The sequence below is a fragment of the Muntiacus reevesi genome, chromosome X, assembly GCF_963930625.1.
Source record: "Muntiacus reevesi chromosome X, mMunRee1.1, whole genome shotgun sequence".
Classification (NCBI taxonomy): Eukaryota; Metazoa; Chordata; class Mammalia; order Artiodactyla; family Cervidae; genus Muntiacus; species Muntiacus reevesi.
This window is the reverse complement of record NC_089271.1, coordinates 71,908,130-72,052,308: the sequence shown is the minus strand read 5'-3', so window position 1 is coordinate 72,052,308 and position 144,179 is coordinate 71,908,130. Positions and strand designations below refer to the sequence as shown.

The window sequence follows — 144,179 nt, the reverse complement described above, 5'->3', positions numbered from 1 at the left end:
CTCTGACAAAGGACACAAGAATACACAATGTTCACAATGTTGGAAAGACAGTCAGTTCAACAACTAGTGCTGGGAAACCTGGATAGCTACAATAAAAAAAAAAAAATAGCTCATTCTTCAACACCATACACTAAAATAAGCTCAAAATGGATTAAAGGTCAACATGTGAGACCAGACACTATAAAACCCCTAGAGGAAAGCATAGGCAGTATACCCTGACACAAATCACAGCAATATCTTTTTCAATCTGTTACACACAATAATGGAAATAAAAACAAAAGTAAATAAATGGAACCTAATTAAACAAAAGCTTCTGCACAGCAATGGAAACATTAAACAAAATGAAAATCAACCCACAAATTGGGAGAAAATATTTGCAAATGACGTGACCAACAAGGGATTAGTCTCAAAAATTTACAAACAGCACACGAGGCTTAACATCATCCAACAAACATCCCAATCAAAAAATGGCCAGAAGAAACTTCTCCAAAGAAAACACACAAATATCCAAAAGGCACATGAAAAGATTCTCAACATTGCCAAATATTAGACAAATGCAAATCAAGATTACAAGGAGGTATCACCTCACACCACTCAACATGGCTATTATCAAAAATCCACAAACAATAAATGGTGGAGAGGGTGTGGAGAGAAGGGAACCCTCCTATACTGTTGTTGGGAAATCGAATTAGTACAACCACTATGGAGAACAGTATAAAGGTTCTTTTAGAAACTTAACATAGAGCTATTATATGACCCTGTAATCCCACTGCTGGGCATATATCTGGAGGAAGCATGATCTGAAAGGATACATGTACCATCAGTGTTCAGTGTAACATTGTATACAATAGCCAAGCCATACAAGCATTCTAAATGTCCATCAACAGAATAATGGATAAAGAATATGTGGTACACACATATATATATAATGGAATATTATTTAGCTATAAAAATGGAATAATGCAATTTGCATCAACATAGATGGACCTAGAGATTGTCATGCTAGATGAAGTCAGACAGTGAAAGAGAAATATCATATGATATCCTTTATAAGCATAATCTAAAAAGGAGTGATACAAATAAACTTATTCACAAAACAAAAACAGACTCATAGACTTAGAGAATGAACTAATGGTTGCCAGGGGGAAAGAATTAGGGGAGAGATAGTTAGGTAATTTGGGATCAACGTGTGTGCACTGCCATATTTAAAATGGATAACTAATAAGGTCCTACTGTACAACAGAGAGAACTCTGCTCAATGTTATTTGTCAGCCTAGATGGGAAGGAAGTTTTGGGGGGAGAATGAATACATGTATATGTATGGCTGAGACCCTTTACTGTTCACCTGAAACTATCACATTTTCAATTGGCTATATAAAAATATAGCTCCAATATATATAAATATAACTCCAATATAAAATAAAAGTTTTCTTTCTTTCTTTTTTTTTAAAGAAAAACTTAGGAATACCACTAAAGAAAATCATCAAAACCACAAAGGAAGAAACAACAGAGAAGTAATACAAAAATAATCAAGAAACAAATAATAAAATGGAAATATGTACATATTTGTCAATAATTATTCTAAATTTCAATGGAATAAGTGCTTTCATCTAAAGATAAAGGACGGTTGATTGAATTAAAGAACAAGATCCTTCAATATTCTGCCTATAAGAGGCTCATTTTAGGGATAAATACAAACACTGACAAAGTGAGAAGATGAAAAAAGATACTTCACACAAATGGAAATGACAAGAAAGTGGGGTAACTATACTCATTTCAGAAAAAAATAGGAGCTTTTCAAGATGACAGGGGAATAAGACATGGAGATCAACTTTACTCCCACAAAGACAAAAAAATTTATCTGCAAGTGGAACAACTCCTACAGAACACTTTCTGAAAGCTGGCAGAAGCCTCCAGACTTCCAAAAAGGCAAGAATAAGGTAGGAAAAAAGATAAAGATAAAAAAAAAAAAGATAAAAGTTTTCAGGACAGAGACCTGCACTCCAGGGAGGGAGTCATGAAGGAGGAAAATTTTCCACACACTCAGAAAACCCCCTCACAGGTGAAGTCAGGAAGGAATTTTGTAAACTCAGAGGGGAATGAAACAGCAGGTGCTTGGAAGCCAAAATGGGGGATCATTGCTGAAAAGCAATTCCCAGCCAATAAGTGGCTTACATGCCTGTGCCTGGAGCATAGAGTTGGGGCAGGGTGCTAAGGCTCAGGCCCTGGGGTCAAACCCCAGAGACAGGAACAGGCTTGGCTGCTGTGAAGATACTTTGAGGGGGCTAGTACAAGAAAGCTGAGGGAGTCCATGGAAAAGCCTGGCCCCACCAGAAAGCCAAAAGATTGTTGCTGTGGGAATGTTCTAATTCTCAAAGAACAAATGACCCCACCTCCACAGATACCTTAGGTGGAGGAGATGGCTGCAGTCTTCAGTTTCAGAAGTAGAAAAGCCAGTACGAGTGCCAGAGGTGGAAGACAGGAGGCCACTATGGCCTCTTTCCCAGGTGTCACACCTGCTACCAAGCTGTGAGCGGACACGGGTCGCTACCCACATCTTCCTGGAAGCCTGAGCAGCTTGGTTCTACCAAGAGACCCACAACCCAGGGTCAACAACCCTGGAAATGTGGGTGACCTGTCTCAGACTGTGGCAAGCTCCCACAGGTCTCAGCTGGTCACAGTGGGCACTCTCTACACACCCCAACTGTGTGTGTCATACTCCTCTCTCTCTCTAGCCCAACTGAGCAAGCCAGCCCTAATAAGCTGCTACTTTCATCCCCTGGTGTCTGGGTGGAGAACAGACCCTGGAGAGTGCCCTATAAGCAGAGGTGGACACAAAACCAAAGCAGAACACTAGGGGCTGTGTGAGTATAGGAAAGGGAAAATCACACTCCTGCAGACACAGACGCAGTGGATTAAATCCCCACAATTATCCTGAGACTGTGGATTTTGGTAGCAAGTACAAGCTGGAGTAAGGCAAGATATGAGTTTGAGTTGACTGCAAACTGACCACAGTAAGTCTAGAGACCATCCTAGAAATATTGGAGGACTTTATGAATAGGTAGATGAACTGGAACACACTGTGTAGACAGGAAAACAGAGAAGTCACAAGTACATTCTTCTTACTACCACTCTATAGTTTTTCCCATTTATTTTTCATATTGTTATAATGCTCATTATTCCTTTAATTTTTTGTGTGTTACCTATTGTTTTCCATTTCTTAAAACCTCTTATTTTAAAATAAATCCATTGTATTGTCCCCTATCTTTATAGTGCTGTTTAAATGTATTGCATTTTTTTCTTTTTTTTTTTTTAATTTTATATTTCTGCTACTCTGGTTTTCAGTATTCATTTTCACTTAGGGATTTCATTGTTGGATTGATCTCTTCTGTTCTGACTCCTTGGCTTGATCTCTTCTGTTTTGACTCCTGTTTTTATCCTTTTCCCCCTTTTTTTCTCTTCCTTTTGTAAGTATGCAAGTCTCTACAGGTGTTTTTGGCTGTGGAATGCTATTTCACCATTACTCTTGGGGTTTTGTCTTCCATTCTGTGAGGCCTGTAAAGTTTTGGTGTTACAGCTAGTAAGGGTCAGGCCTGAACTCCCAAGATGGAAGACCCAAGTATAGGACTTTGGACCACCAGAGAACTCCTGACCCCATGAAAAATTAATCAGTGAGAGCCCTCCCAAAGGCCTCCATTTCAACACTAAGAACAAGCCCCACCAAAAGGCCAGCAAGTTTCAGTACCAGATGCCTCACACCAAAGCTTCAGCAAAGTAAGAAAACAAAATTGGCCATTAGAAGAAAGGCTGCTCAAAGTCATACCAATTCCAAAGACAACACAAAATACAATACTGGACATGGCATAGCCCTTCAAAAAGACAAGATCCAGTTTTATCTATAAGAACGTAGGCACAAGTCTCCCAAACCAAGAAACCTTCATAAGGCACTTGTCCAACCCCAACTATGGGAGTTAGACTCCACAATTAAGAGGAACTATGATTTTCAAGTGTGCAGAAAGGAGATCCTAAATATAGTGAATTTTTTAAAAAGTGAAAAGACAAAGAAATATGCAGAAGATGAAGGAACGTGGTAAAACCCCAAAAGGTCAAACAAATGAAGAGGAAATAAGCAGTCCACCTGAAGGGAAAAAAAAGTCTGAGTAGTGATAGCAACGATGATCCAGAATCTTGAAAATAAACTAGAGGCACAGATAAATAGACTGGAGGCATGGATTGAGAAGATACAAGAAATGTTTTACAATGACCTAGAAGAATTAAAGAACAGAAAATCAGCATGAATAACACGATAACCGAGATTAAAAATACATGAGAAGAAACCAATAGCAAAACAATGAGGTAGAAAAATAGATAAGTTAGCTGGAACATAGAATGGTGGAAATAACTGAAGCATAACAGCATAAAGAAAAACAGAATAAAAAGAAATGAGGACAGTCTCACAGGCCTCTGGGAAAAACATTAAAGGCACCATTATTTGAATTATGGGGTACCAGAAGAAGAAGCCAAAAGAAAGGTTATTAGAAGATATTTGAGATTATTAAAAACTGAAAATTTCCCTAACATGGGAAAGGAAATAGCCACTCAAGCCCAGGAAGCCCAGAGAGTCCCATACAGAATAAACCAAGAGAGAAATAAACCAAGGAGAAATAACCAAGACACATATTAATCAACTGAACAAAAATTAAACACAAAGCACAAATATTAAAAGCAGCAAGAAAATTAACAAATAACATAAAAGGGGATCCCCATGAGGTAATAGCTGATTTCTTAACAGAAACTCTGCAAGCCAAAAGGGATTGGCAGGATAAACTCAAAGTAATAAAAGGAAGCAAAAAAAAAAAAAAAAACAACTACAACCAAGATTATTGTATCCAGCAAGGATTTCATTCAGATTTGATGGAAATATCAAAAGCTCTGCAGACAAGAAAAAGCTAACAGAATACATCACCATCAAACCAGCTTTACAACAAATGCTAAAGGAACTTATCTAGATGGGAAGCATAAGAAAATGAAAAGGCCTATATGAACAAACCCAAAACAATAAAGTAAATGGTAGTAGGATCAAAGATCTCAAGAATTACTTTATGTGTAAATGGACTAAATGCTTCCACCAAAAGACACAGATTGGCTGAATGGATACATAAATATAAGAACCCTACATGTGCTGTCTATAAAAGACCCACCTCAGACTTAGGGACACATACAGACTGAAAGTGAGGGGCTAGAAAGAGATATTCCATGCAAATATAAATCAATAGAAGAGGGAGTAGCAATACTCATATCAGATAACATAGACTTTAAAATAACAACCATTACAAGAGTAGTGGCTCAGCTGGTAAAGAATCTGCCTCCAATGAGGGAGACCTGGGTTTGATCCCTGGGTTAGGAAGATGCCCTGGAGAAGGGAAAGGCTACCCATTCCAGTATTATGGCCTGGAGATTTCCATGGACTGTATAGTCCATGGAGTCGCAAAGAATCGGACACGACTGAGAAACTTTCACTTCACTTCACTTCACAAAAGATAGGGTTTTACAGGTGGCTCAGTCGGTAAAGAATTCAATAGCATGAAGGAGACAGGAGATGCAGGTTTGATCTCTAGGTTGGAATGGTTCCTTGGAGGAGGGCATGGCAACCCTCTACAGTATTCTTGCCTGGAGAATCCCATGGAAAGAGGAGCCTGGCAGGTTACAGGTCATACAGTTGCAGTTGGACATAACTGAAGCAACTGAGAACACATTGCACATATGCACAAGAGATAAGGAAGCATGCAGCATAATGAACAAGGGATCAATCCCACATATGCACAAGAGATAAGGAAGCATGCAGCATAATGAACAAGGGATCAATCCAATAAGAAGATATAACAATTATAAGTGCATTCAACATAGGAGAACCTCAATACATATGACAAATGCTAACAACCATTAAAGGGGAAATCAACAGTAACACAATAATAGGGGGGGCTTTAATGCCTTACCTACACCAATGGACAGATCATTCAGACAGAAAATTAAGGAAACACAATCTTTAAATGATACATTGGATCAGTTGGAGCTAAATGATATCTATAAGGCATTTCATTCAAAAACAGTAGATTTCACTTTTTTCTCTTGTGTCGCAAATCAAACCTTGGTAAATTAAAACAAAAATTGAAACATTTCAAGCGTGTTTTCTGACCACAGTACTATAAGATTAGATATCAACTACAAGAAAAGAAAAACTAAAATAACACAAACACATGAATGCTAAACAATATGCTTCTGAGTAACCAAAAGGTCACTGAAGATATCAGAAGAGGAATTTAGAAAAATACCTTGAAGCAAATGGCAATGGAAACAGGACAATTCAAAACCCGTGGAATGCAGTAAAAGCAGTGCTGAGAAGGAAGTTTACAGCAATACCACCCTATTTCAAGAAATAAGAGAACCATCAAACAACCTAAATTTGTATGTAAAACAACTAGAAAAAGAACAAAAGAAAAAATAAACTTTAATCAAAGGCTATAACTAAAGATAAAAAAATGGCATTATAAAATAATAAAGGGAAGGGATCAGGGCAAGAAGAGGATATTATACTCACTAAACATATATACCTGATACCAAACAACTAAATATACAAAGCATGTACTAAGAGACATAAATGGAAAATAAGGAACAATAAAATAATAGTAGAGGACTTTTAATACCCTGCTTACACCGTGGGAAAATATTGTAGACAGAAAATAAATATGGCAATAATGATCTTAAATGACACAGTAGATATCTATAGGATATTCAACTCCAAAACAGCAGAAATTACTTCTATTTTGAAGTGTACATGGAATGTTCTCCAGGATAGATCACTCACTTGGCCACAAAATAAGTTTGAACAAATAAAAGACAATAGAAATTATTTCCAGCAGTTTTGAACTACAACGGTATAAAACAAGAAATCAACTACAGAAAGAAAAGTAGAAAAGGAAAAAAAAGTGTGGATACTAAAAAGAATATGTTACTAAAAAACCAATAGTTTGAAGAAGAAATCAAAGCAGAAATCAGAAAATATCTCAAGACAAATGATAATGGAAGCATAACCCTTCAAAATCTATGGATTGCAGCAAAAGCAGTTTTAAGAGAGAAGTTTATAGCTAGTCTTCCTCAAAAAACAACAAATATCTCAAATGAACAACCTAACCTACAGCATTAAAAAAAATAAAATAAAATAAGAAGAAATAATGCCCAAATTCAACAGAAGAAAGAAAGCAATAAAGATGAGAGAGGAAATAAATAAAATAGAGAGCAAAAGATCATAGAAAGGAGGGCAAGGAAACTGAGAGCTACATTTTCAAAAAATCTATATAAATGAAATATTGTATGTCTTTAGGCTGGCTCACCAAGAAGAAAAGAGAGGAGATCAAAATAAACAAAATAAATGATACAACATTAGCAAAAGGAATGATAAATATCACATGATAATCTCAATATGTTCAGAAAAAACTTTTGACGAAATTCAACATTCATTCGTGATTAAAAAAAAAAAAAACTCTTCAAAGCGGGTATAGAAGAATATATCTCAACATACTAAAAGCCGTGTATGACAAGCCCACACCCAGTATCATACTCAAACATGAAAAGATGACTTTTCTTTAAATTCAGGAACAAGGCAAGATGCTCATTCTGGACACTTCTATAATACAGAATTGTGCCATTCTGACCACAGCAATCAGCCAAGAAAAAATAGTAAAAGGCATTAAAAATTGAAAGGGAAGAGGTAAAACTGTTACTATTTGCAGGTGACTTGCTGCTTTATGTAGAAAACCATAAAGTCAGATTACCTGGAATTCCTAGTCCTTTTGAGGATCTCCAGGCTGGGTAACTGAATCTGGGGCTCACAACCTTCGCAACATTGGGAGAACTTTGTAATTATTGTCCTCCAGTTTGTGGGTTGCCCACTAGGTATGTATGTGGAATTTGATTTTATCATAATTGTGCCTCTACTACCATCTCATTGTGACTACTCCTATGTCATCAGGTATAGGGCATCTTTTCTTAGTGGGTTCCATCATCCTTCCATCAACGATTGTCCCTTTCTGTTTTTTTTCTTTGTGTGTGTGTGTGTGTGTATGTGTATATCATAGGTTTTTGATTAGTGGTTACCATGCGGTCGAAATATGTTGACTCATAATTGCATGTACTTGTTTTAAACTTGTAATCGTTCAAATTCAAACACATTATTTTTTGGTTTATTAAGTTCTATAGTTGGAGAGTAATTGCTTTACAATGTGTTGGCTTCTGCTATAAAAGAAAGTGAGTCAGCCATAATTATATATATGTCCTCCCTCTTGAGTCCCTCCCTCCCCCCTCCCATTCCACCTCTCTAGCTCATCACAGCAATAGACTGGGCTCCCTGTGTTATATAGCATCTTTCCACTAGCTACCTATTTTATATGTGATAGTGTATATATATCAATGTCACTTTCTCAATTCATCCTACCCTCTCCTTTCTTCACTGTGTCCACAAGTCTGTTCTGATATCTGTGTCTCCATTCCTTCCTTACAAATATGCTCATCAGTACCACTTTTTGTGAGTGTTAATACACATTTGTTTTATCTTTCTAACTGACTTCACTATGTATAACAGGCTCTACGTTCATCCACCTCACTACAACTGATTCAAATTTGTTTTTTTTTTTTATGGTTGAGCAATATTCTGTTTATGTATGTAACACATCTTCTTTATCTACTTATCTGTTGATGGTCATCTAGTTTGTGTCTATGTTCTGGCAATTGTAAATAGTTCTGCAGTGAACATTGGGTATATGTGTCTTTTTGAATCATGGCTTTATCAGGGTATATGCTCAGTAGTGGGATTGCTGTGTCATATGTTAATTTTATTCTTAGTTTTTTAAAGGAATCTCCATACTGTCATTCATAGTGGCTGTATCAGTTTACATTCCCACCAACAGTGAAGGAGAATTCCCTCATTTTCTCCAAAACCTCTCTAGCATTTCTTCTTTGTAGATTTTTTGATGATGGACCTTCTGATTAGTATGAGGTGATAACTCATTGTACTTTTGATTTTCATTTATTTAATAATGAGCAATTTTGAGCATCTTTTCATGTGTTTATTGACCATCTGTATGTCTTTGGAGAAATATCTTTTTAGGTCTTCTGCCCCCCCCCCCTTTTTTTATTAGATTGGTTGTTTTTCTGATGTTGAACTGAATGAGTTGCTTATATATTTTGGACATTAATTCTTTGTCAGTTGATTCATTTGCAATTATTTTCTACCATTCTGAGGGTTATCTTTTCATCTTCTTTATGATTTCCTTTGCTGTACAAAAGTTTTTAAGTTTAATTAGATCTCATTTGTTTATTTTTGCTATTTTTCCATTACTCTAGGAGGCAGGTTAAAGATCTTGCTGTGATTTATATCAGAGTCTACAACCTATGCTTTCTCCTAAGAGCTTTATAATTTCGGACCTTACATCTAAGTCTTTAATTCATTTTGTGTTTATCTTTGTTTACGGTGTTAGGGACTATTTTAATTTCATTCTTTTATACAGAGCTGTCCCGTTTTCCCAACGTAACTTATCGAAGGGCTATCTTTTCTCCATTGTATATTCATGAGTCCTTTGTCAAAGGTAACATGTCAATAGATGTGTGGGTTTATCTCTGGAGTTTGTATCTTGTTCAATTGGTCTATATTTCTATTATTGTGCCATTACCATACTGTCTTGATGACTACAGCTTTGTAGTATAGTCTTAAGTCAGGAAGGTTGATTCCTCCAACTCCATTCTTCTTTCTCAAGATTGCTATTTGGGGCTTTGTGTCTCCATAAAAATTGCAAAATTTTTTGTTCTGGTTTTTTTGAAAATACCATTGGTTATTTGATGGAGATTGCACTGGGTCTGTAGATTGCTTTGAATAGTATAGTCATTTTCACAATATTGATTCTTCCATTCAAGAACATGGTGTATCTCTTCATCTATTTGTGTCATCTTTGATTTCTTTCATCAGTGTCTTCTAGTTTTATGCATACAGGTCTTTTGTCTCTTTGGGTAGGTTTATTCCTAGGCATCATACTCTTTATTGTGATGATAAATGGGATTATTGCCTTAATTTCTTTTTCTGATTTTTCATTGTTAGTGTATAGGCATGCAAGAGATTTATGTGTATTAATTTTGTATTTGTGATTTTACTAAATTCACTGATTAGCTCTAATAATTTTCTGATAATATTTTTAGGATTTTCTATATATATTATCATGTCATCTGCAAACAGTGAGAGTTTTACTTCTTCTTCTTTTAAATACGGATTACTTTTATTTCTTTTCCTTCTCTGACTGCCGTGGCTAGGGCTTCCAGAACTATATTGAATAATAGTGGTGACAGTGAGCACCTTGTCTTGTTCCTAATTTTAGAGGAAATGCTTTCAATTTTTCACCATTACAAGTAATGTTTGCTGTGAATTTGTTGTACCTTTACTATAGAAGGTAGACTCCTTCTATGCTGATTTTCTGAGAGTTTTTATTGCGTGTGGCTGTTGAATTGTGTTGAAAAATTAGTTAATATGATGTATCACATTGATTGATTTTCATATATGAAATAATTTTTACATCCCTGGAATAAACCCCACTTGATCATGGTGTTTGATCCTTTTAATGTGTTGTTGATTCTGTTTGCTAGATTTTGTGGAGAATTTTTATATCTATGTTCATAAGTGATGTTGGCTTGTAATTTCCTTTTTTGTGATATCTTTGTCTGGTTTTGGTATCAGGGTGATGGTGACCTCATAGAAAGAGTTTAGGAGTTTTCCTCCACTTAAATTTTTTTGGAAGAGTTTAAGCAGGATAGGTGTTAACTCTTCTCTAAATGTTTGGTAGAATTTGCCTGTGAAGCAATCTGTTGGAAGACTTTTTATCACAGTTTTGTTTTCAGTACTTGTGGTTAGTCTGTTTATATTTTCTATTTCTTCCTGGTTGAATCTTGGAGGTTTGTACCTTTCTGAGAATTTGTCCATTTCTTCCAGGCTGTCCATTTTATTGGCATATAGTTGCTAACGGTAGCCTTTCATGACAAATACATTCTAAAGGATCTATATATTTTACTCCCTTGCTTCATATTTTTTCTTCTTGATGTCTTATTTTACATCATCATTTTCATCCCTTAATAGTTCATTGAGTTGTAGTTGCTTTTACAATTTATTTGTATTTTAATCTATATATTGGCTAGTTTAGGTGCTTTTCATTTTTTACTGTATTTTTCTTTCCTAGTGGGATTTCCCCTTTCCTATGAATTCTTAATTCTTTTCATTTAGAGAGACTCTTCAACATTTCTTTAAGAATAGGTTTAGTATTGATTAATTATTTTAATCCTTGATTGTCTGGGAAGTTTTTTATCTCTTTTTCTATTTTTCTTTTTAGAACTTTATTTATTTATCTATTTTTGGCTGTGCTAGGTCTTCATTGCTGCTCTGGCTTTCTCTACTTGTAGAGAGCAGGGCCTATTCTCCAATTGCAGTTCCTGGGCTTCTCATTGGAGTGGCTTCTCCTGTTGTGGAACATGGGCTCCAGGGTGTGAGGACTTCAGTATTTGAGACTCCACAGCACAGGCCCAATAGTTGTGACACATGGGCTTAGTTGCTCCGAGGAAAGTGGGATCTTCCCCAATCAGAGATTGAACCTATGTCTCCTGCATTGGCAGGCAGATTCTTTACCACTGAGTCACCAAGGGAGTCCTCTTTTTCTATTCTAAATTATAATCTTTCTGGGTAGAACATCCTAGGTTGCAGGTTTTTCCTTCCAACACTTTGAATATATTAAATATCATGCCACTCCCTCTGGTCTGCAAAGTTTCTGCTCAAAAATTAGCTGATAGCTTTATGGGATTCCCTTGTAACTGACTGTTTTTCTCTTGCTTCTTTTAGAATTATCTTTTTTGTCTTTGTCATTTTAATTTTGACATATCTTGGAATGGGATTCTTTGGCTTCATCTTATTTGGGAATTTTTGTGCTTCCTGTACCTAAATATCTGTTCCTTTCTTCAGATTTGGGAAGATTTCAGCCATATTACTCCAAATAAGTTTTTGACACCCCTCTCTCTCTCTTTTACTTCTGGTACCCCTATACTGTGAATATTAAAGTACTTAATGTTATATCAGAAGTCTTTTTGATTGCTTCCATTTTTAAAAAATTAATTTTTCTTTCTGCTTCTCTGAGTGTGTAATTTCCATTATTCTATCTTTCAGATTACTTTTGAATTTTTCTGCATCTCTTTATCTAGTATTCATTCATTCTAGGGTAATTTTTATATCAGGTATTGAATTATTTATTTTTGATTGGGCATTTTTTAGTTTTTAGTTCCTTGTTTAAATATTCAGTGTTGGATCAATTCTTTTTCCTAATTGATTTAACAATTTTATTATCAATATTTTGAATATTCTATCTGGTAAATTCTTTATTTTGGTTTCATTATTTATTTTTCAGTGTTTTATCTTGCTTTCAATTTAGAGTAGTTCCTCTGTCTTTTCATTTTGCTTAATTTCTCTTTTTCTGTGAATTTAGGTCAAATGGTTACATATTGTATTCTTTAAGTCTGTTTTTATGTTGGAGTGCCTCAAAAATTTTATACCATTTAAAGCTGTTCCTCTTCTATAGCATAATGAACAGGGAAAGTAAAACATTGAGATCAGTTGATATCTTTCTTTCTATATCTTTGTCTATCTAGGTGAAGCAGAAACAGGAGGAAATGACCAGAATTTTATATACTTACAAAATAAAGTATGTATTAGTAGACATTTCTGTCAGTTTGAAGGTACTTCAAGAAATGAGGATGAGGATTTCAACCCTTAAGGCTCTACCAACTCAGATATTCAATGACCGAGTATATTGTGGAGTAAGAATAAATGTCCTTGTTTGTTTTATTTTGACTTCATATTTTAAGGTCATTTACATGAGGAAATAAAATATTCATGAGGTAAGAAGTGAAGGTATATCCATTTTTGGAATGACTTAATTATGTCCCTGGAGATAAGGAAACCTGTATTTTATTATGAAAACATCATAAAAGGAAATTTTGTCATGCAGCATGTTTTGGGATACTTCTCTGGTATTTTTCATCATACACTACAGTATGAAATGACTGATCCTCTGAGCATTTTTTTTTTCTCTAACTTAGCTGGCAGCAGTTTGTAAAGGCCCAGGTAAGATAATTAGCAAACTTACCTAGATATTTGAGTTTAACAACTTCATAATGGAAATTATCAGTATTGATATAATAAATTATTTTTTTTTTTAGGATTTTGAAATGTTTCACAAGGCAAAGGAGAGCAAAGCAATTCTGAAATTTCTGAAGATAGAATGAATGGTCAGCAATAACACAAAATATATTTAGCAAGGTGGATCTACATATACTCCCATATACATCAGTTGCTTTTAATTGTAATAGAATTAAGCTTTCATTAAAGTTAATCACTACCTAGACTAAGTTGTAATCACTAACATATGGGACTTTTTATTTCCATTATGCATTTAAATCTCTTTATTACACTGTAAACATTTTATTAATACAGAACTGTATAAAAATAAGAATATTATTTAATATCACCAGACTTTTCTTTTAAATCATTAGTAGCTGTCAATTCAAAGTCATGAAATAGATTTTTAGGGCAATTTTTAATTTACTTTTAGTAAACATTTCTCAATACATTTAACAAAGGCCTACATACTATACTGGGGCTGTTCAAGAGAATAAAAGTAAAAAAGATCACTGGGCTCCATTCCAAATCCTCCCAGATGAAAATAGGGAGGAAATAAGAATTTGTATTGTTAACAAACCCCCCAGGTGACTTTTTTTTTTTTTTTTTTTGTATACTAAACTCTGGTAACCAATACCAAAGAATAACAAAAATGCTAGGTCATCCCTCACCTCTGCTATAAAATGGAAGTCTTCCTCAAAATCTGTTTCTCCTCCTGTGGTTTCTATCTTGTTGAATGGCACCTCCCTTCACTCAAACCCTAACTCTAAATCCTGAGAGTCACCGTTAATATCACCCACTCCCTCACTTCTGTATGCAATCAATTACCAAACTCTAGATGTGCTAGTCTTAATATCTAAGCTACTCCTCCAGCTCTCCAGCTATTGCCCTTGTTCCTGTCCTCATCATTCTTGCAAATATTTTAACTGCTTGCTTCCAGTTTTACTATTCTAGATATCTTTTTTTTTTTTTTTTACAATATTGTAGTGGTTTTTGCCATACATTGACATGAATCAGCCATGGATTTACATGAGTTCCCCATCCCGATCCCCCCTCCCAGTTTTACTATTCTAATATCTGCCCTTTGCATTGCTGCTAAGTCAAGACTTTTCAACCTTGACTGAATCTTGGAATCATCTGAGTAATTTTAAAAACTGGATACCATTTTTAATGATTTTAATATGCACCTCGAGTTGTGAACAATAGAATTAGATCTTTCAAAACATAAGTTTAATCAAGCATATGTAGCTGCAGCAAAATGTCTCTCACAGTGTGGTATAAGAAAACTACGGTCCTCAGAATCATCTGCATAACTTATTAAATATGTGGATTCCTGGACCTTTCCCTAGACCTGTAAAACTGAGCAAAGATATTTGAATTTCACATGAGCAGCTTCAGATTATGTACTAATTTTTGAGAAGTGTTTATCTATAGGTTAAAATCTAAACCCCATATTTATTCTGTGAAGTAAACTTCTGTAGATCATTCTTTTCACACTTTTCAGTTACATCCAACTATCTTCCCCATTAACCCTCCTTACCTATTTGTAGTTTCCTAGATGTATCAGTTTATCAGGCATTATCTTGCCTTTTTTTTTACACACTTGCAAGCACATATTGTCTCACCATCTGCTTGACAAATAATTACTGAAATTTTAAGGAAAATTCCTCTAAAAGCCTTTTGTGACCTCTTTCATCCTAACAGAATGAAACACCATTTTTCCTTAAACTTACCTGGTACCTAATACCTATTTTCATCACAGCACTAGTAACAGTTTAGAATTATTGTCTCCTTTGAAAATCAAAATTGTAAGTACTTCTTCAGTGTTCACTATGTTCCAGACACCATTCTACAGTGCTGTATATGAGTTTACCTATATACAGTGTTTACAACCCTGTGAGATAGGTGCTATAATCATACTTATTTTATGAATAAGGAAAATGAATTGCCAAGTAGAAATTTTCAAAAAGCTACAGAGTTAATAAGTGATAAATCTAGATTTTTGACCCATTACATAGGTGAGGTAAAAGGCCCTGTTTTAATGGAGAAGAAAAGGATCTAAAAGGAGAGAAAACAGCAAAGTGAGTCTGTGGTGTGTGTCCCTATAAAAGAAGTCTCACATATTGGCCCTCCTTATGGTCAAAATGCCCAGAGAGATGGGAAATAGAGTCCTTAAAAATACCACCTAGCTTTAGGGGATCCAGAAAACAGAAAAGAGTGGTACCTCTTGTTTCTAAAGTCAAGCCAGAGCCTCTCATTGCATCACAACTGAGAAGTTGAAATTCTTAAGCAAGGGTCTAGGATAATGGGGCTGAGGGCAGCCTGATAAAGCCTTAATCCTCCATTACAGTGAGTGAAATAACATCCCAAACTTTCCCATGCCTCTTATGGGAATAAACAAAGACCAACCAAGTGAAAACAATTAAGGCTTATTTAATCAAATTTTGCTATAATAAGTAGTCACCATCACTTACATTTTTCAAAACCTCAAAGGCAGACAAAGGAGTAGGAAATCTTGATAATGGAAAAAATGAAGGCTTCACATATGCCCTGATTGGAAACTATTGGCAAGGGGAAGCTGAAAGCAGACTAACTAGAAGCAGGGCATATTAGGTTTAATCTGTTAGGGAAGCATATTTTGTTTCTGTCACTTAGTCCTAATTTGTAAGCAGAACCAAAAATTAGGGAAGCTGGCAGTTGTTGATCGTGTTCTGGCTGTTTTGAACTTATTGCTACAGGAGGTTGTTTGGTTTCCTGCACAGTTTACTGCAAAGGTTGTGGTTTGGCTTCCTGAGTTAGCTGTTCCAGGTTATTAGTTTGAGTTCTGTTTTCATATAAGAACTGGCCTTTGTCTATTTGTATATTCAGTTTCACATTCCACTCTAAGAGAGGATCAAAGGTGGTTGAGGGTTAGCCAGAAGATTATAGAAACCTTCAAGTTCATGAAATGGATGATGCGAGACTTTTATGAACCTGGTGATCAGAGAATAGAGAGAGATAGATATATCATCGACAATTTAAAATCAGTTTTTCCTTTAAAACAGGGAAAATGCCTATCATATGCAAACATTTTGCCCCCTTTAACCCCTTATTCCCCCATCTTTCAGGCAGAGAATAAGAAAACTCAGGAGGATTGACATCCAGCATAATAACATTAAGTTGAGCTGCCCAAAGGACTATTAATCTGGGGAGTATAAAAAGTTTACTGACTTTGCAGATACAACACCCTGACAGTCATCCACTGAGAAGGCATTTTTCTCATCTCCCCTTCAAAATTCCCTGTAATGGATTGAATGGTAGCCTCTGAAAAGATATGTATGCATTCTAATCCTTAGAATTTATTAATACTAGCTTATTTGGAAAAGGGGTCTTTGCAAATGTAGGAATCTTAAAATGAGGAAATCGCCCTGAATTATCCATTTGGGTCCGAAATGTAATGACAATAATCCTTATTAGAGTGATATTATAGAAAGAAGAGAAGGCACCATGACCTCTGAGATAGAGACTGGAGTAATATGACCTCTTGCCAAAGAATGTCTGGAAACAATTGAAGCTGAACAGGCAAATAATGGTTTCTCCCCAAGAGACTCCAGAGGGAATGCAGACCTACTAACATGTTTGTTTTAAACTTTTGACCTCAGGGTTGTGAGAACTTAAACATCTGTTATTTTAAGCCACTCACTTTGTGGTAATTTGTTATGGAAGTCAAAGGAAACTCATATTATGCCCCGTATGCAATTTCCCAAAATTAAGACAAAAGAGAATAAAAACTTCTATGGACATGAGTAAAGTCAAAAGAGGAAGAGGTTTCCCATTATACCATTAGAGGATGAACACAGGGATGCCCCTAAATTCACAGTATAAATGAGAAAGCTAGTAGAATAAAGCAAGAGTCACTCCCAAGTCACAAATAACTTTTGCAAATTCTGCAATGCTGATAGTTTGAAAAGGCACGTGGCCACACAGTGAAATTAACATAGTCGTATGATACCAGCATTTCTGAAAAATGAAATAAAACACAAGAAAATGCTATAGTATATGGCATATATTTTTTAAAAGTTTTAAACTCAGAACTCACTCAGGATAGAAGAGCAGTGAGCACTGCTTCAAAACTTTGCAAGGTGAATTAACCAACAGTCACCTGGGGCAAAAATTATAATTAAGACATTGCCTAAAGCTTGGGAGGAATACCTGAAGAATGAGTTTCTTTGGGGAATTAGGGCATTCAAACATACCCATGTATACTAGTGTATTTAGAAAGTCAAACAATGTCAAGGACAAACATGAAAAATTATACTGTTCAGTGCTCGCTTCGGCAGAACATATACTAAAATTGGAACGATACAGAGAAGATTAGCATGGCCCCTGCACAAGGATGACACACAAATTCGTGAAGCGTTCCATGTTTAAAAAAAAGAAAAAAGAAAAAGAAAAATTATACTGTTCAGTGATTGGAAGAATTAATATTGTTAAAATGATCATACTTACTAAAGGCAATCTACAGATTCAATGCAATCCCTATCAAAATATGACAGGCAACTTTCACAGAACTAGAACAAAAAAATTCTAAAATATCTATGGAAATGAAAAGGCCCCAAAGAGCTGAAACAATTTTGAGAAAGAGAAACAGAGCTGGAGGAATCACACTCTCTGACTTCAGACTAAAAATACAAAGCTTTAGTAATCATAACATTATGGTACTGGTACAAAAACAGACACATGGATCAACAGAACAGACAGCCCAAAATAAGCCCATACACTTATAGTCAATTAATCTACAACAAAGGAAGCAAATTATACAATGAAGAAAAGACAGACTCTTCAATAAGGGGTATTGTGAAAACTGGACAGCTACATGTAAAAGAATGAAATTAGAACATTTCTCATACTATATGCAAAAATAAACTCAAATGCATTAAAGACATAAACATTATATCAGAAACCATAAAACTCCTAGAAGAAAACATATACAGAACACTCTTTTTCATAAAACATAGTAATTTTTTTGGATCTATCTATCTAAAGCTAAAGAAATGAAACCAGAAATAAACAAAGGGGACTCAATTAAACTTAAAATCTTTTGCCCAGCAAAGGAAGTCATTGATAAAATGAAAAGAAAATTTACTGAATAGGAGAAAATATTTATTAATGATATGACCAATAATGGATTAATGTCCAAAATATATAAACAGTTCATACAAGTCAACTTAAAAAAATAACAATAACAAACAACTCAATCAAAAACCAGGCAGAAGATCTAAATAGACATTTTCAAAAGAAGCCATACAGATGGACAACAAGCACATGAAAAGAGGCTCAACATCGTGAATTATAAGAGAAATGGAAGTAAAACCAAAATGAGATACTATCTCACACTGTCAGACTGGCTGTCACCAAAAAGACCACAAAATTTTTAGTGAGGATGTGGGGACAGGGAACTCTCACACACTGTTAATTTTTAACTGGTGCTGCTGCTATGGAAAATAGCATGGAGCTTCCTACAAAAACTAAAAAGGGAACTAACGTATGACCCTTTGACTGTGTAGATCACGATGAACTACACCTTACCTGTCTCCTGTGAAACCTATATAAGGATCAATAAACAACAGTTAGAATTGGACATGGAAAAACAGTGATTCAAAATTGGGAAAAAGTACAAGGCTGTATATTGTCACCCTGCTTATTTAACTTATAAGTAGTGTGTGTGTGTGCTCGGTCACTCAGTCATGTCCTACTTTTTGCAACTCCCTGGATTGTAGCCCACCAGGCTCCTCTCTCCATGGAATTTTCCAGTTAAAAATACTAGAGTGGACCCAGAGGGATCGGGTAGAGAGGGAGGTGGGAGGGGGAATCGGGATGGGGAATACATGTAAATCCATGGCTGACTCATATCAATGTATGACAAAAACCACTACAATACTGTAAAGTAATTAGCCTCCAACTAATAAAAATAAATGGAAAAAAAAAAAAAAAAGAATACTAGAGTGGGCTGCCATTGTCTACTACAAGGAATCTTTCCGACCCAGGGATTGTATCCATGTCTCTTGCATCTCCTGCATTGGCAGCTAGTTTCTTTACCACTGTGCCACCTAGGGAAGCCCTATATGCAGAATACATCGTGCAAAATGCTGGGCTGGATGAATCACAAGCTGGAATCAAAATTGCCGAAGAAATACCAACAACCTCAGATATACAGATGATACCACTCTAATGGCAGAAAGTGAAGAGGAACTAAAGAGCCTCTTGATGAGGGTGAAAGTGGAGACTGAACAGGTTGACTTGAAACTCCACAATAAAAATTAAGATTATGGCATCTGGTCCCATCACTTCATGGCAAACGGAAGAGGAAAAAGTGTAAGCAGGGACAGATTTTATTTTCTTGGACTCCAAAATCACTGAGGATGGTGACTCCAGCCATGCAATTAAAAGACACTTGCTCTTTGGAAGGAAAGCTATTACAAACCTAGACAGTATATTGAAAAGCAGAGACATCACTTTGCCAACAAACGTCCATATAGTCAAAGCTATATTTTTTCCAGTATTCATGTATGGATGTGAGAGCTGAACCACAAAGAAGTCTGAGTGCTGGAGAACTGACACTTTCAAATCATGGTGCAAGAGAAGACTCTTAAGAGTCCCTTGGGCTGCATTGAGTTCAAATCAGTCAATCCTAAATCAAATCAGTCCTGAATATTCATTTGAAGGACTATTTGCTGAAGCTGAAGCCTCAATACATTGGTTACCTGATGTGAAGAGCCAACTCATCGGAAAAGACCCTGATGCTGGGAAAGATTGAAGGCAAAAGGAGAAGGGGGTAGCAGAGGATGAGATGGTTAGATAGCATCATGGACTCAATGGACATAAATTCTGGGAAACTCCAGGAGATAGGTGAAGAGTCAAAATGACTTAGCGACTGAACACATGACACAGCAATTTCACTTCTGAGTATACAACCAAAAGAAAAAAAAAACATAAAAAACAAAACAAAACTCACCCATTCAAAAAGATACATGCACTCCAATGTTCACAGCAGCATTATTTATGATTGCCGAGATAGGGAAGCAAGTTGTGTCCATCAACATAGAAATATGTGTGTGTGTGTGTATGTGTGTGTCTGTATATATGTATATGTATATGTGTATATGTGTGTGTGTGTGTGTGTGTGTGTGTGTGTGTGTATATATATATATATACAACTATTACTCAGTCACAGACTTTCTCCGTAGCTCAGCTAGTAAAGAATCCACCTGCAATGCAGGAATGCAGGAGACCCCAGTTCGATTCTAGGGTCAAGATTCCTGGGTTGGGAAGGTGCACTGGAGAAGGGATAGTCTACCCACTCCAGTGTTCTTGGGCTTCCCTGGTGGTTCAGATGATAAAGGATCCTCATGCAATGTGGTAGACTTGGGTTCGATCCCTGGGTTGGGAATATCCCATGGAGAAGGGAAAGGTTTCCCACTCCAGTATTCTGGCCTGGAGAATTCCAAGGACTGTATAGTCCATGGGGTTGCAAAGTGTTGGACACGGCTGAGCAACTTTCACTTTCACTTTTCATTACCCAGCCATAAAAAGAATGGCATTTTTCCTTTTGCAACAAACACCATGGGTGGATTTAGAGCACATTATGCTAAATGAAATGTCAGACAAAGAAAGACAGATACTGTATGACATCACTTAAATATGGAGTATCACAAAAACAAAGCAAACCAATGAATATAACAAAACAGAAACAGACTTATGGATAGAGAACAAATTAGTGATTACCAGTGGGGATAGGTAAAATGAGAGGGTAATTTTTGGAGTAGGGGATTAAAAGGTACAGACTGTTATGTATAAAATAAAGTACAAAGATAAATTGTATAATGAGAAATATAACCAATATTTCATAATACCTATAAATGCAGTATAACCTTTAAAATTATGAATCACTATATTCTACACCTGTAGCTTATACAGTTTTTGTTCATTGACTATATCTCAATTAAAAAAAAATAAAAGAAGCCAGGAAATTGTAAAAATAAAAACACCTTTGCCAGATAAACAAATGCTGAGGGCATTTGTTACCACTAGACCAAGTAGAGCTACCACACAAGAAATGTTAAAGAAGTGCATTTAAGATAAAATGAAAGGACACTAAACAATAATTCAAAAACATAAAAAGATGCATAGAATTAAAGAATTGGTAACTACACAAGTAAATATAAATGCCAGTTTTAATTTTGTTTGTAACTCTTTTTATAATTCCTATATGAATGAAAAGATAATGCATAAAAATAATAAAACTGCATTATTGGTTACATAATGTATAAAAATGGATTTGAGATAAAAACAAAAGTTTTTGGAAAAATATGTATAAGTAAAATTTTTATATATTGTTTTAGACAAGGTTGTATCAATTATAAATACAACATTATAAATTTATAATATTAATTGCAATTTCTATGATAACCACAAAGAAAATATCTTTTAAATATACACAAAGAGAAATAAGAAGGGAGTCAAAACTCCCTACAATAAGCTACAGAAAAAGAAAAAAAAAAAACTAAATACAAATGATGGCAGTAATGGGAGAGATGAAGGACAGAAATGGTACGTCATATCAAAACAAATACCAAATAACGCTCCTACTTATTAGTAATTGCCTCAAATGTAACTTCAACTAAAAGGCATATTTTGAAAGATGGATTTAATAACATGGTCTAGCTATATGTTGTCTATAAAAAACTCACTTTAGATCCCAAAACACAAGCAGATTAAAACTGAAAAGACGGAGGGGGAGGTCCTAAGACGGTCGAGGAATAGGATGGGGAGACCACTTTCTCCCCCACAAATTCATTGAAAGAACATTTGAACGCTGAGCAAATTCCACAAAGCGACTTCTGAATGCTGGCAGAGGACATCAGGCACCCAGAAAGGCAGCCCATTGTCTTTGAAAGCAGGTAGGACAAAATATATAAGATAAAAAGAAAGACAAATGAGATAGGGGTGGGGATCCGTCCAGGGAATGGGGTCTTAAAAGAGGAGAAGTTTCCAAACACCAGGAAACACTCTCACCGGTGGGTTTGTGGGGAGTTTTGGAATCTCAGAGGGCAACATAACCAGAAGGAATAATAAATAAATAAATAAATAAATAAAACAAACACAGATTACATGCCTAACGGCAACTGCTAGCTCTCGCATCTCCCACCAGTAACCGGGGGCGAACAGGGAGGTGCAGGCTGCATTGCTTAGGGCAAGGACAAGGCCTGAATGCCCTGAGGACAATCAGAGGGAACTAATGTGAGATAGCAACCCAAACTGTGGGATAGCCAAAGAGAAAGAGAGTGAGCGTGAGAGAGAGAGAGAGAGAGAGAGAGAGAAATAAGAAAGAGAGAGAGAGAGAACTATTCTGTAAAAAGCCCTAAACTAAGGCATTGCCAGACACACTCACAGAACAAAGAAGTGAGTGAATACCAGAGGAGAGCTAGCCAGCTGTGGACCGGCCCATCCCCTGCCAGAGACAGGGAGGCAGACGGGGGGCAACCAGAGCTGGAAAGGGACAATCTTGGCCCCAGAGAGGCATCCTATGTCAAACTGTAAGCAGACTCCCAGTCGCTAGCCAAGACTTCTTGGGATTCTGGACGGTTGACATCCACTGGGAGGGTCACAGATAGAGATCAGCTCCCCCGAAGAGACACAAGGCACAGCTGAGATGGGCACGCCTGCTGCCACCCAGGAAACTGAGCCACTGGGACCACGGAGGTGATAAGATGCATTCCCAACCTGGGGAGACTGCGCTCACCAAGCACCTTGTCGCCTGAGGTGCTCGGACCTGGAAAGGGCACAAAACTCAAGCCCAACAGAGTCTGCACCTTTGTGGAGTACCCAAGAACCTGAACCTGAGCAGCTTAGACCTAGGAAGTGCATGCAACACAGGGCCCGCCTCAGACAGTTCCCCGGCAGAGCAACCTAGATCCTGAGAAGTGTAGACTGACACACTGCAAGCACTCCCCACACACTCCAGTGATATATGTTTGCAGTGTTCCTCCCTACCCACAGCATGACTGAACAAGTGAGCCTAAATAAATGACTGCCTTCGCCCACATGTGTCAGGGGGGAAATTAGACACTGAAGAACCAGCTAACAGAAGAAGCTAAAATTAAAAAAAAGTGAACCTCTTTAGAAGTGACAGGAGCAACAGATTAAAACCCCGTAGCTAACACCGACTATATTGGAAGGGGCATGTGTATCTTGAGAATTATAGGCAGGATCAAAAACTATCTGAAATTGAACTGACCCCACACTGCCCACAACAGCTCCAGAGAAATTCCTCAGTTCAGTTCAATTCAGTCGCTCAGTCGTGTCCGACTTTTTGCGACCCCAGGAATCACAGCACGCCAGGTCTCCCTGTCCATCACAAACTGGGAGTCAACTCATACTCATGCCCATCGAGTTGGTGATGCCATCCAACCATCTCATCCTCTGTAATCCCCTTCTCCTCCTGCCCTCAATCTTTCCCAGCATCAGGGTCTTTTCAAATGAGTCAGCTCTTCACATCAGGTGACCAAATTGTTGGAGTTTCAGCCTTAACATTAGTCCTACCAATGAACACCCAGGACTGATCTCCTTTAGGATGAACTGGTTGGATCTCCTTGCAGTCCAAGGGACTCTCAAGAGTCTTCTCCAACACCACAGGTCAAAACCATCAATTCTTCAGTGCTCAGTTTTCTTCATAGTCCAACTCTCACACCCATACACGACTACTGGAGAAATCATAGCCTTGACTAGTCGGACCTTTGTAGGCAAAGTAATGTCTCTGCTTTTTAATATGCTGTCTAGTTTGGTCTTAACTTTCCTTCCAAGGAGTACGCATCTTTTAATTTCATGGCTGCAATCACCATCTGCAGTGATTTTGGAGCCCCCAAAATAAAGTCTCCCACTATTTCCCTGTCTATTTGTCATGAAGTGATGGGACCAGATGCCATGATCTTAATTTTCTGAATGTTGAGTTTTAAGCCAACTTTTTCACTCTCCTCTTTCATGTTCATCAAGAAGTTCTTCAGTTCTTCCTCACTTTCTTCCATAAGGGTGGTATCATCTGCATATCTGAGGTTATTGATATTTCCCTCTGTCAATCTTGATTCCAGCTTGTGCTTCTTCCAGTTCAGCGTTTTTCATGATGTACTCTGCATATAAGTTAAATAAGCAGGGTGACAATATACAGCCTTGATGTACTCCTTTTCCTATTTGGAGCCAGTCTGTTTTTCCATGTCCAGTTCTAACTGTTGCTTCCTGACCTGCATACAGGTTTCTCAAGAGGCAAGTCAGGTGGTCTGGTATGCCCATCTCTTTCAGAATTTTCCACAGTTTATTGTTATCCACACAGTCAAGCATAGTCAATAAAGCAGAAATAGATGCTTTTCTGGAACTCTTGCTTTTTTGATGATCCAGTGGATGTTGGCAATTTGATCTCTGGTTCCTCTGCCTTTTCTAAAACCAGCTTGAACATCTGGAAGTTCATGGTTCATGTATTGTTGAAACTTGGCTTGGAGAAGTTTGAGCATTACTTTACTAGCATGTGAGATGAGTGCAATTGTGTGGTAGTTTGAGCAATCTTTTGCATTGTCTTTCTTTGGGATTGGAATGAAAAGTGATCTTTTACAGTCCTGTGGCCACTGCTGAGTTTTCCAAGTTTGCTGACATACTGAGTGCAGCACTTTCACAGCATCATCTTTTCGGATTTGAAATAGCTCAACTGGAATTCCATTACATCCACTAGCTTTGTTTGTAGTGATGTTTCCTAAGGCCCACTTGATTTCACACTCCAGGATGTCTGGCTCTATGTGAATGATCACAGCATCATAATTAACTGGGCTGTGAAGATCTTTTTTGTACAGTTCTTCTGTGTATTCTTGCCACCTCTTCTTAATATCTTCTGCTTCTGTCAGGTCCACACCATTTCTGTCCTTTACTGAGCCCATCTTTGCATGAAATATTCCCTTGGTATCTCTAATTTTCTTGAAGAGATCTCTATCCTTTCCCATTCTATTGTTTTCCTCTATTTCTTTGCATTGATCGTTGAGAAAGACTTTCTTATCTCTCCTTGCTATTCTTAATTCAGATGACTATTTACTACTGTGCGTGAGCATCCCTTAGAAGAAATGGAATAGTCCTCATAGTCAATAAAAGAGTCTGAAATGCAGTATTTAAGTGCAATCTCAAAAACAAAATATTCTCAGTTCATTTTGAAGGCAAAACATTCCACATGACAATAATCCAAGACTATGTCCCAACCACTAATGCTGAAGAAGTTGAAGTTGATTAGTTCTGTGAAGATCTACAAGATATTCTAGAATTAACACACACACACACACGCACACAAACCCAATGATGTCCTTTTTATCATAGGGATTGGAATGCAAAAGTAGGAAGTCAAGAGATATCTGGAGAAATAAGTAAGTTTAGCCTTGGAGTACAAAATGAGGCAAGGCAAAGGCTAAGAACTATGCCAAGAGAACACATTGGTTATAGGAAACACCATCATCCAACAACACAAGATATGGCTCTATACATGGACATTGTCAGATGGTCAATAGCGAAATCAGATTGATTATATTCTTTGCAGTCAAAGATGAAGAAGCTCTATAGAGTTGGCAAAAACAAGACCTGGAACTGACTGTGGTTCAGATTATGAGCTCCTTATTGCAAAATTCTAACAAACTGAATAAAGTAGGGGAAAACCACTAGGCCATTCAGGTATGAAACAAATCAAATCCCTTGTGATTATACAGTGGAGGTGACAAATAGATTCAAGGGATTAGATCTGGTAGGCACAGTGTCTGAGGAACTATGGACAACATTGTACAGGGGGCAGTGACCAAAATCAGCATGGCCTTGAAGGCACTTCCTAATATTCAGAATTTCACTTGCTTTTTTTATATCTATAGGACATATAGTACTCAGCTGAAAAAAAGAAAGATTTCAACTTGTGAAGACTCAATTCAACATTTTACTTTACATATACATATATGTTAATTTTAAGGTATAGTCTAGTAGATATAAACATCTCAAAACTGTCATCTATTTTTAAAGAATATCTGTTTTTGACAGTATTGATTATTTGAAACTAAAGGAAAAGCAAAAATGCCCACAAGATACTGCAAGTATCATCATCTGCATTTAATAAAGCTCAGGAGAAAATATTGATGAAAAAATGTTTTAGCATTTTCCAGAATTTATTACAAAATACTCTGTTTACTCTAGAGCTCTCCATAGCATATTTTTGTACACAAAATAATGCTTTGTTTGACTCCAGTGTATACTGCAAAATTCAGAATCCCAAATAAGAAATTTAGAAAGTTTATTCAAAGTGTTTTCTTTCTGCTATTTTCTCTTTTCTCCTTTCCCACTACCTAAAAACTGTATTACCCATCTAAAATTACTATTACACTATTTAGAAACTATATGAACACAAAAATTATGTTTTTGAAAGTACTGAGTTTATTTTAAAACATTGCAGCAAGTTTGAATTTCAGTAAACAAAGCCATGTCTTCATTATATGTTGATTTTGGCAAAGAGCACAGACTTGCATACATCAAATGATATGATAAAGTAATTTAAAGTAAATTGTGTTTGCTTTCAGTAATGTGGAACCAAAGTACAATAGTAGTGTGGAACTAAAGTACAATATACATGTCTTCTGGCTGATGTAGGCCATGTCTCTTGTCTTCTAAGAAGTTTTCAAAATTAATATTTAAAAAATTGATCCTTTTGTCTGATACTTATGGTATTCACGGGAATAGAGGCAGAGAAAAGATTTTCTCTGCTTAGATTAATGCACTCATACAATAAGCTGAAACAAAAATGTCAGATACATCAGAGATAGTGGCATTCTTGATCATAAGTTGTTTTAAAAGGGGAAACTTATTTCCAATCTATTTTAAACGTTAATTAAAAGTCTGAGTTCTTTGTAAAAGGATGCCATTTTAAACTTATTTGCCATCCCATTTCCATAACATACATATACATATTTCTCCAGGGCAAGCAGCTTAGCAACATGATTGCATAAAAGGTGTTTAGTTAAGCAAGAAATTTTCAACTGAATACATCATTTTTTTGTGGGAGGTCATCTGTTCTGGTCACTGAAATATGCAATGAAAGGCTACATTTAGAAGCCTAGAAGACCTGTGATTCAGTACATATAATTATTTTTTAAATTTTTAACTACAAAGGAATGGGAATGTTATAAATACCACAGGAAATTACAATGTATGACATATCATAAACATTATCTGCACCTACTTTTTAGTCACAGTAATTCACACTAAAAAGGTACAGACTTTTGCTCACTAAAATTAATGAGGCAATTTGGGAACAAGAGACAAATTCTCACTCACCTTTTAAAATTACTCAATGTAGAGATACAGATATAATTAAACTGCAGTAATAATACCAAAAAAGGGAACAGGTGCTTGCTTTTTAAAATCACTGAAGTACATAAAATGCCTTAGCAGACAATAGTATTCCATGGCACTTACTTAAAATTTTATGTTCATTTCTTATATTCCTCATCACAATGCTAACATTTTAATTATGAATTCATTTTGACAGTTTGCATGTGAAAGTACCAACTAATCTAGTATTTCAACATTAAGCCTATTTCTTTTGAAGCCATGATAATTTTTTGATTTTATAAAAAGCAATGGAGACTCCTTTTTCAGGATGCTTAAGGCAGAATATTTAAGATTCATGCTTGCTGCTTTGCCTGAGCTTCTGCTTCCTGAAATGAAAAAAAAAAAAAAAGAAGAACAGATTGAAATATCATAAAATATACATACATGTGTATTTTGAGTAAACTATATTATCTCAAATTACTAAGAATATTCAAAATCAGAAAAATAACCCCCAGAAAAAGATGGTTTAAAAATTCTTAATAAAAAACTATAATATAGAAACTTCTGTCTAGAAATAGATGTAATAGAGAACTGTCTACAATTCCATAAAAGCGAGTGATTTACACTTGTGTCAATTATAGTTGACATTTTATTTAAAAGTAGCTAATTTACTTTTTGAGTGATTTTTCACAAAAATTGAGTGTTCAAAAACATTATCATCTACAGTTTCCAGTCTGCTGAGTTTTGTTTAATTAAGGTTAGAAAATTAACACTTAGAAAATGTGTTATTTGCTAAAATGCTGTTTTAAAATTTCTTAGCAGTTCCTGTGAACAGTGAGTACTTCTACCATAGGAATTCTGACCTATAGGTGTGCTCTGGCACTTAAGATAGTGGTCAACACAGAATACAATTCAAGGAAAAATATATGGAAATAAAGATGGGTGGCATGAGTGAATTTGGTGAAAGAAACTTCAGATTTGAGTTATAGAAATCATATATACTAGAAAATCAGCACCTAAACACCTCTCTTGACAATATCAAGAGGAGTGAAAGCAACTGAATATTCCAAAATAGGCCTCTGATGCTAACACCGAAAGAAAGAAAAAGTAAAAGGTACTACATTTTTACCTCCCCCCCCCAAAAAAAAGAAGCAAAACTGATAGAAGGAAACCAGAAGACAGTGTAATTCATTCTTAATACATCCTTAACAAAACAGATATAATACACTATTGACTCACCTTCCAAAACCCTTAGTAAAAAAAAAAAAAAAAATATATATATATATATATATACACACACACATATCTACATACATACATACATATATATAGTCCCTAAGCTCTTTTGAAATTTCGAAAGTAGTGTTTGACTGTCAAAATGAGTCTGTCTTAGACCCACGGTATGTATTTTATTTCATTTTATTGAAGAAGATTCTAAATATTTCCTCACACAGCACAATGAATTTTATACCAAAACCCTTCAATGGCCTAGCATATATAGATGGGGAAGCAGTGGTATAAAAATGTGAATATGTGACTAATGTAATGGCCTTCTTCTTACGAGCACCTAATACCTGAGTAACTAGTATTTTGGAGACAGCCTAGTTCCCTAAAGTCACACTTATCAATCTTTACTGATCTGTCACAAACTATGTAGCTTTCAGTTATCCTTTTTAATGGAATAAATTACTAGCACAAAAATCCAAAACAAAAGGCAATTAAAAATTCTTTGCAATCTGTCTTTAAGAACATATACTATTTAATATACTACATTTAAATATACTATACTTATATTTACTCATAAGTATATTATATATACTTAAATATATGTAGTATATTATATATACTTAAATATATACCTGTAAGTATAGTATATTAAATATATTATACTTATATTTAAATATAAAATATACTATATATTTAAATTATTTACTTTTAAAAATATATTTTACTCATGCAATATGTAAATTGTGCTAAAAGCTTTATTATTATCTAAAAGCAAGTGGCTAGTATTTATAGAATCACTAGTTATTTAATCAACCAGAGAGCTTTAGAAATAGGAATATGATGTGTTCTTTACCTCTACTCCCACTATAAACATCATTCTATAAATGCAGTGGTTTTGAGTCATATAATCCTGGGTTCAAATTCCATATCAGCTACTGAATTATTATGTAGTCTTGGTCAAATTACTTAAATTATCTGAGTATCAGTTTCCTCCTCTGTAAAATGGCATTGAGGATACCTATCTCTTCAGGGTGGAATAAAGATAAAATGAGATAAATGTGAAATGTGTAGCTCAGTGCTTGGTTCATTGCAGGTACTCGTATTTTTTTCCTACCTTTCTTCTTTCCACTTTATGGATTAAGTGGAAAGTAACTAAGACCAACACCACAACTAAATGTTGTTAACATACAGTTTCCCTTGGAGATGTAGCGAAATGGAATGGATTTAGTAGAAATGGGAATGTTTCAAATCCTACAGTAGAAGCAGATTTTCATGGCCTTTCCCTAGAGCCAGGTGGTTCAAAGTCAATGAGAATACTTCTTTAACCAGCGTGCTTTGTTTCTTCAACGTGTTAGTGAACATGGCTTTTCCACATCACTGGATTTTTATATTTTAGTAAAAATATATCAATTATTTTATTCCATATCAAAACTATCAACTCTACTGAAATGTAAGAAATGCTAATGTTGAAATTATTTTTTGTATTAATAAAACAGTAAATAGCAAAAAAGTAAATAGTAAATTATCTTTATATACTATGTTTAAATGCATCCAATATTGAAAAGAATAAAAAAGTATTTTATTAAATAGGATTCCTTGCTTTATGGAACTATTTGCTATTGGGTACTTTTAAATCACAAGTTTTCCAGTGCACTGGCTTTCAATAATTTTTAAATGTAAAGAGAATGTATTTTAATTATTTGGAAAATAAAGAGAAAAATAGGATATTATTAGTTATGATTCTAGTCTCTTTTGCCCTATAAATAGATTTTAAATGTAATTAGAATGTTTATTATGCAATAAAACCAATTCTATAGGTCATTATAATGTATCTTTTCACAAACTACCATTTTTTAATGAGAACATGAGTTCATTAAGTGGATAAACCATTTTTGTTGATCCTATTTTTAGACATTTAACTTGTTTACAAATTTCTTAAGATATAAATAACATTTTTATTTTTTTATTCATAAAGCCTTTTCCGTGTATAAAATTATTTCAATAGGCTTTAATATCCAGTAAAATTACTGGATGAAGAATTGTAAACTTTTTTTAGGTCCCTAATATATATTTGCCATTTTGGTTTTCAAACAGTAATACCAATTTATACCATCATCAGTAATATATGAGAGAATATGTTTCAATGCACCCTTCTCAACATTGAGCATTATCACTGTTTTATATTTGTTAACTTCACAGATGAATACTGTATCTACTTTTATCACGTTTTTTTATTATGACTGCATTTTTCCAATGCAGGTTACTTAGCTGTAGCTCTTTATTTTGTATACTTTCTTTTCAGCCAGTTCTTTCTGGAAGACTTACTGTCTTGTTAAATTAAAGGGGGAAACTCTTCTGATATAAAATTTATCACTTTTAATCTTGAGAAAAACCTATTAAATACTAGCATTCAAAATCTTCCTATTACCAATCTACCCTCAACTCCACCTTCAATTCTGGATGTCTTTTTGTTATCCCAATCTATCAGCTCCCTATGGTTCAATCTTTGATAATATCTGCTGTTCATCTACTCTATTCCTACTTCTAGGGTTAAACAAGGATGAAAAAAACACTATAAATAAGTTGACCAGCTTCATAATGGGCTCATCAACTCTAACTTCAAATGGGCCTTTCATCTTGCTAAGCCATCATTCCATCCATGATCTTAGCCTATTCTTTGGCTTATTATTATTATTTTCAGCAAGTGAATACTTTCAATTCTCATTGAATTTCCCATCCTTCCTAGCAGATGATTTTTGTTCCTACCTCATACTAATATAAAGATAAAAAAACATTTTCAAATATGAACTTTCCTAAACTCCCATGCACATTAAAATTTCTATTTTCATCTTTCTCCCCTCATTCTTTCCAGTCTCAAAAGAAAACTGCATACCCTTTCCTTTCCAAGGCTAACCCCTCCCTTGGATTACTCACTTTTCTGTTTCCCCCATGACTTTTGTTTTATTTCCCAATCACCCATGTTAGAAGCCTTAGAGATTGCTTCAATCTTTTCCAATTCTTTTCATACACAAGAATCTAGTAAACTGCCAAATTCTATCACAAGTGATTTTTCTGTGCCTCTTAAATCCATCTTTTCCTTTCTATAGCCTCTGTCTCACTTTAGGTCATCTCTTCTGGACTTTTAAGGTACCCTCTAATGGGTCAGCCCAATTCTAATATTTCATTTATTCAATGTTTCACAATCCACAGATAAATCTGCTAAATTTATTTTCTTAACACAAAGATCAAATCATATCTTAAAATACAGATATAATCACCTCATTGCCTTCCCTCATTCCACACCACAGCTTTTACATGCCTAGAAGATGAAGTTGAAAGTATATCATTCATGTACACATACATTCAGAGCACAGCATTCATAATCGGGCCCCAACCTACCTAGCCAATCTCACTTCCTAATGCATCTTATTTTATTTAATATGTCCTATTCTAGGTTCATTCTACACTGCACTACTGCTTCCCAGATATACCATCAGGTGTAGCTATATCCAAACGCAGTGGTTCCTGCTGCAACCTCTGTGAAAGACGCTTAGTGTTATTTCAGTATTTTGGAATCCCTAGCAGCTCAAATGTCAATTCCTCTGTGAAATCTTCCCCAAAGTCCTTAGTAGCAATTTATGATTATTTCTTCTGGATGCCTACTAAACTTTATTTATATCAATCATATAGAATTTACCACAGTATATTATAATTATTTGTAGACATATTCATTGTATAATTACTTGCATACATGTCCCTCACTAGGTTATAAACACTTTGAAGATAGAGATTATGCCATATTCTCTGTATTTGCCCTACCATCAATATCAAGTCAATATTTGACACTCATTAAATATTTACTGAATGAATAAATGAATGAATAACTTCCACTTTTCACTGAAAGTCATCAGTCATAAAAAATAGATGATCCTTCCTTTCATACTTTCTCTAATATATGCCCTGAAATTAGTGACAATTTGGGTTTTACTAACTTCTTTAAGGGCTTCCCAAGGTGGCGCTAGTAGTAAAGAGCCCTCCTGCCAAGGCAGGAGATGTAAGAGATGCAGGTTTGATCCCTGGATTGAGAAGATCCCTTGGAGGACAGCATGGCAACCCACTCCAGTATTCCTGACTGGAGAATCCCATGAACAGAGGAGTCTGGCAGCCTACAGTCCATAGGGTCACAAAAGAGCTGGACATGACTGAAGCAACTTATGCACACAGTTTGTTTAAAGGAAAATTCCTTACCTAAGATTTCCTACAATTTGAATTATATAAAGTCTAAAATAATACATTTTATCCATGGTAAAAGAAAGTTTGGCAAGAAAACAGAATTTCATAGTGACTCAAAAATGCTTGTAAATGGTCTCTAGTGAAAACATAGACAATAATACAGACTCAAAATTGGAGAAGGAGCTGGAATTTGAAGAATCTGCTTAACATAAAATTAACTTCTAAGAGCAAAATGTAAAATGCCAGTAGGGGACACACAATTTGATTAAACTAGCCTTTGTCGAGAAGAAATGTGGTAAAAGGCAAAGGCATATTTAAAGTCCATAGCTTTGAGACTTTTCTTCAAATTTGCAATTTAATTATTGATGTTTTTCTTTATATGGTTTCCTCTGGGAACTCTGCCACTCAAAAATTTTTGTCATTGGCAGGGGAAAATTTCCAAATTCAGCCAGCAATTTAGTGACCAGTTTTGAGACTCAGATGCTCTTAGTTAATTTGAATAGGTGACTATGGCAGTTGCTTCCACACGAAAACAATAGATACCACCAAGAAGATTACTATGAACTAAGATGATTTCTGTCCATGTAGACCCATACATGACAACTGGAATAATGGATCCTTTAAAGTTGCTAACCACTTATTTGTGAATGGGTCAGTGAGAAATCTGCTGTCTTGGGCAGTTTGACAGGGAAGTCACTCTACCTACCTCTTATCCACATACATAATGTATTTGATTATGCACATCCATTTACCATACTAGGGATTAAGTTCATGCAGAGCAGGGACATTTCCTTTTACCTATGCGGTACACCTCTGGCTTAATCTGTATACTTAATAAAGGAAATTTTACTGATTTTATTTTTAAAAAAGCAATAAAGTGGCCTAAAAAGAAAAGGAAAAATGAATCATACCTTTGAACCAGGTGGGGCTGTCAAGCCTAAAAAGGCATACACTGCATTATTTTCTCTGGCTTCAAAGAAGGCATCATAATCCTTGATAAAAAGAAGGCGAGAAGAATTAGCAACATGCAACCTTCGTTGGTTGGAAAGAAAAGGGGAAATTAATTCAAAATGATCTGACTGCTCAACATCTTTGGGGGCAGACAGGTCAGTTAACTTCCATAATGCTAGAATTCTATAAAAGGCAGTAAAGAGGCAAGGCTTATTGGACACCAGTTAATGTGGGTTAAAAGATATACTCTTCTGTGAGATACAGAAATTGGTCTCTTACTTCATACTGCATAGAAATTAAATCTGCCTCAGGGGAAATAGCTTTCTTCACAGCCCAAAGTAGCCAACTCTATGCCATTAAGAGGTTGCTTAATTTTGGTTTGAAACTGTTGTTCCAGTTCACCATTATTTCTCCTGCATTATTAATGCAGATAATAATAAAAGTAAATAATTATAAAATAAATAAAATAATAAAAAATTAAAATAATTTAAAACATAGAGATGTCTTCAGAACCAATGGAAGACCAGATATTAGCTAGGCATGCCCATGGCCATAAGAATAGTACATCTGTGTTGTGTTTGGAGGAAGGGTATGAGATTGTCATGAAATAAGACTAAAAGGGCAGTTCAGTCCAGTTCAGTCGCTCAGTTGTATCCAACTCTTTGCAACCCCATGAACCACAGCACTCCAGGCCTCCCTGTCCATCACCAACTCCCAGAGTCCACCCAAATCCATGTCCATCGAGTCAGTGATGCCATCCAACTAACTCATCCTCTGTCGTCCCCTTCTCCTCATGCCCTCAATCTTTCCCAGCATCAGGGTCTCTTCAAATGAGTTAGCTCTTCACATCAAGTGGCTAAAGTATTGGAGTTTCAACTTCAACATCAGTCCTACCAACGAACACCCAGGACTGATCTTCTTTAGGATGGACTGGTTGGATTCTCCTTGCAGTCCAAGGGACTCTCAAGAGTCTTCTCTAACACCACAGCTCATAAACATCAATTCTTCGGCACTCAGCTTTCCTTATAGTCCAAATCTCACATTCATACATGACTACTGGAAAAACCATAGCCTTGACTAGACGGACCTTTGTTGACAAAGTAATGTCTCTGCTTTTTAATATGCTGTCTAGGTTGGTCATAGCTTTCCTTGTTGACTTGCCATCAACAACCAAGATGGCATACTTGAAAACACCAATCACAAAGTAAAAATTACTTTTGTTTCCCTAATCCATACATAAGTCAAAAATTTAAAGAAAATTCATTAATGATACCAAAATAAAAGTTTTACTACTTTTAAGCAGAAAATAAGGTATTCCTCTTTTTAAACTAATTTCAAACTAAATAAGTAAAACAGCTCACCTCTTTTCAGCAGCTTCTTCATGAACATACTAAAACAATAAAATGCTCTGGTCTGTACTTACATATCCACCAATAACTTTTTGGTGAATGACTCATCCATTTGCCTCCGAGTAGAAGGCAAAATAGGGAAAGGAGTACGTCAAGGCTATATATTTTCACCCTGCTTATTTAACTTATATGCAGAGTACATCATGAGAAACGCTGGGCTGGAGGAAGCACAAGCTGGAATCAAGATTGCCGGGAGAAATATCAATAACCTCAGATATGCAGATGACACCACCCTTATGGCAGAAAGTGAAGAGGAACTAAAAAGCCTCTTGATGAAAGTGAAATAGGAGAGTGAAAATGTTGGCTTAAAGCTTAACATTGAGAAAACTAAGATCATGGCATCTGGTCCCATCACCTCATGGCAAATAGATGGGGAAACAGTGGAAACAGTGACAGATTTTATTTCTTTTTGGGGGAGGGGGCTCCAAAATCACTGCAGATGATTACTGCAGCCATGAAATTAAAAGATGCTTGCTCCTTGGAAGAAAAGCTATGAGCAACCTAGACAACATATTAAAAAGCAGAGACATTACTTTGCCAACAAAGTCCATCTAGTCAAAGCTATAGTTTTTCCAGTAGTTATGTATGGATGTGAAAGGTGGACTATAATGAAAGGTGAGCACCGAAGAATTGATGCTTTTGAACTGTGGTACTGGAGAAGACTCTTGAGAGTCCCTTGGACAGCAAGGAGAGCCAACCAGTCCATCCTAAAGCAAATCAGTCCTGAAAATTCATTGGAAGGACGGATGCTGAAGCTGAAACTCCAATACTTTGGCCACCTGATGTGAAGAACTGACTCATTTGAAAAGACCCTGATGCTGGGAAAGATTGAAGGCAGGAAGAGAGGGGGCCGACAGAGGATGAGATGGCTGGATGGCATCACCGACTCAAGGGACATGAGTTTGAGTAAACTCCGGGAGTTGGCAATGGACAGGGAGGCCCGGCATGCTGCAGTTCTTGGGGTCGCAAAGAGTTGGACATGACTGAGTGACTGAACTGAATTGAACTGAGAAGGTAAAACACCCCAGATGTCTAGGATGGATGCAAAGGATAAGCAGGATGAATGACTGTATGGAGATTTGGAGTGGGAGTAAAAGAAAGAGAATGGGTTTGAGGCAATCCATTTGAAAAAAATAAGAATTTTAATTGGTTCCTTACCCCACGGTACTGGCTTTCATTGAAAATCTGAGGTGGCAGGGGATATCCTGTGGCTGGTCGATTGTTTTCAGGTACATTTTCTCTCATCCACTTCCGATTCTCTTCATTGGCTGCAATATCTTTTTCTTCAAATCCTATTTTGTTAGCTTCTAAGAAACCAAGCACATCTTGCTGTTTTTTCTTAATCTAGGACCCAAAGGACAAGAAATTATGCTGTTGAACATCAGCTTTTGTTGTTTTTATTTTTCAAATTCAATAAAAATGTGTTAACGAACTAGTAGAAATGAATTCATACATGGATCAAGATTTGTGGCTTTCCAGAACATGTGTGGTTTTTCCCTCTTTATTAGTGTGTTCTCAATGATGTCTCATAAGAGGACTGAAGAGCTTTCAGTTCACAGATCCTTTTATCAACCTGACTTATTTTTCCTCTGAAATTACATCTAATCATGTTGAAGAAAAGCTAGCTGATGCATATCAATAATAAAAAGGGCAATTAACTGAAAAGTATCTACAAACCTCTCTTAATTTTAGCCCTTGTTGAAAGTCATCCCAAATGACCCAAGTCTAATTCCTGTCTTAATAAGTACGACACAGCTAACAGAAATGAATCTTACTGTGAGAATGTTTTAAGCCTCTATGCCTCAATTTTCATCATTTAGAATAGAAACTGAGGAAGATGTAAGAAGAGCTAAGCCTGCTTTTATAATAAGTTTGAAATATACCTGTACCATTCATTAGCCCTTAACATGTAACACTAAGGAATCTTGGAGATAATACACTTATTTTGTCTCCTAATCGTTCCTAGAAGGCTTCAAAATAATAAAATTAATATTTTTGGGTTTCTTCCCTGATATGTATTTCTTTTAGAACCTTGATTCACACATCTATAGTAATTGACCCAAATTTAAAACTTAGTAAATATTTCTGAGCTGCAGAGCACAATCAATAAATATTTCTTCATGGAACTACACTAAAAAGACTCACGGAGCAGAAGCACCAAAAATACAAAATCAAAAAAAAAAAAAAGTATTTTTAATGGAAATCAAAATGCAAAATAAAAAAAAATTCATATAGTCAAATCTTCTTTAGATTTATATCCCCCCACACACATACATACATGTATAAACAGAGGTCATATTTTTGTTCTAACTTGTTTGTGACTACAGGTAATTTTATTTCTCATCACATAACTCCAGGGAAAAAAAATTCTCAACTTCTCCCAAAAGGAACTGAAATCGCTACAAGATATTTAGATCAGAGCACAGAATGTCCTCCATTAAAGATCACTTACAATCAGCAAAATTTGTAGCCAGTTTTTCTAATAGGAATCATATTTCCTTATTAACTTATAAAATCAAACTTTAATTTATATATGTAACAACACCACACCCTGGATCAGGAAGATACCCTGGAGAAAGGAATGGCTACCCACTCCAGTAGTCTTGTCTGGAGAATCCCATGGACAGAGGAGCCTGGTGGGCTACAATCCTTGGGATTGAAAACAGTTGGACATGACTGAGCAACTAAACACATTACCTTTTGAATTTTGAGGATTGTTCTCATTCAGTCACTCAGTCATGTCTGACTCTTTGCGACCCTATGGACTTCAGCACTCCAGGCTTCCCCATCCCTCACCATCTCCTGGAGACTGCTCAAAATCATGTCCATTGAGTCGGTTATACCATCCAATCATCTTGTTCTCTGTTGTCCCCTTCTCCTCCTGCCTTCAATATTTCCCAGCATCAGCGTCTTTTTCAATGAGTCAGCTCTTCACAATAGGTGGCCGAAGTACTGGAGTTTCAGCATCAGTCCTTCCAATGAATATTCGGAACTGATTCCCTTTAGGATTGACTGGTTTGATCTCCTTGCAGTCCAAAGGAATCTCAAGAGTCTTCTCCAACACCACAGTTCAAAAGCATCAATTCTTCTGTGTTCAGCCTTCTTTATGGTCTATTTCTCACATCCATACATGACTAATGGGAAAACCATAACTTTGACTATATGGACCTTTGTCAGCAAAGTGATGTCTGCTTTTTAATGCACTGTCTATGTGTGTCATAGCTTTCCTTTCAAGGAGCAAACTTTTAATTTCATGGCTGCAGTCACTGTCTGCAGTGATTTTGGAGCCCAAGAAAATAAAGTCTGTCAATGTTTCCATTGAATTTTGAGGATAATCCATATAAGAATCAGTAACAGGAGTGGTAGAAGGCTCAATTAAATTAGTGGGTTTTAATCTCCATGATGCTAAAGGGGGTGTTCAGATTGCAAGGAGTGTGTCTAATAATTTGTACATCATTTGCATATTTACAAATTTAAGTAGATATACAGATATCCCATAAATATGGTATGCTTCAAGGCATTTGGCATTCCAACAGATATTTTTAGTGAATTAAGAGTTACTCTTATAGCTAACATGCTAAGAATTATACATGGCCCTCAATGACTGTCATCTGTCATGCTTATGTGAGACAAAAAGCAGAGAACCCTTAAGATAAATGACTCTCTGAGGTATTTCTCACATTATTGAATGCTAATATGTTGGGAACACTGTTCTCTATGTCCTGAGCTAAGGTGGTAGCCAGGCCTGGTATCAGTGGTAATTATAGTATATCTTCAGTGATGTCCTTACTCCCTAACCATTAGCTCTGGACCACAAGCATTCCTTCCATCTTCTGAAACTGCCTGACAAGTAAATACACATGCCTCCTAGAGTATTCTACATTTTTATAGGGCCGAAGAGAATGGGCTATAATACTTTTTAAAGTAGATTCTGCCCTAGCAAATATGAACATTTGTCCAACTTTGAATCTTCAGGAAATATAAAAAATTGTTTCTTATCTTGATATATCTGTAAGTCCATTTTCAAATATCAATTTTACTTCCTACAAGGGATGATTAATATCTAAAGAATTAGTACCTATAGGTGCATGCTTGATACAATATATCCCCCAAAAGTGGATTTTGACAGATGTGACTGAAAACCATGCATTGCTAGAACAATTAAGAACAATTGTTCAGAACAATTAGGAATGGGTATCACAAAGTTTCTCTAAGGAATAAAATTTAAATTTCCTACAGGAAAAAATACTTTGGAGTTAAAAGGTTACTGATATCCTTTTCAACACACAAATGTATTTGCAAGTAGACAGTGGCACTGTTCAGGAATTTAAATCAATCTTTTTCAAAGAGCAAAACACACCCCCCACTTCCACCCAAAGAATTCCCACCTGTTAGGGTTTGAGATTCAGGGTATCCATCCCACCAAAGACATAGAGCAGGGTTGCTAAATAACTGCTGCCTACACGAAAAAAATGTGTCTCCAGTAAGCCTCAGTAAGTTTCCTGTCTGTCAGCCAAAGGTCAAGTTTTGTTGTTGTTTTTTTTTTTTTTAAGAGGTTAACTGATAAGGTTTCTGCTTTAGAAGGTGTCAGAGTGAATGTTCAAATTCCAAAGGAAGGTGCTCACTTCGGCAGCACATATACTAAAATTGGAATGATACAGAGAAGATTAGCATAGCCCCTGTGCAAGGATGACATGCAAATTCGTGAAGTGTTCCATATTTTTAAGACAGCCTTCAGAATGGGAGAAAATAATAGCAAATAAAGAAATAGACAAAGAATTAATCTCAAAAATATACAAGCAACTCCTGCAGCTCAATTCCAGAAAAATAAATGACCCAATCAAAAAATGGGCCAAAGATCTAAACAGACATTTCTCCAAAGAAGACATACAGATGGCTAACAAACACATGAAAAGATGCTCAACATCACTCATTATCAGAGAAATGCAAATCAAAACCTCAATGAGGTACCATTACACGCCAGTCAGAATGGCTGCTATCCAAAAGTCTACAAGCAATAAATGCTGGAGAGGGTGTGGAAAAAAGGGAACCCTCTTAAACTGTTGGTGAGAATGCAAACTAGTACAGCCACTGTGGAAAACAGTGTAGAGATTCCTTAAAAAAACTGGAAATAGAACTGCAATATGGCCCAGCAATCCCACTCTTGGGCAAACATACCAAGGAAACCAGATCTGAAAGAGACACATGTACCCCAATGTTCATCGCAGCACTATTTATAATAGCCAGGACATGGAAGCAACCTAGATGCCTATCAGTAGACGAATGGATAAGAAAGCTGTGGTACACATACACTATGGAATATTACTCAGTCATTAAAAAGAATTCATTTGAATCAATTCTGATGAGATGGATGAAACTGGATCCCATTATACAGAGTGAAGTAAGCCAGAAAGATAAAGACCAATACAGTATACTAATGCATATATATGGAATTTAAAAAGATGGTAACAATAACCCTATATGCAAAACAGAAAAAGAGACACAGATGTAAAGAACAGACTTTTAGAGTTTGTGGGAGAAGGCGAGGGTGGGATGTTCACAGAGAACAGCATGGAAACAAGTATACTATCAAGGGTGAAACAGATCACCAGCCCAGGTTGGATACATGAGACGGGTGCTCAGGGCTGGTGCACTGGGAAGATTCAGAGGGATGGAATGGAGAGGGAGGTGGGAGAGGGGATAGGGATGGGGAACACGTATAAATCCATGGTTGATTCATGTCAATGTATGGTAAAACCCACTATAATTTTGTAAAGTAATTAGCCTCCAAAGAATAAAAATAAGTGGAAAAAAATTAAAAATAAAAATAAAATTAAATTAATCTATTAAAAAAAGTCATGAAGGATCTTTTGATTAATGGAAATGTTTTTATGCCATGATTATTATGGTTATTGCATAAATGGATTTGGATTTGTCAAAATTCATCTAGTTATACATATAAAATTGCTGACTTCTTGTATGTAAAAAAAAAAAAGAAAAGAAAAGAAAAAAATTCCAAAGGAAGAACAAAGCTTCAATAATCATGCTTCTAATGGGAAAACAAGAGTATTTTTCATGACAGTGCTGACCTGCAATAAGGCATTTAATCAAGATGAGACTGTGTCTTGTTTTATAAATAACCTGACATTTTCTCAGCTGACACGTTAAAGTGAAGATAGAGAGAGGTTCCAACTGTGATGCACCAAAATTTAAAATGATTGTCTGACACTCTATTTCATAGCTATTCAACAATATTTCCTGGGTGCCTTTTAAGTGTGTAAGAAATTTATGAGTTTCTCTCAAATGTCTAAAGAAAAAGAGCAGATTCCCTCCTAAAATTACAATCTAAAGGGAAGGATTAGACATAAATATGTTAAAAATTTTAATTACTACAGTGGTATTTAAGTATGAAACTTAAACAACCATACAAGGTGTTTAGGTGAGAGGAGTCAAATGAATCGCAAAACAAATGAGTGGAAGGAACTTAGAAGAGAAAGCAAGTGTTTATTGCTATGAATGATGTCACTTAGATCAAGCTTAATAATGACTTCACAAATGCTACATACATATCCATCTATACTGAATGCAGACTCATGCTTACTGAAAGCATGATATATTTCAGTTCAGTTCAGTTCAGTCACTCAGTTGTGTCTGACTCTTTGCGACCCCATGAATTGCAGCATTTAGTAAAGCTTAATATAAACAACCAACTGTGAAAAATGAGCTCACAACTATTATAGCACATTGCACTAGAACAATGAAGGTACAGTATTATAAAATAAACCTGTAAACTTTCTAAATGGATGTTCACAATTTCTATGACTAAATTCTTAACTAATAAACACTTGTGTAGGTATGCATTTTGACTTTTTATACAAGTTAAAATTTTTGACCCAGTCAACTTATGCAAAAACAAATTCAGATATACAGACTTCCTCCAATTGGTTCTATTTGTTTTGAACCTGCCATAAGAGAAGCTGCTTTAATTTGTAGAGAAATAATAAGCTTATCTTTGGTTGCTACTGCTAAGTCACTTCAGTTGTGTCCGACTCTGTGCGACCCCATCCCTGGGATTCTCCAGGCAAGAACACTGGAGTGGGTTGCCATTTCCTTCTCCAATGCATAAAAGTGAAAAGTGAAAGTGAAGTTGCTCAGTTATGTCTGACTCTTCGCGACCCCATGGACTGCAGCCTACCAGGCTCCTCCGTCCATGGGATTTTCCAGGCAAAAGTACTGGAGTGGGGTGCCACTGCCTTCTCCGCTTAGCCAGTGCCTAATAAGCATTTAGGTGTGGGGTGAAGGAAGCATGAACAAATAGAATTTAAGGTGTTTTTTTTTTTAATCTTTTACTATTCTACTTACCAAATATACCCAAAAGGAAAATCAAATCTGAATCCCCAGTCTGTTTGACTATAGACTACATCAGCATTGCCACTGTGTAGCCATTTGGTAACAGAAGAGATCTGCATGCATTTTTAAAAGAACACTGCAATGAGTCCTTAAGCCACTAGCTTCTTACTGCTTAATCTAATGGTACAACCACAGCAAGAGACATTTGTTTTCAGCTTGCCTGTTTTGCAATGCTTTAAAAAATGCTTTGGTCACAATCAGCCATGAAAAACTTGTAATTCATATCTCTTTACCAACAAGTCTGCAACAAATCTAGGTTAAGGCTATTAAGAATTTCCGTGTTGATCTCCCACCTCTACCCCTAACTCTCTGGAGTTCTCCTGAGAGATATTCTATGATGTGGCAGCATAAGAGCACTGTGCAAGGTTTGCTATTTTACTGCTGCCTGCCATCCCAAAATACTGTTACTATTTTCTCTTTTAGTTGCATTTCTACCACATTATGTCTAAAGAGGTGTAATTTAGGAGATCCAACCAGTCCATCCTAAAGGAGATCAGTCCTGGGTGTTCATTGGAAGGACTGATGCTGAAGCTGAAACTCCAGTACTTTGGCCACCTCATGAGAAGAGTTGACTCATTGGAAAACACCCTGATGCTGGGAGGGATTGGGGGCAGAAGGGGACGACAGAGGATGAGATGGCTGGATGGCATCACCGACTCGATGGGCATGAGTTTGAGTAAATTCTGGGAGTTGGTGATGGACAGGGAGGCCTGGCATGTTGCAATTCATGGAGTCACAAAAAGTCGGGCACGACTGAGCGACTGAACTGAACTGAACTGAATTTCAGAATTAGAGCCTTGTGTGAAAAAAGAAAAAGGTAGATATTTAAAGGTACTTTCTCAAAAATAAGAATTGCTATGTCTTAAGGTGGTCACAGTAAAGAAAGTGCACTCATGCCTAATTTTCTGGGTTAAGAAGACTTTTCTTGGTCAGTTCTGAATAATCTCATCTATCCAGCCCTTTCTTACCTGAAGTTTTTTGTTTTTTTTTTTCCCCCCAGAGTCAGAAGGAACTGTGGTCTCTCTCCAATTCCTTCAGACACTGCTCTATGTGTAGATCCAGGCAATTCAATTTGATTCAATTCAATTCAATCTTCTGATGCCTGAAACTCTATCATTACTGATTTAGAATGGGCAGGAAGTGTGCATGTTTGGAGTGGAAGGAGAGACTGCCTGGAGATAAGTAGGTAAGGAAACAGTGAAGTTTCTTTGTGTGCCTTAGAATTCTGCCCAGAGTCGTCCCTACTTAAACTCTAACAGAAGGTTACACAAAAATGCGTTGGGAATGCCCTCCCAAGATAATCTGAAAACAAAATTCCCAAGCCTTACTGTATATAATTTTTGAGTTAAGTTTTGTACCAGATAAAGACCTTTAAGCAGAAAGGAAGACTAAGGCTTGTTGAGTGTTTGCTGAGTATCAACTTCTTTGTGAGGCTATGTATGCATAGCTCTTGAAATCCTCACAATTCTGAAAGGTTAGTATGATTATCCTCATTTTACAACAATGGAAACTGAGATTTAGAAAGGTTAACAGACCTGCCTGAGAAGAATGGTCTATTAATTGCCTGTACCAAATTACAAATCTAAAGCTATTTGGCTGCAAAGCCCTGTTCTTTCTCACTACATGCAGTGCATATTAGAATTCACAATCTTGCTGGGGAAATAAGACTGACACATATGGGAGAGTTCCTTCTAAACTTTGTGATACAGAATAGAAAGACAACAAACCTGAGATATCTTATGTTCTCTTCCAAATAGCCTCATTTAGTGTATTTGATTTCCCAGGTAGTATAACCTCTTTTCCCTTGACCAGCCTAAACTGACCCCACTGAATTCCCAAGTCCACCAATCTGTGGCCTTGCTTGTACATAGGCAGTATGAACAGAAGAGAACTGAATGGAATGTCATGAGGCCTCTGATTTCTTGTTGACTGCACTGAGAACAATGTAGCCCATGTCTCCCCTTTGCCAAGCATTTCATCACTTAATAGTTCTGAGTGGGCAAAGTTGGTATGCAGGGCATATTTCTGTACTTTAAATTTACAAAGAAGGAGAAAAGAAAGTGCAAGGGCATCAGATGTTTCCCATTCTTTATTACTTTTTTTAAAATAAGCAATGTACCCATCACTTTAAAAAAGTGCAACAATCATTTCACACAGCAAAACGATCTGAATATAATAAACTACTCACTTGAAAGCAAAAAAAAAAAAAAAAAAAAAAAAAAAAGCTTTAACTGAGTCAGTAAGAGACAGAGAGACTAAAGGAAATAGTATCTATAGAGAAAAGTGCCAGATAAGAAAGGGCTTATAAAGATGAGATTATTCAGAACTGAAACTTAATTTAGTCAAGAAAAACTCTTTTAATCCAGAATATGTGGGTGACTACACTTTCACCTCTTGCAGGTGAACTTCAAACCCACATAGTCTTATCAAATGTACTTGCCAAGAGAAATGTCTGTCGTTGTTTGGTTGCTAAGTCGTGTCCAACTCTTTGTGACCCCATGGACTATAGCTCACCAGGCTCCTCTGTCTAGAAAAGTATTAGCAGGTTAATAAATAATAGACTAATTTGACCAAAGGCTGAAAGCCACAGAATCAAAATATATACTGCAATCCAACTGCTGCTACACTGGTTCCCTGTGGCCAATTTCAACCTTACCCCCTACTGCTTAACTTTAAAATTTCTGCATAATGTTTTATCTATCACTCTAAAAAATATGCATTCCTCAGTCACCCTACAACAGATCAAGCTGCATTTATTCTTGCCTGAGTTTATTGTGCCAAACACCTGGAAAAGGTCAGTTTTCATTCCAATCCCAAAGAAAGGCAATGCCAAAGATTATACAAATTACACTTCAACTGTGTTAACTATGCATTCTATCAAGGTAATGCTCAAAATCCTTCTAGATAAGCTTCAGAAGTACATGAACCAAGAACTTTCAGATGTACAATTTGGATTTAGAAAAGGCAGAGGAAGCAGAGATCAAATTGCCAACATCCATTAGATCAGAGGAAAATCAAGAGAATTCCATAAAAACATTAATTTCTGCTACATTGACTAAGCTAAAGCCTTTGACTGTGTGGATCAAAACAAATGATGAGAAATTCTTCAAAAGATGGTAATACCAGAAAGGGAAAATCACCAAAAGAAAGGGAAGACCACCTTTCCTGCCTCTTAAAAACTTGTATGTAGGTCAAGAAGCAACAGCTGGAACCAGGCATGGAACAATGGACTGATCCAAAGTTGGGAAAGGGGTACGTCAAGGCTGTAAACTGTCACACTGCTTATTTAATTTATATGTAGAGTCCATCATGTGAAGCTCAAGCAGGAATCAAGATAGCTGGGAAAAATATCAATAACCCCAGATATGCAGATGGCATCTCCCTTATGGCAGAAAGCAAAAGGGAACAAAATCTTGATGAAGGTGAAAGAAGAGAGTGGAAAAGTTAGTTTAAAACTCAATATTCAGGGAACAAGATGGTGGAGGAGTAGGTGGACATGGATTTATCTCTCCATGGATACACCACGAATACACCTTCAGACACAGAAGTGCATGCAGAACACCAGCTGAGAATGGACAGGAGTACCTGAGCAGCAGAAAAGAATATATACAATCATGCAAAACTCAGTAGAACAAAGGAACAGGGGGGAAAGCAAGAATGTTAGTAGGACTGGACCTACCCTCGGCAGGTGAGGGGAACTGAAGCAGGAATCCGATCCCCACATAGGGGCAATTGTCTGCGTCAAAGGAGAAACATTTAAGGCTGAGAGTGAAACAGCTGATCTGTGGCAACCTAAATGGAATTAAAATCAGACACTCCTTGCTGCAGCCATACATACCCTAGACAGGGACACAAGTCCTCTGGAAGGCACAGCAGCTAGGAGCTAGAGGTTAGGGATTGTGGAGCAATCCCAGGGTGAGGGCTGATATTGACTGTGGAGAGATGGATCAATGGGATGTGAAGGAGGAGATTGGGTGGAAAATGCCTGTGGAGGAGAGCCAGGAAGCCACAGAATCAAGGCAATACTGCTGAGTCACTTGTTGGGGGTGGAGCCATGACCATAGTCTCTCTCCCCACACTCCAGTATTGGCAGCTGAACAATAGAGAGGTTGGCCCATCAAATGCCTTAGGCACTGAACAACAGAGTAGGACTCCACCAAGGATGCCCCTTTAATCTCATTCAAAATTGATGGAGAAATAAAAAGCTTTTCAGGCAAGCAAAAGTTAAGTGAATTCAAGATGACCAACAAATGTTAAAGGGATTACAACAAATGCTTTAAAAAAATGTTGAAGGGATTACATAGTCAAGAAATACAAGAGAAGAAAAAAGATTTGCAAAATCAATCCCAAACAATCAAGAAAATGGCAATAGGAACATACATATCAATAATTACTTTAAATGTAAATGGATTACATGCTCCAATCAAAAGTCACAGACTTTTGGCTGAATGGATACAAAAACAAGACCCATATATTTGCTGCCTACAAGAAACCCACGTCAGACCTAAAGACACATATAGGCTGAAAGTGAGAAGATCGAAAAATATATTCCATGCCAATGGGAAGCAAAAGAAAGCTGGAACAGCAATCTTCATATCAGACAAAAAAGACCTTAAAATGAAGAAGTTTACAAGAGATAAGGAAGGATACTACATAATGATCAAGGGATTGATCCAAGAGGAAGACATAACAATTGTAAATATTTATGCACCAAACACAGGAGCACCTCAGTACATAAGAGAATCACTAGCAGATATAAAAGGAGAAATTGACAATAACACAATAATAGTAGGAGACTTTAAAAACCCCACTCATACCAATGGACAGATCATCAAAACAGAAAATTAATAAGGAACCACAAGTCTTAAATGATGCATAAGCTGAGATGGATCTCATTGATGTCTTCAGGACATTCCATACAAATGCAGAATACAACTTCTTCTCAAGTGCACATGGGACATTCTCCAGGATAGACCACGCCATGAGTAACAAATCAAAGCTCAGTAAATTTCAGAAAGTTGAAATCGTATCAAGCATCTTCTCTAACCACAATGCTATGAGACTAGATATCAATTACAAGAAAAAAAAAAAAAAACCTGTATGTAATTCAAACACATGGAGATTAAACAACGCATTTTAAATAACAGACAGGTTAGAGAAGAAAGGGAAATTAAAAGGGAAATTAAAAATTTTCTATGAACAAATGACAATAAAAGCATGACAGCTCAAAACCTATGGGATGCAACAAAAGCAGTCCTAAGAGGGAAGCTTATAGAAATACATTCCTACCTCAAGAAACAAGAAAAATATCAAATAGATAATGTAACTTTACACCTAACTGGAAAAAGAAGAATAAAAAAACCCCAAAGTTAGTAGAAGGAAATAAATCATAAAGATCTGAGCAGAAATAAGTGAAAAAGAAATGAAAGAAACAATACTAAAGATTAATAAAACTAAAAGCTGGTTCTTTGAGAAGATAAAATTGGCAAACCATTAGCCAGACTCATCAAGAAAAAGAGAAGGATCAAATAAACAAAATTAGAAATGGAAAAGGAGAGGTTACAACAGATGATGCAGAAATACAAAACATTATAAGAGACTATTGTGAACAACTATATGGCAATAAAATGGATAACCTGGAAGAAATGGACAAATTCTTAGAAAAGCTCAATCTTACATGATTGAACAAGGAAGAAATGGAAATTATGAACAACCAAATTACAAGCACTGAAATTAAAGCTGTGATCAAAACTTTCACACACAAAAGAAGTCCAGGACCAGATGGCTTCACAGGAGAATCCTATCAAACATTTAGAGAAGAGCTAATGCCCATCCTTCTAAAACTCTTTCAAAAAATTGCAGAGGAAGGAACACTTCCAAACTAATTCTATGAGGCCACCATCACCCTGATACCAAAACCAAAGACAACACACACAAAAAAGAAAACTACAGGCCAATTTCACCGATGAACATAGCTGCCAAAAATCCCCCAAAAATTTAGCAAACATAATTCAGCAACATATCATAAAGATCATACACCATGATCAAATTGGGTTTATTTCAGGAATCAAGGATTCTTCAATATACACAAGTCAATCAATGTGATACACCATTTAAACAAACTGAAAGATAAAAACCATATGATAATCTCAATAGATGCAGAAAAAGGCTTTGACAGAATTGAGCACCCATTTATGATGAAAATTCTTGAAAAAATGGGCATAGAAGGAACCTATGTCAGCATAGTAACAGCCATATATGATAAGCTTACAGCAAACATTATTCTCAACGTTGAAAAACTGAAAGCATTCCCCCTAAGAAGAGGAAAAAGAAAAACGTTCCCACTTTCACCACTATTATTCAACATAGTTCTAGAAATCCTAGCTATAGCAATTGGAGAAGAAAAAGAAATAAAAGGAATCCAGAATGGAAAATAAGTTTTCACTGTTTGCAGATGATATGATACTGTACATAGAAAACCCTAAAGATAGTATCAGAAAATTACTAGAGATAACCAGTGAATTTAGCAAAATTTCAAGATACAAAGTCAATACACAGAAGTCACTTGCATTTCTATATACTAACAATGAAAAGTCAGAAAGAGAAATTAAGGAATCGATCCTATTCATCATTGCAACAAAAAGAATTAATATCTAGGAATAAACTTACCTAAGAAAACAAAAGAATTGTACACAGAAAATTATAAGATACTAAGGAAAGAAATCAAAGACAACATAAACAGATGGAGAGATATTACATGTTTCTTGGTAGGAATAATCAATATCGTCAAAATGACTATACTATCAAATGCAATCTACACATTCAATGTGATCCCTATCAAATTACCAATGACATTTTTCACAGAACTAGGACAAAAAAAATTTTCACAATTCATATGGAAACACAAAAGACCCCAAATAGTCAAAGCAGTCTTGAGAAAGAAGAATCGAGCTGGAGGAATCAACCTTGCTCACTTCAGATTATATTACAAAGCTACAGTCATCAAGACAGTATGGTACTGGCAAAAAAAAAACAGAAATATAGAAAAATGGAACAAGATAGAAAGCCCAGAAATAAACCCATGCACCTATGGGTACCTTATTTTTGACAGAGAAGGCAAGAATATACAATGGGGCAAAGACAGTCTCTTCAATAAATGGTGCTGGGAAAACTGTACAGCTACATGTAAAACAATGGAATTAGAACACTTCCTAACACCATACAAAATGATAAACTCAAAATGGATTAAAAACCCAAATGTAAGATCAGAAACTATAAAACTCCTAGAGGAAAACATAGGCAGAACATTTAATGACATAAAGCAAGAGTCTCTATGACCCACCTCCTAGAGTAATGGAAACAAAAACAAAAGTAAACAAGTGAAACTTGATGAAACTTAAAAGCTTTTGTACAGCAAAAGAAACTATAATAAGTAAGGTGAAAAGGCAATTCTCAGAATGGGATAAAGTAATAGCAAATGAAACAACTGACAAAGGATTAATTTACAAAATATATAGCAGCTCATACAACTCTATGTCAGAAAAACAAACAGCCTAATCAAAAAATGGGGAAAAGACCTAAACAGACATTTCTCCAAAGAAGACATACAGATGGCTAACAAACACATGAAAAGATGGTCAACATCACTCATTATTAGAGAAATGCAAATCAAAACTACAAATATAAAAAAAAAATAAGATAAAAAAAAAAAAAACTACAAATATCACCTCAGTCTGGTCAAAATAGTCATCATCAAAAAGTCTACAAACAATAAATGCTGCAGAGGATGTGTAGATAAGGGAATGTTCTTGCACTGTTGGTGGGAGTGTAAATTGATACAGCCACTATGGAAGACGGTATGGAGATTCCTTAAAAACTAGGAATAAAACCACCATAAATAAATAAAACCAGCAATCCCACTCCTAGGCATATACCCTGAAGAAACAAAAATTGAAAGACACATGTATCCCACTGTTCATTGTAGTACTATTTACAAATAGCTAGAACATGGAAGCAACCTAGTTGTTCACTGACAGATGAATGGATAAAGAAGTTCTGGTACATATACACTGTAGAATATTACTCAGCCATAAAAGGAACATATTTGAGTCAGCTCTATTAAGGTGAATGAAGCGAGAACCTATTATAGAGTGAAGTAAGTCAGAAAGAGAAAGATAAATATTATATTTTAACACATATATACAGAAACTAGAAAAATGGTTCTGGAGAATTTACTTACAGAACAGCAATGGAGAAACAGATATAGAGAATAGAGAATGTACAAGGGGAGAGGGGAGGAGAGGTTGAGATGTATGGAAATTAACCCAGAAAATTACATTACCATATTAAAACAGACAGCCAACAGGAATTTGCTGTACGGCTCAGAAAATTCAAACAGGAGCTTTGTATCAACCTAGAGGGGTTATGCATTAAAAAGCAAAGACATTACTTTCTTGACAAAGGTCCATATAGCCAAAGGTATCGTTTTTCCAGTAGTCATATATGGATGTGAGATGTGGACCTTGGACAAAAAGGATATCAAACAAGTCAATCTTAAAGGAAATCAATCCTGAATACTCATTGGAGGGACTGATGCTGAAACTGAAGCTCCAGTACTTTGGTCACCTGATGTGAAGAGCCAAATCATTGGAAAGGACCCTGATGCTGGGAAAGACTGAGTGCAGGAGGGGAAATGGATGACAGAGGATGGGATGGTTGGATGGCATCCCTGACTCAATGGACAGGAGTTTGAGCAAGCTCTTTGAAATGGTAAAGGACAGGGAAACCTGGCATGCTGAAGTCCATAGGGATGCAAAATAATGGGACATGGCTGAGTGACTGAAAAACAAGAAATCAAGAAAAAGGAGAAGGCCCAAATCAAAGTCAGAAATAACTGAGGAAAAGTTACAAACAATACCACAGAAATTTAAGGATCATAAGAGATTTCTATGAACAATTATAAGCTAATAAAATGGACAGTTTAGAACAAATGAACATGTTCTAAAAATGTAGAATCTCCCAAGACTGAATCAGGAAATATGAACAAAGAGAAAAGCAGTAATGAAATTTAATCAATAATTTAAAATACCATCAACAAAAACAACAAAAAATCCAGGACTAGATGACTTTATATGTGAATTTTACCAAACCTATGTACAATAGGTAAAATCTATCCTTTCCAAATTATTCCAAAAACCTGCATAGGAAGGAACTTCCAAACTCATTCTATGGGGCCAGTCTCACATGGTTACCAAAAACCAAGCAAATGTATCACACAAAACAAAAGCAAAATTACAGGCGCAAATCACTGGTGAACATAGACACAGAAATCTTCATCATATTAGTAAACAGAACCCAACAACACATTAAAAGGATCATATACCATGATCAAGTAGGATTTATCCCAGTGATGCAAGTATTCAACACATGAAATCAATTAATGTGATACATCATGTTAACAAATTGAAGAATAAAAGCAATATGATCTTCTTAATAGATGCAAAAAACCTTTTGATAAAATTCAGCATCCATTTATAATAGAAACTCTCCAGCAAGTCAGCATCGAGGGAACTTGTCATGGCCTGTGTGCTCAGTCATGTCAAACCCTTTGTGTCCCCATGGACCATAGCCTGCCAAGCTCCTTTGACCATGGAATTTTCCAGGCAAGAATACTTGAGTGGGTTTCATCAAGGTAATTTCCTACTTTAAGGGATCTTCTCGACTCAGGGATTGAACTCACGTCTGTTACATTTCTGGCAATGAGAGGTGGATTCTTTACCACTGTGCCACCTGTGAAGACCCCAGAGGGAACCTACTTCAATAAAATAAAGGCCATATATAACATGCCTACATATGACATTATATTCAATGGAGAAAAGTTGAAAGCACTTCCTCCTAGATCAGGAACAAGACAGACATGCCCATTCTCACCACTATTAGGCAACATACTATTAGCAATCCTAGTGACAGCAATAAGACAAAAAGAAAAAAAAAAAAAAAAGAAGCAAAAATAATCCACACTGGAGGTGGGAGGGGGTCCCAAGATGGTGGCACAACAGAACAGGGAGACCACTTTTTCCCTAAAAATTCATCAAAAGGTCATTTGAATGCTGAGAAACTTCTACAAAACAACTTCTGAACGCTGGAGAAGGACACCAGGCACCCAGAAAGGCAGCCCAATCTCTTTGAAAGGAGGTATGGCAAAATACAAAATATGCAAAGAGAGACAAACGATTTAGGGACAAGAGACCCATTCTGGGGAGGGGGTTGTGAAGGAGAAGCTTCCACACACTAGGAAACTCTCCAGCTGTGTCTGTGGGGAGTTTTGGAATCTCAGAGGGCAACACAACTGGAGGGAGGAGGGGAGAGAAAAAAACAGAATTTGCACCCAACCACAAATGCCAGCAGAGAAGCGGCCCAGAGGTTCACATCCACCACCAGCAAGTGGGGGCTGGGCAGGGAGGCGTAGGTTGCATCATCAGTCCTTAGGGGAAGGACTGGGTTTGAATGCCCTGAGGACAATCTGAGGGACCTAATGTGACATAGCAACCCAAACTGTGGGATCGACAGAGAGACCAAAAAAAGAAAGGACCTTTCCCGGGAAAGTTTCCAAAGCTGCATGGTGGCCCCAGCACACTCAGAGAACAAGGGATCGTGCCCTAGCGAATTCCAAAGGAGAGCAAGCTGGCTGCCATTTAGGGCGCTTCTTCCCTGGAGGCAGAGAGGCAGGTGTGCCACAACCAGAGATGAAAGGCAAGGGGCTGTTGCAATCTCAGCCCCAGAGACCGAATCTCCCACCAAACTCTGAGCAGGCTGCCATTTGCTAATTATGCCTTCCTGGAATCCTAGAGAGTTCACATCCACAAGGAGTGTCACGACCTGAGATCAGCTCCCCAGAGGAGATACACAGCACACATGGGATTGTGTGCTTATGGTGTACCCAGGGAACCAAGCTGCTGAGATCAAGGAGGTGGGTAAGATGCATGGCCCACCTAGACAGTGAGCTCACTAAGCACCTGGTCACCTGAGCGGCTTGGACCTGGAAAGGGCACAAATCTCAGAGCCCATCTGGGTCTGTGCCCTTGGGTAGCACCCAAGAACCTGAGCAGCTTGAACCTGGGAAGTGCACAAAACACAGGGCCCACTTGGGGCAGTGGCCCTTGCATAGCACCCTGGAGCCTGAGCAGTGTGGACCCAGGAAATGCACACCGCCTCGGGCTGTGGCAAACCAAGTGTAGTCCACCACTGCAAGCACTCCCCACACATGCCAGTGGTAAGCGTCCCTCCCTCTCCACAGCACAACTGAACAACTGAGCCTAAATAAGTGGCCACGATGGACCCATTGCACCAGGGTGGGGAAAAAAAAAAAAAACTGAAGAGACAAAGAGAAGAAACTAAAATAAACAAAGAAGGGTACACTGCCCTGGAGGTGACAGGTGCAACATATTAAAACCCTGCAGTTAATGCTGAGACTGTGCATTTAAGGGGGCAATTCAAGACCTTGAGAACAAGTACAAGCAGGAAGAAGGGAATATCTGAAACTGAATTGACACCAAACTGCCCACAACTGCTCTAGAGAAATTCCTAGGTATATTATCACTTTTTAAATTCTTAAAAATTTTAGTTCTTTATTACTCCTTTAACTTTCATTCTTATAACCTACTATTACCTTTCTAGAAAAAGCCCTATTTTTGTAGAACAAATTTGATACATATATATTTTTTTTTATTTTAATGATCAAATTTGTTTTGAATTTTTTACATTTTATTTTTGAGAGTCTAACATTTATTTTAGGTTTTAACTCTTTAATTTTGATATTTGTTATCAATTTTGTACCTTTAATAAGCTAATCTTCAATATCCATTTTCACTTAGTGATTTGATTACTGGGTTCATTGCTCTCTCTGCTTTTCACTCTCCATTTTCTCCTCCTGGTCGCCTCTATCTCCCTCCACCCTCTTCTCTTCTCTATATAACTGTGTAAATCTCTCTGGGTGTTTCTGGCAGTGGAGAGTTGGTTCACCATTGACCTAGGGGGGTTATCTTCTGTGCTGTATTGATGGAGAAGTCTTGAGGCTACTGTAAGGGGAGGACCAAAACCCAGAGACATGAGGCTCAACTTCAGAACTTAAGAACTTTGGAGAACTCCTGATGCCAGGGAACAAACAGATAAGAGCTTACCCAAAAGTCTACAACTTCGCTGAAATCAAGCTCCAAGCATGAGTCAACAAGTCCCAATGCAAGACACAGCATGTTAATTCTCTAGCAAAACAGGAACACAACCCTGAACATTAAAAGACAGGCTGTCCAAAGCCATACCAAACCCACAGACACTCCAATACTCATTACTGAACATTTCATTGCACTAAAGAAGAGATCCACTCCACCCCACCAGAATATAGACACAAGATCCCCCAACGAGGAAACCTTTACAAGTCACTGGTCCAACTCTACCCACAGAAATCAGGCTCCACAATTCAGAGGAATCACGACCTTAGAGTTCGCAGAAAGGGCACAATAATACAAGATGAAAAGGCAGAGAGATATTCAGTAAGTGAACAAACATGATAAAATCCCACCAAACCAAGCAAAAGAGCCGAAGAAAAGAAGACTACCTGAAAGAGAATTCAGAATAATGATAGTAAAGATGATCTGAAATCTTGAAAACAAAATGGAGTAACAGATAAATAGACTAGAGATAAGGATTGAGAAGATGCAAGAAATGTTTAACAAAGACTTAGAAGAAATAAAGAAGAGTCAATCAATAATGAACAATGCAATAACTAAGATTAAAAGCACTCTGGAGGGAAACAACAGTAAAATAACTGAGGCAGAAGAGAGGATAAGTGAGATGGAAGATAGAATGATGGAAATAAATGAAGCACAGAGGATAAAAATAAAAAAGAATTAAAAGAAATGAGAACAATCTCAGAGACCTCTGGGACAATGTTAAGTGCCCCAAAATTCAAATCATGGTGGTGGTGGTGGTTTAGTCACTAAGACATGTCTGACTCTTGTGAACACATGAACTGTAGCCCGCCAGGCTCCTCTGTCCATGGGGTTTTCCAGGCAAGAATACGTGAGTGGATTGCCATTTCCTTCTCCAGTGGATCTTCCCAGCCCAGGAAACAAACCCAGGTCTCCCGCATTGCAGACAGATTCTCTACCAACTGAAGCTATGAGGTAAGCCCAGTTCAAACCATAGGTGTCCCAAAAGTAGAACACAAAAAGAAAGGGCATGTGAAAACTCTTGAGGAGATAATAGTTGAAAATTCCTTAAGATGAGGAAAGAAATATCCACCCAAGTCCAAGAAATCCAGAGAGTCCCAAACAGGATAAACCTAAGGCAAAACACCCCAAGACAACACATATTAATCAAACTAACAAAAATTAAACCGAAAGAGCAAATATTAAAAGCAGCAAGGGAAATCAACCAATAATACACAAGGGGATCCCCATAAGGAACACAGTTGATCTTACAATAGAAAGCCTTCAGGCCAGAAGGGAATGGCAGGACATACTTAAAGTAATGAAAGAGAAAATTTTAGAACAATGATTATTCTACCCAGCAAGGATCCCATTCAGATAAGGAGAAATCAAAAGCTTTACAGACAACAAAATCTGAGACTATAGCACCACCACACCAGATCTTCAACAACAATCTAAAGGATCTTCACTAGACAGGAAAAATAGAAAAGGTTTATAAAAACAAACACAAAACAACAAAGTAAATGGTAGTGGGATCATACTTATCAATAATTGCCTTAAATGCAAATGGGTTAAATATCCCAACCAAGGGACAAAACTGGCCAAATGGATACAAAAACAAGACCCCTATATATGCTGTCTACAAGAATCTCACCTCAAACCTAGGGCCACATAGAAACTGAAAGTGAGGGATGTATAACCATATTTCATGCAAATGGAGACCAAAAGAAAGCAGGAGTAGCAATAATCATATCAGATAAAATACACCTTGAATAAAGACCATGATAAGAGACAAAGAAGGACAGTACATAATGACTAAAGAATCAATCCAAGAAGATATAACAATTATAAATATATATGCACCCAACATAGGAGCACCTCAAAATGTAAGGCAAATGCTAACAAGTATGAAAGAGGTAATAAACAGTAACACAGTAGTTGGGGATTTTAATAGGCCACTCACATCTATGGATACATCAACCAAACAAAAAATTAGCAAGGAAACACAAGCTTTAAGTGATACAATGGACCAGGTAGACCAAATTGATATCTACAGGACATATTGCACCAAAACAATGAATTTGATGTTTTCTCAAGTGCACACGGAGCATTCTCTAGGACAGATTACATCCTGAGCCATAAAACTAGCCTTGGTAAATTTAAAAAACTGAAGTCATTGCAAGCAATTCTTTTTTTTAATCACAAAGTGGTAAGACTAGATGTCAATTATAGGAAGAAAACTATAAATGCATGGAGGCTAAACAAAACGCTTCTGAATAACCAATAGATCAGAAAAGAAATCAAAAAAGAAATGGAAATATGCATAGAAACAAATGAAAATGAAAACACAACAACCCAAAACCTATGGGAATTAGTTAAAGCAATGCTAAGAGGGAGGTTCAATATAATACAAATCATGTATAATACAAGAGAAACATAAAATAAACAACCTAACTTGACACTTAAAGTAACTAGAAAAAGAAGAAATAAAGAATCCCAAAGTTAGTAGAAGGAAATAAATCATAAAAATCAGAGCAGAAATAATGAAAAAAGAAACGAAGGAGCTACAACAAAGATCAACAAAACTAAAAGCTGGTTCTTTGAGAAGATAAATAAGAGACAAATCATTACCCAGACTCATCAAGAAAAAAAGGGAGAAGAATCAAATCAACAAAATTAGAAATGAAAATGGAGAAATAACAACAAACAACACAGAAATACAAAGGATCATAAGAGACTGCTATCAGCAACTATATGCCAAAAAAAAAAAAAAAAGACAACTTGGAAGAAATAGACAAATTCTTAGAAAAGAATAAACTTCCAAATCTGAACCAGGAAGAATTAGAAAATCTGCATAGACGAGTCACAAGCATGGAAAACCAAACTGTACTCAAAAACCTTTCAAGAAAAAAAAAAACAAAACAAAACAAACAACAACAACAACAACAAAAAAAAAAAAAAACAGGACCAGATGGCTTCACAGGCGAATTCTACCAAAAACTTTAGAGAAGATCTAACACCTATCCTACTCAAACTCTTCCAGTAAATTGCAGAGGAAGGTAAACTCCCAAACTCACTCTTTGAGTCCACCATCACACTGATACCCAAACCAGAAAAAGATGCCACAAAAACAAAACAAAACAAAACAAAACAGAACAAAACTACAGGCCAATAGCACTTATGAACACAGATGCAAAAATCCTCAATAAAATTCTAGCAAACAGAATCCAACAACATATTAAAAAGATCATACATCATGACCAGGTGGACTTTATCCCAGGGGTGCAAGGAATCTTCAATATTCACAAATCAATCAATGTGATAAATCATATTAACAAATTAAAAGATAAAAACCATATGATTATCTCAATAGAGGCAGAGAAAGCCTCTGACAAAATTCAACACCCGTTTATGATCAAAACTCTCCAGAAAGAAGGCATACAAGGAACAACCTCAATATAATAAAAGCTATATACAACAAAGGAAACAGCAAACATTATCCTGAATGGTAAAAATTTGAAAGCATGCCCTGTAAAATCAGGAAGAAGATAAAGGTGCCCATTCAAAGCACTACTAACCAACATAGTACTGGAAGTCCTAGTCACAACAATCATGGAAGAAAAATAAATAGAAGAATCCAGATTGGAAAAGAAAACCTCACTGTTTGCAGATGACATGATCCTCTACACAAAATACCCTAAAGATACTACCAGAAAATTACGAGAGCTAATCAAAGAATATAGCAAATTTGCAAGATATAAAATTAATACACAGAAATTCCTCACATTCTTATACACTAATAATGAAAAAACAGAAAGATAAATAAAGCAAACAATGTCATTCTCCATTGCCACAAAAAGAATAAATTCCTTAGGAACAAATTTACCTAAAGAAAAAAGAAAGACTCATATAAAGAAAACTATAAAACACTGATGAAAGACTCAAAGATGACACAAATACATGGAGAAAATATATCATGTTCATGGATTGGAAGAATCAATATAGTGAAAATGTGTATACTACCCAAAGCAGTCTATAGATTCAGTGAAATACCTATCAAGCTAACAATTTTTCAGAAAACAAGAACAAGAAATTTCACAATTTGCTTGGAAACAGAAAACCTCATATAGCCAAACCAGTCTTGAGAAAGAAGAACGAACTGGAAGAATCAGCCTGCCTGATTTCAGACTATATGACAAGGCTATAGTCTTCAAGACAGTATGGTACTGGAAGGAAGACAGAAATATAGATCAATGAAACAAAATGGAAAGCCTAGAGATAAACCCACGCACCTATGAATATCTTATTTTTGACAAAGGAGGTAAAAATATACAATGGAGAAAAGACAATCTCTTTAACAAGTGGTGTTGGGAAAACTGGTCAACCATCTGTAGAAGAATGAAATTAGAACGCTTTCTAACACCATACACAAAAATAAATTGAAAATGGATTAAAGATTTAAATGTAAAACCAGAAACTATTAACCTCTTAGAGGAAAACATAGGCAAAACATTCTGACATAAATCACAGCAAGATCCTCTCCACCTTCCAGAGTAATGGACATAAAAATAAACAAATGGGACTTAATTAAACTTAAAAGGTTTTGCACAATGAAGGAAACTATAACCAAGGTGAAAAGACAGCCTTCAGAATGGGAGAAAATAATAGCAAACAAAACAACAAAGAATTAATCTCCAGTATGTATACAAGAAACTCATGCAGCTCAATACCAGAAAAACAAACAACCCAATAAAAAAAAAAAAAAATGGGCCAAAGAACTAAACAGACATTTCTCCAAAGGAGACATACAGATGGCTAACAAACACATGGAAAGATGCTCATCATCACTCATTATCAGAGAAATGCAAATCAAAACCACAATGAGGTATCATCTCACACGAGTCAAAATGGTCGCCATCAAAAAGTCAACATATAATTAATGCTGGAGACGGTGTAGAGAAAAAGGAACCTTCTTACACTATTAGTGGAAATGCAAACATGTACAACCACTATAGAGAACAGTGTGGAGATTCCTTAAAAGATTGGAAATAGAACTGCCATACGACCTACCAATCCCACTCCTGGACATACAGGTCAAGGAAAGCAGAACTGAAAGAAACACATGTACCCCAAGGTTCAATGCAGCAATGTTTACAATAGCCAGGACATGGAAGCAACATAGATGTTCATTGGCAGACAAATGGATAAGGAATTGTGGTACATGTACACAATGAAATATTACTCAGCTATATAAAAAGAATGCATTTGAGTCAGTTCTAATGAGGTGGATCAAACTGGAGCCTATTACACAGAGTGAAGTAAGTCATAAGGAGAAACACCAACACAGTATATTAACACATATATATGGAAATTAGAAAGACAGTTATGATGATCCTGTATGCAAGGCAGCAAAAGAGATACAGATTAAAAGAATCAAACTTTTGGACTATGTGGGAGGAGATGAGGGTGGGATGATTTGAGAGAAAAGCATTGAATCATGTATATTATCATATGTAAAATAGATGACCAGTGGAAGTTCAATGCATGAAGAAGGGCAATCAAATCCCTGCTCAGAGACAACCCTGAGTGATGGGGTAAGGAGGGAGGTGGGAGGGGTTTCAGGATGGGGGGACACATGTGCATCTATGGCTAATTCATTTCAATGTATGGCAAAAACTACCACAACATCATAAAATAATTATCCTTTAATTAAAGTTATTAATTTAAAAAATGAGAATCCACATTGGTAAGAAAGAAGCAAAACTGTCACTGTTTACAGAGGGCATGACACTACATATAGAAAATTCTACAGATGTCACCATAAAACTACTAGAACTCCTCAATGAGGATGACAAACTTGCAGGACACAAAACTAATAATAGGAATCTATTATATTTCTATACATTAAAAACAAAGTATCAGAAAAAATTAAGAAAGCAATCCCATTTACCATTACATCAAAAATAAAATAAAATAAAATATCTAATAAATCTAAGTAAGAAGATAAAACACCTGTGCTCAGAAAATTATGACACTGATAAAAGAAATTGAAGATGACAAAAACAGATGGAAAGATACACCATGTCCACAGATTGGAAGTATTAATATTGCTAAAATGAACATATTATCTAAGGTGATCTACATACTCAGTACAGTCCCTACCAAAATACTAATGGTATTTTTCACAGAACTAAAACAAGTAATTATAAAATTTCTATGGAAAAAAAATAACTCAAATAGCCAAAACAATATTGAGAAAGAATAACAAAACTCGAGGTACCCAAGCCTCTGGTTTCAAACTATACTATAAAGCTACAGTAATCAAAACAGTATGGTACCAGCACAAAATTTGCCAGCAAATTTGGAAAACTCAGCAGTGGGCACAGGACTGGAAAAGGTCAGTTTTCATTCCAATCCCTAAGAAAGGCAATCCCAAAGAATGCTCAAACTACAATACAAATGCACTCATCTCACAGGCTAGTAAAGAAATGCTCAAAATTCTCCAGGACAGGCTTCAGCAATACGTGTTCCAGAAAAACATCTATGTCTGCTTTATTGACTATGTCAAAGCCTTCAACGGTGTGGATCACAATAAACTGTGGAAAATTTTGAAGGAGATGGGAATACCAGACCATCTGACCTGCCTCTTGAGAAACCTGTATGCAGGACCTGAAGCAACAGTTACAACTGCACATGGGACAACAGACTGGTTCCAAATAGGAAAAGGAGTACGTCAAGGCTGTATATTGTCACCCTGCTTATTTAACTTATATGCAGAGGACATCATGAGAAACGCTGGGCTGGAAGAAGCACAAGGTGGAAATCAAGATTGCCGGGAGAAATCTCAATAACCTCAGACATGCAGATGACACCACCCTTATAGAAGAAAGTGAAGAAGAACTAAAGAGTCTCTTGATGAAAGTGAAAGAGCAGAGTGAAAAAGTTGGCTTAAAGTGCAACATTCAGAAAACTAAGATCATGGCATCTGGTCCCATCACCTCATGGGAAATAGATGGGGAGACAGTGGAAACAGTGTCAGACTTTCTTTTTTTGGGCTCCAAAATCACTGCAGATGGTGACTGCAGCCATGAAATTAAAAGACGCTTACTCCTTGGAAAGAAAGTTATGACCAACCTAGATAGCATATTAAAAACCAGAGACATTACTTTGTCAACAAAGATCCATCTGGTCAAGGCTATGGTTTCTCCAGTGCTCATATATGGATGTGAGAGTTGAACTGTGAAGAAAGCTGAGAGCCGAAAAATTGATGCTTCGAACTGTATTGTTGGAGAAGACTCTTGAGAGTCCCTTGAACTGCAAGGATATCCAACCAGTCCATCCTGAAGGAGATAAGTCCTGGGTGTTCATTGGAAGGACTGATGCTGAATCTGAAACTCCAATACTTTGACCACCTCATGCGAAGAGTTGACTCATTGGAAAAGACCCTGATGCTGGGAGGGATTACGGGCAGAAGAAAAAGGGGACGACAGAGGATGAGATGACTGGATGGCATCACCGACTTGATGGGCATGAGTTTGAGTAAACTCCGCGAGTTGGTGATGGACAGGGAGGCCTGGCATGCTGCGATTCACGGGGTCGCAAAGAGTAGGACACGATTGAGTGACTGAACTGAACTGAACCAGTACAAAAGCAGACAGATTGATTTTTGGAACCAAATTGAGAGACCAGAAAGGAATACATTAAATGATCTATTAACCTATGACAAAAAGGCAACAATATACAACGGGGGAAAAGAAAGCCTCTTCAAAAAATGGTGCTGGTAAAACTGTACAGCTACATGCAAAAGAAGGAAACCAAAAGATTTTCTCACATCATATACAAAAATAAACTAAAAATGGATTAAAGGCTTAAATGTAAGACTTGAAACCCATAAAGCTTCTATGAGAAAATATCGGTAATATGCTCTTTGACATCAGCCTTAGCAGAATATTTTGGATATGTCTCTTCAGGCAAGGGAAAGTAAAGCAAAAATAAACAAATGGGACTAAGTTAAACTAAAAAGCTTCTTGCACATTGAAGGAAACTAAACAAAATGAAAACCTGCCTACTTAATGGGAGATTACAAACAGTATAGCCAGTAAAGTGTTAATATATAAAATATACAATAAACTGAAACACCTCAACATCAAAAAAAAAAAAAAAAAAGAAAGAAAGAAAGAAAAGCTGATTAAAAATCAGCAGATGATCATACACCATGACCAAGTGGGCTTTATCCCAGGGATGTAAGGATTCTTTAATATCCACAAATAAATCAATGCAATACACCACATTAACAAATTGAAAGATAAAAACCATATAATTATCTCAATAGATGCAGAGAAAGCCTTTGACAAAATTCAACACCAATTTATGATTAAAACTCCCCAGAAAGCAGGAATAGAAGGAACATACCTCAACATAATAAAAGCTATATATGACAAACCCACAGCAAGCATTACCCTCAATGGTGAAAAATTGAAAGCATTTCCCCTAAAATCAGGAACAAGACAAGGGTGCCCACTCTCACAACTACTACTCAACATAGTTTTGGAAGTGTTGGCCACAGCAATCAGAGCAGAAAAAGAAGTAAAAGGAATCCAGATAGGAAAAGAAGTGAAACTCTCGCTGTTTGCAGATGACATGATCCTCTACGTAGAAAACCCTAAAGAATCTACCAGAAAATTACTAGAGCTAATCAACGAAAATAGTAAAGTTGCAGGATATAAAATTAACACACATAAATCCCTTGCATTCCTATACACTAACAATGAGAAAACAGAAAGAAAACTTAAGGAAACAATATCATTCACCATTGCAACAAAAAGAATAAAATACTTAGGAGTATATCTACCTAAAGAAACAAAAGTCCTATACATAGAAAACTATAAAACACTGATGAAAGAAATCAAAGAGGACACAAACAGATGGAGAAACATACCATGTTCATGGATTGGAAGAATCAACATTGTGAAAATGAGTATACTACCCAAAGGAATCTAGATATTCAATGCAATCCCTATCAAGCTACCAATGGTATTTTTCACAGAACTAGAACAAATAATTTCACAATTTGTATGGAAATACAAAAAACCTCGAATAGCCAAAGTAATCTTGGAAAAGAATGGAACTAAAGGAATCAACCTGCCTGATTTCAGGCTCTATTATAAAGCCACAGTCATCAGGACAGTATGGTACTGGCACAAAGACAGAAATATAGATCAATGGAACAGAATAGAAATCCCAGAGATAAATCCACGAACCTATGGACACCTTATCTTCGACAAAGTAGGCAAGAATATACAATGGAAAAAAGACAACCTCTTTAACAATTGGTGCTGGGAAAACTCGTCAACCACTTGTAAAAGAATGAAACTAGAACACTTTCTAACACCATACACAAAAATAAACGCAAAATGGATTAAAGATCTAAATGTAAGACCAGAAACTATAAAACTCCTAGAGGAGAACATAGGCAAAACACTCTCCAACATAAATCACAGCAGGATCCTCTATGACCCACCTCCCAGAATATTGGAAATAAAAGCAAAAATAAACAAACGGGACCTAATGAAACGTAAAAGCTTTTGCACAACAAAGGAAACTATAAGCAAGGTGAAAAGACAGACCTAAGATTGGGAGAAAATAATAGCAAATGAAGCAACAGACAAAGGATTAATCTCAAAAATATACAAACAGTTCCTACAACTCAATTCCAGAAAAATAAATGACCCAATAAAAAAAATGGGCCAAAGATCTAAAGAGACATTTCTCCAAAGAAGACATACAGATGGCTAACAAACACATGAAAAGATGCTCAACATCACTCATTATCAGAGAAATGCAAATCAAAACCACAATGAGGTACCATGGCACGCCAGTCAGGAAAGCTGCTATCCAAAAGTCTACAAGCAATAAATGCTGGAGAGGGTGTGGAGAAAAGGGAACCCTCTTACACTGCTGGTGGGAATGCAAACTAGTACAGCCACTATGAACAGTGTCGAGATTTCTTACAAAACTGGAAATAGAACTGCCATTTGACCCAGCAATACCACTCCTGGGCATACACACCGAGGAAAGCAGAATTGAAAGAGACACGTGCACCCCAGTGTTCATCGCAGCACTGTTTATAATAGCCAAGACATGGAAGCAACCTAGATGCCCATCAGCAGATGAATGGATAAGGAAGCTGTGGTTCATATACACCATGGAATATTACTCAGTCATTAAAAAGAATTCATTTGAATCAGTTCTGAGATGGATGAAACTGGAGTCCACTATACAGAGTGAAGTAAGCCAGAAATATAAAGAACATTACAGCATACTAACACATATATATGAAATTTAGAAAGATGGTAATAATAACCCTATATGCAAAACAGAAAAAGAGACACAGATGTACAGAACAGATTTTTGGACTCTGTGGGAGAAGGCGAGGTTGGGATGTTTCAAGAGAACAGCATTGAAACATGTATACTATCTATGGTGAAACAGATCACCAGCCCAGGCTGTATGCATGAGACAAGTGCTCGGGCCTGGTGCACTGGGAAGACCCAGAGGCATTGGGTAGAGGGAGGTGGGAGGGGGGATCGGAATAGGGAATACATGTAACTCCATGGCTGATTCATGTCAATTTCTGATAAAACCCACTACAATACTCTAAAGTAATTAGCCTCCAACTAATAAAATTAAATGAAAAAAAAAAAAAAATCAGCAGATGACCTGAGTAGACAATTTTCCCAAGAAGAAACACACACATATACAGGCACATGAGAGAATGTTCAACATCACTAGTCATTAGGGAAATCAAAACCAGACATTTTTTCAAAAGAAGTAACATACACATAGACAGGTATATTAAAAGATGCTCAACATCACTAACCGTCAGGGAAATCAAAACCAACACCTCACAACTGTCAGAATGGCAATTATACAAAAGACCACAAATAATAAGTGTTGGCAAAGATGTGCAGAAAGGGAAATTTCATGCAAATAACTTTGGGAATATAAATTGGTGCTTTCACTACTCAAAATAACAGTCACTTTTCTTAAAATATTAAAAATAGAACTACCATGGCTTCCCTGGTAACTCAGACAGTAAAGAATCTGCCTGCAATGTGGGAGACCTGGGTTTGATCTCTGAGTTGGGAAGATCCTCTGGAGGAGGGCATGGCAATCCACTTCAGTATTCTTGCCTGGAGAATTGCATGGACAGAGGAGCCTGGCATGACTCCATGGAATCACAAAGAGTTGGACACGACTAAGAGACTAAGCACAGCAGAGCACACATAATCCAGCAACTTCATTCCTGGATGCTTAGCCAAAGAAAATGAAGACACTAATTTGAAAAGATATACACACACCCCCATACTCACTGAAGCATTATTTATAACAGTCAGGAGGTGAAAGCAACCTAAGTGTCCATCAATAGATGAATGGATAAAAATGATGTGACATATATACATGCTGGAATAGTACTCAGCCATAAGAAAGAATGAAATCTTGCCATATGTAACAACATGAATGAACCCGGAAAGTATTATGCTAAACGAAATAAGTCAGACAGAAAAACTCAAATCCTATATGATTTCATCTAAATATCCAATCTAAAAAACAAATGAACATAATGAAAGAGAAATAAAGTCACAGATAAAGAGAACAAACAGGAAGAGAGGAGGGAAAGCTGGGGGAGGGGAGAGAAATAGGTGTGGGAGATTAATAGGTAGGAAAATTCAGTTACAAAATAAATGAATTAAGGGTATGAAAAGTACAGTGTGTGGAATATAGTCAATTACTATGTAATATATTTGTGTGGTGACAGAGGGTATCTAGACTTATCATCATGGTGATCATTTTGAAACGTATAGAAATACTGAATTACTATGCTGCATACTAGGAACTAATATAGTGTCATAGGTCAATCATACTTCAAAACTAAACAAACTAACACAAAAAAATGAGATCAGATCTGTGTTTACCAGAGGCAGAGGTTGGAAGGAGAAAGAAATGGATACAGGTAGTCAAAAAGTAGAAACTTCCAGTTGTAAGATAAATGAGTATTAAGAACAAAATGTAATACAACTAAGAAATATGAATAACACAGTTATATATTATGTATGAAAGTTGTTAAGATTAAATTCAAAGAGTTCTTTTCTCAGAGAAATCATTTTTTTTCCTATTTTGTTAATTTTGATTCCATATGAGATTACAGATATTCACTGAACTTATTGTAGTAATCAGTTCAATTAAGTCACTCAGTCCTGTCTGCCTCTTTGTGACCCCATGAACTTCAGCATGCCAGGCTTCCCTGTCCATCACCAACTTCTGGAGCTTGCTCAGACTCCTGTCTATCGAGTCAATGATCCATTATCTCATCCTCTGTGGCCCCCTTCTCCTCCTATCTTCAATCTTTCACAGCATCAATGTCTTTACTAATGAGTCAGTTCTTCGCATCAGGTGGACAAAATATTGGAGTTTCAGCTTCAACATCAGTCCTTCCAATAAATATTCAGGACTGGTTTCCTTTAGGATGGACTGGTTGGGTCTCCTTGCAGTCCAAGGGACTCTCAAGAGTCTTCTCCAACACCACAGTTCAAAGGCAACAATTCTTCAGTGCTCAACTTTCTTTACAGTTTAACTCTCATATCCATACATGATTACTGGAAAAACCATAGATTTGACTAGATAGACCTTTTTTGGCAAAGTGATGTCCTTACTTTTTAATATGCTGTCTAGGTGGGTCATAGTTTTTCTTCCAAGGAGCAAGCGTCCTTTAATTTCATGACTGCAGTCACCATCTGCAGTGATTTTGGAGCTCCTCCCTACCCCCGCAAAAAAAAAAAAAAAAAAAAAAAAAAAAACTCCGTCACTGTTTCCATTGTTTCCCCATATATTTGCCATGAAGTGATGGAATCAGTTGCCATGATCTTAGTTTTCTGAATGTTGAGTTTTAAGCCAACTTTTTCACTCTCCTCTTTCACTTTCATCAAGAGGCTCTTTAGTTCTTCACTTTCTGCCATAGGTGTGGTGTCATCTGCATATCTGAGGTTATTGATATTTCTCCCAGCAATCTTGACTTCAGTTTGTGCTTCATCCAGCCTGGCATTTCACAAGATGTACTCTGCATGTAAGTTAAATAAGCAGAGTGACAATATACAGCCTTAATGTACTCCTTTCCCAATTTGGAATCAGTCTGTTACTCCATGTCCAGTTTTAACTGCTGCTTCTTGACCTGCATACAAATTTCTCAGGAGGCAGGCAAGGTGATCCAGTATTCCCATCTCTAAGATTTTTCCAGTTTGTTGTGATCCACACAGTCAAATGCTTTGGCATAGTCAATAAAGCAGAAGTAGATGTTTCTCTGGAACTCTCTTCCTTTTTCGCTGATCCAATGGATATTGGAAATTTGATCTCTGGTTCCTCTAAATTTTCTAAATCTGGCTTGAACATCTGGAAGTTCATGGTTCATGTACTGCTGAAGCCTGGCTTGGAGAATTTTGAGCATTACTTTGTTAGTGTTTGAGATGCGTGCAATTGTGCAGTAGTTTGAACATTCTTTGGCATTGGGAGTTGGAATGAAAACTGACCTTTTCCTGCCCTGTGGCCACTGCTGAGTTTTCCACATTTGCTGACATATTGAGTGCAGCACTTTCACAGCATCATCTTTTAGGATTTGAAAGATCTCAACTGGAATTCCATCACCGCCACTAGCTTTGTTCATAGTGATGCTTCCTAAGGCATACTTGACTTCACATTCCAGGATGTCTGGCTCTAGGTGAGTGACCACACCATCGTGGTTATCTGGGGTCATGAATATCTTTTTTGTATATTGTAGTAATAACTTCATGATTCTGTAAGTTAAACATTATGCTGTATACCTTAAAGTTATACAGTGTTGTATATGAATTATTTTCAGTTGTACTGGAAAAAATAAAGAAAGTTGTATCTTTCTGTGCCAAAAAAAAAAAAAAAATACAGTTCCTAAGTACCCACTGAACCTTAAGGCCATTGTTCTTACCTTAATACCAGTAAAAATAAAATACAAATATTATTTATGGTCTCAAGGAACTTATGAACTATAATTACAAGATTGTAAATTCCATACTAGCAGACAATTTAAGCCATGGAATCTAGCCAACCCTTAATCAAAATCTGGCCTCCTTTCTGCTGCAGAGAAATAGGAGAATTAGGTGTGTGCTTATAAAGGGGAATAAAGGGACACAGATCTTGCTTTAGGGTGTGCTAACAATAAACTGTAAAATTTTATATGTAGAAAGTTCCTTTCTGCTTTACACCAAATTTAATCTTACTCTCAATGATAATACAATAATTATTATTGTCTAAGTGTTTTTTTTTTTATGGACCAGGCACTATACATGCTTACATTATTTATCAAAAAGTTATGAGCTACCATTATTTTCATTTCAGATTAACAAATCAAGAAACTAATATTCAATGGATTAGAAACTTTTTCCTAAACAGACACTTGCCCAAGATCTGTCAAAGTAAAATGCACAGGTTAAACACTAAGCATAATGAATAACAAAATATGCTTTACCACACCTGTTATCTCATGCTAATTAGGCTGTCTGTCTACTTAATGACATCCCCATGAGTACAGAAATGGCTCATAATTCTTTTTTATCCTTCTTAATTTCAAAGTAAGAGCAAGAAAACCTGTTGATTATTTTAAGGGTTCATACACAGGGTAGATTTTTCTAGATGACCCCTTCAGTCCTTCCCCGTTCTGAAGTTCTGTGATAGTGAAACAAAGAAACATGCCACGAGCAATTATAGCCTCCTGGAACTTTAAGACTTGGTAAGAAAAAGTTATAGTGAAGAATCAATGATTCATATCAATTCCATAGCCTATACTGAAAGAAAAAAGATTATTTTAATTTAAAAATGTCCATACAAATAAAATATGAAGTTGAGAACAGTACAAGGTGTTTCCACAAAAGTATCAGTCAGTGTCTTGTGACCAAAGGTGCCTATAGGAAATGAGTGCTGAAGGGAAAATAGGGAAACAGGTACTTTAGGTTGTTCTGGCAGCTTTGCTACTGCTGAGTCACTTCAGTCGTATCCGATTCTGTGCGGACCCATAGACGGCAGCCCACCAGGCTCCCCCGTCCCTGGGATTCTCCAGGCAAGAATACTGGAGTGGGTTGCCATTTCCTTCTCCAATGCATGAAAGTGAAAAATGAAAGTGAAGTCGCTCAGTCGTGTCTGACTCTTAGCGACCTCATGGATGGCAGCAAACCAGGTTCTGCAGTCCATGGGATTTTCCAGCAAGAGTACTGGAGTGGGGTGCCATTGCCTTCTCCGTCTGGCAGCTTTAGGCGGGCCTTAGAGAAAAAGCCTTCCTTGAAACAAATCACATTGTTACAACACAATCAAATATCAAAGCTAAATGTTTGTGACAAGTACTAGTCTAATATAGGTGGGTTTTATGTTCCATAAAATTTCAGATTAAGTTTGTACTAAGTATTTAAAAGTACAGAGACCGATTTATTACAGTTTACACTTCCCTGCCTTAATCACTATCATTATTAACTCAGTACAGTGAGTTACTATACAGATTTCATTCCTTTTTAAGACAACTCTGTCATAACAGAATGAAAGGAATTTGATATATGAAGAGATATACAATGAAGATATATAAAATGCTGGTGATTTTATAGTCAACAAAGATTGTTCTCCAAATCACCACCTTTCTATGAAACAAATTCTGGCAGTGAGAAAACCTAATTACACAAACCACAGCTTTCTCCTAAAGCCACACTTCCTGCAAATGCTACAGAGGTTCTAATTCCAGCCAGATTTTCCAAGTAGCCATATAAGGATAAGCAAAAATACACAAATCCTCCAACAGACTGATGTAAGGTCATAGGGCAGGCATATGAGAACCAAATATGGTAGTTAAATTCTCCAGCTCAAAACAGATACTTTAAAAAAAAAAAAAAAACCTGCAACCACCAACTCCAAAACATCAGTTATTGAATCTCAAGAAAACTAATAAGCAATAAATCTATTTTTATTAACATTGACTGAATGACAAACATGAGCCAGTCAACCATGTATTGCACCATTTCTGTCTTTTTCTTTTTTCCTTTTCTACTGCAGGAAAAGGTTACTGTGAAATGTACAGCTGAATTAGATAACAGGGTATTGTACCTAAATAAATAAATTAGTCCAACTGCCTACAGAAAGAAATACCCAAGAGAATGCTGTCTGCCCTATTGTAGGGAAGGCACTGTCCTACACTATGACTAAGAAAACTACCCATATATAAGACATCATTTGATAGTATGAGTCCTGAGGGAATCCTTATCCTTATTTAAATCACAGAATAGGATATAAAGAGAAGACAATTTCCCTCACTTCTCACTACCAAAACCCCATGAAGGGCAATAATAATCATAGAGTTCTAACTAGCATTATTAATATACCTTTGTAATTTTGAAAGCTGTTAATTCAGTTAAGGTCAAATAAAACCAAAATCATTTTGAGAGTGTCAACAGATATAAGCATTCATGTTCTTTGATTCAGAAACTTCATTTCTAGACTCCTATTTTAAGTAAATAATCCAAAAGACAGTAGAATTGTGTGCCTGAAGAGATTATGCATTGTTTTGATGTGTTTTTGTCGTTGTAATTTATTTGTTTGTTCTTAATGGTGGAGAATTGAAAGTTGCCTGCATATCCAATCATTCATACCCGGTTAAGCAATCAGTGGTGTAATCACTTGAAAGACTGCTGTGAACACATCAAACTGACCACCAGCAATTATGTAGCAGCAAAGAAAAATAGCTATGATGTAAAGAGTAAAAGAAGTATAGAGAATTACGTTTTTACTATGATTCCAATTGTGAAAAGGAGAACTATACATGCAGTTTAAAAACTAGACAGTAATCCAAACACAATTATTATGACCACTTAGAGCAGGAGTGAGTGTGTATCTCCCTGCTCATGTGACTGAACTGTGCTGGAATTGTGAGATTATGAGAATTTCCCCTGCTAAACTTTTCTAGTGGTGTTCCACAGCTTTATAGTTTTTTTAATGTCTCAAAAAAATCAGTTCACGTGTACTGAACTCATAGTAGAATCAACACAACAGAGCAGAAAGACCATTGACTATGGAACTTTTGGCCCCCATGATCCTCACCTCCTGGCATTTACTTCTTTACAGAATTCCTTCCTGTATAGTGTGAGCAGGGACTGTTACTTGCTTCCAGTCAATAGAATATGCCAAAGGTGACAGAACACCACTCTAGTGTTGATGTTATAACACTTCTACACAGGGCTTTATTTTTCTAGCTGACTCAGAAGAGTTTCTCTATCCTTTGTTGGCTACGAAGAAGCTATCAGGAGTACTACAGCTTCAAGGAAATAAATTTTGCCAACTAACACAGACTTAAATTGAAGAACATAGGGAAAACCACTAGGTCATTCAGGCATGATTTAAATCAAATCCCTTATGATTACACAGTGGAAGTGACAAGTAGATTCAAAGGATTAGATCTGATTAACAAAGTGCCTGAAGAAATATGAATGGAAGTTAGGAAAACTGTACAGGAGGTGGTGGATCAAACCCATCCGAAAGAAAAAGAAATGAGAAAGGGCAAAGTGGCTGTCTGAGGAGGCTTTGCAAATTGCTAAGGAAAGAAGAGCACCAAAAGGCAAAGGAGAAAAGGAAAGACATAGCCATCTGATTGCAGACTTCCAGATATTAGCAAGGAGAGATAAGAAAGCCTTTATGAGTAAACAATGCAAAGAAATAGAGGAAAACAATAGAATAGAAAAGACTAGAGATCTCTTCAAGAAAATTAGAGATACCAAAGGAAAAATTCATGCAAACACAGACACAATAAAGGACAGAAATGGTATGGATCTAACAGAAGCAGAAGATACTAAGAAGAGGTGGCAAGAACACACAGAAGAACTGTACAAAAAAGATCTTCATGACCCAAATAACCACGATGGTTGGATCACTCACCTAGAGCCAGACATCCCGGAATGCAAAGTCAAGAGGGCGTTAGGAAGCATCACTACGAACAAAGCTAGTGGAGGTGATGGAACTCCAGTTGAGCTACTTCAGATCCTAAAAGATGATGCTGTGAAAGTGCTGCACTCAATATGTCAGCAAATGTGGAAAACTCAGCAGTGGCCACAGGACAGGAAAAGGTCAGTTTTCATTCCAACTCCCAAAAAAGGCAATGCCAAAGAATGTTCAAACTACTGCACAATCGCACGCATCTCAAACACTAACAAAGTAATGCTCAAAATTCTCCAAGCCAGGCTTCAACAGTATGTGAACTGAGGCTTTCCGATGTACAAGCTGGATTTAGAAAAGGAATAGGAACCAGGGATCAAATTGTAAACATCCAATGGATCATAGAAAAAGCTAGAGAATTCCAGAAAAACATCTACTTCTGCTTCATTGACTACACTAAAACCTTTGACTTTGTAGATCACAACAAACTATGGAAAAATTTTAAAGAGATGGGAATAACAGACCACCTTACCTGCCTCCTTTGAAACCTGTATGCAGGTCAAAAAGCAACAGTTAGAACTGGACATGGAACAACGGACTGGTTCCAAATAGGGAAAGGAGTAGGTCAAGGCTGTATATTGTCACCCTGCTTATTTAACTTACATGCAAAGCACATCATGTGAAATGCCAGGTTGGATGAAGCACACGCTACAATTAAGATTGCCGAAAGAAACATCAAAACCTCAGATATGCAGATGAAACCACCCATATTGCAGAAAGCAAAGAGCAACTAAAGAGGCTCTTGATGAAGGTGAAATAGGAGAATGAAAAAGCTGGCTTAAAATTCAACATGCAAAAAACTAAGATCATGGCATGTGCTCCCATCACCTCATGGCAAATAGATGGGGAAACAATGGAAACAGTAAAAGACTTTATTTGGGGGGGGCTCCACAATCACTATGGACAGTGACTGCAACCATGAAAATAAAAGACACTTGCTTCTTGGAAGAAAAGCTATGATAAACCTAAACAGCATATTAAAAAGCAGAGACATTACTTTGCCTACAATGGTTTGTATAGTCAAAGCTATGGTTTTTCCAGTAGTCATGTATAGATGTGAGAGCTGGACAATAAAAAAAGGCTCAGCACCACAGAACTGATGCCTTCGAAATATGGTGCTGGAAAAGTCTCTTGAGAGTCCCTTGAACAGCAAGGAGATCAAACGTGTCAATTCTAAAGGAAATCAGCCCTGAATATCCATTGAAGGTACTGATGCTGAAGCTGAATCTCCAATATTTTGGCCACCTGATGCGATTAGCAGACTCATTGAAAAAGACCCTGTTGCTGGGAAAGATTGAAGGCAGGAGGAGAAAGGGACAATAGAGGATAAGATGGTTGGATGGCATCACCACTCAGTGGACATGAGTTTGAGCAAACTCCAGAAGATTGTTAAGGACAGGGAGGCCTGGAGTGCTGTATTCCACAGATTTTCAGAGTCAGACAGAATGAGCGACTGAGCAAAAGCAACCACATTTGTTTGAAGATGGATTCTTTTACAGTGGAGTCTCCAGATGAGAAAACTTTCCTGGTTGATACGTTGATGTAGCCTTTTAGGATCTATTTAAGATATACCAGGAGTCCTGACCTTTAGGCACTGTGATATAATAAATGTGTATTAAGTCACTATATTCACAGTAATTTGTTAAACAACATAGAAAATTAATACATAACCCAAATGACTTGGATTTGAATCTCAGATCCTCCACTTATTATCTGTGTGATGGAGCTTGTTGATTCACCTCTGGCTCTTAAATTCCTCATTTATTAGTTGAGAGTAATAATACTCACCTCCCAGAACTATTGCACAGAAAATTATACACAATAGAAGCAATGTGCACCTAACACTGACTGCTATATTGTAAATTGTCTCTCAAGGTTGAAATTTTATGTATCTTGTCCATCATTCTATGTACTTTCTTTAATTATATCTGACCCATAGCAGGTGTTCTATAAATATGTGCCAAATGAATAAATGTAAATAAGTTCTCAAAGAAATGTAGGTACTTTAAATATATATAAGGAACTTTAACTATATATAATTGAGAGAGAACCTCTGCATTCAAGGTATTAAAAACAATGAATTACACCACAGTACATCAGTCACAATATAGGACAGTCTTTCTGGAGTAGTATGCTAGTGAAGGCATGCAGATAAGGAGCCAGACTCTGGGGTCAAACATAAGAAAATTGTATCTGCACAATTCAGTGTAACCTTTTGATAAATTGCTATCAGTAGAAAATATACATATATGAAGATGATAAAGATGTATTTAAATCAAGCAGTGTAGTCACTAGGCAGACATGATAAGGTTAGTGCTTTATAAAGTGTTGGACTAATGCTTGAACATTCATAAATCTAGTGATTTTTTTTTTTTTTTCGCTCACTTTATGAAGTGTCTCTACGAAGCAAGATGGGCTATTTAGCACATCCAGGAAAGGTTTTGGGGACTACTCAGAGACTGTGAAAGTCATTCAGTCATGTCCGACTCTTTGCAACCCCATGGGCTATTCAGCCCATGGAATTCTTCAGGCCAGAATACTGGAGTGGGTAGCCTATCCTTTCTCTAGTGTATCTTCCTGAGACCAGGAATCAAACCGGGGTCTCCTACACTAGAGACGGATTCTTTACCAACTGAGCTATTCTTTACCAACTACTTATTTCAAATCCTAAAAGATGATCCTGTTAAAGTGCTGCACTCAATATGCCAGCAAATTTGAAAAACTCAGCAGTGGCCTCAGGACAGGAAAAGGTCAGTTTTCATTCCAATCACAAAGAAAGTCAATGTCAAGGAATGTTCAAACTACTGCACAATTGCACTTATCTCACATGCTGGCAAAGTAATGCTCAAAATTCTCCAAACCAGGTTTCAACAGTATGTAAACTGTCACTTCCAGATGTCCTTGGGAGAAAAGCTATGGCCAACCTCGACAGCATATTAAAAAGCAGAGACATTACTCTACCAAAAAAGGAACATCTAGTCAAACCTATATTTTTTCCAGTAGTCATGTATGGATGTGAGAGTTGGACTATAATGAAAGGTAAGTGCTGCAGAACTGATGCTTTTGAACTGTGGTGTTGGAAAAGACTCTTGAGAGTCCCTTGTACTGCAAGGAGATCCAAACAGTCCATCCTAAAGGAAATCAGTCCTACATATTCACTGGAAGGACTGGTGCTGAAACTGAAACTCCAATACTTTGGCCACCTGATGCAAAGAACTGACTCATTGGAAAAGACCCTGATGCTAGGAAGATTGAAGGCAGGAGGAGAAGGGGGTGACAGAGAATGAGATGGTTGGATGGCATTACCGACTCAATAGACATGAGTTTGAGCAAGCTCCTGTAGTTGGTGATGGACAGGGAAGCCTGGTGTGCTGCAGTCCTTGGGGTTGCAAAGAGTCGGGCATGACTGAGCAACTGAACTGAACTGAACCGAACCGAGACTGTAAATTTCTGTGAGAAACTTCAGAAAGATGCAACTGTTTATTCAGTTCAGTTGTGCAATCCTGTTTGGCTCTTTGTGACCCCATGGAGTCCAGCATGCCAGGCTTCCCTGTCTATCACCAACTCCTGGAGCTTGCTCAAACTCATGTCTATCGAGTCAGTGATGCCATCCAACCATCTCATCCTCCGGCATTGCCATCTCCTGCCTTCAATCTTTCCCAGCATCAGGATCTTTTCCAATGAGTCAGTTCTTCGCATCAGGTGGCCAAAGCGTTGGAGTTTCAGCTTCAACATTAGTCCTTACAATGAATTTTCAGGACTGATTTCCTTTAGGATTGACTGGTTTGGTCTCCTTGCAGCCCAAGGGACTCAAGAGTCTTCTCCAACACCACAGTTCAAAAGCACCGATTCTTCAGTGCTCAGCTTTCTTTATCGTCCAACTCTCACATCCATACAAGACTACTAGAAAAACCATAGCTTTGACTAGAAGGTCTCTGTCAGCAAAGTAATGTCTTTGCTTTTTAACATGCTGTCTAGGTTCATCATATCTTTTCTTTCAAGGAGCAAGCATCTTTTAATTTCATGGCTGTAGCCACCATCTGCAGTGGTTTTGGAGCCCAAGAAAATAAAGTTTGTCACTGCTTTCATTGTTTCCCTATCTATTTGCCATGAAAGAACTCTTTATTGCATTACAGCCCAATATTGGGCTCAGAGAAAGTGTCTACCAAAGTAAGAAATCTTACCCTGATAATGGTTTCCCAAAAAGGTACTTCTTATATAAGAGAATCTAATATATTAGAAAGTTGACTGGCAGTTAAATATTATCAAGCAATACATCTTGAGCCTTAGTCAATTTCCATTAAAAGCACTGTGCTGTATTGTAAAACTGTTTTTTCTTAACTTGGCTACCTTTTCTGGCATCTATTAAATGCTCTTAATTGGTAAATATGAAACAGTAGAAAAAATTCCCAAGTTAAGTCAATTTGAATCACAAAACCTATACTCACAACACTCAGCCAGTGTTCACTGTAAAAATCCACCAATATTTGTTTCTATGAAACAGGGGAGATCAAAACTGCTGTTAAACAATGTGCAGGAAAGTCATTGACTCAGTCTCTGAAAGTCTCCCAAATCATTTTATGAAGAAAAACAATAATACTCACACAAAGACACATGCATATTCTCAGAAATTCAATTTCTAATAACTATAGGCTGAAAGAAAATGTTTTCTCCACTTTACTTTTTAAAAGTGAGAGGAAGCTGATTTTGCATATGATCTACTGAAATTTCAACCCAAAGACATCTCTCTGCTAGGAACAAATTCTCCCTCAATACAATAAAAAAAATATTTAAGACAATTACTTTTTCAAAGTCAACAGTCATATTATTGTAGCAACATAAGGAAGGGAAACAAAACATAAGGGATGTTTCAAGTTTGACCTATTGCTAATGGCATCATTCAAAGTAGTGGAGAATCTCAACCTAACACCCACCATGAAGCAGAGCACAGCATGCAGAAAAAAAAAAAAAAAAAACACATCATTTTTACATATATTGATCAAATTCATGGAAATGGCTCAAAATATCCCAGTTCAACTTTCTTAAATTCAATTTACTCTTAAAATTACTATCTTATCAAATGTGTAATAACAAGAGATAGAAAATGTTTGTATACATTATTTAACAGGATAATTTTCACAAATAATTGTCAGATTTTAGATCACAGGGTCAGCTTTCCAAACAATTAAAACTTTATCTAACTAAATAGCATGCTTTATTACTGTCATATAATGAGACAACTTGGCATGGCTTTATAGTTTTTCATATTGAAAACAAACTCAGCTATTCAATTTAAAGCAAACCCTTAGTTACAATCTATTTAAGGGAAAGGATTTTAAGTGGCCTTACAAAAATATATGATGATTGCATTATTTTTGCTTTTTTACCAAATTTGCGAAAACATCTACAAAGAAATGTGTATTACTAAATGTAGTTTAGCAACCTAAAAGTTGTTTATATTTCACATATGTAAAAATCTCCATGTCCCTCGTCACCTTCTCTAGACCCTTCTAGGGAAATAACTGCTAACGACATCCAGCTAACAGTGGTTCAACTAACAGCATAATCCTTACACCTAAGAGGTTGTGATTTCAGAAAATACAAAACCAAATACTATCATTTCAGACTAATTTAGCTGTAATATTGATTTTTTTTCCTCCATAGTGGGTAAGATGATTAATATTTCATTACAAAGGAAACTAAACACTTTCAAGGGAGCATAGCAAATCAGAGAATTATTTATCTTACCCAAACAACAAATGCATTTCCCATAGTAAAAAGAATTAGTCTGAAGCCTTAGCTGAGCAGTATGCCCCAGATATACATTCCAGAGAACACTATGAATGTACTCTCAGACTGAATAAAGCATGATCCAAACCATCCAGCTGAGAACAACTGCCATGTATTATCTACTTAGTTAAATAAGACCAGGAGCAAATGGTCCACAAAACTAACCAGCTAGCAAGCTAAGGTTGCTAAAACAAAAGAGGCCTGGGACAGGTAGTTCTGAAGGCTCATCAAAGAGTTTTCAGTGCAATTTAATTGCTACTAGTGTTATTTGGACTAGGACCATCAAGAACTAGAGCATGTTTAACAATAGGAACTGCTGTCAAGGATGGTGAAAGGCCTGATATATTTACTCTATTTACAAACTAATAAGTAAACCTGCCATGGTTTTAAGGATGGCAGCAGAAAACATGGGAGTTCTAGGTCACAGCAACAACAGTAGCCAGAGTATTAGTATTTTCTTGTACCTGTTCCCTGAACCTCAATTCTTAAAGGGTGACACAAGGGGCCAGGTTAGGAAACCTGGATCTTTCATCCTGGGCAGTAAGCAAATCTTCCCTTTGCTTTAGAGAGACGCTATCTCATTTTTCAAAGTTGTCTGCATCCTTGAAAAGATAATGCAGAACAAAGGAAGTCATTGCCTCTGCTCACAATATGTGCCTAAATACAAGAGATGAATGGAGAATTGTCTGTGAATATATACCATGTATAACTTATTTGGTTATTACAGAGTTCTCAGCTCTTGTCTTACACATTTCAAAAGGGGAAATTATCTCAACATCAAATGCAGTTTTGGGTGATGAAATCTTGTAATTTCACCATCCAGATGAACAGAAAATCGGGGAAGTTAAATTGCATAGCAATAAAATTAAAAACATAAATCATGGATTCTGTAACACTGATCTATTTTACTTCCATCATTTATTTAGCAATCCCACATAATATGGTGTGTTTATTTGTAAAATCAATTCTTGTAACCAATGTTACATATTTAACTTCTTACTCAACCTAAATATCCATATTTGTGCCAAAAGACAAAAAGTAAATTATGACCTCATTGTAAACTCTAGACAAACGGCAACTCATATTCTTTCCATAAATATGTTTTTGGCTTTAAGGATTTTGATCCTGATTCAGGAAATGATTTGTTGAAATAAATTTAATATTATTCAAGCTTGAAAAAGAAAAAGAATGGCAGTTATCTCTACAGAATTCTTATGGAAAGTAAAGTATATGAAAGAAGGACTTTAATGTCTGGTGTTACTATTAAAATGCTATGTAACGATAAGTGCTTTTTATTTTGTTTGGATTTTAAAAACAATATTAAAATTAAGCATAAATTGTGAGGAATATAAATTGAACTAATTAAAATACTCATTACATATATATGCATTAGCATACTGTATTCGTTTTTGTCTTTCTGGCTAACTTCACTCTGTATAATAGGCTCCAGTTTCATCCATCTCATTTGAACTGATTCAAATGCATTCTTTTTAATGTTTGAGCAATATTCCACTGTGTATATGTACCACAGCATTCTTATCCATTTGTCTGCTGATGGGCATCTAGGTTGCTTCCATGTCCTGACAATTATAAACAGTGCTGTGATGAACATTGGGGTACACGCGTCTCTTTCAGATCTGGTTTCTTTGGTGTGTATGCCCAAGAGTGGGATTGCTGGGTCATATGGCAGTTCTATTTTCAGTTTTTTTAAGGAATCTCCACACTGTTCTCCACAGTGGCTGTACTAGTTTGCATTCCCACCAACAGTGTAAGAGGGTTCCCTTTTCTCCACACCCTCTCCAGCATTTATTGCTTGTAGACTTTTGGAGAGCAGGCTTTCTAACGCATATATATGGAATTTTAAAAGATGGTAATGATGCTGATCTCTCGAAACACCCCACTCTTGCCTTCTCCCACAGAGTCCAAAAGTCTGTTCTGTACATCTGTGTCTCTTTTTCTGTTTTGCATATAGGGTTATCATTACCATCTTTCTAAATTCCATATATATGTGTTAGTATACTGTAATGGTCTTTATCTTTCTGACTTACTTCACTCTGTATAATGATGCATGAGACAAGTGCTCGGGCCTAGTGCACTGGGAAAACCCAGAAGGATCTGGTAGAGAGGGAGGTGGCAGGGGGGATTGGGATTGGGAATACATGTAAATCCATGGCTGATTCATGTCAATGTATGCCAAAAACCACTAAAATATTGTAAAGTAATTAGCATCCAACTAATAAAAATAAATGAAAAAAAACTCATTACCTTATGATTTTATTTTATTGTTGTTTTTTTTTTTTTCATTTATTTTTATTAGTTGGAGGCTAATTACTTTACAATATTGTAGTGGTTTCTGCTATACATTGACATGAATCAGCCATGGATTTACATGTGTTCCCCATGCTGATCCCCCCTCGTGCCTCCCTCCCCACCCCATCCCTCTGGGTCTTCTCAGTGCATCAGCCCTGAGCACTTGTATCATGCATCCAACCTGGGCTGGTGATCTGTTTCACCCTTGATAGTATATTTGTTTCAGTGCCATTCTCTCAGAACATCCCACTCTCGCCTTCTCCCACAGAATCTAAAAGTCCTTTCTGTAAATCTGTGTCTGTTTTTCTGTTTTGCATATGGGCTTATCGTTACCATCTTTTTAAATTCCATATATATGCATTGGTATACTGTATTGGTCTTTATCTTTCTGGCTTACTTCACTGTGTATAATGGGCTCCAGTTTCATCCATCTCATTAGAACTGATTCAAATGAATTCTTTATAATGGCTGAGTAATATTCCATGGTGTATATGTACCACAGCTTCCTTATCCATCCGTCTGCTGATGGGCATCTAGGTTGCTTCCATGTCCTGGCTATTATAAACAGTGCTGCGATGAACATTGGGGTGCACATGTCTCTTTCAGATCTGGTTTCCTCAGTGTGTATGCCCAGGAGTGGGATTGCTGGGTCATATGACAGTTCTATTTCCAGTTTTTTAAGGAATCTCCACACTGTTCTCCATAGTGGCTGTACTAGTTTGTAATCCCACCAACAGTGTAAGAGGGTTCCCTTTTCTCCACACCCTCTCCAGCATTTATTGCTTGTAGACTTTTGGATAGCAGCCATTCTGACTGGCGTGTAATGGTACCTCATTGTGGTTTTGATTTGTGTTTTTCTGATAATGAGTGATGTTGAGCATCTTTTCACATGTTTGTTACCCATCTGTATGTCTTCTTTGGAGAAATGTCTGTTTAGATCTTTGGCCCATTTTTTGATTGGGTCATTTATTTTTCTGGAATTGAGCTGCAGGTGCTGCTTGTATATTTTTGAGATTAATCCTTTTTCTATTTCTTCATTTGCTATTATTTTCTTCCATTCTGAATGTTGTCTTTTCACCTTGCTTATAGTTTCCTTTGTTGTGCAAAAGTTTTTAAGTTTAATTAGGGGCTATTTGTTTATTTTTGCTTTTATTTCCAATATTCTGGGAGGTGGGTCATAGAGGATCTTGCTGTGATTTATGTCAGAGAGAGTTTTGCCTATGTTCTCCTCTAGGAGTTTTCTAGTATCTGGTCTTACATTTAGATCTTTAATCCATTTGGAGTTTATTTTTGTGTATGGTGTTAGAAAGTGTTCTAGTTTCATTCTTTTACAAGTGGTTGACGAGTTTTCCCAGTGCCGCTTGTTAAAGAGGTTGTCTTTTTTCCATTGTATATTCTTGCCTCCTTTGTCGAAGATAAGGTGTCCGTAGGTATGTGGACTTATCTCTCGGCTTTCTATTCGTTCCATTGATCTATATTTCTGTCTTTGTGCCAGTACCATACTGTCTTGATGACTGTGACTTTGTAGTAGAGCCTGAAGTCAGGCAGGTTGATTCCTCCAGTTCCATTCTTCTTTCTCAAGATTGCTTTGGCTATTCGAGGTTTTTGTATTTCCATACAAATTGTGATATTATTTGTTCTAGTTCTGTGAAGAATACTGTTGGTAGCTTGATAGGGATTGCATTGAATCTATAGTTTGCTTTGGCTAGTATACTCATTTTCACTCTATTGATTCTTCTAATCCATGAACATGGCATATTTCTCCATCTATTTGTATCTTCTTAGATTTCTTTTATCAGTGTTTATATTTTTCTATATATAGATCTTTTGTTTATTTAGGTGAATATATTCCTAAGTATTTAACTGTCTCGTTGCAATGGTGAATGGAATTGTTTCATTAATTTCTCTTTCTGTTTTCTCATTGTTAGTGTATAGGAATGCAAGGGATTTCTGTGTGTTAATTTTATATCCTGCAACTTACTATATTCACTGATTAGCTCTCATAATTTTCTGGAGGAATCTTTAGGATTTTCTATGTAGAGGATCGTGTTATCTGCAAACAGTGAGAGTTTTACATATTCTTTTCCAATCTGGATTCCTTTTATTTCTTTTTCTGCTCCGATTGCTGTGGCTGAAACTTTCAAAACTATGTTGAATAGTAGTGGTGAGAATGGGCACTCTTGTCTTGTTCCTTATTTCAGGGGAAATGCTTTCAATTATTCACCATTCAGGATAATGTTTGCTGTGAGTCTATCATATATAGCTTTTATTATGTTGAAGTATGTTCCTTCTATGGCTGCTTTCTGGAGGGTTTTTATCATAAATGGATGTTGAATTTTGTGAAATGCTTTTTCTGCATCTATTGAGATAATCATATGGTTTTTATCTTTCAATTTCTTAATGTGGTGTATTACACTGATTGATTTGTAGATATTAAAGAATACTTGCATCCCTGGGATAAAGTCTACTTGGTCATGATGTATGATCTTTTTAATATGTTGTCAGATTCTGTTTGTTAGAATTTTGTTAAGGATTTTTGCATCTATGTTCATCAGTGATATTGGCCTGTAGTTTTCTTTTTTTGTGGCATCTTTGTCTGGTTTTGGTCTTAGGGTGATGGTTTTGGAAGTTTACCTTCCTCTGCCACTTTCTGGAAGAGTTTGAGTAGGATAGGTGTTAGCTTTTCCCTAAACTTTTGGTAGCATTCAGCTGTGAAGCCATCTGGTCCTGGGTTTTTTGTTTTTTGGAAGATTTCTGATGACAGTTTTGCTTTCTGTGCTTGTGATGGGTCTGTTTAGATTTTCTATTTCTTCCTGGTTCAGTTTAGGAAAGTTATAATTTTCTAAGATTTTGTCCATTTCTTCCAAGTTGTCCATTTTTGGCATATAATTGCCAAATGAGAGTCTCTTATGAGCCTTTGTATTTCTGTGTTGTCTGTTGTGATTTCTCTATTTTCATTTCCAATTCTGCTGATTTTATTCTTCTCCCTTTTTTTCGTGATGAGTCTGGCTAGTGGTTTGTCGATTTTATTTATCTTCTCAAAGTATCAGCTTTTAGCTTTGTTGATTTTTTGCTCTGGTCTCTTTCATTTCTTTTGCATTTATTTCTGCCCTAATTTTTAAGAATTCTTTCCTTCTACTAAGCCTGGGGTTCTTCATTTCCACCTTTTCTAGTTGAGTTAGGTGTACAGTTAGGTTATTGATTTGACTTTTTTCTTGCTTCTTGAGGTAAGCCTGTATTTCTATAAACCTTCCCCTTATCACTGCATTTACAGTCTCCCATAGGTTTTGGGTTGTTGTGTTTTCATTTTCATTCATTTCTCTGCATATTTTGATTTCTTTTTTTATTTCTTCTGTGATTTGTTGGTTATTCAGAAGCGTGTTGTTCAACCTCCATATGTTGGATTTTTTTTTTCATGTAATTGACATCTATTCTTACTGCATTGTGATCAGAAAAGATGCTTGGAATGATTTCAAATTTTGGTTTTTAATTTACCAAGGCCAGATTTATGGCCCAGGATGTGATCTATCTTGGAGAAGGTTCCGTGTGCACTTGAGAAAAAGGTGACATTCATTGTTTTGTGGTGAAATGTCCAATAGATATAAATTAGGTCTAACTGGTCCATTGTATCATTTAAAGTTCGTGTTTCCTTGTTAATTTTCTCTTTAGTTGACCTATCCATAGGTGTGAGTGGAGTATTAAAGTTTCCCACTATTATTTTGTTATTGTTAATGTCCCCTTTCATACTTATTAGCATTTGCCTTACATACTGTGGTGCTCCTATGATGGGTGCATATATATTTATAATTGTCATATCTTCTTGGGTTGATCCTTTGATCATTGTGTAGTGTCCTTCTTTGTCTCTTTTCACAACCTTTATTTGAAAGTCTATTTTATCTGATATGAGTATTGTGATTCCTGCTTTCTTTTGGTCTCCATTTGCCTGAAATATCTTTTTCCAGCCCTTTACTTTCAGTCTGTGTGTTCCCCTTGTTTTGAGATGGGTCTCTTGTAGAGAGTGTATATAGGTGTCTTATTTTTGTATCCATTCAGACAGTCTTTGTCTATTGGTTGGGGCATTCATCCTATTTACGTTTAAGGTAATTATTGATAAGTATGATCCCATTGCCATTTACTTTTGTGTTTAGGTTTCAAGTATATACACCCTATCTGTGTTTCCTGTCTAGAGAAGATCCTTTAGCGTTTGTTGAAGAGCTGGTTTGGTGGTGTTGAATTCTCTGAGCATTTGCTTGTCTGTAAATCTTTTTTATTTCTCATTCATATTTGAATGAGATCTTTGCTGGGTACAGTATTCAGGGTTTTAAGTTTTTCTCTTTCATCAATTTAAGTATGTCCTGCCATTCCCTACTGGTCTGAAGAGTTTCTATTGAAAGATCAGCCGTTATCCTTATGGGAATCCCATTGTGTGTTATTTGTTGCTTTTCCTTTGCTGCTTTTAATATCTGTTCTTTGTGTTTGATCTTTGAATAATGTGTGTCTTGGGGTGTTTTACCTTGGCTTTATCCTCTTTGGGAATCTCTGGATTTCTTGGGCTTGGGTGACTATTTCCTTCCCCATTTTAGGGAAGTTTTCAACTATGATCTCCTCAAGTATTTTCTCTTAACCTTTCCTTTTGTCTTCTTCTTCTTCTAGGACTCCTATGATTTGAATTTTGGGTCATTTAACATTGTCCCAGATGTCTCTGAGGTTGTCTTCATTTCTTTTAATTATTTTTTTTCTTTGTTTCCTCTCTGCTTCATTTATTTCTACCATTCTATGTTCTACCTCACTTATCCTATTTTCTCCCTCCGTTATTCTACGGTTGCTTCCCTCCAGAGTGCTTTTGATTTCATTTATTGATTGATTCTTTTTTATTTCTTCTAGGTCCTTGTTAAACATGTCTTGCGTCTTCTCAATCCTTGTCTCCAGGCTATTTATCTGTAACTCCATTTTGTTTTCACGATTTTGGATCATATTTACTATCATTATTCTGAATTCTTTTTCAGGTAGACTCACTATCTCCTCATCTTTTGTTCAGTTTGGTGAGCGTTTATCATGTTCCTTTACCTGTTGAGTATTTCTCTGACTTTTTATCTTGTTTATATCACTGTGTTTGTGGTGACCTTTCTGTATTCTGGCAGTTTGTGGTTCCTCTTTATTGTGGAGGTTCCTTCCTGTGAGTGGGGTTAGACAAGTGGCTTTTCAAGGTTTCCTGGTTAGGAAAGCTTGTGTCGGTGTTCTGGTGGATGTAGCTGGATTTCTTCTCTCTGGAGTGCAATGAAGTGTCCAGTAGTGAGTTTTGAGATGTCTCTGGTTTTGGTGTGACTTTGGGCAGCCTGTATATTGAAGCTCAGAACTATGTTCCTGCGTTGCTAGAGAATTTGAGTGGTATGCCTTCCTCTGGAACTTGCTGGCTCTTGAGTGGTCCTTGGTTTCAGTGTAGGTATGGAGCCTTTTGGATGAGCTCTTATCCATTAATGTTCCCTGGAGACAGCAGTTATCTGGTGTTCTCAGGTTTTGGACTTAAGCCTCCTGCCTCTGGTTTCCAGTCTTATTCTTACAGTAGCCTCAAGACTTTTCCATCCATACAGCACTGATGATAAAACATCTAGGTTAATGGTCAAAAGATTCTCCACAGTGAGGGACATCCACATAGTTTCACAGAGTTATATGGAGAAGAGAAGAGGGAGGAGGGAGATAGAGGTGACCAGGAGGGGGAGAGGGGGAATCAAAAGGGGAGGGAGCAGTCTAGCCAGTAAGCAATTCCCTATGTGCTTGCTCTCTACAGTCTGGAACCCTCAGAGAGGTTCATGGACTTACATAGAGAAAAGAAGAGGGAGGAGGGAGATAGAGGTGGCCAGGAGGTAAAAGGGTGAATCAAAAGGAAAGAGACAGTTCCAGCCAGTAATCAGCTCCCTAAGTGTTCTCCACAGCCAGGAACACACAAAAAGATTCACAGAGTTGGTTAGAGAAGAGAAGGGGAAGGGAGGAGATAGAGGTGACCTGGTGGAGATAAAGGAGAGTCAAAAGGGGGAGAGAATAATCAAGCCAGCAACCCCACTCCTAAGCAAAAATGGGTAGTGAAGATTGTATTCTTAAAGGTACAAAATTGACAACAAATACCAAAAAGCAAAGATTAAAAATCTAGAGTAGAATTTAGACTCTCAAAAATACAATATTAAAAAAAAAAATCACAAAAACCATAAGAAATATATATATGAAGTTTGCATTAAAAACAGGGTCTTTTTTTCTCCCAAAATAATAGTAGGTTATAAAAATGAAAATTAAAAGAGTAATAGAGGACTTAAAAGTAAAAAAAGAAATTAAACTTAAAGAGTGATAATAGTAAAAATATATCTAGGAATTTCTCTGGAGCTGTCAAGGGCAGTGTGGGATCAGTTCAGTTTCAGATAGTTCCCTGTTCCAACTTATAATTCTCAAGATGTATAGGCCGCTTCCAATGTAGTCGGTGCTAACCACAGGGTTTTAATCTGTTGCACCTGTCACTTCCAAAGCTGTTCCGTTTATTTTGGCTTCTTCTGTTTGCAGATCTCTTCAGTGTCTAAATTCTGCCCTGACACAAGCGGGCGAAGGTGGTCCCTCATCTAGGCTCACTTGTTCAGTTGTGCTGTGGGGAGGGGGGAACACTGCAAACAAATATCACTGGCCTGTGTGGGGAATGCTAACAGTGTCTTGGCCACATTGGGTTTGTCCCTGCTCACAGTGTGTGTGCTTTCCTAGTCTACACTGCTCAGGCTCCAGGTTGCTCTGCAGGGGAACTGTCTGAGGCGGGCCCTGGGTTGAATGCACTTCCCAGGTCTAAGCCGCTCAGGTTCAGGTTCTCAGGTACTCCACAAAGACGCGCACTGGGTTGGGCTGGCATTTTGTGACCTTCCCAGGTCCAAGTAGTTCAGGTGACCTGGTGCTTGGCGAGCGCACTCTCCCCAGGTGGAGGGTGAGTCTTATCATCTCCCCCATCCTAGTCGCTCAGTTTCCTGGGTGTGCAGCGGCTGCGCTGCCTCAGTTGTGCCATGTGTCTCTTCTGGGGAGCTGATATCTGGCTGTGACCCTCCTGACAGATGTCAACCGTCCAGATTCCCAGGAAGTCTTGGTTAACAACTGGGAGTCTGCTCACAGTTTGGTAGAAGATGCCATCTCTGGGGCCAAGATTTCCCCTTTTTGGCTCTGGCTGCCGCCCGCCTGCCTCCCTGCCTCTGGTGGGGGATGGGTCAGTCTGCAGCCGGCTAGCTCTCCTCTGGTATTCGCTCAGTTCTTTGTTCTGTGAGCAGACCTGGCAGTGCCTTAGGTTGGGGTTTTTCACGGGATAGACCACTCTCTCTCTTTATTTTTCTCTCTCTCTGGCTATCCCACAGTTTGCGTTGCTATCTCACGTTAGCTCACTAGGATTGCCCTAAGGGCATTCAGGCCCAGTCCTTATCCTAAGTAATGCAGTCCGTGCCTCCCTGTTCAGCCCCTCCTTGCTGGTGGCAGATGCAAGTATCTGGGTTACTTATCTGCTGAGAGTTGCCGTTAGGCACATAATCTGTGGGTTTTGTTTATTTATTTTTCCTCCCAGTTATGTAGCCCTCTGAGATTCCAAAATTCCCCACAGACCCACTAGTGAGAGGGTTTCCTGGTGTTTGGAAACTTCTCTTTTAAGACTCCCTTCCTGAGACAGGTCTCCATCCCTAACATTTTTGTCTCTCTTTTTACCTTTTATATTTTGTCCTACCTCCTTTCTAAGACAATGGGATGCCTTTCTGGGTGCCTGATGTCCTTTGTGAGCGTTAAGAAGTTGTTTTGTGGAATTTTCTCAGCATTCAAATGTTCTTTCAATGAATTTGTGAGGAAGAAAATGGTCTCCCCATCCTATTCCTCTGCCATCATAAGACCGCCCCCAATTGAAATCTTAAAAAAAAAAAAAAAGTTGCACTGAACTATCAATAAATGCACTTCATAAAATTAATCGAAGACAACTAAATAGAAAGTGAGGAAAACCATTTCCTAATACACAATGCAGAATTGATTTTATAATGCATATTTTATTATTTTTAGCTAGTCAGCAAGTTAAGGTATTTCTACTTTGGTGGTTTTAGAAAGGCCAAGGAACCAGATATCAATTTGCTATCATCTGCTGGATCATAAAAAAAGCAAGAGAGTTCCAGAAAAACATCTATTTCTGCTTGATTGACTATCCCAAGGCCTTCGACTGTGTGGATCACAATAAACTGGAAAATTGTGAAAGAGATGGGAATATCAGACCACCTGACCTGCCTCTTGAGAAACCTGTATGCAGGTCAGGAAGCCACAGTTAAAACTGGACATGGAATAACAGACTGGTTCCAAATAGAAAAAGGAGTACGTGAAGGCTGTATATTGCCTCCCTGCTTATTTAACTTATATGCAGAGCACATCATGAGAAACGCTGGGCTGGACGAAGCACAAGCTGGAATCAAGGTTGCTGGGAGAAATCTCAATAACCTCAGATATGCAGATGACACCACCCTTATGGCAGAAAGTGAAGAATAATTAAAGAGTCTCTTGATGAAAGTGAAAGAGGAGAGTGAAAAAGTTGGCTTAAAGCTCAACATTCAGAAAACTAAGATCATGGCATTCGGTCCCATCACTTCATGGCAAATAGATGGGGAAACAGTGGAAGCAGTGTCCAGCTTTGCCTTTTTGGGCTCCAAAATCACTGCAGATGGTGATAGGAGTCATGAAATTAAAAGACACTTGCTCCTTGAAAGGAAAGTTATGACCAACCTCAACAGCGTATTAAAAAGCAGAGACATTACTTTGTCCACAAAGGTCCATCTAATCAAGGCTATGGTTTTTCCAGTAGTCATATATGGATGTGAGAGTTGGACTATAAGAAAGCTGAGAGCTGAAGAATTGATGCTTCTTAACTGTGTTGTTGGAGAAGACTCTTGAGAGTCCCTTGGACTGCAAGGAGATCCAACCAGTCCATCCTAAAGGAGATCAGTCCTGGTTGTTCATTGGAAGGACTGACGTTGAAGCTGAAACTCCAATACTTTGGCCACATGATGAGAAAAGCAGAGTCATTTGAAAAGACCCTGATGCTGGGAAAGATTGAGGGCATGAGGATAAGGCGACAACACAGGATGAGAAGGTTGGATGGCATCACCGACTCAATGGACATGAGTTTGGGGGGGCTCTAGGAGTTGGTGATGGACAGGGAGGCCTGGCATGTTGCACTTCATGGGGTTGCAAACAGTAGGACACAACCGAGCGACTGAACTGAACTGAACTGATTCATAATGAAAAGCTACTTCTTCACATGCAACTTGAGGAATTTACAGAGTCACTCACAAAACCACTGGTGTTTTCGCATCCTGCTGCAGATCACCTGTGGAAAACAGACTATTCTGGACCACAGAATGAGCCCAGACAGCAGAGTTAAACATTAATGGTAAAGTCAATAAAAGATGAAATAATCTGTTGAATGACAAACTAGAACAATGCAAGCTTTCTCAACAGGATGTTCAAAAACACTGAGGTAATTAAGATGGGACTGCCAACTGAGAAAGTACAAAAGCAAACAATTGCTATAATTTCTATGGACTTCAGGTTTACCAGTTTAAATTCACCCTTTCTTTACCAGTAATAACAGTAGCTGATATCTGCCCTTCTTTTTAGATTAATGATAATGTAAAATCTTGTGTACGGAAACTAGTTCAGCAAATTTACTGACTATACGACTTAGGCCTAGTTAGTCAATCACTTTGAGACTAAGTTTTCTTCTATGTGAAATTGGTGTAATACACCTATTTCCTAGAGATGTGGGGCTAAATGAGAAGATGGATATAAAGTTCTTGGCTTTGAGCCTGAATTCCCAAAGGCACTCAATAAATACGAAGCCTTTCCATACTCATGTCCTTTTTACTCTACTGATTCTTCAGACTCAGGTTTACCTTCCCTAGAATATATCTTAGGCACATTGATTTCTCTTAAACCTGAATTCTTACAGCAGTAGTTTCTGATCTGTGATCCTGATATCACTGTGGGGAGGGAGAGTGAAAGGGAAGAATAGCTATTGCAAAGAGCCTACAAATCTCTAAGTATACAAGGCATTTTCTGGAGACCAAGAAAATGTTTTGCAGTGAAGTGTACAACTTTATGTATAGTGTATGAAGTGTACAACAGTATGTATAGATACTGTTTTATAAATTAAAATACACATTCATTTCAAAGTGCTACCAAATTCATGGTATTCATTGGAAGGACTGATGTTGAAGCTGAAACTCCAATACTTTGGCTACCTAATGTGAAGAACTGACTGACTGGAAAAGACCCTGACACTGGGAAAGATTGAAGGCAGAAGGAGAATGGGATGACCAAGGGTGAAATGGTTGGATGGCATCATTGACTCAATGGACATGAGTTTGAGCAGTTCCCGGAGTTGGTGATGGACAGGAAAGTGGACAGGGAAGCAGATGGACAGGGAACCAGTCCATAGAGTCACAAAGGCTGGACAGGACTGAGTGACTGAACTGAACTGAACTTGTGTCAGGTATTATGCTAAGTACCACATGCATTCTCTCATTTAATTTTATTTGCTCATGCCCAGAGAATATTGCTACTGCAATCTTGTACTCAAAGCTGCTATTTTTCAAGTGGGGTCCTTCTAACAGCTTGCATTTGTCTTTATCTAACTGAGTTCCATATAGCATAATGCTCTGAAAGTTTCTCATAGAGATATTACTGCTATAACCAATGCAAGCTAATAAGGTTGTGAAACCTTGTCATTTAGAAGTTTTTATGGAGATTCTATGTATTCATGATTGATTAAATCATTGGCCATTGGTGACTGAATTAAATCTCTAGCCCTTCTCCCCTCCCAAGAAAAAAATATATATATAAAATACCACAATGTTATTCTAACATTTAAATGAAAAGTCATTTAAAAAACTGCTAACACTTTAATTTTGCACAACTGGATATTCTCTTTTGAACTTAACTATACTTAACTTTGGAGAAGGAAATGGCAGCCCGCTCCAATATTCTTGCCTTTGAAACCCCATGGAGAGAGGAGTCTGGTAGGTTACAGTCCATGGGGTTGCAGAGAGTTGGACACAACTTAGCAACTAAACAAAAATAATATTTAACTTTTCAGCAAAAAATTGACTAGCTCATCAGAAAAACCAACAACACAACACCATTTTACACACAGCAATTCACTTAAATTGATAACTGCTAGCACTTTGTAAGAGTTATTAATAGGAATTCCCTTTATAATCTGCTATAGGAAAAAGTTGACTGCTCTCTAATAGAGGACAGAATCCTTTAGTACAATTTACTATTTTTTCTTAGATCCTTAGGTTCAGATAGAAAAGATTAATAAAAGGAAATGTCCAAAACTATAACCTAATTTTCGTGTTCTAAAAATGACAAAAGATGGATACTGATACCTTCAAAGTCTAACAATATATACAAAATGAAATCCAACTCTCCTCATTAAAAAGAAAAGGCAAAAAAAAAAAAAAAAAGAAAAGGCTAATGACACTACACTTCATAGCTGTTTCAAAATGATAAAAGGAATTAGTGATAAGTATTAGCTTGACACCAAATTTAAAAAGAGAGCCTCATCTGCAAGTCTATCTTTTTAGATATATGTCTGATGTAATGTATCATTCTTGTTGGCAGAAAACTGCTTTCTTAAAAGATCAAGAGTGGATAATACTTGTGTTCACAGGCTTCTACTAAAATAATATTTAAACCTATTTCTACATGAAAAATTTCCAAGGGCAATTCAACATGGTTTTTCTGGCTTCTCTTCCTAAAGAACCACAGACCACCAACTAGTGAACATATCCGCCTTATTTCAATTTATCAACACATTGTTCTAAAGAGCATTGATCTAGTAGTTAGGTGACCTGGAATCTAGTCTCTGAGCTGAGCTGCAGTTTTTCATATATATGTGTGAATCCCATGGAGAGAGTAGCCTGGCAGGCTACAATACATAGAGTCACACAGAGTCAGACGCGACTGAAGCAGCTTAGCATACATGCACACACACACATATATATAAAACAAGGAATTTGAAATAGCTAATTTCTAAGGACACTTTCTACTCTGCCATGTTGTCGTTCCAAGAAGTCTTTAACAATCAGAGGATCAAGGTAGGGAAAGGGATGTGCAATTCTCCCTGAATCTTTACCTCCTCTAGGAACCAGTTGGAAGAGCAACCCTTTGCTTTATCTGAAAAGTGTTATATAAAGAAGTATATGTTCTAGTGGCCACTCTAAATAAAAGTGTTCTCTACTCAGTTTACATGAATGAAACTGTTACAAGTACAAACTCTTCAACCTAGTGTGAATTAATGAGTAACTCCAAGGAACCCATACTCTCATTTGGAGGAAAGTAATCACAGAAGATTCCTAGTATACTTTTGATATTAAGGCAAGTGAGAAAAATCAGACTTTCATCCCATGTGGCAAAAGTACAAACACAAAAATCCACAGGCTTTTCTTCATGTGTCAAGAGTCACTTTGGACCACACATTATAGGAATGAAAGCACTCAGGGATATTATGTTGATAATAGTAGTGTCAAAAATGCTATCACCACTTTAAACTTACAGAAGATTTTAGAAAATGTGCCACTGTACTGTCAATGTTCTATTTGCTTAAAAAGCAAATGAAATCATTGTGGCTTTTAGAGACTTATCAAGACAGCAAATGAAAAATAACTCATCTCTAAAGCAAAAGTGAAAACATTAGACAACTGATTTCCTTCAAGCTAGGAACTTGTCAACAGTCTCATCTGATGGCTTGTTCAGGAATTTTTGTACATTCTCCACATAGATTCGAGTCCCGAGGGTTTTGCAAGCAATAAGACAAGCTCTCTGTTCTGAAATAGACCAGTAGAGTAAGGGAATTTGGTGGTGGGAAATGTACAGAAGAGAACATTTTGTTTGCTTTTAAGAAGAAAAGTAAAACAGAGCTCTTAAATGAGATACTAATTGACTGCTTTAGCAATAGCTATGGCAATTTCCTTCAGATCAAAATAAAATGTGGCACTTTAAAATCAATGTAATATCTAAAATATTTGCACCATGCTTTTAACTGGTGTGGGGGATCTAACAACTAATTACTCAAAAATGGTCTTTGTCTCTCCACTTTTCATGATGATATTTCTGATATAAAAGGTCCAAAGCAATGTTGTGATAGTTTTTACTATAAGTAAACTATACTTCAATAAAAACTAATCTTAAAGAAGCCCAAAACATTTATTTAAGGAACAAATTTATGAATTTCCTCACAATAGGCCTGTAATATAGGCAATGTTAAACCCAACTTTATCTAAGAGAAACAGAAGTGGTACGTGACTTGGTCAAGAATATTTGACTTATCAATGGCAGTGCTAGAAATTCTATTAGTTTCTTATTGTCACAAACACAAATTACCACAAATTTAGTGGCTTAAAACAACACAGATTTATTCACTTACAGTTCTGGAGGTCAAAGTTTGAAATTAGTTTCATGGAACTAAAATCAAGAGGTTGGCAGTGCTGGTTCCTTCTGAGGGCTCTCAGTTCAGTTCAGTTCAGTCGCTCAGTCGTGTCCGACTCTTTGCAATCCAATGAATCGCAGCATGCCAGGCCTCCCTATCCATCACCAACTCCCGGAGGTTACTCAAACTCATGCCCATTGAGTCGGTGATGCCATCCAGCCATCTCATCCTCTGTCGTCCCCTTCTCCTCCTGCCCCTAATCCCTCCCAAAATCAGGGTCTTTTCCAAGGAGTCAACTCTTCGCATGAGGTGGCCAAAGTATTGGAGTTTCAGCTTCAGCATCAGTCCTTCCAATGAACACCCAGGACTGATCTCCTTCAGGATGGACTGGTTGGATCTTCTTGCAGTCCAAGGGACTCTCAAGAGTATTCTCCAACAACACAGTTCAAAAGCATCAATTTTTCGGTGCTCAGCTTTCTTCACAGTCCAGCTGTCACATCCATACATGAGCACTGGAAAAACCATAGCCTTGACCAGATGGACCTTTGTTGGCAAAGTAATGTCTCTGCTTTTTAATATGCTATCTAGGTTGGTCATAACTTTCTTTCCAAGGAGTAAGCGTCTTTTAATTTCATTACTGCAGTCACCATCTGCAGTGATTGTGGAGCCCCCAAAAATAAAGCCTGACACTGTTTCCACTGTCTCCCCATCTATTTCCCATGAGGTGATGGGACCAGATGCCATGATCTTAGTTTTCTAAATGTTAAGCTTTAAGACAACTTTTTCACTCTCCTCTTTCACTTTCATCAAGAGGCTTTTTAGTTCCTCTTCACTTTCTGCCATAAGGGTGGTGTCATCTGCATATCTGAGGTTATTGATATTTTTCCTGGTAATCTTGATTCCAGCTTGTGCTTCTTCCAGCCCAGCGTTTCTCATGATGTCCTCTGCATATATGTTAAATAAGCAGGGTGACAATATACAGCCTGAGCTCTAGAGGGATCTATTTTCCTTGCCTCTTTTAGTTTCTAGAGGCCACCTGCATTTCTTGACTCATGACCTCTTCCTTGCCTCACTCCCAACCTATTTCCGTCATTAAATCTACTTCCTCTTCTGCCATTGAATCTTCCTCTGCCATTCTCTTATAAAGACCCTTGCAATTATTAGGTTGACGTAAAATTAATTGCAGCTTTGCATTGCTGAACTTTGCCATCTGATATTACAATACATTATTAACTGTGGTTATGGTATACATCATTTTATGCACATTTCTTGTTTTATGCTTTTTTGCTAACAACTTATTGCCTTATGTTTATTTTATATTTATTATAGGCTATAGAAATGATATTAGACTAAAAGCAAATTTGAGCAAGCTTTTCATTTGAGTTCAAAATGGGTTGTAAAACAGCAGACACAACTCACAACATCAACAATGCCTTTGACCCAGGAACTGCTAATGTATGTACAGTGCAGTGGTGGTTCAAGACATTTTGGAGATGAAAAGGAGATGAAAAAAGCTTTAAAGATGAGGAGTGCAGTGGCCAGCAATTGGAAGTTAACAATAAGCAATTGAGAGGATCATCGAAGATGATCACTACGTGAGGAGATGCTAAAGAACTCAACGTCAACCATTCTACAGTTGTTCAGCATTGGAAGTAAATTGGAAAGTAAGAAAGTTAGATAAGTGAGTGCCTCACAAGCTGACTGCAAATCAAAAAACTAAAAATAAAAATCATCATTTTGAAGTATTGTCTTCTCTTATTCTATGCAACAACAATGAACCGTTTCTTGATCTGGTTGTGACATGCGACAAAAAGTGGATTCTATACAACAACCAGCGACAACCAGCTCAGTGGTTGGACCAAGAAACTCCATAGAACTTCCCAAAGCCAAACTTGCACCAAAAAAAGTCATGATCACTGTTTGGTGGTCTGCTGCTGATCTGATCCACTACAGTTGTCTGAACTATCACATTACATCTAAGAAGTATGATCAGAAAATTGATAACAACAAAATTTGCAACACTTGCAGCCGGCATTGGTCAACAGAATGGGCCCAGTTTTGGTTTTTTTTTTTTTTTTCCATGACAATGCCTGACTGCACATCATATAACCAATGCTTCAAAAGTTGAACAAATTTGGCTATTAAATTTTACCTCATCTGCTATATCCACCTGACTTCTTGCCAAACAACTACCACTTCTTCAAGCATCTTGAAAACTTTTTGCAAGAAAACTGCTTCCACAACCAGCAGGAGGCAGAAAATGCTTTCTAAGAGTTCATGGAATCCTGAAGCACAGATTTTTATGCTACAGGAATAAACAAACTTATTTCTCATTAGCAAAAATGTGTTAATTGTAATGATTCCTATTTTGATTAATAAAGATGTGCTTGAGCCCAGTTGTGATGATTTCACAACTAATTCACAGTCTAAAACCACAATTACTTTTATACCACCCTAATGTATTTAGTGCCCACCTAGATAAACCAGGGTAATCTCTCCATCTCGAGATCCTTAACTGAATCTTAGAGGCAAAGTCCCTCTTCCCATATAAAGCAACATTCACAGGTTCCAGAAATTAGGATTTGGAAATCTTCTAGAAGCTGTATTTACTAACTTAGGAGTTAGTATTAGTAACTATTAGTATACATTAACAAGAGTTTTCTGACAATGAAACAACCTATTTGAAGAATTAATTGAAGCATCAATGGAGAAGGTCAATATGTAAAAAGCTGTTAAAAAAAAAAAGATGTTTGCAGTGAATAAATTGTTGGACAGACTGGGCTATACAGACTGGGCTATAAGTCTAGTTCATCTAAAAAATTCTATAGATCTTGAATTAGTTTTCACCAATAGATACAATTCCTTCCACATAAAATCTTACACTAATGTTACTTGTTTTATTGAGGCAACAAAATCACTAAGAAAAGTAATTGATCAACAAACATTTACAAAACATCTCTTCTGGGCTAAGCATTGAAGACATATATGATAGAGTATCTATCCTCAGAGAGTTTAATGCAGTACTTAAAATATAACTAACAATACGATGAGTATCCCTTATGAAATAAATAGACAATAAGTGCTAAAGTAGTTTAGTGATAGAGAGAACTGCCTTACTTTAAGTAGCCAGAAAAGACTTCATTAGGGTAAGATGGGTAGATGGGTATGACCATGACCTGTGGAATAGGAAAAGAATAATTCAGGTGGAGGAAACACTGGGACTAAAGGCACAGAGGTGAGGCTATAAACCTGGCATATGCAGGAAATAGTAACTAGTGTCTAGACCAGACAGTGCCTCTAGTGCAAAGCTTTCCATTGATGGCACATAAGATGACTTTAAGTACATGATTAAAGATGTCTCTTTAATTGTATGCATTTATGCTAATGTGTAATAGAAAAATAGGCAATTAGAAAATTAAATCCATGGTTTCACAGATATTGTTTGGGATAAATCAAGAGACTTATTCAAGCATATATTCATTCATGCATCCTCTAAGTCCATAAGCATGTATTCATTACATAGTTCTGGGGACTGGGCACTGTACAACAGCCTGAGAACACAATAGAGGTGCACAAAACAAGGACCCCAAGTCCAAGGAGTTCACAGTCTAGTAAAAAAGATAAAAACAGAAAATTATAATAAAATATGCAATGACATAAAAATATTTACCAGGTTGGATGCATGAGACAAGTGCTTGGGGCTGGTGCACTAGGAAGAGCCAGAGGGATCGGGTGGAGCAGGAGGTGGGAGGGGGGATCGGGATGGGGAATATATGTAAACCATGGCTGATTCATGCCAATGTATGGCAAAAACCACTACAATATTATAAAGTAATTAGCCTCCAACTAATAAAAATAAATGGAAAATAAAGAAATAAAAAATAAAAAGAAATATGCACAAGGTACTACTAGATTATGAAAACATCTAACCTAGGTTGAGGGTTTTACAAGTGCTGCTAATGATAAAGAATCTGTCTGCAATGCAGGAGACAAGAGATGCAGGTTCAATCCCTGGGTCACAAAGATTCCCTGGAAGAGGGCATGGCAAACCACTTCAGTATTCTTGCCTGAAGAATCCCATGGACAGAGGAGCCTGGTGGGTTACAGTCCATAGGGTCGCAAAGAGTCGGACACGACTGAGTTACTTAGCACACACTCATGCAACCTAGGTTGAGGGTATCTTCTGGAGAAGATTAAAATATATTTAGGAAGGTTAATATAAGGATTTTCAGTGAAATGGATTGCAGAGGGAGAAACAGTTGAGACAATAATTCTTCTTTCAGTAAAAGATAGAGTGTCAATTTAAGTCAGCTGGGATTTACCCTGTAGTTCTCAGAAATATATAATTATCAAATGGATGCTAAGATTCCTAAGTCATGCCCTTCTATTTCTCAAGATCAATATCATCATCATAACCTCATTCATTATGGAGAAAAAACTTGATAGGAGCAAAAGTTGAGCTGTTTATAAATACATAGGTTTCACCAAAGAATATGCAAAAGAAGCTTGGGTTGAATGCAGGTGCCTAAAAATGTAACAAAGGTCTAATTTTAAAAAGAAATTTCATTTTTTCAAAAGAAAAACTAAGCTACTGTCATACTTAGGTAAGGTACTTATTTCTGTGGCCTTGATTTTATTTACAATTGGTATGTTAGTCTCTCAGTCGTGTCCAACTCTGCAACCCCATGAACCGTAGCCCACCAGGCTCCTCTGTCCATGGGATTCTCCAGGCAAGAACACTAGAGTGGGTTGCCGTTTCCTTATCCAGGGGATCTGCCCGACCCAGGAATCGAAACTGGGTCTCCTGCATTGCAGTGAATTCTTTACCATCTGAGCCACCAGGGAAGCACCACAATACAGTTGGTAATGACCCACATTTTGGTTAACAGTCCAACTAGGATCATTGCAATTTCTTACTCTTTTTAAAATTATTTATTTATTTATTAAAACCCTTTTTATTTTGTATTGGGGTATAGCCAATTAACAAACAATGCTGTTATAGTTTCAGGTGAACAGAGAAGGGACCCAACCACACATATACATGTATCCATTCTCTCCCAAACTCCCCTCTCATCCAGGGGGCTACATAACATTGAGCATAGTTCCATGTGCTATGCAGTAGGTCTCTGGTGGTTATCTATTCTAAATATACCAGTGTGTACATGTCCACAGCAAACTCCCTAATTGTCCCTTCCCCTTCCTTCCCCCAAGCAACCATAAGCTCGTTCTTAAAGTCTATGAGTGTATTTATGTTTTGTAAGTTCATTTATATCATTCCTTTTTAGATTCCACATATAAGGGATGTCATATGATAGTTCTCCTTCTCTGTCTCACTTACTTCACTCAGTAGGAGACTCTCCAGGTCCATCCAAGTTGCTGCAAATGGCATAATTTCATTCTTTTTAGTGGCTGAGTAATATTTCATTGTATATATCCACCACATCTTCTTTATCCATTCCTCTGTCAATAGACATTTAGGCTGCTACCACGTCATGGTTACTGTAAACAGTGTTGCAAAGAACACTGGAGTGCATGTATCTATTTGTATCATTGTCTTTTTCCAGATATATGCCCAGGAGTGGGATTGCAGGGTCATATGGTAGCTCTATTTTTAGGTTTTTAAGGAATTTCCATGCGTATTGGCTATACCAATTTACATTCCCACCAACAAAATAGAAGGGCCCCCTTCTCTCCACACCCTCTCCAGCATTTATTGTAGATTTATGTATTGTAGATTTATGTATTGTAGATTTTCTGTTGGTAGCTATTCTGCCTGCTGTGAGGTGATAGCTCATTGTAGTTTTGATTTGCATTTCTCTAATAATTAGCAACGGTGAACATATTTTCATGTGCCTATTGGCTATCTGGAGGTCTTCTTTGGAGAAATGTCTATCTAGGTCTTCTACCCATTTTTTAGGTGGGTTGTTTGTTTTGACACTGTTAAGCATCATAAGATGTCTGTAAATTTTGGAGACCAATCCTTTATTGGTCACTCGCATCATTTGCAAATATTCCCTCCCAATGTGTGGGTTGTCTTTTTGTTTTGTTTATTGTTTCCTTTGCTATGCAAAAGCTTTTGAGATTAAGTAGGTCCCACTTGTTTGTTTTTTATTTCTATTATTCTGAGAAATGGATTGAAAAATATATTGCTGTGATTCTTATCACAGAGTGTTCTGCCTATGGTTTCCTCTAGGAGTTTTACAGTGTTTGGGCTCACATTGAGGACTTTAATCTACTTCAAACTTATTTTTATGTATGGAATTAAACAGTAATTTCTTTTTTCTTACATGTAGCTGTCCAGTTTTCCCAGCACCCTTTGTTAAAGACACTCTTTCCAACATTGTATAGTCATGACTTCTTTGCCATAGATGAATTGATCATAGGTACATGAACTTATTTAGGAGTTTTCTATCCTGTTCCATTGATCTATATGTCTATTTTTTTGCCAGTACCACATTGTTTTGATGACTGTAGATCTGCAGTACACTGTGATATCAGGGAGCCTGATTCCTCCAGCTCTGTTTTCTTTCTCAAGATTGCTTTGGTTATGCCAGGTCATTTGTGTCTCCATACAAATTTTAGGGGTTTTGTTCTAGTTCTATGAAAAATTTCATTGATAATTTGATAGGGATTTCATTGTCTTTGTAGGTTGCCTTGGGTAGTATAGTCATTTTGACAGCATTGGTTCTTCCAACCCATGGACATGGTAATCTACAAAAAGCACTTCTAAGAGGGAAGTTTATAGCACTACAATCTTACCTCACAAAACAAGAAAAGAAGAGAGGACAAGATGGTGGAAGAGTAGGTGGATATGGAGTATATCTGTCTCCACAGATGCATTAGGAATACATCTTCAGACACAGAAGGTCTCACAGAATACCAACTCCAAGTGGGTAGGAGTCCCTGACCACTTGAAAATAATATATAGATCCACGAAAAACTCAGTAGGACAAACGAAGGAGATGAAAGAAGAGAGTGAGCTAGTCAGGACTAGACCTGCACCCAGGGCATAAGGAAATTGAAGCAGGGTTCAGATGCCCACATTAGGGCAATTGTCTGGGAACCTGGAGAAACATTTGAAGCTGTTGGAGAGTGCATCAGTTGATCTGTGACAGTCTGAATGGAATGAGAACCACACAGACAATCCTTGCCACAGCTCTACGAACCCTGGACAGGGATGTAAATCCCCTGGAATGTGTGGGGGCTGGGAGCTCAAGCATAGGGATTGGAGAGCAATCCCAGGGTGAGGTCTGCTGTTGACTTTGGGAAGAAGGCCCTAGGGGACGTGAGGGAGATCACGGTGGGGAATGAGTTGGAAGAAATCAGAGCATCCATAGACATAAGGCAATAATGCTGAATCATGCACAGGGGGTGGAGCCATCACTGTAGCCTCTGTCACCCCACATGTCAGCACTGACCAATAAAGACCCCAGAGAGGGTGGCCCTTCAAGTGTCTAACATGCTGAGCAATAGAGAAGTTCCCGAACCTGGGGGGTGGAGGGTGGGAGGGCGTTAATTGCCTGATGCTCCAAGCAGCAGAGAAGGACCTGAGCCAGGTGGGCCCTTTAAGTGCTTGACATACCAGGTAACAGAAAAGGACCAGCCACAAAGACCTTTTGAATGCCAACTGCCAGAGGCTAGAAAAAGACTGTAATAGCACCATAGCTCCTGAAATTGGCTGAGACGGCCAGCATCCCTACACACTTGGTGCCACCCAGGGTCCCTGCAATAGAAGCAAATGCACCACTTCCAAGCTCAATCTTCACTGGGCAAGAGTTGCCAGAGGCTAGAAAAAAAAAACCCCAAGAGCACCATATCTCCTGCATATCTGGTATTGTGAGGGTCCCTGTGATCTAAGCAGTTGCACCACCTCCACACCCAGTCCTAATCGGGGCAGACCAAGTGTTCCAGTGCAGCCTCAAGAGCAAACTCCTGTGGATGACCCACATTCAGAGGTGGAAATAAAACCACAATTGAACCCCAGGGGCAGTGTAGCTGAGGAAGAAGAACCAAAACCTTCCCATCAGTTGTACAAGCTACAGGTTAAATCCACACGAGAAACTAGGCAGACTCTGTGTCTATGGAATATATAAAAGGACAATAAGAGCTCCCACAAAAGATAACTCACTAGCTCTGGCAGCTGTGGACATTGGAGGCAACAATATGCAGGGGAAGGGTGAGATTAGAGTCTGATCTGTTCCCATAGCAGGTCAAGAGACCAGCCCAGCATTGGAGAGCACCCTAGGGAGGCAAAGGTGGACTGTGACTCACAATGAGGGACACGATGTTGACAACTGAAATCTAAGAAAAACATATATTATCATTCTTTTTTGAATTTTTCTGTACTTGGTTCTGCGTTATTATTATTATTATTTTTCTTTTCCTCTGTTGCTGAGGCTGTTGGTTTCATTATTACTATTAACTACTTAATCTTTTGGGACTTTACTTTTTTAACCAACCTTTTTACTTCCTTTATTTACTGCTACCTCTATGTTGGCCTTTTGCAGTTCTGTGGGGTTTTTTCTTGTTGTTGTTGTTGTTGTTTTTCTTATTATTCCTTTCCTGCTATAGTTATTCTTTAATATATATAAATCTTTCTATACACTTCTATTTAACATTGCTTTTCTAAATTCTTTTACTTTTATTTTCTTACTTTTATTTCTCTTTTTCAACATGTTAGTTTGTTTTCTTTGCTTAATTCCCCAGTTGGCACTCTGCTTTTGTTTTGTTTCCTGGTTTGCATTTTAGTTAGTTCTGTTTTTAATTGGTTGATAAAATTTTTGCTTTCCTTTGCTTCTCAAGTCACATTCTTGTACTTTCTTTTCTTTGGAATGTTGTGGTTTTGTTTGTGTGTGAGTGTATGTCTGTGTCAGCTGGCGCAGAATCCGCCTGCAATGCAGGAGACCCCGGTTCAATTCCTGGGTCAGGAAAGATCCTGGAGAAGGGATAGGCTACCCACTCCTGTATTCTTGGGCTTCCGTGGAGGCTCAGAAGGTAAAGAATCTGCCTACAGTGTGGGAGACCTCAGTTTGATCCCTGGTTTGGGAAGATCCCCTGGAGAAGGGAAAGGCTACCCATTCCAGTATTCTGGCCTGAAGAATCTCCATGGACAAAGGAGCCTGGCAGGCTACACACCATGGGGTCACAAAGTATCAGACACGACTGAGAAACTAAGCACAGCACAGCATGTGTGCTAGTGTATTCCACTGTTTTTGTTAGTACTAGATTTTAAATTTAACATTTGCTTCAGTTCATCTTTTGCTTCTTGTTGTTTTGTTTATATGTGTTGCGTGTCTGTTTAATCGACTTTAATTCTATAACAAACAATTTGTGGAATCTCAGTCCCCAGAGAGAGATATGACCTGAGCCTTTGGAATGGGAGCACTGAGTTCAGGACCCTAGACTGCCAGAGAACTTCTAACTTCAGGGAGTATTAATTAGTGAGAACTCCCACAAAGGTCTCCACCTATATACAAGACCTGCGTCACCAATTGCCAGCAGCATCCACTGCAGGACACCTCACCCAAACAACAAGCAAAACAAAAACATAAACCTAATCATCAGCAAACAGTATACTAACAAACACTCCAAAACCAACCACCTGACAGAACCCTGCCCAACAGAGAGAAAAAAAAAGACAAAACGTCTTGCCTCCTCCCACCAGAATGCAGGCACAAATCACTCTCAACAAGAAGCCTACATAAACGACTGGACCAACTTTATCCACTGAGAGCAGAAACTGAAAGCATGAAGCCATATAACCATAAAGCTTAGAAGAAAAAGACCTCAAACACACTTAGTTGGAAAAAAAATAAAAAGACAGAGAAATATTAAACAAATATTACACAAAAGAAGAATTAAACAAGGTAGAAATTCACAAGATCTTATGAAGAAGAGGAAATAGGCAAACTATGTGAAAAAAAATTCTGAATAATGATAGTAAAAAATGATCCAAAACTTTGAAAATAAAATGGAGGAAATATAAGAATCAATTAAGACATTTAACAAGAATCTAGAAAAAAGAAAGAATAAACAAATAGACAAAACAATTACTAAAAGTTAAAAATACTCTAGAAGGAATCAGCAGCAGAAAAACTGATGCAGAAGAACAGATAAGTGAGCTGGAAGATAGAATGGTGGAAATAATTGCTGAAGAGTGAATAAAGGAAAATAAATTAAAAGAATTGAAGATAGTCTCAGAGATCTCTGAAACAGTACTAAACACACCAATATTTGAATTATAGAGGGCCCAGAAGAAGAGAAAAAGAAAGGGTCTGAGAAAATTTTTGAAGAGATTATATTTGAAAATTTCCCCAACAAGGGAAAGGAAAGAGTCAATCAAGTCCAAGAAGCACAGAGCATCCCATACAGGATAAACCTAAGGAGAAGCATGCTGAGACACATGCTAATAAAACTAAAAAGATTAAATACAAAGAGAGAATATCAAATGCAGCAAGGGAAAAAGAACAAATAACATACAGGGGAAACTCCATACACTTAACAGTTGATCTTTCAGCAGAAACTCTGTAGGCCAGTAGGGAATGGCAGGATATATTTAACGTACTGAAAGGGGAAAATCTACAACCAAGATTACTCGGCAAGGATCCTATTCAAAAATCGATGGAGAAATCAAAAGCTTTACAGACAAGCAAAAATTAAGATTATTTAGCACCAACAAATGAGCTTTGCAAGAAACGTGAATGGGACAAGAGAAGGAAAAGACCTAAAAAACAAAACCAAAATAATTAAGAAGATGCCAATACGAATAGATAGATAGATATAGATATAGATATAGATATAGATGCTGCTCCAACTGCTGCTAAGTCGCTTCAGTCATGTCCGAGTCTGTGTGACCCCATAGACGGTAGTCCACCAGGCTCCGCCGTCCCTGGTATTCTCCAGGCAAGAACACTGGAGTGGGTTGCCATCCCCTTCTCCAATGCATGGAAGTGAAAAGTGAAAGTGAAGTCACTCAGTCGTGTCCAAATCTTTGCGATCCCATGGGTTGCAGCCTGCCAGGCTCCTCCGTCCATGGGATTTTCCAGGCAAGAGTACTAGAGTGGGTTGCCATTGCCTTCATATATATATACACAATTACCTTAAATGTAAATGGATTACACACTCTTACCAAAAGACACAGACTGGTTGAATGGATACAAAAATAAGACTCATATATATTCTGCCTACAAGAGACCCACTTTAGACCTAGAGACACATACAGACTGAAAGTAAAAGGATGGAAAAAGACATTCCATCCAAATGGAAGTCAAAAAGAAGCCAGAGTGGAAATTCTCATATCAGGCAATGTAGATCTTACAATAAAGAATATTGTAAGAAATAAAGATAGATGGTACACAATGATCAAGAGATCCAAGAAGAGGATATAACAATTGTAATTATTTATGTATCCTACATGCAAGCACCTCAATACATAAAGCAAAAATTAACAGACAAAAAAGGGAAAACTGACAGCAACACAATATTAGGGGATTTTAACACCTCACTTGCACCAATGGACAGATCATCAAAACAAAATTAACAAGAAAACATAAGCCTAAAATGACACATTAGAGCAGATGGATCTAATTGATATCTTCATGACATTCCATCCAAATGCAGATGAATACACTTTCTTCTCAAGTGTACATGGAACATTCTCCAAGACAGACCACATTTTGGGCCACAAATTAAGCCTCTTACTGAGGCTTAATTGAAATCATCTCAAGTATCTTTTCTGACCATGATGCTGTGACTAGGTATCAATTACAGGGGGGAAAAAAAAAACCTTTTAAAAACAGTCACATGGAGATTAAACAATATGTTTCTAAATAATGAACAGGATACTGAAGAAATAAAAAGGAATTGAAAAACATTCCTAGAAACAAGTGACAACAAAAACACGATGACCCAAAACCTTTAGGATGCAGCAAAGCAGTTCTAAGAGGGACATTCACAGCAAGACAATCCTACCTCAAGAAACAAGAAAAATATCAAATATAAAACCTACCTTTACATTTAAAGCAACTGGAAAAGGAACAACAACAATAACAACAAAAATCCAAAGTTAGTAGGAAGAAAGAAATCATGAAGATCAGATCAGTAATAAATGAAAAAGAAACGAAGGAAACAATAGTAAAGATTAATAAAACTAAAAGCTGATTCTTTGAGAAGATAAAATTGACAAACCATTAGTCAAACTCATCAAGAAAAAAATGGAAGAAGAATCAAATGAACAAAAAAGAAAGAAAGAAAAAGAAAGAAATGAAAAGGGAGTGATTACAACAGACAATGCAGAAATACAAAGAATCATAAAAGACTATCATGAGCAACTAAATGCAAAATGGACAACCTGGAAGAAATAGACAGATTACTAGAAAAATTCAACCTTCCAAGACTGAACTAGGAAGAAACAGAAATCACGAACAAGTCAAATACAAGCAATGGAATAAGAATTGTGATAAAAAATCTCCCAAATACAAAAGCCCAGGGCCAGATGGCTTCACAGCTGAATTCTATCATTTAGAGAAGAGCTAATGCATATTCTTCTGAAACTACTTTTTAAAATTGCAGATGAAGAAACATTTCCAAACTCACTCTACAAAGCCATTGTCACCCTGATACCAAAACCAAAGACATCACACAAAAAGGAAAATTACAAGCCAATATCTCTGATGAACACATATACAATAATCCTCAACAAAATTCTAGCCAACAAAATTAAACAGCACATTAAGAAGACCATATATCATGATCAAGTCAAGCTTATCCCTGGGATAAAAGGATTCTGCAATATACACAATCAATCAATGTTTCCTTGGAAGAAAAGCTATGACCATCCTAGATAGCATATTAAAAAGCAGAGACATTACTTTACCAACAAAGGTCCCTCTAGTCAAGCTATGATTTTTCCAGTAGTCATATATGGATGTGAGAGTTGGACTATAAAGAAAGCTGACTGCCGAAGAATTGATGGTTTTGAACTGTGGTATTGGAGAAGACTCTTGAGGGTCCCTTGGAATGCAAGAAAATTCAACCAGTCAATCCTAAAGGAAATCAATCCTGAATATTCATTGGAACGACTGATGCTGAAGCTGAAACTCCAACACTTTGGCCACCTGGTGTGAAGAACCAACTCATTGGAAAAGACCCTGATACTGGGAAAGACTGAAGGCAGAAGGAGAAGGGGATGACAGAGGATGAGATGGTTAGATGACATCACCGACGTGATGGACATGAGCTTGAGTAGACTCCGGGAATTGGTGATGGACAGGGAAGCTTTGCAGTCCATGGGGTCTCAAAGAGTCGGACATGACTGAATGTGATACACCGTATTAACAAATTGTATGATAAAACCATATGATCATCTCAACAGATGCAGAAAAAGCTTTTGACAAAATTTAGCACCTATTTATGATGAAAACTCCTCAAAAAAAATGGCACAGAAGGAACCTACTTCAACATAATAAAGGCCCTATATAAAACCCAGAGCAAACATTTTTCTCAATGGTGGAAAAGTGAAAGCATTCCCTTAAAATCATGAAGAAGATAAAAGCACCCACTCTTCCTACTATTATTCAACATAGTTTTGGAGGGCAGAGAAGAAAAAGTAATGAAAGGATTCTAGAATGGAAAAGAAGAAATAAAACTCTCACTTGTTTGCAGATGACATGAAAACATAGAAAACCCTAATGATCAGAAAGAAAGAGAATCAGGGAAAGAAAGAAAGAATCAGAGAAATACTAGAGCTAGTGAGTGAATTTAGTAAAGTCACAGGATACAAAATAAATACACAGAAATCACTTGCATTCTTATATACTAACAAAAGAAATCAGAAAGAGAGATTAAAGAATCAATACCATTGCAACAAAAAGAATAAAATACCTAGGAATAAACCTACCTAAGGAGACAAAAGATTTGTATACAGAAAACTATAAGACGCTCATGAAAGAAATCAAAGACAACATAAACAGATGGAGAGATAATCCATGTTTCTGGGTTGGAAGAATTAATATTGTGAAAATGACTACTACCAAATATAAACTACAGATTCAATGCAATGCCTTTCAAATAACCAATGGCATTTTTCACAGAACTAGAACAAAAAAATTCACAATTCGAATGGAAACACAAAAGACCCCAAATACCCAAACAATCTTGAAAAGGAAGAATGAAGCTGGAGGAATCCACCTTCTTGACTTCAGACTATACTACAAAGTGACAATTATCAAGACAGTACAGTACTGGCACAAAAACAGAAATATAGACCAATGGAACAAAGAAAGCCCAGAGATTTCTATCCACACACCTATGGGCACCTATATGACAAAGCAGGCAAGAATATACAATAAGGGAAAGACAGTCTCTTCAGTAAGTGGCACTGGGAAAACTGGACAGCTATGTGCAAAAGAATGAAATTAGAACACTTCCTAACGGTATACACAACACTCAAAATGAGTCAAAGACTTAAATGTAAGACCAAAAACTATAAAACTGGTAGAGGAAAACAAAGGCAGAACAGTGTATGACATAAATCACAGCAAGATTCTTTATGACCCACCTCTGAGAATAATGGAAATAAAGACAAAAATAAACAAATTGGACCTAATTAAACTTAAAAGCTCTTGTACAGCAAAGGAAAGTATAAACAAGGTGAAAAAGACAAATCTCAGAATGTGAGAAAATAAGAGCAAATGAAACAACTGACAAAGGATTTATTTCCAAAATATAAAAGCCACTCTTACAACTCAATGCCAGAAAAACAAAGAACACAATCAAAAAGTGGGCAAAAGATCTAAGAAGATATAGAGATGGTTAATAAACACGTGAAAAGATGCTCAAATCACTCATTATTAAATAAATGCAAATGAAAACTACCATAAAATATCAGCACACACTGGTCAGAATGGCCATCATGAAAGAAATCAACAAAAAAACAAATGCTAGAGGGTGTGAAGAAATGGAAACCTCTTTCACTGTTGGTGGGAATGTGAACTGATATAGCTACTATAGAAGACAAATGGAGATTTGATAAAAAAAAAAAACTAAGAGTAGAACTACCAAATAACCCAGCAATCCCCCTACTAGGCATATACCTTGAGGAAGCTAAAATTGAAAAAGTCACATGTATTCCAATGTTCACTGCAGCACTATTTACAATAGTTAGGACATGAAGCAATTCAGATGTCTATCAACAGATGAATGGGTAAAGATGCTGCAGTACATATATACAATGGAATATATACCCCTCAGCCATAAAAGGGAACATATTTGAGTCAGTTCTAACAAAGTGGATGAACCTAGAGCCTATTATGCAGAGTGAAGTAAGTCAGAAAGAGGAAAACAAATATATATTTAAGTGTATATGTGGAATCTAGCTATTTGTAGGCCAGCACTGGAGACACAGACATAGAGAACAGACTTATAGTCATGAGGGTGGAGGAGGAAGGAGAGGGTGGGACAAATTCAGAGAGTAACATGGAAACATATACACTACCATATGTAAAATAGATAGCCAATGGGAATTTGCTGTATGACTCAGGGAACTCAAACCAGGGCTCTGTAACAAACCAGAGGAGTGGGATGGGGTGGCAGGTGAATGGGAGGTCCAAGAAGGAGGGGCCATATGTATACCTATGGCTGATTCATCTTGATGTATGGCAGAAACCAAAACAATACTGTAAAGCAATTATAAAAAATAAATTAATTTTTTTAAAAGAATAAACAAGAGAAACCTCAGATAAACAACCTAACTTACACCTAAAACAACTAGAGAAAGAAGAACAAATGAAACCTAAAGTTAGTAGAAGGAAAGAAATCATAAAGATCAGAGCAGAAATAAATGAAATAGAGACAAAGAAAACAGTTGCAAAGATCAATGAAACTAAAAGCTAGTTCTTTGGAAAGATAAACAAAATTGATAAACCTTTAGCCAGACTTATCAAAGAAAAAAAAAAAAAAGGAGATGACACAAATTAATAAAATTAGAAATGAAAAAAGTTACAACTGACTCCACAGAAATACCAAGGATTATAATAGTCTACTATGAGCAACTGTCTTACATTAGCCATACCATATTTTTTCATTAGTAACACCATAAACTTTTATAAATGAAAAATGTCCAATACTTGGACTTTAGGAATTACTCACCTTAATAAGTTTATTTTTTTCATGAAATGTTTTACTCTGATGCTGTTTAGAGTTTAGCATAAATTCAATAAATCACAAGTCTCACAAAATAACCAATATATGGGAATATTCTTTTATAGCATGATCTTAAGAGTGTACTAATCTATAGGCATGAACAATGCCCAGAGGGCTTCCTAAAAAAGAGTGACTGAAGAGAAGAGGGGGAAGAAAAGCCACTAGACCTATTTTAAGCTTTCCAAAACAAGGCAGGCTGTAAATTCTTTTAGAACAAACACCTTTCCCCTCACAGAGCTGAATGTTTTATCAGCAGGTATTCAGGAAATATGTGTTGAATAGATAACAAGTGGATCTCTATGTATAGTACAGAGCTTTTCTTTTTTTGCTTCCATGACTTCAAGAAACTAATCTTTCTCTTCACTGCACAAAAAGAGGTAAAAAATAACCATCAGTTACCCAGATTTCCACAATCTTAGTCCCAAAGTCTAGGACAACAAGGAATAGCATTTTATCAAGGGAAGTTATACATTCCTTCTTTGGAGACTTTACTAAGGGAAAATTGATTATGATCCTTCTGGGACAATTCACAGGCAGTCCTTATGTGAACGGACTGGATGATTTCTTATGATCCCTTCTACACAGATGCTTTTAATATTTTATTTTTAGTATGTTTGATGCTGAGAAAAATGGGAAAGACTGAAAGCCATTTATTTCCACAATGAAGAAGGAATTTTCAGTGTTCTACTCTAGGTTACTTAATAACAAGTGATATCAGTCAAAAAAAAAAATAGGTTAACTTTTATTATGCCCTTTCTATGAAGATATAGTTGTTTTAGTACACTAAAGCATTGTTACAAAAATTTGAAAGTCATAATACTATTTTTTATATGACATATGGCCTGCAGGATCCTTGTTCCCTGACCAGGGACCAAACCCATGCACCCTGTGGTAGAAGTGTGAAGTTCTAATCACTGGGAAACCAGGGAATTCCCCATAATGCTATTTTAAGACCAATCTGGTACTAAGAGAAAATTTATCCACAAGAACAACAAGGCCCAACTGGATTTTGATGCTTATTAATTTTGGTAATTGGTGCAACCATTTTTGATGGGGTTCAAATGTTTGTGGTGGGAAGAGTTAAAAATATGTTGGAAGGGGGAAGGAGGAGCTAAAATTATCTTTATCTAGTGAGTTGGCGGAAGCAAAAGAGAAATATTGATCATTTCAGCATTGAGTCTTTCTGCTATAAGCTTGACCAATGGTAAACACTGGATAGCCCCCTCCCTAGGCAGTCTGGCTCAAGAGACAATCCTTATCAAATTTAACATAGCAGTTGGCATGAAATAAACCCTACCTAAATACAGGACATTGATACATAGAACCCTGAACCAAACATTAAACCATACTGCTGAAAGTCCTATAACCCTTTAGAAAGAAAAAAAAGAAAAAAAGAAAGGACCAAGGAGAACAGGAAGGGAGAGCAAATATAAGATGATTGGGGTTTTATAAATACATATAAATACACCTCAGATTTTTGTAAGACATGATTGTTTACACAAAAGATCAAGGCCAGGATCCCAAAGTGAAGGGATTATTAAGAACTCTAAAAGGTATTTTTCAGATAATAAAAAGGGGGCTTAGCATGATTTGTTCCAGTATTCCAAGGTAACTGATAGGCAGTTCTACCACAAATATTTAACTTTTCATCACTGCTACATCTGGCTTTAAACAGAACTGTATAATAATCATGAAAATCATGCCTGTGAAAAAACGTTCAAATATAAGAAGAAAGTGCAAACTATACCTAAGATCTACTTCCCACACCCTTCTCTAATGTAACGACAGGAAAACTGAATAAAGCTTGAATTGAGCTAATAAACTATTGTTGTTTTCAGAATAGTTATTCAAGAAGATCAAGACAGGGTCACTAGAAAGGGTAGACAAAGTATTTTGGGACATTTGTTGGGAAGTAGAATGTTGATTCCTGTGAGAAAACATGCCAACTTTCGGGCAAGGACTTCTGCCTTTGAGCCCTCACATCACATACAACTCCTTATTTGCAGACCATATTATGTAGTCTCAAAAATTGACATCTCCAGACTGCCTCACTTATTTTGGCTCACGTGACTTTAAAACAATTACTATGGTAGATACAATCGCTATATAGTTTGGGAAAAATTTTTTTTTAAAAGTTTAATGCTGTTATATACAACAACAAGTATCTGTCTTTATTATTATATGCTTTTACATATATATAATTACATATAATTTTCATTTCATCATATGAAATGAAAATTGCTATACATTTTTATTAAAACAACACAGACATATAAATTAACGTCTACCATTCCAACTTCAAATATTTTCATGAAGTCATATAAGGACATTAAAAGGTGGTACTTTTTGCAAATGTGGGTATGGAATTAGGTCATAATTATCTCGGTCATTGGACTTCCCTGGTGTCACAGACAGTAAAGAATCTACCTGCAATGCAGGAGACCCGGGTTCAATCCCTGGTTGGGAAGATCCCCTGGAGAATGGAATGGCTATGCACTCCAGTATTCTTGCCTGCAGAATTCCATGGACAGAGGAGGCTGTTGGACTATCACAAAAAGTCAGAAATGACTTGGTGACTAACACACTATCTCACTCATTAGGAGATTGTGTACTTTTCCTTATAATTGTTTATTGGAGAAATATGTGGACAACCCAAAAGTTCAGGTTTTGCACTTTTCTTCCCCCAGAATCTCTTAACATGAGCTGTTGCACAATATGGCATCTAATTGTTGTAGCATTAGCCCATTTTAGATGTTCTCTATATATTCCAAGAAATAAGATGTTTATGCACTGTATCTCTAGATCTATATATTAGCCTGAAAGTACAATTCCAATAGTCTTCTATCCCACTACCTTATACAATGAAAAAATAAAATATATCTCTGTAGCAAATGATTTTCAAAAAGTAATTAGATATTGATTTATAATTACTTAAGTATCCAGACATAAATTATTTAGATAATATTGTGCTAGATGTTTTGTATTTCAAAGCATCAACTTTTCATGAAATCTAGAGTCACTGAATTTTAAAATTATATACATGCTATATGACTAATGGGACTTCCCCTACACAGACCTTGATATTTGGGTAGTGTAAGGATTCCCTAGAATGTATAGCTTTAGTTCTAAGGTCATCTTTTTGGTAGAGTCAGGCTAAATATCAAGGGAGATATATACATACTCCTCTCTTAAGACTCCACACAGAGACTGATCATAACCATAATACAAAAGGGATACAAACACATACCAAACCAAAATTATTCTTCAATTTCAACTTCAGAATGTAATAATAAGTCCTAATGCAACTGGACAAAAAATGTTTAGTCACATTCTCCTATAATATTTTTAGATTTTCCTTCCAACAACTTTTTTTTTTAATCACATAAATTCCAAAGTCTGGTATAGAATCAGCCTTATTATGGATCTTGCCACACTTCCTACATATCCCCCCTTTTTTTTCATTGTTCCACTTTAATTTTTTTTCCTTTATTTTTATTAGTTGGAGGCTAATTACTTTACAATATTGCAGTGGTTTTTGCCATACATTGACATGAATCAGCCATAGATTTACATGTGTTCCCCATCCTGATCCCACCCTCCCACCTCCCTCCCCATCCCATTCCCTTTAAAACTCACCAGATATTTGTCTCACTGCCTGACCAATTTGCTATACCACCACCATCCCGAGTGTTCTCTCAATATTGCTCAGAATATTTAAATTCAAGACCTTTATTTCTAAAAATTTAAGCAGAAACTCATTGAAACAGTTTCACCACAACCACAGCTTTTTGAGTTCAAAATATTTAGTAGATGAGCAAGACCAATTATGCTTAAGATTCTGAAAGTGTGAGATCAGATTACACAATATTTAGTAACAGATTTCCAATGACAATTACTTGCAGAAGTTTTCTTCCATAATACTCTTAATTTTATGTTATTTATATTCCACTTGTGAGGGTGATGAGAAGCAAAGGAAGCTTTAGTGACCTAATCAAATTACCTAGGCATCAGGCATACCTCACCCTAAAACTACATTCTCTAGCTAAAAGCTTAAAATTCTTTCCCCAAAACAATATATTTTAATCTACTTTTAATTAGACTGTCTTACACAAGTTAATTTTCTTATATTGGGATAAAAGTACATGTTCTGCATTCTAACTAATCATACACAAATAAGCTTTTAATTTTAATTTAAATGACTTTAAATTTCCACTCTAAAGAATTCTAAGTTTTTAACATGATGTAACAGGCAACTAGAATTATTCTTGGTACTGCTATAGACCAATTAATTAAGAAGTATTTTTCGTGATTTTCCAAGTTCAGAAGAAAAGCATTTTTACAATGACTTTTAAACTAGTTTCAGAGCTGCATTCATACTGGATAATTAATAAATAACAATCATTAGGCAGAATAACATAAGCATTAAAATCGTGAGCTCTGGAATCAGACAGATCTGAAGGGCGTTTGGTAGTTCTCTAACACTGTTAGCTCTCTAAGTCTGTTTCCTCTTCTTAAAAAAGTCATAATAATAGAGAATTAAGAGGTACCAACTACTACTACATATAAAATATATAAGCTACAAGTATATAATGTACAGCACAAGGAATATATACAATATTTTGCATTAAATATAAATGGAGCACAACCTTTAAAAAATGTGAATCACTAGTTGTATACCCGATATTTATAATATTGTAAATCAACTCTATCTCAATAAAAAAAAAAGGGGGAAAAGGGAAGAAAAAAACGAGCATAATGGGAGTACTGATTCCACTGAATCGTCATAAGAATTAAATGACACAATGCATCTAAAGTTCTTACCACTATGCCTGGCATATTTTAAGTGTCAAATGAGTGATATTATCAACTAAAGCTGATAAATTATTTACATGAGAAATTAAAATTAAAAATGAGATGTGTTATCTTATTTGTAACATATTAAGTACTTGTCTATGCTCATCTTCCTTCTAAATCACACTGGATAGAATGATTTCTTAAATAATAAAGCCACTATTCAATATATATATATACTGTTATAATTTCAGTGTTGAGAAATATGCTGCACTTATGGTGAAACAATTAGCTGAGTGGTAGTGAAATAAACAAAATTTCCTCATGTTGTAGCTCAACTAAGAAGACTATTCTCTGGTTTTAAAAAGCTGAAGTTCTTTTTGTCTTGAGTCACTGCTGGAAATCCCCTCAGCAAAAATGTTGGGCTGTACTCCAACTCTGTGACAGGGTCTCATCTCCAAAAAAGACTAAGTCAAAGGGACAGAACTCAAAGACTAGAGTTCAGAACCAGAGTTTACAAGTCACAGAAGTACTGCTTTGCTGATGAATTTAGATTTATAGGATCATTACAAGCCACATTTTAATTATATTAAAAAGAATCAAAAGTCATAAAAGTTCAATACATGTCACAAATGCTATTTAAAAAATGTCCTTAGTTAAGCAATTTTATTCAAGAAAAAAAAAGAACTAAATTATATATGAAAATGTTGCTACTAACCTATCTTCCCCACTCACACCTAACTCTCATATGCAGATTATAGATGACACATTTGCCTAGTTAGGCATCATCTGGTCTTTTTCCTACTTTTCAGGCATCTTAAATGGCCTGAAATGGTTATTAAATGGCAGTTATATGTTCCCAATCACATGACAAGATTTTAATGTACTTTGACATAATTTCTGTTCAGTATCTATCCAGCAAGAGAGAGTGCAAATAACACAGTGTTTAGGAGTGTTTAGTCAGAACAACCTGAGCTCTAATCCTAGTTCTACCATTTGTAACTCTTTGATCTTGACCAATGTACCTAGTTTCTGGGTCTTAGAAATATCCCCTTCAATCACATGAAATAGATCTAATACTAGTATTTACCTCACAATGTTATCACAAGGATTAAACTAATTGAAATGAAGTATGTAAAACACTGGGCACTATACCTGACATACACAATGCATAAATAAATGTTAGGCTTTACTATTACTAGAGTCAAATCCTGATTAGCCAGGTTAATGAAAAGTAATGAAACAAAAATCTAGCAGCACTACTGAATACTTTTAAACATACAGTTTATAAATTTGTGGTGATATTTTTAAACTTATATTTAACTTTTGCCTGATGTTCTGGCAATGGGAAACACTTCCAACAAACCAATAAAGCTAAAATGTGAAGGATTGAGCCAGAAAACAATCCCTTTGCTTAGAATTCTTCTCTATTGGCCAAGTGTGAAAAGTCAGCTTTGCTCTCATGTTAATAAAAATAGTCATCATAAATGAGTTGTGTCCTCTTTCTAAATGTATGTTTGTTTAATCTTGGTCTGCATTGAAGGAAGTAATTAAATACTGGGTTTAGAAGGCTTCCTGGTAGGCTGCAAAGTACAACAGAACTGAAAGCAAGCAGATGGTCATTTAGTCATCAACAGATTCTGTTTAATTTTATCAGTAAGAAATGAAACACATTTATCCTTGATAATTCACCTAACGCAGAAAATATTCCTGTAAAATATATGCTTCACAGCACAATATATATTTTGGAAAACAATTTAAAGTTTAACTACAGAAAATTAGAACATTTGACTTGATTATGTCTAGGGCTTCAATTTATTTTTCTTTTTCAGCACAACCCAGGGGGTGCCATGCTGTGCTCAGTCACTTTAGTCCTGTCTGACTCTTAGAGACCTCATGGACTGTAGCCTTCCAAGCTCCTCTGTCCATAGGATTTTTCAGGCAAGAATACTGGAGTGGGCTACCATGCCCTCCTCCAGGGTATCTCTCCTGACCCAGGGATTAAATCCATGTCTCCTGCATCTCCTGCATTGCAGGTGGATTCTTTACCACTGAGTCACTGGGGGGAGAGTCGACCTTAAGGTTTATTAATCAAAGCCCTTTCCTTGACAGAATAGTATTTGAGCTAAAAATAAATTTATTTTCTCCTTTTCTCCTACCATATTATGAAATTTTTACTAAACTTCTGTAATGCATTATTTCCTACTACCATTTGAATTTCAAGAATCCAAGAGTCCTGATCATTGGTAAGTGTGTTTCCCAAGCCTCTTTAAATTGGACAAAATTATTCCAAAGTTTTGCCATTGCTGCTGTGATGTTAAGGAAATCAGCCACTAAATATAGGACATCAATCTAAAGGCACCGATCTTTAGATTGTTCCTGCATTTGCCTCATGAGAGCTGCCATTTCCCATGGTTCAGGGTATCCAAAAAGCATGTCCAAATGGCCATGTCATGAAATTTCTAATTTTGCTCTTCCAAATAGCTTATGAATATCTTTACGCAGCATTCAAACAAACCTTGGCAGCTATGACAAAGACCACAGCATATTTCAAATTAATGTTCTATTTATAAATATAAAGAGCAGTGGCCATATATGACAAATCCACAGCTACCATCATACTCAACAGTGGAAAGCTGAAAGCATTTCCTCTAAGATCAAGAACAAGACAAGGATGCCCACTCTTGTCATATTTATTCAACAGAGTTTTGGAAGTCTTACCCATGGTTACCAGAGAAGAAAAAGAAATAAAAGGAATCCAAATTGGAAAAGCAGAAATAAAGCTGTCACTGCTTGCATATACATGATACTATATGTAGAAAATCCTAAAGATGCTACCAGAAAACTACTAGAGCTCATGAATGAATTCAGTAAAGTTGCAGGATACAAAATACACAGAAATCTGTTGTATTTCTATACACTAACAATGAAAGATCAGAAAAAGAAATTAAGCAAACAATTCTATTTACCATTGCATCAAAAGAATTATATACCAGGAATATACTAATACAACTGAGTGACTGAACTGAACTGATACTTACCAAAGGAGACAAAAGACCTGTTCTCTGAAAACTATAAGATGAAAGAAACTGAAGACTACACAGAAAGATGTAAAGATATATCATGTTTTTATACTGGAAGGATCATACTTTCAAAATGACTATACTACCCAAGGTGATCTACAGATTCAATGCAATCCCTATCAAAGTATGAATGACATTTTTCACAGAGCTAGAACAGACAATCTTAAAATTTGTATGAAGAGACAGAAGATCCAAAATTTAAAAAAAAAAAAATCTTGAAAAAGACAACAGAGCTGGATAATCAGGTTTCCTAACTTTAGGTTATACTAGAAAACTACAGTCATCAGAACAGTATGGTAATGGCACAAAACAGAAATGTACATCAATGGAACAAAATAGAAAGCCCAGAAATAAACTCATGAACCTATGTCCAATGTTTCTATGACAAAGAAGACAAGACTATAAAATGGATAAAAGATGGTTTCTTCAATAAATAGTGCTAGGAAAACTGAACAGTTACATGTTAAAAAAATGAAATGAGAACATTCTTTAACACCATAAACAAAAATAAACTCAAAATGAATTAAAGACCCAAATAGAAGACTAGATACTATAAAATTCTTAGAGGAAAATATAGGCAGAACACTCTGACAAATCATAGCAAGATCAATTTTTGATCTATCTTTCAGAGTAATAGAAATAAAAACAAAAATAAACAGATGGGACCTAATTAAGATTTTCACAGCAAAGTAAACCACAAGTAAAATGAAAAGACAACCTTCGGAATGGTAGAAAATATTTGCAAACAATGTAACTGACAAGGGATCAGTCTCCAAAATTTACAAACAGTTCATGCAGCTCAGTATCAAAAAAAACAAAAAAAAAAACAAAAAAAAAACCACAATCAAAAATGGGCAGAAGACCTAAAGAGACATTTCTCCAAAGAAGACATACAGATGGCCAAGAGTCACATGAAAAGATACTCAAATCACTAACTATTAGAGAAATGCAAATCAAAACTACAGTGAGGTATCACCTCACATCTGTCAGAATGGCCATCATTAAAAAGTCTACAAATAATAAATGTTGGAGAAGCTGTGGAGAGAAGGGAACCCTCCTACACTGGAGGTGGGAATGTAAATTTATACAATCACTATGGAGAACAGCACAGCAGTTCCTTAGAAAACTAAAAATAGAGCCACTATATGATACAGCAATCCCACTCTTGGGTATATATCCAGAGAAAACCATAGCTCAAAAGGATATATGCACCCCAGTGTTCTTTGCAGCACCGTTTACAATAGCCAAGTAATGGAGGCAACCTAAATATCCATCAAAAGATGAATGGATAAAGAAGACGTGGTACATATATATGATTGAATATTACTCAGCCATTAAAAAGAATGAAATAATGCCATTTGCAGCAATATGGATGAACTTGGGGATTATACTAAGTGAAGTAAATCAGGCAGAGAGAGATAAATATCATCACTTATATGTGGAATCTTAAAAAAATGATACAAATGAACTTATTTGCAAAATAGAAACAGACTTAGAGAATGAACTTATGGTTACAGTGAGGAAGTTTGTGTGGTGGGGGGTAAACTGGAAGTTTAGGATTGACATATACACACTGCTATACTTCAAATGCCTTTCCATGAAGAAAAGAGCAGCAAATACTCTTTCACATAGTGCAACTATTATTGAGAATACTTGAGAATCATACAGATGAAGAACCGTGGCTTGTTTTATGTCCATATTATCCAAATGAAGAAAATACTGCCTAGTGACTAATGCTTTGGCAATCACTAGCTTTTATAACTCAAACACAGAATAATGCCACAGAGGAAAATTATGTAGAATTCATTTACTATACAGACAATCTAAGCTACAACTAGTTTGTTTTAACAGTAAAACAAAAGAGATCATTTTACAAAAGTTAGTCCATAAATAATACCCTCAGAAATTTACCACAATCTATCTACACAATCTTAAAATTTCTATACTAATTACATCTAAAATGCATAGATGCCCCTCTGGGGCTGCAAAAAAAATAATAAAATAAAATAAAACACATAGAGACCCTGATATGGAAATAATTATGGACCTGAGGGAAAGTATGGGAAGAAAACTCTAAGTCAGTTATAATTCTCCATGTTATTATCACTCTAGAGATCCTGATCAAAGGCCAAGGTTGATTTTTGTTATAAGTTATTGAAATTCATTAAGTTTATTATAAGCTCTGTGCTTACTATTCCTCTTCCATTAAATGCAAATTTATAGGACATTAAAATGTCAAGGAAAAAAAAAACATGGCATGGCATATACTATTGTGTTACAGTAAGTCAAAACATGCATGAGCAGTTCTGAACAGGCAGAAATCACTTCCTATAGAAAAACAACTTGGAAGCTGAATTCTTGCTAAATGGTTTTTACTTAAAAAATTTAAAAAACAGTATTAAGACCTGAATTTCATCCTTTTCCTATACGAGACCAATTCCAAATGTGCATCTTCTCTATATCTCTGGCCTTAAGTAAATTTAGCACACTTATTGACATTCACCTTTAGACATACTATCCCTCCTCTATACTAGATCCTCATTTTTCTATCCCCCTGATTGTATATGCCCAAGCAATTCCACTTACAGGACTTACTCCCTTCTGTTCACATTTATATCTGCATGCCTCCTAGCTGTCATGCATCACTTGGAGGATGTATTTCTTTAAACAAGTATCATTTGGATTCAAACAGCTTGTATTAGATTCAAGTTCTGTGGCTTACTAGCTGTATGATCTTGAGAAAGTTGTTTAACCTCTCTAAACCTATATTTCCTTACCCTAAAAAACACAGATAATCATAGGATGTAATTCATAAGACTAGAAATTGCCAAGAAAAAATGAGATAGTATCTGACACACTTAAGTGTTCCTACTTACTATCACTATTATGGCTATTATCAAGAAACTTTATATCATTTTATAATGGTATAAAAACCAACATACTCACTTTCATTTCTAAACTTTTGAGAAGCAAGTACTACACCTCTGTAATTGGGGCAGAGTTGAATACAACTTTGAAACCTTTTTTTAATTGGACTGTGAAGGATAGGTACTCTTGAGTTAAGGTCACACCAAGTTGTAATTATCATAGATCCTCCCTTACCTGATAAAATATCTAGTGTTCGTAATTTTATTAAAATCACTAACAGGAGAAAGAAAACAAAGATTTCACAGTCCAAAACCAAAAGATTTCGTTTAAACATTCTTCAGAAAACTATACTTAGTCACTTATAGAAGTATCTCACTTTGTGCAATTGCTGGGCTCCTGTTAGGATGTTTGCCTCAAAATTTCTAAATCATATGTTAAAATACAACATGACAGCATTCTTAAAGGAAAGACCTTAGTATTGCAAACTGAAGAGTCCCCATTTATGTTATAAAATAACTCTTCTGAAGCTTACTAATTTTACACTGTTTTAATATTATTTAAAAGTACTATAAGATTATAATAAAACAAAATTTTATTTTGGCAATATGCAGTAGACTTTTGATAACAGGTTTACAAGAACTATAATTACTGCAACAACAGACAAATCTATAATTACCCATAAGAAAAATAATTGAAACAAAACACAAAAAGTATAAATACTTCTTATTTGCATAGTCTTCAACAATGGAATCTGGAAAAGGACATAGTAGGAGACAGTAGTCATTTTTAAGGCCATAAAAAACTTAAGTCTTAACAAAGAAAGAGGTACAGTTGTTTCTACTTGAACAGAAATTCTTAAAGGAGTTTCTTGTTGAATCTGCCTTTTAGGAAGGGGTAGAAGAGCAAGAAAGCAAAGAATAAATGAGCAGTATTGAAACTGCATGTTATCCAGTGAAATCATCAAAACTAACTTCCTGATCTGTTCAACCTAATTTGGGATTTAACTAAAGGTATTAAGCTGATCTTCTAAATTTTACAATTATTGTATTGGACTTGAGACTCTGAGCAGCTCAAACATTATTTCAAATATCACAATTAATATATATGGAAAATAATAAGGCAAGAAGCTCATAAAATGAAGTTCAAAGACAATATAAGAAGTTTTCTTTTCGTTTTCAACCCAAACTTACTCCAAAATGCAAGCTTAAGTATTCTATTTCAAAACTGTCTAAATACACCACATATAGTTGCCAGACAAGTTGAAGGTTCAAAGTTCTTGTGATTTCGCACAACTTTCAGTTCTATTCCAAATCCTCTTGGGGGTAAACAAAACAAAAATACATCACAACAAAAAACATGAACTTTTTTTGTTGCTGCTGCTCTAAAGCTCAGAAGAGAGAGGGGGTTTGTACATTCTACATCCCGAATCCATATCCTGAGCCCAAAAAGCAAAAAAAAAAAAAAAATCTGCTTTTTGCGAATTGTGAAAGAGACACTTTTATTTACCATGCATATACACTCAGCTTTCCCCTGGTTTAGCCTATTGCTCCCCACAACTGTTGAAAATTGTGATTCTAAATTAAGAGCACATGAATGAGAGGGGGTTGTCCTATCAATTGAAGAAGCGGTCACTGGGGTCTGCAACAACAAAAGAAGCCACTTGTTAGTTCTCTTTATATTTGAAGTTCTCAATATATCTGAAGCATTTAGAAACTATTCGAAGTAATATCTTCTGAAAGAAAAGAAAAAGTCAAAATAAGGGAACATATGGAAGGAAAAAACACATCCCTTGTCACATTGTTTAAAAAACAAAATTATCATTGTTCCTGATGTCTCCAATCCTGCCTAGTTCTAACAGAGTCTTTAGGCCGAAGTTAAATAACTCTCTCTTACACACTGGCAAAATATAACTTTTTGATTACAGGGGTCTCTGTGAAATATAATCACAGTGCCTTAGTAGGCCTCCACTTCATCATCATCAGTAAGACCATGTTTTACATCCCTTACAGATGTGCACCCTTGTCCCTTGACTCCATACTAAGAACACATATGTGAAATGTCCCATTCTTACAAGTGTGTGACTTGATTTCTTCACCTAACCCTAAAAACCCTATACCACCATCTCCCATTTACCAAAACTCCGAAGCTTTCTTTTTACTTCAAAGAAGAAATGTGGCCCTAACGTCGTAAGGCAAATAAAGCTAAATTCCATGGAAAAATGAAACCGATGCAACAAAGAGAAGAAAAGGGAAGACAGGGGGTTGGGCGGGAAGTGCCTGTGTCTACCGAAGGAGAAGCTGCCAGACTAACTTCTGCAATTCAAGGGTTCTGGGGCAGCAGGAGACTGATGTGTAAAAAAAATAACAAAGGTGGGCTTCCCACCTTCCTTACCGCCATGGAGCCAGAGGAAGATGCAATATACACACGGATCACCATCTTCGGAACAGATTCTGTAGTTTGAATCCTGCAAACGGCTGGAGAGCAGCTGCAGCAAAGGCTGGAATCAAGCTAAGGGCAGTACAGAGGTTGGAAAAGAAGGGTGGGGGAAGGTGGAAGGGGAACTTGCCAGAGCCCCGCCCTTGGCTGCTTACACTGTGCTTCGACCGCTGCAATCCCAGCCCCAAAGCCCAGAAGGCACAGGCTCGTTTGCATCATTTCTTTTTTTTTTTTTTTTTTAATTGGGAATCTCGAATATCACCGCGAGATCTGTTGAAACATTTATTTTTGACTGTTCACTCCCGGAAAATAAAGAAAAGAGAAATAAAAAGAAAGGAGCGTTGAGTTAAATTTGATTGCAATGAAAGACCTTTCCTCACGGAGATTCAAAGTTCTGCGCTTTCCTGCTCAGCAATGTATACAAATAAGATGCTTTCTTTGAAAGAGGAAGTTCTCCTTTGGAAGAGGAAGTTCTACGTTGAAACCAGACATTAGTAAGAAAGCCCAAGTTCTCAAAGCCTTGTGCATTTTAGGATTGCTATTTTGTAGTGATTGTTTTCGTGTTAGCTGGCGGCAGGAATTGGACCCTGAAGGACTGAGTGCTGCGGCTTAGGAAAAGTATCAGATTTCCACAAGTCCAGAAACAGCAGGATTGGTTTTCTTTTTGAGTTTTGCTTTTTGTTAAATTAGGGAATCCTGCTTCCGTGAGAATTCTCAAGAAGCCTGATTGACTGGTAAACTCAAGAATGGAGGAAGAAATTGCAAATAAAAAATTGAAAATACACTGTAAGAAAGTGGATGATTTTTATTTTGTTTGTTTTGTAACTGGTTATGGAAAGGGAATTTGGATCATACGTTGCAGGAGATATGGAAATGGGGAACAGAGAGAGCAAACGGTTATTTGTAGCTCTAGGGAAGTGAGCAAATAGTTGATAATGCCCAGAGTGGTTTCCATTGACTATCAAAACATACATAAATTGTGTTTCTAAGGAGCTCCCACCATAATAATTATACTTCCCAGATTATGTCAAATGAACAGAAATAAGGAACTTGAAACATGAATGAGAGTGGAGAGAATCAGTCACCTATCCTATTTCTTTACTTTTACTTTGTCCTCCCTCTCCATTCTAAGTCATATTTGCCTAGGTCCAATAATTGTAATAGCTTCCTAATAGATTCTCCCTTCTCCAATCTATGTGATCAGTACAACAAACTTGAGAGGTAGATATAATTACGTCAGTTTATTCAGATGAAGACTCAAGGAAATGCATGAAAATGAGTAATTTTCCTAAAGTCATTTACCTAATAAATTCCAGAGTTAAGATCAGACTTCGAGTTCAACCAGCTCCAAAGGTTACCTTCTTAAATATCATTTTTAATACATTGTGTGGAACAGGGAAAGTACTCAATAACTGTTACCTATTTTTCTTCCAAAAACATAATTTTCATGTGTCACTAAGAACAGTGTAGCCTGAAATACTTAAGACAGGTTTCGACTATCAAAACAAACATAAAGTGTGTTTGTTTCTAAGGAGCTCCCACCGTAATCTGGCCCTAAACAATCCACACAGTCTCACTCATTGCTCCCCAAACCAACTTCCTTGAGTAACCATTGTTTACTACCACTACAATAACCATACTTATTCCTATTTCCATGCCTTTGCTCTTCTTGTCCCTTTCCTCACCTTTCCCCCACATAGTCTGTCTTTTCTGAGCTCTCCATATGTCCGACTCTGATCTTTAATAAATATAAATAAAAACCTTTATACACATGATCAGGCTGAAGTAAGTAAGGGTAAACTAGTCACCCTCATCATGGTCAACATCAGGGTGACTGTAACTGTGCTTCCCACCCACAGGACAGGAAAGTATTCCTTCAGGTTTTGATTTGGCATGATGGACATAATTTGCAATATAATAACATAATTAACCCCTCAACTCTTAGTGCTCAACATATATTCTACTTGAATCTATAATCTACTTTGAATTGATGAAAAAAGTAGAAAGAAAGAAAAACTCTTCTATTGATTCTACATAATCATATGACAAAATTAGCAATTCCAGAGAACTGAGTGATGGGTGGTATTAGCAAAGACCAGTTAGTCTTATCAGGAACTTTCAGAAATGGGAAGACAATAGCTAGTATTTAATTTCTTTTAAATACAGATGTATTCAGTTCAGTTCAGTCGCTCAGTCGTGTCCGACTCTTTGCGACCCCATGAATCACAGCACGCCAGGCCTCCCTGTCCATCACCAACTCCCGGAGCTTACTCAAACCCATATCCATCGAGTCGGTGATGCCGTCCAGCCATCTAATGCATCCTCTGTCGTCCCCTTCTCCTCCTACTCCAATCCCGCCCAGCATCAGGGTCTTTTCCAATGAGTCAACTCTTTGCATGAGGTGGCCAAAGTATTGGAGTTTCAGCTTCAGCATCAGTCCTTCCAATGAACAACCAGGACTGATCTCCTTTAGGATGGACTGGTTGGATCTCCTTGCAGTCCAAGGGACTCTCAAAAGTCTTCTTGAACACCACAGTTCAAAAGCATTAATTCTTCAGTGCTCAGCTTTCTTTATGGTCCAACTCTCACATCCATACATGAGCACTGGAAAAACCATAGCCTTGACCAGATGGACCTTTGTTGGCAAAGTAATGTCTCTGCTTTTTAATATGCTATCTAGGTTGGTCATAACTTTCTTTCCAAGGAGTAAGCGTCTTTTAATTTCATTACTGCAGTCACCATCTGCAGTGATTGTGGAGCCCAAAAAAAGAAAGTCTGACACTGTTTCCACTGTCTCCCCATCTATTTCCCATGAGGTGATGGGACCAGATGCCATGATCTTATTTTTCTGAATGCTAAGCTTTATGCCAAATTTTTTACTCTCCTCTTTCACTTTCATCAAGAGGCTTTTTAGTTCCTCTTCACTTTCTGCCATAAGGGTGGTGTCATCTGCATATCTGAGGTTATTGAGATTTCTCCTGGCAATCTTGATTCCAGCTTGTGCTTTTCCAGCTCAGCATTTCTCATGATGTACTCTGCATACAAGTTAAATAAGCAGGGTGACAATATACAGCCTTGACATACTCCTTTTCCTATTTGGAACCAGTCTGTTCTTCCATGTCCAGTTCTAACTGTTGCTTCCTGACCTGCATATAGGTTTCTCAAGAGGCAGGTCAGGTGGTCTGGTATTCTGAGTTCTTGAAGAATTTCCCACAGTTTATTGTGATCCACACAGTCGAAAGCTCTGGCGTTGTCAATAAAGCAGAAATAGATGTTTTTCTGGAACTCTCTTGCTCTTTTGATGATCCAACGGATGTTAGCAATTTGATCTCTGTTCCTCTGCCTTTTCTAAAACCAGCTTAAACATCTAGAAGTTCACGGTTCATGTATTGCTGAAGTCAGACTTGGAGAATTTTGAGCATTACTTTACTACCATGTGAGATGAGTGCAATTGTGGAGTAGTTTGAGCATTCTTTGGGATTGCCTTTCTTAGGGATTGGAATGAAAACTGACCTTTTCCAGCCCTGTGGCCACTGCTGCGTTTTCCAAATTTGCTGGCATATTGAGTGCAGCACTTTCACAGCGTCATCTTTAAGGATTTGAAATAGCTCAACTGAAATTCCATCACATCCACCAGCTTTGTTTATAGTGATGCTTTCTAAGGCCCACTTGACTTCACATTCCAGGATGTCTGGCTCTGGGTGAGTGATCACACCATTGTGATTATCTGGGTCATGAAGATCTTTTTTGTGCAGTTCTTCTGTGTATTCTTGCCACCTCTTCTTAATATCTTCTGCTTCTGTTAGGCCAATACCCTTTCTGTCCTTTATCAAACCCATCTTTGCCTGAAATGTTCCTTTGGTATCTCTAATTTTCTTGAAGAGATCTCTAGTCTTTCTCATTCTGTTGTTTTCCTCTATTTCTCTGCATTGATCACTGAAGAAGGCTTTTTTTTTTTTTTTTTTAGGAAGGCTTTCTTATCTCTCCTGGCTATTCATTGGAAATCTGCATTCAAATGGGAATTGATGTATTACCTAAGTGAAAACTTTCCCAATGAATTGGTATATAAACAAAATCTATAGGTCCTTATTAAGAAATTTGGAAAACTCAGCATTGGCCACAGGACTGGAAAAGGTGACTTTTCATTCCAATCTCAAAGAAAGGCAATCCCAAAGAATGTTTAAACTACCAGGCAATTGCACTAACCTCACATGCTAGTAAAGTAATGCTCAAAATTCTCCAAGCCAGGCTTCAGCAATACGTGAACCATGAACTTCCAGATGTTCAAGCTGGTTTTAGAAAAGGCAGAGAAATCAGAGATCAATTTGCCAACATCCACTGGATCATCAAAAAAGCAAGAGAGTTCCAGAAAAACATCTATTTCTGCTTTATTGACTACGCCAAAGCCTTCGACTGTGTGGATCACAATAAACTGTGGAAAATTCTTCAAGAGCTCAGAATACCAGACCACCTGACCTGCCTCTTGAAAAACTTATATGCAGGTCAGGAAGCAAAAGTTAGACCTGGACATGGAAGAACAGACTGGTTCCAAATAGGAAAAGGAGTACGTCAAGGCTGTATATTGTCACCCTGCTTATTTAACTTGTATGCAGAGTACATCATGAGAAATGCTGAGCTGGAAAAGCACAAGCTGGAATCAAGATTGCCAGGAGAAATCTCAATAACCTCAGACATGCAGATGACACCACCTTTATAGCAGAAAGTGAAGAAGAACTAAAGAGCCTCTTGAAAGTGAAAGAAGAGAGTGAAAAAGTTGGCTTAAAGTTCAACATTCAGAAAAATTAGATCATGGCATCTGGTCGCATCACTTCAAGGCAAATAGATGGGGAAACTGGAAAGAGTGGCTGACTTTTTCTGTTTTTTGTTTTGTTTTGTTTTGTTTGGGGGGGGGGGCTCCAAAATCACAGCAGATGGTGATTGCAGCCATGAAATTAAAAGACGTTTACTCCTTGGAAGGAAAGTTATGACCAACCTAGACAGCATATTAAAAAGCAGAGTCATTACTTTGTCAACAAAGGTCCATCTAGTCAAGGCTATGGTTTTTCCAGTAGTCATGTATGGATGTGAGAGTTGGACTATAAAGAAAGCTGAGCACCACAGAATTGATGCTTTTGAACTGTGGTGTTGAAGAAGACTCTTGAGAGTCCCTTGGACCAAAAGGAGATCCAACCAGTCTATCCTAAAACAGATCAGCCCTGGGTGTTCTTTGGAAGGGCTAATGTTGAAGCTGAAACTCCAATACTTTGGCCACCTGATGCAAAGAGCTGACTCATTTGAGAAGACCCTGATGCTGGGAAAGATTGAGGGCAGGAGGAGAAGGGGACAACAGAGGATGAGATGGTTGGATGGCATCACCGACTCAATGGACATGGGTTTGGGTGGACTCCAGGAGTTGGTGATGAACAGGGAGGCCTGGAATGCTGCGGTTGATGGGGTTACAAATTGTCGGACATGACTGAGTGACTGAACTAAACTGACCCTTATTATTTCAACCATCTCTTGACTGCATATTCTAGGATGATCATTTTTGCTTCATTTTCAGCTCAGTCAGTTCAGTCACTGAGTCGTGTCTGGTGATGTGCATCAGCAGGACAAAACTTTGTTTTTAAGTCATTTATTTTATTTGGAGGATAATTACTTTACAATATTGTGATAGTTTTCTACCATACATTGACATGAATCACTCACAGGTATACATGTGTCCCCCCCCCCCCATCCTGAAACCCTCCCCCACCTCTTTCCTTACCCTATCCCTCTGGGTTATCCCAGAGCACTGGCAATGGGTACCCTGCTTCATGTACTGAACTTTCCCTGGTCATCTGTTTTATGTATGGTAATGTACATGCTTCAATGCTAGTCTCTCAAATCATCCCATCCTTGCCTTCTCCCACTGAGTCCAAAAATCTGTTAGTTATATCTATGTCTCCTTTGCTGCCCTGTATGTAGGATTATCAATACCATTTTTCTAAATTCCTAAGGTAAAAGAAACAGGATCACTCGTAAGATGGAATGCTGAGAGGAGAGAACAGGTAACAGAATGTACTCAAGTAGGAAATCTTCCCAGATGAGAGTATCTAAGTAAAATTCCTTCTTTTCCCCTGGATCAAGAAGAATTTTGGATGCAGGCTGCTTCAATGACAAAACAATCTTCCAGCTTCAAAGTATTGACCTGACAGATTTCCTCTTCTCTTTTTGCCACCCCATGCACAGATTTCAGAAACACAGCATAGATTTGTGTTGCAGTTACCTTTTACTGCTCAACAAATCACCATAAGAGGTAGTGCTCAAAAAAAAAAAAAAAAAGTGACGATGAGTATTTTGCAATTTTAGCAGAGCTTGGCAAAAAAACGGCCTGTCAGGGGGTTTCCTTGGTGGCTCAGTGGTAAAGAACCTTCCTGCCAGTGCAGGAGACACGGATTCGATGCTGATCTAGGAAGATCTCACATGCTACAGAGCAACTAAACCTGTGCACCACAACTATTGAGCCTGTGCTCTAGAGACTGCTCTGCAACAAGAGAAGCCACCACAATAAGAAGCCTGCACACCACACCTGGAGAGTATTCCTTGCTCATTGCAACTAGAGAATACCCTGCACTATATTATATGTGTTAATGTACAGTATTTATCTTTCTCTTTCTGACTTACTTCACTCTGTATAATGGGTTCCAGTTTCATCCACCTCATTAGAACTGACTCAAATATGTTCCTTTTTATAGCTGAGTAATGGTTCATTGCGTATACGTACCACAGCTTCCTTATCCATTCATCTGTTGATGGACATTTAGGCTGCTTCCATGTCCTAGCTGTTGTAAATAGTGCTGCAATGAATATTGGGGTACATGAGGACATAACTTTAGAATTGGAGCCAGTTTTCTCGGTTGGGTCTAGAATTCTGATTTCACTAGATATTATGTCTATTGTAGCCGCTAGAGGGCGCCACATATTCATGGGAAAAAATGTTCTGTGCTTGGAAAACCAAGACAAAATTTTATCAGCACTGTACAGAATTCCAGCAGAGAGCTAGAATAATTGTCCCTGAGCATTTATAAGAAAATGTCTCAGGTTACAATGGGACTTCACGAAAAGGAAATAACTGTTTCTAAAAATCTTTCGATACCTGCAGGCCCTTACCTGCAGTAAGGGCCACTGGCCCCTTATTCTTCATTAGTTATCACTGATTCCAGAAGAGTAGTGAGTCGACGTTGAAGATAACTCATTTATTTAGAAGAAATGCAATACGAGGAGATCAAACCAGTCACTCCTAAAGGAAATCAACCCTGGATATTCATCAGAAGGACTAACGCTGAACCTGATGTGAAAAGTCAACTGATTGGAAAAGACCCTGATGCTGGGAAAGATTAAAGGCGGGAGGACAAGAGGATGACAGAGGATGAGATGGTTGGATGGCATCATTGACTCAATGGACATGACTTTGAGCAAACTCCAGGAGATTGTGAAAGACAGGGAAACCTGGTTTACTGCCATCCATGGGGTCACAAAGAGTCAGACACAACTGAACAACGAACAACAATGAGGTTATGGTGCAGGGTGATTTCCCAGGTATTATTTCTTCCAAAGAGAGATCTGCTCTGAGGTCCCATTCTTTCTCTTTCTCCCACTCTCTCTCTCTCTCACACACAAATAAACCAAGATTTATGGAATTACAAATCTGAAAAGGACTTCAGAAGTCAGTCTAAAACCCTAACTCCCCCTACACCTTAATATTAATAACCCCATCAAATGGCTGCCTCGGCATTGCTTGTGAATACCTCCAGTTACAGTGAATTCACAATTCCTGAGGCATTTCCGGCTACATTTTTGGGTCAGCTCAAACCTTTAGAAAAAAATTTATGAGTTTGAGACGAGAATCATTTCCTTTTATGTCTCTTTGATACAAATAACTTCCAGTTATAAACTCATCTCTATACTCGTGAACTCCTTTGTAACAGAAGGACTTCTCCCCTCCAAGTTAATATTTCCACTTTTTCTAAACCATTCTTCATATGCTGTGATAGATATCTAAAGGTCTTTCCTCTAAATATGCTTTGGCTTCTCAACTTCTTTTTTCTACATAGCATGGTCCCCAGAATTAAACATCATGCTCCAAGTATGATATGACTAGCATCATGTAGAGTAGTATGGGGTTCTCATTCTGAACCTCCTATTTCTCTTCTATCCCTATTAGTGGAAAAGGTTTATTTAATTGTGCATTTTCCTAATTACTAAGAAGTCAATCCCCCTTTCATATATTTGGCACCATTTTGATACTTTATTTTGTGTAGTATCTGTTCAAAACATTTGCCCTTTCTAAAATTTTGTGTTTCTTTTGTCTCTATCCCAACTAACAGCCTCGTGTCTCTTATATGTGTTATGAATAATGTCTTCCAGCCTGATTTAACAGTGTCATTTTATAAACAGTGTCTCTTAATTTTGGGTTATTTAAATATATCAATATTTTTCTTTCTAGTTATCTGGCTTTATGCCATTAATTTAAAAGTCTTTCCAAGCCCTAAGGGTATGAAGATGTTTTCCTATTTATTGGACTTTTTTTTTTTACTTTTAGAGCTACAATCCACCTGGAATTAATTTGCAGGTAAGGTTTGAGATATAGATCTAATTTTTTTTCCAAATAGATATCAAATTATTCTAGCACTAGAAATTGAAAAAACATTTTTTTCCCACTGCTTTGCAATGCCACTTTTGTCAAAGATCAATGCATGGGTCTATTTCTGGTATCTCTACTCTGTTCCACTTGTCTATTTGTCTATCTTGTGCCAATACCACACTATCTAAATTACTATCAATTTTAATATCTTGAAAACTTGTACTGCAAGTTCTGCTACTTTGTTCTTCTTCATTGTGTCCTGTTTGTGGTCCTTTCTATTTCCTTTTAAAAAGTTAGAATGTTTGTAACTGCAATATAAAAACACAATAGATTTTTGTATACAGGCTTTGTATACAGAGACTTTGTTAAACTCAAATGTTAACATTAATAATTATCTGTATGTTCTATTTACATAGTTATATCACCCAGGAAAAAAGACAGCTCTTTTTTCTTTCCAATATTATATGTTGTTGTTACTTAGTCACTCAGTCTTGTCTGACTCTGCAGTGCCATAGACTGCAGCACGCCAGGCTTCCCTATCCTTCATCATCTCCCAGAGCTTGCTCAAACTCATGTCCATCTCGTCTTCTGTTATCCCCTTCTCCTGCCTTCAGTCTTTTCCAGCATCAGGGTCTTTTCCAATGAGTTGGCTCTTCACATCAGTGGCCATAGTATTGGAGCTTCAGGTTCAGCATTAGTCCTTCATCAGCAGAAAACTGGATTAAAGATTCCAATCTTCTACTTTAAAAAATTATTTTCATTTTCGCATTGCACTGAAACCTCCAAAACACTCATTTTTTTACTATTGTTGTATAATAAGCAACTCCAAAATATGAAACAATGGTTTTATCATGCTCAAAGTTTCCACAGCTCATGATCTCAGCCAGGGCATAAAAATTACTATTTGCCCCTTCTCTACTGTATCTTAGGCCTCAGCTGGGAAGTCTTGAAGGGTGAGAGTCACTGATTCATTGGAGGCTGAAATCATCTAGAGATTTCTCTATTAATGTATCCACTGCCTATGTTGAGATGATTCAAACCTTAAGCTCAGCTGCAAATGTTGGCTATAGTATTTCCATGTGGTTTCAACATTTGACAATGTTTTTTTCATGACATGACAGCTTCAGGGAGTGAATCTTCTTACAGTGCAACTCAGAGCTCCAGAAAATAAGGCAGACTCTATATCACCTTTCATGACCTTAACTCAGAAGTCATTACTTCAAAGAGTTGTACGACAGAAATAAGGGAAACAAAGCTTGACTGGACCGTCAAGGGACCTCGATTATGTTAAGGTAATCTGAAATTCCCCCAAAAGTAGAAGTAACTCCTCTTTGGGATAAGAAAACATCATTGAGAGCCTCATTAATACTGCACTTTTTTCATCTATAATGTCTAGCACTCAAAAACCATCCTGTTTAAAAGGGAAAAGATTCAACTGAAAACCAAAGACAAAGAGAAAATCATAAAAGTAACCAAAGAATAAAGAGACATATTACCATTGAAGAAATGATAATAATATCTATTGCTGACTGCTCATCAGGGGGAAAAAAAAGAGACCAAAGGCAGTGGAAATATATCTCCAATGTGCTGAAAGAATGCACTATAAACATAGAAGTCACAGCCAACATAAATATTTTGAAATATATATTCAGATAAACAAAACAGAATTTTTCACCAAGAGTCCCATGCTAAGTGAAATACTAAAGGATGTATTTCAGGAAAAATAAAACATTGTGCATGGAAGCTGAGAGACGTAGCATGGAATGACTAGCCATGGAGATTAGTAAATATCTGAGTAGATCTGAAATGAATGAATGACTATGGAGTTTAAAATATTTGTAGAGTTTAAAATATTTGAAGAACTTAAAAATGTGAGAAAATTTGAATATAAATTGGATAAATGTAGTTCAGATTCAAAGGTAGTTATATTATCAAGAAAGGTGTTTTATATAGATACATACATACATAGATAAGCCAAGAACATTGTGGTAATCTCTAGGATAGGCAATAAAAGTAACAGAATACATTATAATAAGTTTAACAAGGGCTTCACTGGTGACAGAAGTGGTAAAGAACTTGCCTTCCAATTCAAGAAACATAAGAGATGTGGGTTCTATCCCTGGGTCATAAAGATCCCCTGGAGAAGGACAAGGCAACCCCTTCCAGTATTCTTGCCTGGAGAATCCCATGGACAGAGGATCCTGACAGTCTACAGCCCATAATGTCACACAGAATTGGACACATCTGAAACTAATTAGCACAGCACACAAGCTTAACAAGCTAATAGAGGATTAAAATAGAATAACTAAAATCAATTTAAAAGAAGGAAAGACTGGAGAGAAAAACAGAGCAGAAACAGGTGGCACAGCTAGCAGTGATAAGCTATGTATGTAAAAAATATATTTATATACACATACATATGTGGGCTTCCCTGGTAGCTCAGCTGGTAAAGAATCCGCCTGCAATGCAGGACACCCTAGTTCGATTCCTGAGTCGGGAAGATACCCTGGAGAAGAGATAGGCTACCCACTCCAGTATTCATGGGCTTCCCTGGTGGCTCCAATGGTAAAGAATCTGTCTGCAATGTGGGAAATATGGGTTTGATCCCTGAGTTGGGAAGATCCCCTGGAGGAGGGCATGGCAACCCATTCCAGTATTCTTGCCTGGAGAATCCCAATGGACAGAGAAACCTAGAGGGCTATAGTCCATGGGGTTGCAAAGCATCAGACATGACTGAGCGATTAAGCACACACACACACACACACACACACACACACACATATAACAAATATTAAATACATTACAGGTAGAGTAACTGATCTAATTAAATGATAAAAATTGTCTGACTAGATAAGCATAAAACTCAACTGTATTCTTCCTATAGGAATAAAGTTAAAAGATACAGAAATTAAGTCAAAAAATACTGGAAGCTTGAAAATAAAGATGGAAAAATATATGATGCAAAAGCTGCCACAAGAAAGTTGGCATAGCTATATTAATACCAGACAAAGTAGGCTTTAAGGAAAAATTTGCTAGAGTTAAAAGAATATTTAATGATAAGCCCTAATTTACCAATGAAGATGGAACTATTCTAAATTTGCATGTACCTAGTTATATAGCACTAAAAATATGCAAAACAAAAATTATAAGGAGAAATGGACAAATCCTCAATTATAGTGGAGTATTTTCATAGACTTCTTGCCATAACTGATATAGTAGACCAAATCAGTATAAAGATATAAATGATTTGAAAAATATAATCTAGAAACTTGACCTAATAGCGATAAATAAAACATTGTACTCAGCTGCTGCAGAATATATGTTCTTTTCAAGTGCACATGAGGTATTACAAAAAGGGACACATACTGTACTATTAAGTCTCAATCAATTTCCAAGGATTCAAGTTATACAGAATATGTTAAACTAGAAATTAATAACAAAAAGAAACATTAAAAATCCTCATATATTTGAAGAAACTAAGCAATATGCTTCTAAACAAAATCCACCATTGAAATTAGAAATTTTTGAACTGAGTGATAATGAAAATACAACATATTAAAACTTGTAATGTGCAGTTAAAGCCATGTTTATAAGGGAATGTATAGCTAAGAAGAAGAAAGTTGAATGTCTGTGATCTAAGCACACATCTCAAGAAAGCATATGAAATTAAACCCAGAGAAAAGGAGAAGAAAAAGGAAAGATATAATAAAGATAAGAGCAGAAATTGCTGAAAATAAAATAGACAAGAGTCAGCAGAGCCAAAAGTTGGCTTTTATAAGAACTAAATATTTCTTAAACTGTTAGACTGAAATAAGAAAGAGAGAGAGAGAAATAGAGAATGCATGAGAGAACCCGCAATGTCCTACCTATCTCAGGAATGAAAGAAAGACATCACAACATATCCAATAGATTTTGAGAACATTATGAATAATTCAATGTCAGTAAATGACATGAGATGGTCAAATTCTGAGGAAAACACCACTTACTAAAATGTACACAGAATGAACTAAAAACAATTTTAAAAAGTTACATATGTAATTGCAAAACTTCCCACAAAGTAAACTTCAGGCCCAAATGATTTCACTGACATATTCTACAATAATTGAAGGAATTTTTCAAATGCCAAATTTATTAATATTTCTCCAGATGATAGGAGAGAGCATATTTTCCAATCACTTCAAGGCCATCTTTGTACTCATTCTAAAGCTTAATCGGTACATTACAAAAAACTCACATACCAATCTCACTGTTGAAAAATAGAAGCAAAATTGCTTTAAAAAAAAAAGTACCAAGCCAAGTCCTTGTTGTCACTATTCTAAGAAATTGCTCCCTCATGCCTCTTAGAGTGCAAGAATTAGGATAAGAATACCATGTATGAATACCAAGTCTATATTTGGAATGGGGTCATTAACTATAATAAAGAAGATGAATCTAATGTTATGAAAAGGTTGACTACAGAAAAGAATGCTTCTATTTTTAGGTGATAAGACTGAAAAACACTTTTGGCGTGGTTATTATATGCTAGTTCAGTTCAGTTCAGTCGCTCAGTCGTGTCCGACTCTTTGTGACCCCATGAATCACAGCACACCAGGCCTCCCTGTCCATTACCAACTCCCGGAATTTACTGAAGCTTATGTCCATCGAGTCGGTGATGCCATCCAGCCATCTCATCCTCTGTCGTCCCCTTCTCCTCCTGCCCCCAATCCCTCCCAGCATCAGGGTCTTTTCCAATGAGTCAACTCTTCGCATGAAGTGGCCAAAGTACTGGAGTTTCAGCTTCAGCATCAGTCCTTCCAATGAACACCCAGGGCTGATGTCCTTTAAGATGGACTGGTTGGACCTCCTTTTGGTCCAAGGGCCCCTCAAGGGTCTTCTCCAGCACCACAGTTCAAAAGCATCAATTCTTCAGCTAAGCACTGTGTAAAGCACTGTATGTCCATTATTTCACTTAAACCTTTATAAAAATCTTGTGAAATAGCTACTATTGTCCCTATTTGACAAGAAAGTAAGAATAGTGTTTAAGTAACTTGATGAAGGTCATGTAACTAGTAAAGAGAGAAGCAATATTTCAATTATTATAAAAATTATAGGTTTATTTGATTTCATGTGTTTTTAACCACTATGCCATACTGCCTCCCTGAGGACAAAGATCATATTTTATTTCTATTGTAATACTTCATAGTGTCTAGCATGGTAGATATTCAAAGAATATTTGCTGAATGAATGCATTTTTAAATAAGTACATTTCAGCTAGGCCAAAGGATTTTCATGCATCAAGTAATTTATGTTCTCTAGGGTAATATCTCTGTCATTCTTGGAATTTCAATCCCAATTTATCAGTGCTGTTCTATATAGTGTTGTTCTTCCATAAAGTCTGAATGAATAAATACCATGAATGGATTTTAAAATTAATCATTGAAATTCTGGAAACCAAACCAAAAGGAGATTCTAAAAACAGCTTAAGAGATTTCTGCATACCCTTGAATAAAGGACTTTAGGATGTGTGAGGTCTCCAGGGATAAAGACGTCAGTGTAACAAACAAAGATTTTTTTAAGTAATTTTTATTGGACTATCCTCCTCCTCTCTCCTTTCCCTCTACCATGAACAAAGATTTTTTGAAGTTTAGATTTTTATTTTCCACTACTGAGACTCTACTATTGGAAAATGGGCATTTTAGATATCACTAAGTATTATGATAGTATTGGTATCATTTGTTAACTTAATTTAAAAAAAAAAATTCTAATTTTTCAGTCTCTCAGTTCATCACTCCAATTGAAAATCTACTATAACTTCAGGGATTCACAATCTCATAAAGACAAACACATCTAAATAAATAATTATACTACAAGAGAGTGACAAATGCAATAAAAATCAAAAGTAAGATGTTGTATAAAAAATCATTAAGACAGATGTAGTTGAAAAGGTTAAATTCATCCAAAAGACAATATAATGGGCAACTATCACTAGCCAGGCACTGTGCACATCATGAAAGAGACAGATGCATTAACAAAAGATTTCTACACTTAAGTTCATACCTTTGTAGGATTAACTAAAAAGAAATAAAAATTATGGTACTAACTGTGAAGTGTTATAAAAAATTGCATATAAACAGTGTGGGTTCTGTTTGCTAGAATTTTGTTGAGGATTTTTGCATCTAAGTTCATCAGTGATAGTGGCCTGTAGTTTTCTTTTCTTGTGGCACCTTTGTCTGGTTTTCGTATTAGGGTGAATGGTGGCTTCATAGAATGAGTTTGACAGTTTAGCTTCCTCTGCAATTTTCTGGGAGAGTTTGAGTAGGATAGGTGTTAGTTTCTCTCTAAATTTTTGGTATAATTCACCTGTGAAGCCGTCGGATCCTGGGATTTTGTTTGCTGGAAGATTTTAAATTAAAGTTTCGATTTCTGTGCTTGTGATGTGTCTGTGATACACCATCAATACACAATCAATGTGATACACCACATTAATATTTAAGATTTTCTATTTCTTCATGGTTCAGCTTTGGAAGGTTATACTTTTCTAAGAATTCATCCATTTATTCCAAGTTGTCCATTTTATTGTCATATAGTTGCTGATAGTAGTCTCTCATGATCCTTTGAATTTCTGCGTTGTCTGTTGGAATCTATCCATTTTCATTTCTAATTCTGTTGATTTGATTCTTCGCTGTTTTTTTTTCTTGATGATTCTGGATAATGGTTTGTCTATTTTGTTTATCTTCCCAAGGAACCAGGTTTTAGTTTTGTTGATTTTTGCTATAGTCTCCTTTGCTTCTTTTTCATTTTTTTTCTGCCATAATTTTTATGAGTTATTTCCTTCTACTAAGCCTGGGGTTCCTCATTTCTTCTTCTTCTAGTTGCTTTAGGTATAAAGTTAACATATTAAAATGATCATACACTATGACCAAGTGGGCTTTAGCCCAGGGATGCAAGGCTTCTTCAGTATTAGTAAATCAATCAATGTATATACACCACATTATCAAATTGAAAGATAAAAGCCATATGATTATTTCAATAGATGCCAAAAAAGCCTTTGACAAAATTCAACATCCACTTATGATGAAAACCCTCCAGAAAGCAGCCATAGAAGGAACATACCTCAACATAACAAAAGCCATATATGATAAACCCACAGCAAAGATTATTCTCAGTGGTGAAAAATAGAAAGAATTTCCCCTAAAGTCAGGAACAAGACAAGGGTGCCCACTCTCACCACTACTATTCAACATAGTTTTGAAAGTTTTAGCCACAGCAATCAGAGAAGGAAAAGGAATAAAAGGAATCCAGACTGGAAAAGAAGTAAAACTCTCACTGTTTGCAGATGACATGATCCTCTACATAGAAAACCCTAAAGACACAACCAGAAAATAACTATAGCTAAGCAATGAATATAGTTGCAGGATATAAAATTAACACACAGAAATCCATTGCATTCCTATACACTAACAATGAGAAAACAGAAAGAGAAATAAAGGAAAAATGTCCATTCACCATCACAATGAAAAGAATAAAATACTTAGGAATAAATCGACCTAAAGAAACAAAAGACCTATATATAGAAAACTATGAAATACTGATGAAAGAAATCAAAGATTACACAAATAGATGGAGAAATATACCGTGTTCATGGATCAGAAGAATCAATATAGTGAGAATGAGTATACCATCCAAAGCAATCTATAGATTCAATGCAATACCTATCAAGCTACCAATGGTATTTTTCACAGAACTAGAGCAAATAATTTCACAATTTATTTGGAAATAAAAAAACCTCGAATAGCCAAAGCAATTTTGAGGAAGAAGAATGGAACTGGAGGAATCAACCTTCCTGACTTCAGACTATACTACAAAGCTACAGTCATCAACACACTATGGTACTGACACAAAGACAGAAATATAGATCAATGGAGCAAAACAGAAAGCCCAGAGATAAATCCATGCACCTATGGACACTTAATCTTTGACAAAGGAGGCAAGACTATACAATGGAGAAAAGACAATCTCTTTAACAAGTGGTGCTGGGAAAACTTGGAGAAGGAAATGGCAGTCCACTCCAGTATTCTTGCCTGGAGAATCCCAGGGACAGCGGAGCCTGGTGGGCTGCCATCTAAGGGGTCACACAGAGTCAGACATGACTGAAGTGACTTAGCAGCAGCAGCAGCAGCAGCAGGGAAAACTGATCAACCACCTGTAGAAGAATGAAATTCAAACACTTTCTAACACCATACACAAAAATAAACTCAATGTGGATTAAAGATCTAAACGTAAGTCAAGAAATTATAAAACTCCTAGAGGAAAACATAGACAAAGCACTTTCCGACATAAACCACAGCAGGATCCTCTATGACCCACCTCCCAGATTAACAGAAATAGAAGTAAAAATAAACACATGGAATCTAATTAAAAGCTTTTGCACAACAAAGGAAATTATGAGCAAGGTGAAAAGACAGCCTTCAGAATGGGAGAAAATAATAGCATGTGACGCAACTGACAAAGATTAATCTCAAAAATACACAAGCAACAACTTTAATTCCAAAAAAAACGACCCAATCAAAAAATGGGCCAAAGAACTAAACAGACTTTTCTCCAAAGAAGATATACAGATGGATAACAAACACATGAAAAGATGCTCAGCATTGTTCATTATCAGAGAAATGCAAATCAAAACCACAATGAGGTACCATCTCATGCTGGTCAGAAAGGCTGCTATTCAAAAGTCTACAAACAATAAATCCTGGAGAGGGTGTGGAGAAATGGGAACACTCTCACACTGTTGGTGGGAATGCAAATTAGTACAGCCACTATGGAGAACAGTGTGGAGATTCCTTAAAAACTGGAAATAGAACTGTCATATGACCCAGCAATCCCACTGCTGGGCATACACACTGAGGAAACCAGAACTGAAAGAGATACGTGTACCCCAATGTTCATCGCAGTACTGTTTACAATAGCCTGTCCATGGAAGCAACCTAAATGTCCATTGGCAGATGAATGGATAAGAAAGCTGTGGTATATATACATAACGGAATATTACTCAGCTATTAAAAATAATGCATTTGAATCAGTTCTAAAGAGGTGGATGAAACTGGAGTCTGTTATACAAAGTGAAGTAAGTCAGAAAGAAAAACACCAATACAGTATATTGATGCATATGTATGGAATTTAGAAAGCTGGTAACAATGACCCTATATGTGAGACAGTGAAAGAGGAATAGAGATAAAAACAGACTTTTGGACTGTGTGGAAAAAGGCGAGGGTGGGATGATTTGAGAGAATAGCATTGAAACATGTATATTACCATATGTGAAATACATTGCCAGTTCATGTTCGATGCATGAGACAGGGTGCTCAGGGCCAGTACACTGGGATGACCCTGAGGGATGGGATGGGGATGGAGGTGGGAGGGGTTTCAGGATGGGGAACACATGTACACCTATGACTGATTCATGTCAATGTATGGCAAAAACCACTACAATATTGCAAAATAACTAGCCTCCAATTAAAATTAATTAATTAATTTTAAAAAATAGTGTGGGAACACAGCAAAGGAGAAGACGAAATCTTTAAAATGAGTAAGGCTTACCGAGGAGATAATGTCTTCTTTTAAAATGTTATTTATTTATATTGCTTTGAATACACAATATACTCAAATGGTTCAAAAATAAAGCAATAAATAAAGGTTTATATTGAGAGGTCCCATTCTTATCCCCTCCCCACCTATGCCACTCTTCCCTATCCTCTATAAGTTCAATTCAGTTCAGTCACTCAGTCGTGCCCAACTCTTTGTGACCCCATGGACTGCAGCCTACCAGGCTCCTCCATCCATGGCGTTTTCCAGGCAAGAGTACTGGAGTGGGTTGCCATTGCCTTCTCCTCAATAAAGCAGAAGTAGATGTCTTTCTGGAACTCTCTTGCTTTTTCTATGATACAATGAATGTTGTCAATTTGATCTCTGGTTCCTCTGCCTTTTCTAAAACCAGCTTGAACATTTGGAATTTCATGGTTCATGTACTGTTGAAGCCTGTCTTGAAGAATTTTGAGCATTATTTTACTCACACGTGAAATGAGTGCAATTGTACAGTAGTATGAGCATTCTTTGCAAGTGCCTTTCTTTGGGATTGGGATGAAAACTGACCTTTTCCAGTCCTATGGCCACTGCTGAGTTTTCCAAACTTGCCTGCATATTGAGTGTAGCACTTTCACAGCATCATCTTTTAGATTTGAAATAGCTCAACTGGAATTACATCATCACCTCGAGTTTTGTTCGTAGTGATGCTTCCTAAGACCCACTTGACTTTGTGTTCCAGGATGACTTGCTCTAGGTGAATGATCACACCATCGTGATTATCTGGGTCATGAAGATCTTTTTTGTGCAGTTCTTCTGTGTATTCTTGCCACCTCTTCCTAATATCTTCTGCTTCTGTTAGGTTCATAATATTTCTGTCCTTTATTGTGCCCATCTTTCATGAAATGTTCCCTTGGAATCTCTAATTTTCTTGAAGTGACCTTTAGTAATTCCCATTCTGTTGTCTTCCTCTATTTCTTTGCATTGATCGCTGAGGAAAACTTTCTTATCTCTCCTTGCTGTTCTTTGGAACTCTGCATTCAAATGGGTATGTCTTTCCTTTTCTCCTTTGCTTTACACTTCTCTTTTTTTCACAGCTGTTTTTAAGGCCTTCTCAGACCTTTTTTTTTTTTTTTTTTTTTGCCTGTAGCACATCTTTTTCTTCAGGATGGTCTTGATCACTGCCTCCTGTACAGTGTCATGAACCTCCATCCATATTTCTTCAGGCACTCTGTCTTTCAGATCTAATGCCTTGAATCTATTTCTCACTTCCACTGTATAATTGTAGGGATTTGATTTAGGTCATACCTGAATAGTCTAGTGGCTTTCCCTACTTTCTCCAAGATGGTAGGCACTGGAGTGGCAGCTGCATGGCACTGAAGTGGCAACAAGGAGATATCCCCACGTCCAAGGGCAGAAAATCCCCAGCAGACGGTAGGTGCTGAAGTAGTGGCTGAGTGCCATTGACTTTGAGGCGATATACCACATCCAAGAGCAAAGGAGAAGCCCAGCAAGATGGTAGGAGAGGCGAAATCTCATTTAGAATCAACCCCATTCTCACCAGAGATGCTTAGAGGGCTGAAACATACCTTGTGTGCACCAGGTCCCAGAGACCCCACAGAGAACGAGACCAAACTGTGTCTGAGTGTCTCCTGTGGAGGTACAGGTCAGCAGTGGACTGCCACAGGGGCAGGGGCTCTGGATACAGAAGACCTGGATATGGCATAAGACCTCTTGGAGGAGGTCTTCAGTAACCCCAGCATAGGGCCACCAGAACTTACCCAGGACTGGGGAAACAGACTTTTGGGGGTACAGACAGAACCGTGGGTGCACCAGGACCCAGGAGAAAGAAGCAGTGACCCCACAAGAGACTGACCCAGACATGCCTGTGACTGTCTAGGAGGCTCCAGTGGAGGCGTGGGTCGGAGGTCGCG

The 144,179-nt window shown here is 36.8% G+C and overlaps 1 protein-coding gene and 2 non-coding genes across 3 annotated transcripts; 2 read left to right on the top strand and 1 right to left on the bottom strand.

Moving 5' to 3' along the window:
• Positions 1-17,558: 17,558 nt before the first annotated feature.
• LOC136154856 (U6 spliceosomal RNA) lies at positions 17,559-17,665 on the top strand. The gene has a single exon (XR_010660563.1). It is a non-coding gene; the product is annotated as a U6 spliceosomal RNA (small nuclear RNA).
• Positions 17,666-26,711: 9,046 nt separating this feature from the next.
• Positions 26,712-124,242, bottom strand: SH3BGRL (SH3 domain binding glutamate rich protein like). Its single transcript, XM_065916564.1, has 4 exons — positions 124,017-124,242; positions 36,607-36,792; positions 34,000-34,080; positions 26,712-28,014 (listed from the first exon to the last, which is right to left on the bottom strand). The coding sequence occupies exons 1-4, from the start codon at positions 124,059-124,061 to the stop codon at positions 27,982-27,984; spliced, it is 345 nt and encodes a 114-aa protein (XP_065772636.1). The 5' UTR covers positions 124,062-124,242; the 3' UTR covers positions 26,712-27,981.
• On the top strand, positions 40,066-40,172 carry LOC136154845 (U6 spliceosomal RNA). Its single transcript, XR_010660553.1, has one exon. It is a non-coding gene; the product is annotated as a U6 spliceosomal RNA (small nuclear RNA).
• Positions 124,243-144,179: the final 19,937 nt, after the last annotated feature.

Coding starts and splice junctions, on each gene's coding strand:
- SH3BGRL (XM_065916564.1), bottom strand. CDS start 124,061: ATGGTGATCCGTGTGTATATTGCATCTTCCTCTGGCTCCATGGCG. Junction 36,793..124,016: donor CTTCCTCTGGCTCCATGGCG/GTAAGGAAGGTG, acceptor TTTGGGTCCTAG/ATTAAGAAAAAACAGCAAGA. Junction 28,015..33,999: donor CAGCCCCACCTGGTTCAAAG/GTATGATTCATT, acceptor TTTTCATTTCAG/GAAGCAGAAGCTCAGGCAAA.